This window comes from Lepeophtheirus salmonis, chromosome 5 (assembly GCF_016086655.4).
Source record: "Lepeophtheirus salmonis chromosome 5, UVic_Lsal_1.4, whole genome shotgun sequence".
Classification (NCBI taxonomy): domain Eukaryota; kingdom Metazoa; phylum Arthropoda; class Copepoda; order Siphonostomatoida; family Caligidae; genus Lepeophtheirus; species Lepeophtheirus salmonis.
In genome coordinates, this window is record NC_052135.2 from 30,368,122 (window position 1) to 30,512,300 (window position 144,179).

The 144,179-nt window shown below is 31.4% G+C and overlaps 5 protein-coding genes across 12 annotated transcripts; 3 read left to right on the plus strand and 2 right to left on the minus strand.

Annotated features, from left to right (window-relative positions):
- The first annotated feature begins 5,010 nt into the window (after positions 1–5,010).
- On the plus strand, positions 5,011–6,381 carry Tbp (TATA binding protein). Its single transcript, XM_040711558.2, has 2 exons — positions 5,011–5,663; positions 5,729–6,381. The coding sequence occupies exons 1-2, from the start codon at positions 5,175–5,177 to the stop codon at positions 6,200–6,202; spliced, it is 963 nt and encodes a 320-aa protein (XP_040567492.1). The 5' UTR covers positions 5,011–5,174; the 3' UTR covers positions 6,203–6,381.
- A 441-nt stretch (positions 6,382–6,822) lies between these two features.
- mbf1 (multiprotein bridging factor 1) lies at positions 6,823–7,822 on the plus strand. Its single transcript, XM_040711561.2, has 2 exons — positions 6,823–7,168; positions 7,328–7,822. Exons 1-2 carry the CDS (start codon positions 6,929–6,931, stop codon positions 7,535–7,537), a joined length of 450 nt encoding a protein of 149 aa, XP_040567495.1. The 5' UTR covers positions 6,823–6,928; the 3' UTR covers positions 7,538–7,822.
- Positions 7,729–8,705, minus strand: LOC121117204 (probable transcriptional regulatory protein MMOB1910). The gene has a single exon (XM_040711559.2). It carries the CDS (start codon positions 8,688–8,690, stop codon positions 7,803–7,805), a length of 888 nt encoding a protein of 295 aa, XP_040567493.1. The 5' UTR covers positions 8,691–8,705; the 3' UTR covers positions 7,729–7,802.
- Positions 8,706–8,710: 5 nt separating this feature from the next.
- LOC121117205 (methyltransferase-like 26) lies at positions 8,711–9,426 on the plus strand. The gene is made up of 2 exons (XM_040711560.2): positions 8,711–9,032; positions 9,089–9,426. Exons 1-2 carry the CDS (start codon positions 8,711–8,713, stop codon positions 9,424–9,426), a joined length of 660 nt encoding a protein of 219 aa, XP_040567494.1.
- Positions 9,427–33,636: 24,210 nt separating this feature from the next.
- Positions 33,637–116,944, minus strand: sona (sol narae). Of its 8 annotated transcripts, none has more exons than XM_040711927.2 (17): positions 99,793–99,972; positions 95,302–95,422; positions 58,296–58,498; positions 43,118–43,248; positions 42,654–42,717; positions 42,333–42,586; positions 41,867–41,971; positions 41,471–41,801; positions 41,026–41,170; positions 39,190–39,319; positions 38,988–39,130; positions 38,731–38,916; positions 38,506–38,670; positions 38,200–38,431; positions 38,011–38,135; positions 37,140–37,612; positions 33,637–36,237 (listed from the first exon to the last, which is right to left on the minus strand). In XM_040711927.2, exons 4-17 carry the CDS (start codon positions 43,244–43,246, stop codon positions 35,945–35,947), a joined length of 2,775 nt encoding a protein of 924 aa, XP_040567861.1. In that variant the 5' UTR covers positions 43,247–43,248; positions 58,296–58,498; positions 95,302–95,422; positions 99,793–99,972; the 3' UTR covers positions 33,637–35,944. The 8 variants fall into 8 exon arrangements, with proteins under 8 accessions (XP_040567861.1, XP_040567857.1, XP_071744670.1 ...); XM_040711923.2 differs by having other exon boundaries at positions 43,118–43,252; XM_071888569.1 differs by lacking the exons at positions 58,296–58,498; positions 99,793–99,972 and adding an exon at positions 116,685–116,944 and having other exon boundaries at positions 43,118–43,252.
- Positions 116,945–144,179: the final 27,235 nt, after the last annotated feature.

Here is a 144,179-nt window from a genome sequence, read left to right on the forward strand (position 1 = left end):
GTGAATTAAGCCCACCTAACGAGATTCTCCTTGATAACGGCCGCAGTTTCAGATCGGCAATGCTTAGAAACTTATGTTCAAAATGGTCTGTGAAAGATATCTTCCGCTGTGCTTATCCCCCGTCCGGTAATGGAATTATTGAGAGGCACCATCGATCAGTAAAAACAATGGCGGCGAGTACAAGGGAAACCATAGAGGAGTTTCTGTTTTAGTACAATATGATACCAGTGAATGGGGACGGAGAAACGCCAGCAGAATGCCTATTTAAGATGAAATGGCTGAACCCATACTTGGAGGAAAGTAGTCACAGAGGCGGTGAAAGAGCACCCTATAATACCTATTCGTAAGGTGATGAGGTATGGGTTAAGCCTCCTAGAGCTCGATGTTCGACTAGATGGAATAGAGGGTAATAACAAAAATACATTCTAAATTCAGTGTAGACGTGAATGGCGTACCAAGGCACATTTACGACGTGCGAAAGGTAGTTGAGTAATCCCTTCAATCCCAAGGAGCCAAAGAAGTGGACAAGATCGGGCAGAGGGGCCCAAATAACGCCTTTGAAAGTAGGACCAGCTGCAATCGAAGATTGCTTAGTCATTTCAAGGATTTTGTACCATGACATGTTATTTTCGGTGTTTGATATTTTCTGTTTGTGTATTATTAGTCTGGTTATTTGTTGTTATTATTATAGTATTTGTAAATTTGATTTTTTAATTGTGATAGTGAGATCATGGGGGCATGTCAGCAATGTGACTCGTAAGCTTCGAACCGGTTCGGCGCCCCTTACATAACGAGGCGTTCTATTTATGTGTCTACTTTGGCACAAGAGAGGAAGATATATATACGAGAGTCTAGGAAATAGTTTTCGATTAAAATAATTATTAAATTTGTTATAAATCTATCAATGTAATTTTATTTAAATAAATTATTTATTTAATGACAAAAAAAAAATCAACTTTCATCTTGAAATACATATTATATTCACATCATTGTTGACTTTATATTCACAAGAACTCCGCAAATCATAATTATCGGGATTTAAAGACAAAATATAGAAGTTATGCTCAAAAGATGAGTAAAGATCTGAATTTAAAATTAAAAAATGACAGGCCCTCCCAACAGTTTCGAAGTTGATAGGATATGCAAAAAATACTTAGCATAACTTAGTCTACCTCAAAATTGGGAAAAAGGATCGTTGGGTCCTTAACAAAAATCAATGACGGAAGTAAATTCACGGCCCAACTCCAGATCTCTGCTGACTGTATCAGTTTCACAAAACTGACAAAATCTTCAATTCGACAGTTTATGCATTTGTGGAATGCCACGCGGTCAGTATTTTAAAACGTTTTATCATATATAATCTGAAAAACATCTCAAAATCCACGTCGTGTTCCTTTATTCCAACTGGTTTGGAGTAAAACAACTTTCTAGGATTACAAATGTAAAGCTACGCTATGACATAAAATAGTAGACATTAACTAAGTCTTCTGTATTTATGTCATATTTTATTAAAAGCGTAGCTATACATTTGTCAATAGTCCCTCCCGCAATCCCTTTACTTAGTTGAAGCTTTGCTTTCAGCAGAAAGAGGATGATGTAAGATGTCGTAGAGTATGAGATTCAGGGTGACTAGATTCTTATTGTAAAGTTTTGGTGCCTGTTTCTAAAATAACTAGGGTAGAACAAAATTACAAATGTAAAGAATAGGCTTTTAATAAAATATGCCATTAATACAGTAGACTTAGTTAATGTCTAGTATTTAATCTATTTAAGTTTTACCATATCATAGGTAGTGATGGAAATTGTGTGTATAAGGGACATATTATAAAAAAAGAAACAGAAAATTAACACGGTAACCATAAACATTTGATGAATGTTTTGTTGTAGATCAGCAAGGAGAAAGAAACATTAAAGGACATTGGCAAAAATTATTCCGATGTCGATCTCTGATTCTACCCTGAACAAAACAAGGACTTACAATCACAACTCTACAACAAATCCTCAAGGTCACTCTCCGTCTTTTATGAATATTTATTTCTATTATGTACACATTATAGAACATTTTCACTGATGTCATAAATTACATCCAATGGGAAGGAGGCGCCATTTTTGGGGGTCAAAGTTGATATTTTTAATACATAAAATGAACAAATTTCAAAAAATCTTTATATAATCACATCAAATGTCTTTATGAATAAATAAAAACTTAACAATTGCATTGAATACTATTTGATGTCAATGATAAACACTGATATTTGAATTAAATCAAAGTAATATTTACTGAAAATCCCCACAAATAGCTAGATTTGTACATTATGTAAAAAATTAATTTGGGACAATTTTGGGTAAGATATATAATCAAATTGAGCAATATACTTTTTGATAAACCGCAAGGTTTAATTTATTCTATTTATTGGTCCCATTTTGAGATCCAATATTTATCTATTTTCCTTAATATTAAGGGAAAAGGGTTATTGTTATAAAATTTGGTTATTTAGGCCCCTAAAACGGACGACATCAAAAGTGTGGCATCCAAAGAATATGTATTTATTAAGAACTAAAAGGGCCATGCGGGCAGTCCAGATGAATTTGCAGTATTTTCTTGTGGTGCATTAAACAGCTGAAATCCAGAACAACAAATGAATATAAATATATGTATTATAAAATATCTACCATTACACCGTGTTTATTATATAATAAATAAATTATAGTTAATAGTAACACAGTATAATAATGTATATTATATTAAGACATATAGTATTAAAGAGTTTTATCTAAAAAATCGAAATGCTGTGTTGCTCTGCGTTTAACTGCTCATTTAAGTCTGGCGATAAAAAAAGTTGTGGAAATCTAAGTTTTCACAGATCCCCTAAGGATGTGTCTTTTAATAGGTAAATTCCTGATTAGTTTTTCTACTGACATCTCAACTATGAAGAAATTTATGTTGGGTCATTATTTGGTTTAGAGAGGGGATCCGAAATAACGGGAGGGGCAACTTTAAACCCTCTAAAACTGTAGTTATATGTTCAAGTCACTTTGAGACTCATTGTTACAGAACTCCCAGGACTGAGCGACCTCGCCTAAAAGATGATGCCATTTCTTTCCATTTTCTATGGAATTCCAGAACTTTTGATAAAAGAAATACAGCAAAAAAGTTCACGACGTTCTGCAAAAAGGTACCAGTAATTGAATTGGAAAAAAGTTCAAATCAATAATCCATCGATATTGTAATTTTAATTAAATTATTCTGACAGATAGAAAACAAAAATTGCTACAAGTGATGAAAATAAGGCTAAGTTACTACAAAATCATTTAAAAAACGATCGTTGTTATTCAAAAGGAAATGTCTGATAAATACTGAAAGAGTGGAGCACTCTTTCAAAAAAAAAAAAAAAAGTCAAAACTTACCAATATAAGAAAGAGGTGAACTCCATAAAGATAAAAAATAATATCACTAATACTTATAGGATCTTGAAATACAAAATATTTATTTATTTTATTATAATTTTTGAAAGGAATTGAGGACTTAAGAGAGCAGAGGTATGTCAAGTAATGCGTGGCTTCTGTGTTTCCATCAATTCAATTTATGGTATATACGATAATTACATAAAATCTGGTTACCAGCAATATCTTTTGACTCACAAGATATCCCAAGATCACCTAGAACTTTTTTTTTTACTTTACGTTGCAGATCGGGACAAAGTAATAATCCAAAAGGACGTCAATTTATTGGAAGTTTATATTACTTGTTAAATTTTAAATATTAATTACAGAAGCACAAATTTCTTCATCACTTTAGGCAAGTTATAAAAGTCTCCTTGTCCATCAGGAAGTCCAAGAAGGATATGGAAACTGCTTGATTGTGGATGACAATATTATGCTTGCTCCTGGAAACTGTAAGCAGATAGACTATGGAGCTATTTCCTTAATTAAGCAGTTAGATATTCCTCCACTTAAAGAAGAAATATGATTACTGTGAGATTCCACCTCCTTTACATTTACACTCTCTTCATCTAAGGAATCTGTGATCAGCTATAGTTATCCTCAAATTGCAAAGATGTCTTTGTTGCATACCTTGCGAATCAGCGTGACAGATTCATCCAAAGTTGATCAGAGAAATTGATTAAAAGAAAAGATTTAGGAGGCCTTATCAACCCTTCACAAGATGCAATTGCTGTGTGTCATGAAACTGAACGATTCTTATGTTCAATTGATTTTAATGGACAAAGCTGCTCTTTTTAATAAAAAAATTAATTCATCTTTCAATTGCCAGCCAAGTATTAAAAAGAATTAGTTAAAAACAGAATTAGGTTTTTAATGTTCTTAATGAACACATGTTAGATAGAAATCCAACGAACAATCACATTTTTGTATTGATCAAGGAGTTGGCATCAACTTATTCCGTGATCCGACTTTTTCATCAAGGGAGAGTCAATAATCTTAAATTGCACCCAGAATATGTGAGGAAGACAAATTGCAAGGCAGTTTTATTCCGTGGACAATAGTAATAATAATTTAATTAAACACATTAAAAAACTGAATTTTTATTTCCGCAAAAATAATATTATAGAACAAAAGTAGCAATTATTACATAATACTTTAATAATAATATCATAGATAATTAAACAATAATTAATATTTTAATTAATAAATATGTTTATGGGACCACAATTTAAAAAATTATAACAAAAAATATAAATAAATAATACATATGTAAATGTCAACACTTCTTCACTATTTCATTCAGGTTGATAATTCCTTCTTCTTTTTTGTTTCTCCTACTCTTCATTGGGCAGACGCGTTGCTATTCTATTTCTTTTATAAATTCTTTGATGGCGTCACATTCAAACGCTATGTAACAAGAGGTTGGAAGAGAAATATTTTATGGATGTCCATGCCAATATTGTTTAAAAGAAAATATTCTTAATATTTCCTGACGTCACCAAAAGCAGTGTATAAAGTGTATAGCTGAATTCCTGAGGTGTATGTAAAAAGGGTGTATAAATCCTCATTAACAATAACAAGAAAGCTGAAAACAGACTAAATAACACTAGTAAGATTGAAATAACATATATTTTAATATTGTGGTTGTTTTTGTTGTTGTCGGTGTTGTGTAAAGTTTTGTGGGGGGATCTAGACTCACATAGGATAGTGGATAGTGGATTAGCTTCAGCATGGATAACATGCTACCGAGCCCCTCATACAATCTTCCCTCCATCGGAACTCCGCATCATGGATTGGAAGAGGATCAAATGATTAATCCGCAAGCGGCGCAGCAGCAACAGCAAAGTGCTGGGGGTGATGGCGGGGGCCCACTCTATAGTTTCGGAGGATTTACTCCTCTTCAAGGATCCTCACTTCTCGGGAGTGGCAACAGTAGTAGCAACACACCTCAAAATCTGTTAAATAGTCCCGCGCCTGGGATGACGCCAATTATGGGTGGGTCCGCCTCGCATCATCAAGCCCCATCCTCACACGCCACTCCAAGCCTGGCTCCTTCCGCCGGCGGAGGAAGTGCCAGCAATGTCTACGCACCCATTGCAAGCCCTGCTCCAGCCACACCCCTCTCCCTCCAACCGCCCGGCTCCATGGATCCAGGCATTGTTCCTCAGCTACAAAACATTGTCTCCACTGTCAGTCTGGGCTGTAAACTGGACTTGAAGGTCATTTACTTATTCACTCAATCCAATCTAGTATTATAGCTTTCCTTTCATTTCTCCCTTTCCAGAAAATTGCACTCCATGCTCGTAATGCTGAATATAACCCTAAACGTTTTGCTGCCGTCATTATGAGAATACGAGAACCCCGAACTACGGCACTTATCTTCAGTTCTGGTAAAATGGTCTGTACTGGTGCAAAGTCGGAAGAAGATTCTCGTCTAGCAGCCCGGAAATATGCTCGTATAGTACAAAAATTAGGATTTCCTGCAAAGTTTAAAGACTTTAAGATTCAAAATATGGTTGGATCTTGTGATGTTAAATTTCCTATTCGTTTAGAAGGTCTGGTCCTTACTCATAGCCAGTTTAGTTCTTATGAACCTGAATTATTTCCTGGACTTATTTACCGGATGGTAAGACCTCGTATTGTACTCCTCATCTTTGTCTCTGGGAAAGTTGTACTCACTGGTGCCAAGGTTCGGCAAGAAATCTACGAGGCCTTTGATAATATTTATCCTATTTTAAAGAATTTTAAGAAGCAGTGATCTTTTGAGCTAAAAAACAATTTTGTATAATATTCTAATTAACGCATCCTTTAAAGTTAAGTATTATACCTTAGGTACTCAAATCATATATTAATATATGATTCTTATTAATACGGCTTATCCAAATATTTTTGTAAAATGAATTGTTAGTTTTTCGAATAAAAACCTATTCTATCCAATTGATTTTGATAAGTACTTTTATATAGGAATCTCATCTTTCTGAGGAAATATAGTACTTAAAAAAATTGTTATGTATCGTGGGGCTTTTATAGGCTGATAAACAGTTTAATCACTAAATAAAGGGTTCATTTGTCCATATGTCAAATACCTGTAAAAAGACGGTGAATATAAATTGAGAAGTGGTAATCAATACGTAAAGTCATGGATTACTTAACATTCTAAAGTATCATGATCAAAAACATCAATTGTGTAAGATTTTGAGCTGAATGAGGCATTAAGTGACTTAATTAAGATTATAAGCACAGATGCATGTTAAATTGCCCCATGTTATGAAAAAAAAAGATAAAATATATTATTTAAAGCAGAAGTTTCTATGGACGGTTCCTGATTTCCTGGCTGAAATGGGCTGGTCTCTCTTTGCCTCACCTCTTCTTTTCTCTCTCTGTTTCCTCCTTTGTAAATTCTGTGAAGTTATTCCAAAGACTCGTCATTTCTTGAATATTTCTCTTCCTATCGGTTCATATAAATTCTGCATATCTATTAATCATGAGTGATTGGGATACCGTGACTGTTCTTCGAGGAAGACAAGCTCGTCCAGGTGCTGCCAAGTCCAATTCTGCCATCAACGCTGCACGTCGTAGAGGTGAAGCCGTTTCCACTGAGCTTAAGTATGGTGCTGGCACAAATAAACATGCCAATTCCTCATTAAATACCGCTAAATTAGATGCTGAAATTGAGGAGTTAAGGCACGAAAAAGTGTCTCTCAGTGTTGGGAAACTTATTCAAGTACGGAAGCATCTCTTTTCCTATTTTCAATACCTTCAAATTTATTCTAAACGTACTTTAATGTTCATTTCTCAGTTTTTATAAATTCCTCCATTCCTTTACATTAATTGAAATCAGAGTCCCGATTCTAGACTAATCACAATATATTTTCACTTTTAGCAAGGACGTCAAGCCAAAAATCTTACTCAAAAAGATTTAGCGACCAAGATTTGCGAAAAGATCCAAGTAGTCAATGAGTACGAATCTGGAAAAGCTGTTCCAAACCAAGCTATTTTTGGCAAACTGGAGAGAGCTCTCGACATCAAATTAAGAGGCAAAGATAAAGGTGCTCCACTTGGACCCAAGCCTAAAAAGGCACAAGGAAAATAAAGCCTCGGATAATTCTCCTTTGTCTGTAGGACTCGACACGCTTTCGTTCTTACTTTAAGACGAAACTCAACGTGTTTCCTATCGACAAAGGAGCTTATTCCGAATGTCGAATCTATGACATTTGCGAGCTATTATGGATTTTTTTTTTGTTTATTCCCCCAAATGCCGCTTATTAAATAAAAGATTCGATGTAACATTTAATGTAATTCTAATGACATTAACAACTGGATGTATTTGTTCTTTCACATAACGAAATAAAAAGTATCTATGATTCATTCTCCACTATATTGTCGTGAATGGAAATCACTTCTTGTTTTTCATTCAAATTAGTCTTTATTTTGTTAACAAGCTCAAGCTCACGAGCTCCTACGGAGACGGTTTGAAGGGGAAGGAAGGCAACTTCCGAATATATATAATCTGAGGAAGGAAACTTACGAAGAATCTTATCCCTCACTTGGGGGAACATCAGAGGATCTGATATGTATTGATACAAGTCCTCATGGATCTGAGTAACTTCTTCAGCATCTACTTCGATAGCCACTTCCTCGGCAGACTCTAGGGATGAGGGTCCCTTCACCACAATTACACCCTTCTTCTCAAAGAAGGACTTGAGGGACGCGGTGGGCTCAATGGAAGCACCATTTTTCTTTAGTATGGCCGAAGCACCATTTAGAAAGGAGGACTTGGAGGAATAATGGGTAATAATGGCAAGCCTTACACTCCCTGGTGCTCGAACAATAAATTCCATTTCTTTTTCCGCCGCCTTTCCGTAACTTTTCAATACATTTTCGATCGTCACCTTAGGGACGCCTTCCCCTAAGGCTGTCTTGATAGCTTTAGCTAAATGTGAGTTTCTTTTTGGATCCTTTTCTTGTCCATTACTGGAAATAGCAAAACGCATTTGTGCACAATGTCTACCCGCCACTACCCCTTTGGCGATATCCTTGGCCTCTTTAGTGTTCTTAATATTTTGCCACTTGGAATGTCCTTTTTGCCTCACGAATGGAATGCTCCAGCAGGGAGTGGAAAGTCCCCGCATAGGACGGAGACACCGCGAGAGGATCATCATAATTGAGAGACCGGGTTGAGTTGAGAGTTCTAAACAATAATTTATTGATGAATGATGATGACGAAACTGCGTAGGTGGCTCCATCTGCTGCCTTTCATCAAATAATGGAGATGGGCTATTTTCAACCCGGTATCCAAGTACCAAAGAGCAAATCCATCATGTCTTCAGCTGCATCGAGGAATAGGGAACCCATTTGGAATATTCTAAAGACTCATATTTCCAAAGAAACTCGGAGTATCCTGGAAGTATCATCAGGATCCGGTATGCACGTTACATACTTTGCCCAAAAGTGTAAGGAAGTCCATCCAAATCTTCAATGGACGCCCTCTGAATATGATAAAAGATGCTTCACCTCCATTAACAATTATATTCAATCAGAAGATGTAGCTGAGTGTGTTGCAAGTCCTCTTCATATCGATGTTTTAGGTAATCCAAGTATATTTTAATTATTTCCAATTTAATAAGTACATTCTAATCTACAGATCCTGCGACCTGGACACAAGATTTAGTCGATATTATACTTAATATCAATATGATTCACATCACGCCCTTTGAATGTTCGATCAGTTTATTTCAACTTGCAGGGAAGACTTTAAAATCCTCTGGATTACTAATCACATACGGCCCCTATTCGGAAAACGGTGTTTTAATCCCTGAAAGTAATGTTATATTTAATGAATCCTTAAAATCCATGAACTCTTTATGGGGTATAAGGGATCTATCGAATTTGATCGAACTAGCTACAGACAATGGAATCACACTCAAGAAAACATATAATATGCCCGCTAATAATAAAATCTTAGTATGGGAAAAACAATGAATTGCGAATTTTGATAGAATTCCGCTTGCAACATTATATTTACTGATATTTGTTGGTTTTTTTACAACTGATGAAGGACAATTAATTTCGATGAAGAACACTCTAATATGGTATCTTAATGGTTTTATCATGAAAATACTGTAATCCATATTAATTATTAAACAATAATTACTACTTTAAGATTTAGAAAAAGTCATTTCTTTCGACGTTGAAACATAATATCCACGTCTTAACTTGAATATTATGTTTTATGAAGTTTATTTTTATTAGTACAAGTAGATTAAAATCAATATTTCGTAAAATATCCTTTTATTTTCATCCTAGTGCCTAGTATTACTGACAATAATTTTCATCCCATTTGTATGTTTTTAGCATTTAATATTAGAAAAGCTAAATGAATTGAAAATGTTTTTATGCTAATTGGTACTTCAAATACGATGAAAAAAATATAAAATACATAATGGTGAATACATTATTTTTAGACTAACTTATTTAATGATATTCTAGATATCAAAATATATAACCTGAAGGATGTTCCAAAAATACATGAATGTAAATTCATATATTTTGTAGGATCTGTATAAACAAATTATATAAGTCGCCATTTCTTTGTCTCATTATTTATTTACATACTTTTAATTGATTCATTTCATTTTGATCTGTTAAAATTACATATATATAAATGATGTATTTATGAGTAATATAACTGTGTACATTTAAACTTAATAATAATAATGTGCTAATACAGAATACGTTTTTTCAATTAATAGAATAGAACAAACGTTATAAATTGCATGATAATTGAAGAAGATTTTGGGGCTCAAAGTTGATATTTGTACTACATAAAGTAAACAAATTTCCAATTACCATTGATTAAAGTCTATCAAATGGTTTTAAGCTTAAAAAAAGACATAACACCTGCATTAAATAATACTTCATGTCTTTGATAAACAATGATATTTGAATATAATCATTGTAATATCTCTAATAAGTAGTTGGATTTGTACAATTTTTCTGTTGATTGATTATGTACAAAAAAATAGGTTAAATAGAGAAAAATACCTTATTCTTTCCATTGAAATAGTTAATTTTTACTACAATATTGAAATAAGATCGTATAACGATGTAATAACATTTTTAATACATTTTAAGGTAGGATATATAATAAAACTAACCATGAGAGCGGTACATTTTGATAAAGCGTAAGGGGTTAAGTCTTTTTATATGTTATTCCAATTTTGACATCCAATAGTCCACTATTTTCCTTAATAATTAATGAAAAAAGGGTTTTTCTTCTTTTAAAAATTGGTTGCTTAGCTCCTAAAATGGCCGACATCAACAATGTTGACCTCACATAAAAACGCTCTGTCACGTTGGAATCATGGGCCCATGCCTCCCCCTCCCCCCACTTTTGCAGAATTTTTATAGTTATCACCAGGGCTGCATAGTCGGTACATAAAATGTCCGACTCCAACTCAAGTATTTGGAATTCATAGCTATAGGTAGTTATTATTTATTAATTATAATGTAGATAATAATTGTACCAGATATAAAGAAAATATTTGTAACATTAGATATTTTAATTTAACATGAACAACAAATGAAATGGATCAATAGTTATATGACTTAAATCTACTGTTAGTTCATTCATAAGTTTCTGAACATAATTTATGCACTCGTAACCTAGGAACGACAATACTTACACCACTTCACTAGATTATTAAATTTTTCACTTATGAGATTGACTATTCACAAAACTAAGTAATGAACTAGCATGGCTCTACGCAACATAATAATTGAGACTTTAGAGATGTTCGGGAATGGTGATTGTATGGAGCACGTATAGAACACATTTGAAATTTATGAAGTGAACTTAAGAAATTAGTTTCAACCTTCAAGTTTCATGAATGATTAGTACTTAATACCTATTATTTATATATACATTCAGAAAAAAACTTTAAGAACACTCAATTTAAGCCTTACATTATAAATATGTTTATTTACATAAATTATAATAATTTTTGTAGACCGAATTGAAGTTGTTATAATTTTTTTGACTCCCAACTCCATAAAAAAAGTTTCCGACTCCAACGACACGACTCTGACTCCTGAGCCCTAGTTATCACAAAAAAAATCCTCTTCTATAAAAAATGAGTTTTAACGAATAAATTTAGACTTTTGCAAGAAATAGGTAGGTACATATTGTATTGTCTAATCACCATCGTAATCACCGAGAATGGGGGGAGGGGATGGCCATTAATAATTTTTCATTAGGAGTATTTATTGGCGTATAATTAGTTATGTAAATTATGTGTATTTTTTATCTGGACCGCTTTTTTGGAATTTGGTAATTTAAAGGATGATTTTTTTTTCCTCAGCTGAAGTAATCATTATTTAACTTCTTAGTAGTGAACTTTTTCAAGGGCGTCCACAATTGGTGGGCTTGAGGGGCTCTATAGTCCCTTTCCCAATTAAGAAATTTTTTGCTTCTTACTAGAAAATGTATTTGTTGAAATTTAAGGTAATTTTTTTTCCAAAAAATATAATTTTCTGTGAATTTCATATTTAATTTAACATCTTCCTTTACTTGAAGTCCTTTGTAATTAATTATGAAATTATGGAATTTTGCAATAATTCATTTGAATTCAAACCGTTTTTTACTGGTGTACTTCAGCTATAGATTACTCAAGGAACACTGAAATGAATATGTAAGGATATCTTCTTTGGACGTGATTTTTTTTTTTATTAGAGTGCACACGGATTTATCATTTATCAAATTAATAAAGTAAATTGAAACTTTAACAACTCATAAGTCACTCAGACACGACTTACACTTTTTAAACTACAAACAGTTTAATTTTTTTATTGAAAACTTAATACATAATTTTAATTAAACTTAATTTCATAATGTAACATATAATGAGTACAATATACAAATGACATTTTTTTAGAATATTTGAATGAATATATCTTTCTATATGGTGTGTTTGTTTATAAATATTATTTTCTTTTTTCGGGTTTAATTACTTTTTCTGTACCACATAAATACTTATTGTTGATGCTGTATATTTCGGTCAATAGCTTAGTAACGTATACAATTTGATTACCCTGAGCTGTAACTTCAAAACTGCCTCTAGGATTTGCAAGTTGAAGCAGCTACTCCCACTTGACACTTATGTGCAACTTCATGAGAACCAATTTCCTAGCAGTTATTTTTTTGCTTTCACTCCAAGTAGTTGTGTCTTTCCTAACTTCTTGTTTCCATTTATATAGTATCCATCCGACATTTTCTTAAGAATCTGTTGCAGCAATTCTTTCACTTCATTTCAAGCACATTGTTTTCATTTTTTTCAAGTACAACTGCAGCGAGAATTGGATCAAGTTTGCCAGTTACACCATAACCAAGGTTTTATCTACTGATATAGTCCTTGAGAAACTCACTAATTTAGAGAAGGAAAACTTTTTTGGATGGGGTTTATAAACTCCAATACGGCAGAAGAAACTAGGAATAATTCTTCTGCTGAAGGAGGCACTAATGTATTTTCTGAATTTGATTTGGGCTCCTCTATAGGAACACATCGTTCTACCTTGTCAAAGTGCAAGACCCAGTCTAGTTAAGTTATTCTGTCTACGCTTTTTTGAAGCTCAGAATCCGTGATAATTTTCAAGTTATTTCACCTTTTACTTAAAAAGAACGAAATCCCATTAGAAGATGACTTTTTGATGTTCAAGTCATGAGGGTTGGCCGCTTCAACCATATGAACTTGAAAAAAGTTGCATGTGGTCAATGGTAATTCAATGTTTTTACAAGTCGTTTTTGGTTCTGTCAAAAAAGACGTCCTAGGTAAATCATCCATCTTTTCGACAAGTAGTTTATTCTTCAACATTGGCCTTTGAAACACTTTCAGAATTTTCATCTATAATATAACCTTTTATATCAGATGAAGACAAGCCTGATTCAAGCAAGTCTTCTTGAAGATTAAGGTCATCTTATGTTACCGAATGCCAAAGATGATCACCAAAACTTTGAAAAGTAATCACTCCTTTATTGTGAAATCCCCTTTCTACCATATCAATCCACATAGAAACGGAGTGTAACCAATTTCAACACTCTCTGGACAACTTGTTAAGTTAATTGATAAGTAAACATACTCGTTTTTGAGTACTCATTGTATGACATATCATATTAGCAACTTGTATTAATATTTGTTAATAAATCTATAATATAGAAATTTGGAAGTTGTTTCATGATTTTCACGATGTAAATTAGGTACTCCTGAACTTGAAAATTTCTACTACTTTTTATGTTCACTAGTGTAATATAAAATATAGAAGATTCTCATTTTTATACCAGCATCACATGATATTCTATCCTCCAAAACCGTAACTTTTAATCAATAGTACCATATGTATGGCTCCCGCTTTTTACACACACTCGCTCGATGCCCAACCCTATAAATTATAATAGGTATATGTATGAAGGAGAAACTTCCGCAGGGTTAAAATCCTAAAGTGCAAAACTGCTTGGGGAGTAACATCCTAGGTCCTTAAATAGCTATATGTATTTATAATTTTTTTTTCAAAGAAATTTAATTTATTGTGAAGAACTGTGGATTTTTGAATTGTTTTTCCAAAAAATTTAACTTTCTGTAATAGTTATGGATTTTTGAAATTTTTCTTCAAAATATTAAATGTTTAAACTTTTATAAATCAAAAAATTAATTTTTTGAATTTTTTTCCTCAAAACATTAATATTTGAATTTTTTTCTTAAAATAATAAATTTTGTCAAATTTTCAAAAAAAAAAAAGAAATCAAAAAACTAAGCCCCTCCAAAAATATAATTCCTGTTCTTTTCCTACTATATTCAATTACTTTCAAAGCCTGATTAAACATTCACTTATAAAAGAGTGAGAGTTATCTTGAGGATTTGTTGTGGAGTTTCTAATTATAAGTCCTTGTTTGACTCAGAGTAGAATTTGGTATCGTTATCGGAGGAATTCTTTCAAATGTCCTTGTTTATTTACCTCTCTCCCTCCTCCCTTCTCACTGCTGATTGTAACTGATCTTATGAAACGTCATGACAGCTAAGCTGTTCTGATATTTTATGCAGAGGTGGGAAAAAGTGTAAGACCTTCATTATTTTCATAAAGTTCAGTTCGATTCCTCAGATTGTATTTCAATTCATGTCCATAATTATTATACATATAGTGTCCATGGTGCAAATAATTTTCTTGGGTATTTTTGTGATAAAATTGACTTTAAAGCCAGTCTTTATATATTCAGGGCAAATTTAAATCCCTCAGAATATTTTTTCTGTGGGAAATACATATATTCTACAGGTTGTTATCTTTATTGTATCACGAAACCTTTCATCCAAAAAGAACTATAAAAAAGGCCCTAAATCATCTGGTCGTTAGCCAAATAAGTCAATCATATCAACCACTATTTATATCTTATATACTCGCAATCTATCACTGTCATATTATTTCTTTACCATTTTTAAAATAAATTTCATATTCTTAAAATCTACATAGCATTTTATTCGATACTGTATTATAATATTTCTTAGTAATATTTGATTAAATAAGTAGTTATGATTAGTTATTATATTATTTCTATGAAGAAATAGCCAAAATTCTTTATATAAATAATGAAATGACCAATATATATATTATATAAACGACGAAGGATCAACAAGAAATTGTATTACTATTCTTTTGGAAACGGAACATAAATTTAAAATAACTTAGTATTTTGTGTTTTTATCAAAAAGAATAAATTATGAAATAGCCATGACGTATCAAGGGAGAAAACGGAATCGACAGCTGACAACAAAATACATAAGGTATTTTTGTGTTAGCGAGGTAACGCTGTGCCTAAGAACTCTATATTTACAATTCCAACGTATAAAGTACTCTGGAGAGTAATCTGTGTGTGCTTCTTTTAAAAAGTGGGTTGAAATTCAATTAAAGTATGGCGTCTAAGTTAAGTATCAAGTCGTCTTTAATTGTTATATAGTGACACTGGAACCACAAGGGCCATTGCCTCCCCCTTCCCCTTTTTTGAGAAAGTAGTAACAATAATATTTCAATAACAAAATTGTATTATTACGTGACTATGACGTCACCATGATTTGTCACCCCACCCCCCACTTAGAAAGAATCATATTCTGGTGTCGCTTTAGTGCATGGATTACTTTTAATCTGTAATAAACTCTTCACTTTTAAAATCAAACAACCTCTTTATTAAAAACTATCACTGTTTTGATTCATCAATAAACTAGTTTATTTTACCGTTTAGGCAAAACATGAGTACTTAATGTAAATGTATCTATAGATAAAACATAGATAAAAACGAAATATTATATGATGAACTACGAAGGAATTGAGAATCTAATAAGTAATATCTATGTCATGGATACTCTCTCAAAAAACGTTTTCTTTCGATGGGATTTAATAAGAAGTCCATACTAACTTATAAAGGAGATATGGGTTTATAAATTAGATTTGATAGGAATATAAGGAAATTCTGTTTAAAGAATTATCTCTTTCTTTGAATCATACTACTTGATAATTAATTTTGGAACGCTCTTTCAAATTTCATACCCAAAAATGATAATTGAAGATAAAATCTTTTGTCTTTTCACAGCTGCATGATTGATTACTTAAATCATAAATGAGGGTTATCAATGGACAATGGCATAAGTCCCTGTCTGTCGTTAATGATGTTAACGACCCTGAAAAAAACTGAGATCATTTTTGGATTCTGTCTTCAAAGATAAATAGTAGACATCAACTAAGTCTACTGTATTAATGTCATATATGATTAAAAGCGTACCTATACATTTGTAATACCGTTCTACCTTAGCCTCTTTAGAAAAATACCCCAAAAACTTTATACTCTTGTAATAATCATATAACTAATCTTCTCCTTGAGTCCCTTAAAAGGGTCTCTAATTGTCTCTGGGCCTAAGTGGCAGAAAAAACATGCCCCTCCAGAGCCTGTAAGTGTCCCATCAAGGAGCATTTAAAAGATTCCCACTCTTTCATCTTTAAAACCAAAACTTTTGCCACATTTCCACAATCCCCCTCCATACTCAGTTTCCCCTTAGCTTACTCCAAGACTTCTGAAGCATCATGGATCGCTGAAATTGTCGGGGTCAAATTCCCCGTTATCTCGTAGGCTCCCATAAGACGCCTTGAAGCCAACCTGAATCCTTTATGCAACTCAGTTAATGTGTCTAATTGCGGTCCGATTCCAGGCACTTAATCTCAGAGTTTGCCATAGGAACCCCCAGTTCCGTTTCTACTGTTTTACCGACGGAGTAAAGTTCTTCGATTAACTTTCTAAGTATGACATCTGACAGTTTTCTAGCTTCAGAAATGTTTTTTTCCTAGAAATATGAGAGAGTACTCAGAGAAACGGAAAAGTTGGATTCTTTTTCTTCAATCATGGGGAACTTTCCCGTAAGCTGATCAGATGCCATATTTTCTTTATCTTTGGATTCTCCTTAATAAAAAACTTCTTCTTCTGGCACCGTAGCTGTTTTGGTTGGAGATAGTGGCCCGATCTTTCTACGCGTGGCTCGCCAAATGAGTGGCAAACTCTTCCACCGAAGATAACAACGAGCCACATAAGCAGCAGCAAAATAGGAACCTGCCCTTTGTTGCAACAAATCTTTGTTTGTATTATTAGTATTATTACTCATGTTATCTTAAATTTTATTTTATCTTTAAAAAATGGTAGAAACAGACAAGAGGAGGAGGATACGGAAGTAACACGTGATATAGGGGTTGGGATAGTCAGGATGACCAGATAACTAGTTTTAAGCTTTTGGGGTCTCTATCTAAAAAGGCTAAGGTGCCACGGAATTACAAATGTATAGCTACGCTATGACATAAAATTATATTCTTGGGTTAATTTCATTGGTTGAAATTTGGTGTTCTCCTGTGTTATGAATACCATAATACTTATATAAATATAATATATGTAAATGATAAATATATATTTTATCAGAAGGGGGATTTGGAAACATTTTATAGGGTTGAGGGCTTGAACCCCACTAAAAAGAGACTAACGATGGCAACAATAAAATGTTTAGCACGTTTAAAATGCTTAAGATTTACAGTCCTACTCATTAATACTTAAACATATGTTGTATACATGTTGGGATGTCTGTAAAATATTCAATTACAACATTGGCCATTCTAATTATCTACTTGAAGCTGTGATTTCATTTTGATCTATTACAATTATGCTTCTATTATGCTTTTATGAGTAGATAATATAATTGTGGGCATTTGAACTTTATAATGCCCAACAAAATACATTTGCTATAGTATTTTTTATTAAAATGCTCAAAAATGACACTATTAATAACACCGAAGTACGTTAAATCCTTCATTTAAAGTTATTCATCTCATTTTTTTGTTACAACTTGTACAATTTGTGTATACAAATTACAACTTGTACACAACATATGTATATATCATTGTATGTAACATTTTAATCATTTACATAGAAAAGTTTGAAAATTATGTGTAATTACTCCCCCATATAAACTTTTCACTACTATCATGAATTATTAAAAGACATTAAAAATAAATATTTATCTTTAAATCCCACAATAACATTTAGTACAATTTCCATATTCTTGCATAAAAAAAAAAAAAAAAAAAAAAAAAAAAGACCCACGGCAATTTAAATATTTAAATGATTCCCTTGAAAAGTAAAGTATACCATGTCCTAGTTTTCTGAAATTAATGGTTTGTCATAACCTGTCTGAAGGGGTACCATAAATCGGAGGTACAGTTTGATTACAACCAGTTTGTATTGTGCTTAATTCATTTGTTTAAAATCCTTATCAGTGTATGTAGGTATATTGATAATTCTATCATTGAAAGTAAAAAAGTTATTTTGAACCTAGGTACCGGGTGAGTAGTTGAAAAATTATACACTTATAAGAGAGAGGAATAAGAAAAATATATGAGACGAATTGATAATTTCTCCCCATCAGCTGTATGTATGGATACCTATCCCAAATAAAAATAAAAGCATAATTAATCGAATTATGCTTCACAAGAGACAAATTAAGATTTATTTTCTAATTTGCTCAGAATACACTCCAGCATAGATTCTAAACATAACTTAGGCAAGCAGGTAGACTATTTATAACGTCAAGAATGCCATTGGAAACAGTATTAACAGTATTGGCATCAAAACGAGCTTCAACATGATGATGCACTGGCATACAAATCAAAGCTTACACAGTCCTTTTTGGAGACATTCCATTCTGGCTGAAAACAATGTGGCTACCATACTTGCCAGACGATAACCTACTCGATTTTTCTATCTGGTTACATCTCGATAAGGATGCCAGATAAGGACACCGAATCTCGAAGCACTCAAGGCTTCCGTTCCATGAATCCCAATTATGTTATCATATTATCATTATACATATAAGAACTTTACGCAGTACATCAAGGCCAAAGTCGATGGAAGATTATAAATGTATTCAACACATGTGCCAATATCTGTACAAAGTTTAGTTAATGATCTCTCCCCGTTTCTAAAATTGAACTGCTGGGAATTTTATATTAAAAATATATAGTTTCGATTACACATCCGATAGACCTTAGAATCTCACAGTTTCTGCCAGTCCTTGATTTTGTTGCTACGTATGGACATGGGAATATCAATAAAAATATATACTTTTTTATTATTTAAGTGTTGGATTTGAGTTAATTATGGAATAACAAAAATATATTAGTACTTGATTGGATTTAGCTAAATTAAAAAGGACTCAAAAATGAAACCTACTTAAAATACACAATGGTGGGAAAAAATATTAACCAATGTTTTGAACACACATAGTCAGATATAAATGTATCAATTTTATTACACTTGTTATTTCGTTTATAGCCATGTTAATATATATATATATGTATATATGACAGTAGAAAAATTCATTTTTATATTTAGAATAATTTTTTCTCATCTTAACAACAACCTATGGTTTATTCAATCTTTATTTTAATATAATTAGAGTGGAAAGTTTTGAAATTAAATAAAACCTGTTTGCTCAATCAAATATATGGGGCCCGTCAACACAAAAGTAAAAAAAAATAATTCTTCACAAAATTGAGTGTGGATAACATTTTTACTCTTCGACCAAGTATCGTCAATTTTGATCCACAAATTATTCTTGTTAACTCTTGTGTGCGTCTGAAATTGCATTTAAAACAGCCAAAATTGATCACCACAATAAAAGATTAAGAAATTGAGATATATTATTTTGAAAAGGAGCAATATCAGGGCCAATATCAGTCCCTTAAATCAAATAAAAGATCTAAACTATAGCTAAAATTCTTGGGCATGTTAAATCATCTCATTAAATTGAATATAAAGCCTAGTATTAGGCAAAGATGTCTTTGAAATATTGGTCTGTATGTATGTATATATGAAGTAAAAAAACATAAATTTAGATTGTTTTTATATAGATGCACCATGTACTAAATTTATCTATAAAGATTTCATCATTCATTACAAAAAACAAAAAAATAAAAGCACACACACTTTGTTTCTTTAAATTTTCAATATATGTAGTCATATCGCGAATGGTCATATCGCTACTAATATAAGTCTCTTAAATCAAGTAAAGGTTGTAAACTATGGCTAAAACTCTTGACCATCTTAGCTTATCCCAGTAATTTGAATACAAGGCCTATCATTGACTCAAATATGTATATGGAATATTGAAGTGTAATACATGGGCTGAGAAGTTAAAATAGATTAAATAATACTATTCCACTCCCTTCAGTTAATCTTATTCAGGGATGAGTAAAAACCTAGATCATGCTATTTTTTTCTTTAATTCCCTTATTTTCAGTTAGTAGTAACCTTCAAAAGACAGTTGTCAAAATTTCATGACAAATATACAAAAATACCCTTCAAATAATAATAAAAAAAAACAATTTAAAAAAAAACCCATGTTTTTATTGTTAAAAGTCTAGGACTTTTCAGTCCATTTGTTATGAAGTAAAATGCTAAATGTGGATTTATTTAATTTTTGTTCAAGATTTATTTTCATGTTTACACACCACATATGTAAAAGTATCCATGAAACTCTATAATTTTTACTGATCTCACAATAACAAAAACTCTTGGAAATGGAATAGTATTATATAATCTATGTCATATTTGGCCGATACATCGTATAGGTCGGTTCACACAACGTCAATAACCTTTTTTAGAACGGTAAGTAATGTCTCTACGTTTAATTTTGCATACTGAGACATTCACAAACCATGTGATTACTTAAGAGGGAGGCAATTGGATCTAAAACAACGTCTATCCTCGTTGAGGAAGGGGTGGGGTCATCTTAAAGTCACATAGACTTGAACAATACGCTAAGATTGCATAAGTGACGTAATAGGGAAAGGGGTACACAAATTTCAAAATTGAAAAAGTGACCTTTTCTAAAAAAATCAATTAAGAAATAAAAGAAATATATGTTTTCCATAAAAAACGTCATTCGTAAAATTATTTCAAAAAGTTCACAAGAAGAACTATAAAGTTTTGTTTTAAAATAAATTTAGACATTCTCTTAAAAAATAACGTCATTTGATGAATATGGTTTAAAAAAAACCACTTGGGAGTGTTGGTGGGTGGGTGTGGTTGAATTAAAATTATGTGAAAAAACAAACAAACACGTGGTTTATAAATGACCTGAACCCTCGTCGATGTGATAAATCTTTTTCTCGAAAGTCGGTATTTGAATAATTAAAAAAAGTGGACTCACGGTATCTCAGACCTCTAGAAATGAAACATATTAATAACATTTTTATCTTCATGTAGCATGTCTTCCAATTCATTGCTCTATTTCGAGGACAGATTTTAGTGACCTTTGAGTACGTGTAAAACAAATTCAGATAACTTGTAGGTACTTGACACACTTTAACCTTTCGGAGTGAGAGTACCAAATTAATCATGTTACTATAAGTGGTACCGGATAATTTGCAAACATGAGGCATAAGTTTAAGAAACATAAGTAGTTTCGGTACAAGTAAAATGCTCATAATTATAAAAAGATTACATTTAAATATTTATAAAAAATACCTAGCGGGGAGAAAAATTATATTTGAAGTAGAAAAAATTATTTTTGCGTCGTACATTTCATTCAAAATTTTCATTCTCAGGAGGATTTTGGACGTTTGGACGTTTTGGATGCTTCACCAAAAATTGACCCGAAAATCAACATGGTAACCAAGACAATTTGAAGAATTTTTTGGAGGAGAACAGCTTAGCTGTTACGATGTTTCATTAGATCAGCTACAAGGAGCTGTGACAACGGGAGGACAAAGAGATGGATATAAATAAGGACAAAGGTACGAATTACTCCGATGTCGATCTTCAATTCTACTCTGAGTATAAAAAGAACTTTCAATTATAACTCCATAACAAATCTTTAGACTGACTTTATGGGTCTTTTATGAAGACACGCAAAGGCTCTATCCGGTTTCGTATAATATATGTTAATTTTGAATGGTTTTGGATCGGTGTGTCCGGGAATTACGGAGAAACCAATGACTGGATTTTGCTGAAATTTTTCATGTAGGGTTTTAAGGCTCAAAAGGTGGTTTGGGTGATAATTTTTTTGGCCTTCAAGGTCATTGCGGCCTCGAAATTGTTTTTTCTAAAAACTAATTTTTGACTAATAAACGTCTACTTCATATATAAAAGGAGACCGTTAAATTCAAAGAATTCATTTTAAATTCTTAATATCCCAGAGAACACTGGGCAAACTAATTCTATAATCTTAAAAAAAGTGTGCAAAGATACATAAAAACATGGAGTGAGATTAATTCTTGAAATTTGACGGTCTTTATTTTTTTGTTTTATTTGATGCAGAAGAGCTTATAATTAAATTTGATTTCTTAAAGTCCTGGGTAACCCCGGGAAAACCTACTCTATTATCGATGAAATGTTGTATGTATTAGAAAAGGAAGTTAACTCCTTGGGAATTAAATCCTTGGGAGCTCCTGCCTTGGGGCAATTGACCATTAGTTCTTGCTCCGATTAGGAAAGCAAGATTATGATGCAGGGTTCTTAAATTTTGAATTAAAAAAACTTAAAGTATGCTTAAAGGTTAAGTGTACACTTTAAAAAATTTCATTTACAGTTTTATGCTTGGTGAGGCCAGTTGTGTGTTACAGCCTTCCGAAATGGAAGTAAAAAAAGAGAAAATTTGATATCTTTTTCAGTATCACTACAACTAAGGTAAAAAGTCAAAGTAGATGGACTAAAAAAAATGTATTGTTTAAGGATCTAATACAGTATCTAATGCTAAAACAAAGTGGTGGTTCCATCAATTCTGTTCTGATAATATGGACGTCGAAGATGAGACACAATCTGGTAGGTCAATTGTCGAAAATGTCCATAAATAATTGAATTCCTCGAGTTGGATAGGAATATTAATTTATTTAAAAAAAAAATATTGTCAAAATAAAGCGAAAAATACTCTTAACTTTTTACTTCACCGATTATTTAATTAGATCGATACCAAAGACGTTTAAATTATGAATTTCTAGAGTATAAACAAATTAACCACACCTGTCGAATATTTATTGCTACCTTATAAAACATATTTTTGCAAAAAAAAGTTCATTGGTTCAAAATTACTTAAAAATAAAATATACCTATATTATAGTTAGTGATTCAATATATATGTCCCACCTCATGTTAAAATATAAGAAATCGAATATGACCAATGTCATTCTGACAATTTGAAGAATATTTTAGAGGAGAGTAGCTTATATGTTATGCCACTTTATTTAATCAGCTGCAAGCAGCCGTTAGAGGAAGGAAATAAACAGATATCCCCTCCGTATATAGTAAGAACATATAGGCTAGAATTATTCCGATGTCATTCCTCAATTCTATTCCAAGTTCAACGAAGATTTAGACTTTACTCCCAGCAAACCCTCATTGTTACTCTTTTTCTTTTATGAGAACATGCGCAAGTTATTACTTTATACTTGGATGTTCCCTCTTCGAGAATTAAATATAATGGCAACAGTTTTGGAAAATAAATAATAACAGATTTTGCAATAATTTACAGATTACCAACTAGAAAATCTGCTCCCGCTTGTTTCACACGCCTCTTAGTATAGTATACAACCAATTTACGTAACACATAAAGATTTTCTGATGAATTAGTGGGGTGCGATCAAATTAGGAGGGCAGGATCTTAATACTATTTCCACCACTTGATTTCTAAGTTTATATAATTTGTATTGAAGAAAAATATATTATGTGATTACTTTTTGTTTTCGAAAACTTACTTTAAAAAACATGTACTGTCAGATGGATTGGATCTCAATTTCATGAAGTAGAGCTCTACTACTATGAAAGCTCCTTTGGATTCAATATATGTAGGATTCATTGAGTCAAAAACACTCGAAAACTTGCATAGGTTTTCTTTTCTCCTCAATGTAATCTTAAAATGTTTGAGTCTTTCTATTTTAATGGACCTTTCTGCAGTAGGTTATGCATTAAAACATACTATTAGGGTAATTTGTTGATTATAATTGTATAAAACGTATACATGAAGCCCATTGCTCCATTCTTAATATCGATATTGTCTCATCGATACTGATACATATTCTTTATTTAATAATAATATAATGTCTATATTTCGATTTCGATATTTTTTCCGGGTACTTACATGAATATGGTTCAGGAAGATTGTGCACCGGAATATTGTCTTCGGAAAATTGCCCTCAGTAGAAAATTGCCCGTACTATATATATATAGTGATTAATCCATAGATTTGATCCATAAACCTAGGAACTAGTAGAAAGTAGCTATCAAAACTGCCTTTTTAAAAAAAAATTGTTGGGAATTCAGAGGGATCATTTAGGATTCTTGAAACGGTGTTAGTGGTAAAATTGACATGGTAAATCTGATGAATCTTTGGGAGAAAAACAGCTTGCCTGTCATTTCTTTATTTTAGATTAGCTGCAAGGGTCTATGAGAGGGAAAGAATATACTAAAAAAATCCCACTCTGTTTATCTGACTCAAAGCTTATACTACACAACCTGTTGACCTGGAGAATAGGCAATTCCATAGAGGATCCTTTTAAGTGCCGTTGGTAGTTTTTAAACTGTCTCGAGGTGACGACACGGTTATTCTAAATCTAGACAATTCCTGAGGGGTTAGGATACAATTTGGGAAATAAGGAGGATTATTTAATTATAGCCCATTTGTAGTTGATAAAACTATAGGTTGATGAGACGGATCGATAAATGAATCATTATAAATGTAGTATAATTCCAGTGAATTTAGCACAGGTGGCAATATTTCTTCTCTTACAATGAATAAACATAATTAACTCATTGAAGTTAATTATTCTATGTTTTGAACTTTTTGCCTGTAACTTGTTTGACCAACTATGTTCTTCTTTAATCTGTTTTTCCATCAGGTTAACCAACTATGTAGTCAATGATTGGTGATGTTAAACACCGTTCTATATATAAATATATAAGTTATTTCCTCCTTTTTTATTGGTCAATGTTGCCAAAGTTACTTTGATTTAACTTAAAGACAAGTTGTTTCATGTTTTTACTTTTCTAAAGCACGTCTTAAAGTTTGAATTTATAAAAAAAAGCTGAAAAAAAAGTTGATAGACTATAATTGTTGTTCAATTATTTTTGGGCCACAGTTTTATGTTGACTTGTGAAGCTATCATGGCAAATCAATAAGGAAATTGATATTAATAATTCCAAGTTTATTTCTGTACGACCAGATATACATAAATTAAGAATCCAACATTTATATAATTCAATGTTTAAAAAAAAGTAATAGATTACAATATAGCTTCAAGATAGGACCTTGTGGGTCAAAATGCGATAGAATTATGTTATTTTGCAGTTACACATGCATAAATACATATTAGAATAACCAAAAGAACAAAAGGTTACAACCCTGGTGGAGGGGGGTTGGAGTAAAAGCTAAAATTAGTTTTTAGTTTCATGTCCGAGTTACAAAATGTTAGAAAAAAATAAATAAATAATGGTTGTACGACTTTCTTATTTGTTGTTGTTAAGTGTATATATCTGGGACATAAGAACCTTAAATCTATAATTTAAAATAATTTTAGCCCAACTTTTATAATGACAACATATTTTAAATGTATTTTGGTGATAAAAAAATTAAAATTGGATGGCAAACTCAGATAGAGCCATCCTCTTTAAAGGCTTTGAAAACAAAGATTGACTTGATTATAAGTTTTTCCAGACCCACGGATATACTAATTTTCTAAGATTTGGCCACGCAAAGGACTAATATAACTTGCGTTATAAAAGCTTCTTGTTTATAGTAGTTTTATGACTGGGAAAATACATTAGACACTCATTCAAGGAGATTGGACACCCCTATGTTTCTTTTAGTAACCCGGAGGCTGAAACTACAATATGGAAGGTTCTGGAGCAATCATGGAATATTGAGATGCAGCGATGTTTATATTGCTGAGTTGCAAAAAGAGCACATCCTCTTCTCGTCATCATCCACAGATTTATATGTAAAGATAGATGATGTAGCCATACGGTAGCAAAACCATTTTTCTTTAGAAGACATTAAGAAATTATCTAACAGTATCCTGCAGTTCATAAAATCTCCTTCACTGGTTCATGACTCAAGCGAAGAAAACGATTTCTAACTCAACGGACTGGGGAGTCAGATAGAGCTATCACGGATTTTTTGCCCCCACCCCCTGATTTTGTGAAGTTGATACTTCAAGAGCGAAGAAAAATAGAAGAGGAAAACGAATAAAACTTGTTGGACATATTTTGACTTTGTATTGACTATTCTTATAGATGCGTATAAAAAATAATATAATAAAGAAATTTGTTTTTTTTTTCTGTTTAAATGTTCCATTGGTGATATATTTGTAATTGCATCCATGAAATTTTTGAATCTAAAAATTGTCAAACTAATCAAATCAAGGATTTCAAAACTCATGTGTCAAATATGAAACGTCTGGCCTCATAGGCATAATAGGAAAACAAAATAATATGTCATTCTAGAGTTGTATAAAATATGTCCTGTCTGTATGTAAAAAAAGGAATCAAAAATGAAAATACTAATCATGACAATTTGAATCATATTGGATATCAGAGCAGAATAGCTATCATGATATTTCTACAATCAGCTATGAGACGAAAGAAATAAACTGCATCTAGCCAGGAAATATGTTACGATGAATTACTCCAATGTCGATCCTCAATCTCCTCGGAGTCCAACAGGGATTTACACTTATAAATAATGATGAAAAGAGTGTGTATTTTTAGCTCGGCCGATTTTTTTAGAATTGGTAATCTGAAGAATAAATTTTCTTTTCCTAAACTGTTGTCATTATTATTTAACTCACGAGGAGTGAATCTCCCTTCCTACAATATTCAATTATATTCAAAACCTGATAAACATCCATGCATGCTCATAAAAGATGGAAAGTAAACCTGAGGATTTCTTGCAGAGTAGACGTCTTGCTAATATTCTTGTTTAATTCCTTCCCCTCTCCTCCCTCATAACATCTGATTAAAGTGGATGTAAGGAAACGTCATGGTAGCTTAGTTGCTCTCCTACTAAAGATTTGTCAAATTGATTTTCGGTTTCTTTTTTCAACATCCCCATAATACACGCAATTTCCATCACTACTTATAACTAACCAACAGTTCAGTGCTACTCTCCATCATTCAACAGCAGACGTACTAGTGATAGCTTTATACTCTTCCGGAATTAAATAATAACGATAACAGCTTTGGAAAAAAAAAACCTTCTATAAAAAGTATCGACCACGTTCTAGATAATATATTCTACAACTCTATGAATGCCTGATGGAGATGAAAATTTAAATTTTTCTCGAAGAGTTCATTTACCCTTTTTTTATATTTTATTTTATTATCCATTTCATTATAGTAAATGTACAAGAATAGTAAAGGGCCGAAGTTTCTTCCTAATATATGTATAGAAAACTGGAAAAACAAGTTTGAAAAATCATGTTTATGCTAGATCCCAACTTACTTTTTTTTTTACTCTCCCTTCTTATACAAAATCGGAGTCGTTCCGTCTACTAGTTAAAAACAATAATTGCCAGCAGTAAAAAGGTAATGAATTGCGATAATACCCTGTTTTCTATCATTGAGTTTTGTATGTATATACATATTGTATGAAAGTAAACTCAACCCAGAATGAGAAAGTATTTGCATCACTCATTCAATGCACAAATAGGAATAACCTAGTGAATGAATTAAGATAAAGTACGTCCACTTTGTTATATCTACTTGTTTATATAATGCTTAGGGCTTGGAAAAATACCTGATCACATTCACTGGAAGAAATAAGTATTTAATTCCTTTGCCGATTTTCTAAGGAGTTGAGACTGGCTATGACACCCAATTCCCTTGATGTACTTCTTCTTAAGCACTCCTTTGTTTCTTTGGCCGTATTCTTTGGGTCATTGTTGTGCTCGAAAACCGATTACAAGGGTCCTACCCTGAGGTAAGGAAGTTGTTGCCTAATATTTCCCGGTACATGGTCCCGTCCATCCCCCTTCGATGCAGTAAATTCGTTCTATCTCTTTAGCACAAAAACAACCTCATGCTTGACGGTGCTTATGTTTGATAAATTCAAAAGGGAATACAATTTGCCGATTTTGGAGTTTTGTCCACTGATAGATATTTTCAGGATTGAGGTATAGGGACTAGTTAGGCTACTCCATGAACTTAATAAGCTTATTTTTGAGTCACTCATTTATTGCTTTGGTCGTATTTTTTGGGTCATTGAAGTGATCCATTACAAGAACCTTTTTTGTGTACCTTTCCCTGAGGAAAAGGGGTTCGCCCAAGATTGACTAGTTAGGTCTTATTTTCCCCTTAGCAAAAAAACAACAACCCCGAAACATAATGTTCCCACTCCAATGCTTGACATTTATTCGGGGGGGGCGGTTCTTCCTCCGAACACTTTATTTTTGTTCATTTCTATCTCTCACTGTTAAAATAAACCTACCATTAAAATTATAGACCGTTTTTATCTTTGTGAGTGAGCAAACTTACAAAATCGACAAATGGATCAAATTAGCGTCGTGTCGGTCCTTATTTATTCGTTCTAGTCCAGTCTTAGGACCGGTCTAATCGGTCCTTGGAATTATTCCTCTAAAATGGCAATGTACAATTAGTATAAAGGGGATATGTATTAAGAGCATTGCATATACTTTACAAAAAAATATTCCTGTTTTCGTTATAATACAAACATATTATGTTTTTTTTAGTTATATAATTTATTTTATTAAATAATGAAATAATTTAAATAAAAAAGAAAATTACCTTGATGATTTATCAAGGGATCGATTTTATCTTTTTTAAGGACAAATAAGGAGGACTGGACTGGAACACGGTCCTCGGTCCTAAATAAGGACCAATACAACACTAGGTCAAGACACTATTTCAAAAAATATATTTAGATACTGCTCAAAAACAACATATTTTCTATTTTTTCCACTTTTCAGAGAAAATGTTAGATTTTGCTCCTTATAATACATCTAAAGAAAGTTAAAGCTTCGATAATTTTCTACCAATGTGGCCTGTCAACACAAGAGCAATTTTAATGATTTTTCTCAAAATTGGTTTTGGATTAGATTTGTATTCCTATACAAACATTTGTCAATTTCTCTCAACAAATTATACACTTATTAATAGACTTATTTGGGTGTATCCCAAATTGCTCTTATAGTTGACAAAAATTGATTGTCACATTAAAGGAAAAAACAATTGATACATTTATTTTGCAAGGGATGTTATCGGAATTAACATAAATCTCTTAAATCAAACAAAGTTTCGATACTATAGTATTAAATCATCCCACAAATTTGAATTACTCTATAAAAAAATTAATTCACTCTGTTAGGCAAATTCACAAGATAAATATGCCAAAGAAAGTGAAAATCCCATGTTGTCAAAGTTTTATTGATTCAAACTGGAATATGTGAAATACAGTACATAAAAAAGCATAACACATACTACTTTGATCACAAAGTAACCGTTGTTTTCTAAATTCAAATTCAATTTTTATTAGATTATCAAATATATATGTTATTACACATGCCACAACTTTGTTGACTATATCAGTCATATTGTTAGTTTGTTTTTGACAGTTTTTTTGTGTGCTCCGTAATTTTTTACTATTGAAGAAAATCGTAAGAAAAAATCAATTTAAAGGGAAAATACTTTTAAATATTTTTAAAAGATTGTCTATTTTTTTTTAATAGTTATTTTTTACAAAAGGCTTAATTTTGAAGAATACAAAATCTTTCAAAAGTTTTTTAAAGAATTGTCTCTTAATTGATTATTTCTTTCCATTTTTTTCTATCACAACATGCAACAACATTTTGCCCGTAACGTATATACTAAATATTATGATCAAGCTTTTTTAATATAAATGTAATGTAGTAATAGTAAATTAATGTAGTAATTTTGGGGTTATAGCTTTTTTTTGCTATTAAATTAGCTACTTTGTATTTATTGAATGACCATTAATTTAGTTAATAAGGAGTAAATATGAAAGATCTTTATATCCAAGCTTAACTATTATAATTTCCAAGGATAAAAAAAATATGTTAATTATTGATATACAATTTCCTATTAGACTATGCAACAAAAGGAAGTTCTTGGAGCGCCCACAGGCTCAAAATCCACATTTATTATTTAAGCCGTAGAACACGAATAAGATCATTAAAAAATTCCACAAATATCGGTTTGGCTTTTAAACCCTTCGTATAAAATCAAGGTTTTAGAGTATAACAACAATTTTTCGACATTCAAGAACTATATAGAGGAAAATAAAATTAAATATAAATTGATATAAACATTTGTAAAATGAGTTATTCATTACTTTAGCTTGATTACAATTATTAAGAAAATTATATAACCCCAAATAATCGATAAAATAAAGGATCTTACTTAAAAGCTAATACCTTTTTTAAATATTGTTCCTATTCTGTATATCCGAGGTGAAGTTATAGAATATACCTTATATTTCCATTTAAAAAAAATGTTTATGAGTTCAATTAATCAATTATTTTGAATATGAAGCATCTCTAAAATTTGTAGTAATCCCCTTACTTATAAATAATTATTAATTATTTTAGTAAAAATCATAATAAACAATTCAATTTTTTTATTAGGAATATTATTGTAATCTATATTCTCGCAACCTGACCAGCTTATTAAATTTCAATATATTAATAAATATTGAAGACTAAATTGACCAAAAATAAATCAAATTAAACTTTTTTAAACACATTTAAAAAATATATATATATAAGGTCTAGTATAAAACTTCACCTTGGATATAAAGAATTCGAAGAAAAAATAAAAAAGATATTCGCTTCTAAGTAAGATATTTGATTGACTCGATTTTTTGGTAGTTTTTATTTATTAATTGTAATCAAAGTAAATTAACTTATAATTCATTTTTAAAATGCAGATTTGATATCAAAAGGGGTCCTTTATGCTCAGGAAAATGGTGGCAGTGGATATTGATCCACTTCTTGGACCAGTGGAATGAAAGTCAACTAGAGTATCAAATTACTGAAATTGTACCATAATCAAATCCTTAACGATCAAATTGCTTATTAACGAATTGTTTACTAATCAAATTACACACAATTATTTCACCTGAAAATGAAGTCAAAATAACCATTGACCACTCTATTGGAAATTGTATAGATTGACCGGGCATTTTCACATTGCCCGTAACATATATATTCATAAATTTGCTCTACCTATGCACATATTTTCATCTGCACTATTAAAGTGGAGTCGAATGCATCTCTAAAAACTTACTGTATATGTTTATCATATATTACGAATTAACATATCAAAATTTGAGTGAAATTGAAAAAGGACGTATTCTATTTTTTGAGGTCAAAATATATTATTTAATAAAATACCAAATAAAAATATAAAATTATCTATTAAATATTTTTGAGTAGGTCAATTTCTTCAAAACATTTTAAATAAAATGAAAATAATGATAGTGGGGATGAGGATGACAGTTCAGAAGCCTCTAAATCCTGAACAGAAGCACAAAAAAAAGGCTGAAATTTTGCATGTAGCATGTATATAGTAATGTATATCATATACCAATACAGTAGAAGGAATAAAAGGGGGTATGACATATAGTCTAAAATCAATGTAATCTCGCAGGCCTTTAGTTCAACTCATATTAAAGAAGTAAAGAAATGGGGGGTTACTTTACATAAGTAAGTGTGACGTTAGATGAGGTTTAGCAATGTGTTGAAGTACTCCCTGGCTCAGAAAGTTATATTAAAAAAATAATTCTGAACCTGTTATTACTCTCAAGAAAGAGAGTAAAGTTCAAAATCGTCTTATCCCGAAATTGTTCTCAATAGTTATTTTGACATTCTATTACAGCTAAAAACATCAAATCCTCTGCAGTGGTGTGGCTCTACGAAAGAAAAAGAAGATTTCATCTTATTTTTCAACTTGCTAGACTCGTATTTTCCAATTCCAGCAACATCTGTCCCCCTCACAAAGGGTGTTCTCCGATGCATTGTACTTGTATGATTGATTTCTAACCAATATGCATTAAAACATTAAAAAACTAAAATGTCTAATCAATCAACCTCAAATATTCGAAAAAATAGGCACGTTTGTTAAATCAAACAGTCAAATACATTTAAATAAGTTTATCAAGATGTAAAAAATCAATGTATTTTTATTAAATTGATTCTGTGGTATTTGATTTCATGAATTAGTTATTCAATACTAAATGTTTTTAATATATTTACATATAGTTATTATTTATTTCTTATCTATATATTGACATACCTTTATTGAATAGAGTCGCATATAATAATAGTTCTCCTCTTTACTTTTCTTTTTTTTATATGAGGAGCTGAACTATAGCTAAATCTATTTAAAGTCATATTCATTATTTTTTACTTTTTATATATATTCTACTTTTTATTATCAGACGCTGAGCTATAGCTATATAAGCTCCTTGTTAAAAATGAGGCCTCCTTCGCCAATCAGACAAACGGATAAACTTTGTTTTTTTAAATATATAATTTAGCTATTTAAAATACATGCCACTATTAATATTGCATCGTACTGTACTTATGAGGCCTGTGGGTTAGCCCATTTCTTCTCAATCAAAAATACAAAAACCCTCTCCGTGTGCAACAAAATAATAAATTTTGACTTTCTTCAAAATTCCCCATTCATGCATTATCTGTGACATTTTTACCATAACGAAACTTGAGGGAAACCATCCTTAGATCCTTTTGGATGATTTGAGTTCTTTACATATTAATCTCATTTGCCATTTTAGGCATTGATCTGAAGGGGTTATAATTGTAAGTCCTTTTTGGACTCAGAGTATAATAGGGATGGACATCGGAGTAATTCTAGTATATGCCCTTGTTTATTTCCGTCTATCCTACCTCCCTTGTTACTACTGATTGTAGCTGCTGATCTACTGAAATGTCATGAGCATTATTCTTTCTCTCCTCAAAAAAACATTTTTCATACTTTCAGGTTTACCATATTACTTTTTCGTTTTCTTTTTTTTAACATGCCCATTGTACACAAGATTTTCATGACTAGTCATAGATAGTATCTTTTATCCGTACATATTCTTATAATAAGTGTATCTCAAAAGCTCCTTTAAAGCTACTATAGTCTGCACTTCATCCTTTATTTTTTGTACCTGGTTTAGTTAACTACTCCACAGTGTCACCAAAAGGTCAACGAGTCTGGATATTAATTTATGTATGTAATCTCTTACATAAGGCATTTGTACACTACATGGGCAATAGACTGGGTTGATTTTCATTTTTTTCCAAATTTCGATTACGGAGAGTACAGAAAAGTAGTGATATGGTATGAAAACGACCTATGCAAAAATGCATTGTCCTTAGTGGGCGTCTTTAGGTGGAACATCTCAATTAAATTATGAAAAAGGTAAACACGCTTTATTAAGTCAATATGTATACTAAGTAAAATCATTTAGTTCATTTGCATTAAATAATGTTGATAGAAAAAGAGGGTAGCCATTGCCCCTTTCGATATTGCACAGCCTTTAATTGACTTTGTTTAACCTTTGGCCGCCTCAATAAAAAGAAACCATATTTAATTCATAGAAATATATTTTTCATAAAAAACGGATCTACTTACAAAAGAATTACAAAAAACTGAAGAACTTTAAGTATATATATATGGGGACTGCTTATATGTACATCATATATACATATATATAACGTTTCTCGTCATTTTTACAAAAAATATATGTATTTATGTGTAGGTATATGAATAGGTAGTAGTATATGAAAATAATATGTATAATTGCCATCAACAATTGCTACAACACAAAAGTGAACTTATGAAATGTGGTTTGTATCACAGGAGGGACAAAAATTTTAACTGTATTTAAAGTATCTTTGTTTTACTTCATTATTATGAAAATATGATACAGAAGTCGAGGTCGGTTTTAAGGAGGAGGGACGCTGCATTGGGGCCATTTGGTTTTAAAAAATACTTTCTTCAATGTGGTTCATTTAAAATATATAACATCAAATGTCGTTTCTAAAAAAAAATGCAATTAAGAAAAAATTTTAATTTTGTAACAAAGAGTTAATTTTTCTAAAAAAAGGAAGTTAATTTAAAAAAAAAAAAAGAAAAAGAATTTTAAGGGGAAAAAAATATTCCATTTTTTTGTTATAAAACAGCCATTATTTTAAACAAAGAACTAACTTCTTTCAAAATAAAAAAATCCCTCGCAATTTATGAAAAAAAAACAGTAAAAATTATTTAAATTTCGTTTCTAAAAAGAACATTAAAAAAAAGTTAATTTTTGTAGAAAAAGAAGTTAATTATGAAAAAGGTCATTTTTAAGAGAGAGAAAAAAATTACATTAAAACACATTTTAAACGGAAAAAGTGTGGAAAAATTCTATTTAAATTCAAATTTAAAATGACCAAAAAAAGACCACACATGTTCATCTTTGCCCCAGGCCCTGCACAAATTAAAACTAAGCTTGTTGACAACAACACACACTTATCAGAATGGAACAAAGTTGTCTAATTATAAAGGATATGCCAAAAAATGTAAAGATATTTTTGAATTTTGATTAACACAAGGATTATTACAAGAATTTGATTGATAGAAAAAATAAATGAAGGATATATATTATTATGTGGCTATGATATATTGAATATGCAGACTAGTAGGGCTTACAACAATCGAGGAGGACAAGGGAGGGGGGTATGATCAATACTTATGTATGTATCTATTTGTATCAGAACACTCAAGCACTCAGAAATTTCAATTGGTAAGAGACAATAAAAAAAGCAATATGACATGTATAATTGTGTATGGCAGTTATTTCAAAAATGCAGTACGGGGGGGCAACATGATTGGAATAGTAATAATAGAACTATATAAAAAATTAAAAATTATTATATCATGATTAAAGCTTGTCTTTTGAGAAATAGAAAAGCGGCCATGAGCAAAATGATGTCGAGTGTCATCATCATATATCAATTTAGTGTTGGATTGGTTTAAAAAAAAAACTACAGTTCCTAGGAATGGTCCATATATAGAAAAAAAAAAGAAAATAATTTTATGATGACTACAACACATGATATGGTTTAGTTACTAACTAACAATGTTTGTTATGACAGCATTGTCAACTACGTTCTTTCAGCTGTCCAGCATGACTTCTTTCAAAGAGACAAGGTATTGAAGTTTAAAGTAGGAGACTTCTAAAAAATATAGCTACGTTGGATGGTAAAAAAGATCGGACCCATAAAAAAAAAAAAAAAGGATGAAAGCGGTGGGGGAAAAAGACTAATTAAAACATCCGTCCTAAAATCGATCCAACACTAAATATCATCAAAAGTAATGTCTAGGTTTTGTGGATGTTGAAAGAAAAGTTGCGAGGCCAAAACGTTGTAATAGACTTATGTACATAATATGATTGGGGTAATAATGAATGAACGTATAATTAATTATCTCTAACATTATTCAAATTGCTACGGATCAAGGATGGTGAGATCAGGGACTCTCATGTATTACAATGTTCTTGATTATTTTACATAAAAATAGCAAGCAAATGAAAGGATTGTACTCGTAATGTAACATCTACGAAAGAGTAAAAAAAATAATATATTTAATAAAACAAGGTTAAAATAATAATAATTGTAGTTTTTCTTGGAATATGAATGTGTGACACACACCGTGAGGGTCTGAAGAACCCCACAAATCTTCTTGAAAACGTTCTGACCCGTTTATAAAGGAATAAAGGCTCCTCATATATTATGTCGTATATATATTGTGTATACTTATTAATATAAGGGAATCTTTAATAAATCTCTATAGTAGTAGTAATAGTAATATAAACATTCAACACTGAAAAAGAGTCCTCTATGTATATAATTTCTAAGTATCAGATTCTATTTGAGTTCTATTTGATAATGATGTCAGTGATGGCGATACGACATTCGCAATAGTGGGAGTTGAGGACCTCGTTGATGACAAGGAAGAGGGTGATGAAATAAGGGATCTCCCTCTTCGACCTCCAATGCAATAAATTTTATGTGAAGCACAACAGTTCTTTTTGATATATTTATGCCGACAATATTGGTAGGCAAAGCTTCGTAGGAAGGCTTTGCAAGACATACTTCCCGCGATGTTATTAATACGATCGACGCATGTGTCGGAAGTATCGTCCCCTATGAAGATATAGAATACGTCATTATCATAATCAATAGGAGGCTCAAAGAAGGAACATGTTAAATGAAATATGATAAAATTAAAAAATTATTATAAAAGAAAAATAGGAGAACAACAATTGTAAAAAGTATCGTAGAATACAATTGTTCATGATTACATATTTGATTGATATTATATAACTATTATGATTATTTTCTAACTTTTATTGTATGTAGAAAGTACACATCCATTACACAATTAATATACCGTACTTACCGCTTACTTAACTGGTGGTCAAATTGTCATTTATGTAAAATAAGTACGTATTTATATGATTACCATGTCAGTTAAGATATATCAAGGTCAACTATTCAGAGCTCTTTGACTACATCCTAAAGTTAATTCAACACTTTTCAAAAATATGAGTATATATAAATCAAAAACTGGTTTGTTTAAAGTGCCTTGTTTTTTATTAGAGAGTTAAATGTCAGTAGTAGCTCGGAATAGTGAACCATTCACACATGTAGTAGGTATTATTATGAGTAAAACTACAAGAAATGCACTAAATACATAAAAAGATTGTTAAAAGCGACAAAAACTGCATTAAAAAATACACACAAAGACGCTCATCCCATAATAAATTAATAAAATGATGTTAAAATACTATTCCTATATGGTTATTATTAATTAATTATGATAATTAAGGGTATATATATATCATTTAAAGAGAGAGATAACTACGAAGAAATGCACTTATTTAGAAGAGGATAGGAGGGAGAAGGGTAAAAAGTTAAACGTAAGAAGAAGGAATGAAGGAAAGGTTTTGTATATTGTATTATATGATCCATAGTAGATGATCCATGATGTGAATCCTACTCCTTTAAATTATTTCCAAAATGGCGGAGGCGAAGAAAGAACTTACCGCCGTCATGGAGGGAGTTAGCCTTCGTCCCTCCATCGCTATTAGTCTTAGACACATTATTTTTCCTATGTCTTTGACTAACACGTCTAGGACGACTTGTAGTGGTCGTGCTTAGCGTGGTGGGTGCGGTCGTAGTAGAGGTGGTTGTTTTGGATGGGGTAGTTGAGAATTCGTAATCCTCATCTGTATAAAGGGTGGTTGTTGATTTATTTTGAGGGAGTGGTGTTGTGGTAGAGGAGGTAATAGGAGAAGGGCTAGGATTATTTCTAGGAATTCGTTTCCACCAGGGTAATCTGGTTGACTTAATTTTGAAATCAAGGGGTTCAGAGGAGGTTGTTCTTCGAGTGGTTGTTGTGGTTGGTCTTTTAGTGGTGGTGGTGGTTGTGATTGTAGTGGTTGTAGTTGTCGTGGTAGTAGTAGTAGTTGTTGTAGTTTTTCTAGTGGTGGTTGACCTTGTTGTACTCCACCAGCGCCTAATCATTTTACAAAACAATTGTCTTAACAGATTCTTTTAAACTTTCATAAACAATTAAACAAACACTTTAGAGGAGACGGGTATTATTACTATGCAATGCTTTTAGCCTATTATCATTATATTAAATGTATCATGCAAAATTTATGTTTATATTATTAAAAACCAATCACACATTTTAGAGCGGTCAATAACTATTGACGACCAAATAAAGAAATATATCAAATATGCCAAATTAAAAATCTAGCAAAAAATAATATACATTTTGTAAAATCACCATTTCATCTTTTTTTTAAAGTATGAAAAAACAAATAGTGGAATATCATAAAGATCCCCGCGTGGGTGAAAACACGCAAGAGAGGAGAAAAAAACCTGAAGAAGAAAAAAAACTAAACTTACAGATCTGTACTTTGATGAGAAGGTGCTTCCTCGAAGTCAACGGTTCCACTTCGACGAACAAATCCATCAGAGTCAAAATCCACGGCATTTTCATGTTCATTCACACATTTACCGTTTAAACACATCTAACCGATTCAATCATAAATAATTGAATGAATATACTATATAAATAAAAATAATGTAACTCACTTTTCCATCTCCGCAGCGAGAACCTTCAGCTGCTGGTCGATAGGAAACGCAATATCCAGATCCAGCATCAAAACAAAATAGTTGTGCACACACCCGATCATCTTTGAAACAAGCTGATGTTCCTCGATCCTTTCGGCACTGTGCATCAAGGGATAATAATTTTCCTGGAAGAACCCTAGGAAGGGATTCATCTGAATGTGGGCTGTTGTACATGCAAGTCGCAGTCTCTCCACTACGAAAATAAGTAGTCAATTAGATCATTGCAATATATTTAAGTGAGCCTTTAAAAGATAGAAGCATACATACTTTAAGAAATGATGGAATTGTTTGACAGAGCATCGAGACCATCGGAATCCCTTGGATGTGTGTCTTAAATCACTCATGATGAAACCATCAGACCATCTACACTTTCTTGCTCCGGGCCCTCCTAGATATAGTGGAGGTGGTGAGCCGTCATGCACTGCTCCTAGTCTGTGAAATATCAGGATTTAATGAAATATTTATTTCCCAATGAAATCCAAGACTACTTACAAATGCCCCAATTCATGTGCTGCAACAATAATGCCCGAGAAACCACCTGTATCCTCCACAATAGCCACTGAATTAACTTTTTCTAATTTTTTGTTGACTACACAAGCTCCTCCAACGTACGCAAAACCCGCAGTTCCACGATTGCAGTCTCCTCCATATTGTGATTTTTTTCGGCACATGTCCAATCTATGTAAATGAAGTATTAAAGGATCACTGGTCAGTTCCTATTTTTTTAAAGTGTACAAATGAAGGCATACTTAGTTATAGCCACGGCAATGTCATAGACCGGAAGTCTTCTCTCCAAGAAAAGATATTTTCCCATGTCAGTTAATGCCGCTGCAGAGTCAATTGCGTCTTTTCCAACTCGATTACGCTCCAAATAAGGTGTAGCATCTCGACCCTATCAAAAAAGAAGATAAATTGTGAATGGGATCAATATAAATTAATGTCATATATTACCCTAGATATGATGATACCAGCAATAGAAATTTTAACACTTGGGCTCTTGAGAAGCTTGTATCTCAAATCAATACCATTCCAAAAGGAAATAACGTATCTTTTAATGGCAATATTGTCTTTTCCATGGAGTCTGGAAAAACAAAAAAAAAACGGGAAAATATTAATGAGTGTGGGAATATTTGAGACTTTCAAAATTTGAATTTTATCCTCTTTGGTCTTAATTGGTTTTTAGACCGATTTGGAGCAAAATATCGGTCTAGATTGGTACAATATACGTATTCCAACTTCATTCATAGACCAAAGTTTAAATCTATGACCGAATTGAACAAAAATATATATATATAAAAGTAATTTAATTTTTGTGGTATTTGATAAATATCAATTATTTTTGTAGAGAAAAAATTACTACGAGATTGATCCAGACCACCAAATTGGGACACAAACTAATTAAAATTATAATAGTGTGAGATGGAACTAGAATTTCCTTTAAAAAACCCTCACGGAAGTCTCCCAGCAGTTGGGCATCTACGCCGTTAGTAAGTCCGAAACGTTGGAATTTAGAAGGGCTCATTCAAAAAGGCTTAACTGGACCCGAAGGAGTTAAAGAAAACAGCCCAGGCCAATCACCTCAAGTCAATGAGGGTCCATACAAGAGATCTTGGGGTTTCACATCAGACTGACCAGAAGGTTATCAAAAAAGTGTGTATAAAGAACCTTGTGAGGATGGTGAGCCCACTTTTGACTCCAGTAATGAAATACACTCATATCTCTATTGCAAGACTCTTTTTTGGCCCCATACTGCCATGATGCGAACCCCTTTCAACTAGACCTTTTAGGTGCATGTCAATGGGAAGGTCTGCAGTATCCGTCACCCAAACACCGAAGTCCTCAAATCCACTATGAACCAGCACTGGGACGCCATGAGCGAGGACTTCATCCGTAGCGGGTGCTGGGCCTACCGCCGTCTCCTGGAAGCTATCATTGCCGTTAAGGAGGGCTGCATTAATGATTAAGAGAGCTTAGACCCACATCCATTTATTGTATTAACTTTGTTGGAAATTATGTTCCTGATTAATATATTATATCTTTTTGATGTTTTTAATTCAAAGTTTTCAGATTTTAATAGAACACCCGGTATAAGGAGTGGGATTTGTGTTTATATCCGTCCTTTCATATCTCTTTGCAGCTTATCTAATATGAACTTTATGATAGCCAAGTTTATCTCCTACCAAACATTTTTTCAAATTGTCAAAATTATCATGTTCATTTTAGGATTCTTTTATCATTACATAAAGGCAGGACATATTTTAAACAACTTTGCTAATATATAACGTATTCACTGGGCTGAGAAAAATAGAGCGGAGGGAAGTTTTATTTTATTTTAACCTTGACCCTAATAGTCTATAACTTAATACAACGTTCCTCAAACATTAAAAAAAGAGTACAGTGCTTTGCTTCCTGTGTTTACACCAATGAAGGAGGAAGGGGAACCGAACCACAGGAGGACTCATAGGTAATAATCAAAAGAAATGTGAAAAATAAATATATATATATTTCCTTTTTTGAAACACAATGAGACTTCAAACAAAAACAAAATCTGTACAAAAGTAGCTTTTTATCATTAAATAATGTATGTATATATCTATGAATGATACAACACACATAATGCAATCTATTTAAATAGAAGATCATTAAATAACAAATCCAAAACAAAAGGTGTTCATTAAATGCGGAAGCATTTGAAAACAAGGAAAAAATTTCGTTCTTGATTTTTGATAATAATTTCTGTTGTGGCAAATATATATTTATATTAAAAAAAATGGATTCCTTCCTTACCTATAACCATCATAGTCCACGATGCACAAAATCTCTGGGAATATGATGTATGGAGCCTGTCTCTTGTTTCGCGAATGAATCCTTTCCTTAACAACTCTTTCATCAATTTGAGTAAAGGCACTTTTTTCCTCATTCTCCATATGGTCTTAAGCGTGAAAGAGAGAGAGAAAAACAAGGAAAAGTTAGCAAAAAAAACTAAAAAAATCTGTGAAGTGTAGGGTGACCATATCTTGACAAGACCAATTCTAAAGCAGGGTCAATTAATATTTTGATGATTTAATAATTTAGATTCTTTTTGGATATTGTTTTTTTAATTAATAGTGTTTTTTTTTTTAAAGAGTACATTTTCGTGAAAAGGAGAACATTTGGTCACTAGTTTTGGGCAGTCTTTTCTTGACCCTTCCAACAATATTGGTCACCCTAGTATAGAGAAACTCCAACATACGATAATCCGAGCTATGATCTTCCCCCACATTCTTCCTTTTGAAAATAATGTGGTAGCCAGAGTTAAACCGAATCTCATTCTCCTCAGAGGATCGTTTATTCCTCTGAACCATCACATCCTCATCCTCAATGTCTTCATCTTCATCAAGGAAAGCATAGTCATCATGTAAGAGTCTATTGGAGGATATCACCCTTGGAGATCGGATTTCCTCTTCCGTCTCATCCTCTTCTTCTGGAAAGGGTAGAAATCTTGGACTTCTTGGTATGGAGAGTCTATCTCTCATATCTGGAGTGATGGGTTTCACCACTAAATCCTCACTTATCATTCCGTCCTGGGAGGAAAGAGGAGTCATTACAACACGTACATTTTGTATCAAGGCATTAGTTAATTTTTTACCATGAGGAATGCATTTTCAGTCTTGTCTTTAAAAAGTAGTACAGCTGCCCTGTTCTTTGGGTCCTGGTAGGGGAATCCAATTTCTTCCTCATCCTCATTCCCAAACTAAGTAAATTACAATCTTATGTTAATTAAATCATCCACAAATAAATGAATATTTTCGATTTTTTTAATTCATTATAAGCTTGAATTAATTATGATTACTATCAATAAATGTTTGGCTTGCAACGATTGCATATCAATACAGTTATAACTATTTTTACTCATTTTTATGGAATTGCAAATATTCCTCTTTTTTAATTATTTTGCAAATTATTTATGTATAATACATATAAATTAATCATCAAAAAATTATTTAATTGATACGTCAATTACTCATTTAATACAACTGTTGTAGTAGACTCAATTATAAATAATTAAAATTCTTTTCTACAAAAAAAAAAAAGAAGAAAATAATGAAGCTTACATGAGGAGTATACGATATGTTGGCATCCCTGTTCCCATCGTCACCTACAGGACTGTCTGCAAACCAAAAGTTGGATCCATTAAAGGATTTTTTCAATAAATGTTGATTTCTTTGTAATTCTAAATTAAAATCCTGTCCATGGGTCCTAAGATTGACTCGATGAACTATTTCATCAAAGTCATCATCATCTGAAGAGCGTCGTCTACGTCTTCGACGAATTACTGAATGAATTTTAATGACTTCGTAGCGAGGAACTATAAAAAATAAAAACAAAAATGATGGAGTCAATTTTTTGTTGTTGTCATGATTATATGCATTTACCATCGTCGTGATGTTCGACTTGGAATATCCTCCGAAGTTCTTGCTTTGACATGCTCATATGTGCCTAAATATTTGCAAAAGGGTTACATTTTAATAGCTGGGAAATTTAAGATAGGAGAACTTATATGTGGAGTGTAGATTATTATAAATGCAAACAATTATGATATCCAAATTGTCTCACAAGAAAACTAAATTGCATTGTCTTATTTCGTCTATCGAATGACATTTCCAATCATTAATAATAATAATAATAAAAGAGTCAATAAACACTTGTTAAATCAAGTTTGCTTTTTTTTTTTTTTTGGTTGGTTAGTGGATGTCTGCCTCATAAAAAATAAGAAATAAATAAACTAAGGCTTGGCTTCATTATTCTTCTCCCCAAATAACGTATAAATCTTTTTTGTAGTAATAATATGAATATTTAGTACAACATGTAATATACTTCATTTGAACACAAGACTTACATGATGATGAGAGGAAGCCTCTGTCTGACTTGCTTGAACATGGAGTAAACTTGACGTGGATGTCCCTAGTACAAGGAAGAATAGGAATGTGTTGGGGATAATAGGGTAGGATTTTCGACTAAAACGCATATCTGCCTGAAATAATAAAGGATTTTAGATGACCAATCAAGTTTAGGTACTTCACTTCCTTCATAATGAAGTGATGTTATATATATTTATGTTATTAGAAGAGGGGGGAATTAGAGGGAGAAAGAATAAATATGGGGTGTCAACATAAAATCAATTTTGAACAAAAATACAAAAAATATATAACTTTTTACTTCATACACACAGCCTAATGTTTCATAGGCATATTTAATTCAGTTATAGGTGTTTTATTCAAATTTCGGAATGAGATACTATACCCAAGAAATTTGGGTATAGTTGAACATTTTTTTATTTTTATAAGACACTTATATTGGCCCAGATATGGCACCTTTTAAAATAAATCTTTCAATTGATGATTCTTATACTGTGATAATCGATTGATATATGTGTGATTTGCAGCACAGCCAAAGGGCTAGTAAAAATAATTGGTTGAAAAAAAATTGACGAGAAATATCATTCTAGCTTGCTTTTGTGTTGACAGGCCACAAATAAAAATTCCCCCCTTAAGGGGTGTATCCGTTTCATGGAATTACATATAATCAAATAGTAATAGTAATGATGCATTTAAATGTACAAAAGATCATTCCAATTTTACAAAAAAAAAAAAAAAAAAAAAAAAAATAGAAGTTAATTTGGCAAACCTTGACCTGACCTAAGCCAAGCCCTTTGAAGTATTATGACTTTACTAGGAGATTTAACTTACTTGGAATAAAGTATAAATATTTGGGTAATAAACGAATGATGAACAATAATAAGGTAATTAATTAATGATGCACAAGGAATCACAGCGGGGTATTTGTAGTATAAATAATAATTAAAGCCAATCACAGATCCATGATGCACAAATGATGAAAAAAAAACCGTCTTCAAAATAATTTAAAATAGTAAGTTTTACAACTATTTTTTTTTTTTTTTTTTGATATGTTCGTCTTAAGATTTCTATGAAGACTGGTTAACTTTTTTTCATAAGTTATACATATATTTTTTTCTTTTTGTTATTACTATTAAACTTAAGGTTCAGGTCGTTGGAAAAAACTTCATACATACAGATATTTTTTATTATTTCCAAAGCACCCTATGTATGTAGTATGTTTTTGGCAAAAAAAAAAAAAAAAAAAAAAAACCAGCGCGCTCGAGATGACCAATTTGCAATTCATAGGAGTTTCTTTCCTAATAATCCTAAGAAGTTGACGTTTCTTTCTTTCGTTCTTTTGCATCGACTCTTCTTTTAATGTATGTATGTAACTAATGAGTAGTTCATATAGATCCATGAGCGTCAGGTCGTCTGCCATAGTGGTTTTGCACGCCGTTAGGTAATTCATTTTTTTAAAATAAAGGTGCTATTGGTTACATAAATATGAGGTGCGTAGGTGAAATCTAGAGACTTATAAAAGTAAGGAATAAGAAAAGCAATCTTGAGGAATTGATACATCGATTCATCCCATCAACTAAGAAACTCTAAGTATTGACACACTCTTCCAAATAATTAACACAACTAATCGAAGAATGACCTAGCCAAAGAGGTAAAATAACCGAGTTTGTTACTCTACTTCACGAAGAACACACACCAATAGAGATTCAAAAATTGTCTTAGAGAAGCAGGGAGACTATTTACAACGTCTGGAAGGGGAATTCATGAGGGTATTGCCATCGATACAAGCTTCAACAAGATGGTACACTGGAACACACAATAAAGGTTACACAGTCCTTTTTGGAGATCAACATTCGATTCTGGGAGCAAAACAATGTGACCACCATACTCACCAGATGCCAATTAGCTCGACTTTTCATTCTGGGCTTATGTCGAGGCAATGGAGTGCTGGACATTGAATTTCGACGTTCTGCAGGGCACCCACGGATGAGCATTGGAACTCCATGTGCCCCAGTTACATTATTACCACCTCTCAGAGATTCCAGTTGTGCATTAAGACCGTTACCAAAGTCCATGGTGGCTACATTGAAGATTATAAATGGGTTCAGCATATTTGCGAATACCCACTCAAAGTTTAGTTACTGTAGCTCCCCTAGTTTCCAAAATTAAACCTATTAAAATTTCAGATTCAAAAATGTCTTGTTTTCTATTACGCACTCAGTAAATGTTAGCCCGGTTTTACTTACTCTTCTTCTTAATGTCAACTTGACCGCAATGTGGTTATGTATATACAAAATTTGTAGGCTGCGAAATCAATCCCACAATGGGGTATTAAGTCAAAATATATCTATGAGAGCAGTTTATTTGTTGTCAACCCTTTTTCAAAAAAAAAAAAATGTTCAGAAGGGGAAATGAAGATATTGATCATTTTTGTATTTATTAAAAAAAAATCTATTTTTAAAACAATGGAAAACAAAGTGTGTGTGCTTTTTGCGATGAAGGATGAAATCTTTATATAAAAGTATATTTGGTACATCAACATAAAAACAATCTTGAACAGGATTAAAAAATAGCAAAAAATCCCTATTTTTAACCTTTTACTTCAAATATAGATACAACCAGTATTTCACATACGTATTTCAGTTAATTATGGGCTTATTATTCAAATTTCTAGGATAAGATAATTTTATCCATAGTTTAAAATCTTTATTTAATCTCAAAGACTTATATTGTCTCCAATATGTCCCCTTTTAGTTGTTAAATATATCAATTGCTCAACCATATATTGTAACGATCAATTTTGTCTACTTTATGTACAATTTGCGGTTCATCCAAGGGGTAATGTGAATATTTGGTTCATATAGATTGATTAATATTCGTTTAAAAATAACAATTGTGGGATGAGAGCTAAATTGTAGTAACTAAAATATTTACTTCACACTAGAAACTTGGAAAAACCATTCTTTCAATGTGAATAATGGTTTTTTTCACAAATTTTAGAGTGAAATAGATTAGAGATATTCATTTCAAATGTCTCAGTTTTTAAGTATTAACATGAAGTATTAGACATCTAGAATGACGTATAGGCAATAATACTAATATTTATAATTTTTGAGGAGTGACCATTTGCTTTTCATGCTACCAAATGTAATTCAGATAGCTTGTTCAAACCTGTACCAGTTAGGAACAAATGGAATCAATTGACAAATTTGCTGCACCAAATATTTGGAAAAGATGCAGATCCCTCCTTGGAATCCACGCCAAGAACGACAACATAACAATTGTTCGAACTCTGGGACTCATTTTGTAAGGGTAGGAAGGAATTTGAGTTAACAACAATGCAGGCTGAGGGTGGTTAGCTCCGAAGGCCACGCCATGCTTCCTCATGTGTTCGCCCAACGCCTCAGAGTAAACCCCAATGCCTACCCGGACGTGCTATATTCCAATGTTTGCCAATGGAAGGCCTTAAATGTGGCAGCAGGACTGGGCTACCTGCCACACTACGAAAAAGTCACAAATGGCTCCAAGACAATTTTGACGACTTCATCTATATATACTTTTGGCATCCAAACTCGCCGTATCTGAATATGATGTATTTTTTGTGTGTGTGTGAGGCAGTATCCAACGACAACCCAACCGAGCCCATCGGCAACACCATAGACAAATTTATCAATCGGATCAAGAAGGAATTTCAGAATTTGCCAGTGGACCAAGCGGGAAAGGCTGCTCGCGTTTTAGGCCTCGTATAGGGACTTACTTGAGGCGGAAGGTGATTTTGTTAAATAAAGTAAATCAAAATCCATCAAAATTCCAGAATCTGTTTTCATTTTTTTTTAAATCTGATAACTAGTTGGAGAGAAAATTGCGTTTGAAAAAAAAAAAATCATTATATTCACGGGACAGATAGCTTGCACACCCTGTACAAATTTATTTGATAATATATTCACAATAATAAAAGGAGAAAAATTTGATATCTTTTTTCATGCAAAAAAATAAAGAAAGATTAAAAATCAAATGTCATTATTAGGTTCAAGAGAACGTTGACCTCACGTTCTAGAAAATAAAAAGTTGTTCGATGTACTTAATAATATAATCACCCTATATATTTATATAATACAACATAAAGGAAAGAGGCGTCAAGCTGTCTGAATATTACCATCCATGGGTATTCTCTTTTTTTTTTTCTTCTTCATTTCTCCTTCTTCTTGTACACAAGGAAAAAAAAATTGCAAAAAATAATGAGGGAGAGGGAAAAAAAGAGAGTTTTTGAATAAAAAAATAATAAAACCTGAAGTATGTAATAATAAAATTGATCCCATCTCCGACAACCAGTTCCCTCTTCCTTTTACAAGCAAAAAATCAAATAGGTAAACCATTACAAATGGAAATTTTTGCTATACAAAAATGGAAATCTTTTTTTGTCTATTTTATATTATTCAAAAAATTCAGAGTTGTATAATCATTTCCCTTTCTTAACATGTTTTTTTTGCCAATCGTAATTATGAGACACGTTGTTTATCCATTATTTATCTATACATAGTAGTTTAATTGTATTTACTTATGAGTATTTTTTCTTGGAATGTGTCTTACATTATTTGCTTATAAAAATATGATGAAAAAACAACTAAATAACCGAAAACAGGAATGGAATTTCCGATTTTTGATTCTCCAGTTTGAGCCAGCTATATGTAGAGGGTTTTCATCTGACGTCATTATTGTTGATGTCTACCGTTTTAGGAGAGGCACAAACAACCCTGTTTTACTACCAATGAAACCCCTTTTTTCATTAGTAGTAAGGGAAATATAGTTTACTACCGGATGTCAAAATGGGACCAACAAATAAAAGGACGTAAGCCTTTACCCTCTATCTAAATTATATCCCTCTATTGGCTTGCTTGATTATATATCGGCCTTAAATTGTATTAAAATATATTATTACATCGTTATAGAGTCTAATTTTCACGTTATAGATAAAAATTACAAGTTTAATGTAGATTTATTGGAAATTTATCTATTTTATGTTGTATAAAGTACCCATATTTTATAGGAGCTCTAATTGTCTTGCATTTCTCATCCCTAATCTATCAAAAAATAATAATAATTGTACAAATTTAAACATTTCATAGGGATTTTCAGTGCATATTACTTTGATTATATTCAATTCAGGTGTAAAGTATTTAATATTTATTCATAAAGCAATTTGATGGAGTTTAATCAAGATTTATTGGAAATTTGTTCATTTTATGTTGTAAAAATATCAACTTGAGCCCTCAATATGGCGCCTTCTTCAATTAGGATGCAATTTATGACGTAGTGAAAACTCTCTCCATTTCTCCTCGAGATCATCAAAAGTTATTGGGCCTCAAATATAATCATGTAAAAATGTGTAGAAATTAGTCTATTTTCTAAATATCTAAAACCAATATTTTGGTTTAGGAACGACCGAAAAAGTACACAACCTCCAGTTTTTGTTTCACGGTTTAGTTCATGGGAAGGGATTGATTGGAGTGACTATAGATGAATCACAATTAATAAACCTAGAAATACTTATTCTACGGTAAAAATTCATGCTCCTGTGATTACAACAATAACATCCTAAAATGTTCCTAAACTGACTCAAAACATGCTTCTTAAAAAATATGTTGAAGTGTTATGTAAAAAGAGTGGGGTTCCAAAACTAAATTACAAAAAAAATATGATTTTTATGAAGAGCGTGTCCATGGCGTACCACATTGCCATGATAGCAGCTCAGGGCGAATCCATATTTGGATCAGAGATGTGTAGACATTTTTCTCCAAGACAACCAAAACTGCTAAGACCAGAGGGTTAATTTTAGAAGTGGAGGAAAATCAGAAGTCAGCCATATTGTTGATGGAAAGGTATTCGTTCTTTTTGGCTATATGGGAGTGTGATGCACTTATTGATATTATAGGCAGTCCGGATGGAGATACCAATGGTTTCTTAAGCACCGACTCGAAGGATTCACACAAGTTTTTGTTGTTGGCCCGACTTTTTTATAATTTGGGACATGGGATACCAAACAAAAAATCGTTTGATTTCATACTAAAACCTTGCTATAAAAAATAAAGGGGATACAATCGTATTTAGCTACTCCTTAAAGTTTTGGCATAATATATGTGAGACTTGTTGGGTTTTTGAAATGAAAGTCAAATATCAAAAGATCATATGTTATAAACAAGATTCACAATTTGAAGTATCACTATACAGACAACGTCATCCACTTTTTAAACAAATCGTTTGTTTATGTATAATTAGTAATATTTTCTGCCTTATACTTTATAAACTGTGGCTACTTAAGCATATTTGGTTTTTATATTTACAAATTACTCCTGTCAAGAAAAAAAAAAAAAAAAGACTTGTGTCTTGTTCTTTATTACCAAGGAAACTATGGGAACAGAACCTAACTAGTTACAACTATTGATTGCCTTGTAATTAAATAAGAAATAATTTAATTGCTAATATCGAATGTGGGCCAAAGTTCTTATTAATATTTGCTGTTAATATTTTAATAGGTTTTTCCTTTAAAATTATATTCAAGGAGGCCCTATATGTGTGTATGTGGTTACTGGCTTCAAGGCACCGCTAATTTCTTATTCTGTATATGTGTATAGACATACATATCTTCTGAGAGTTTGAAATAGCCTAATATAACATTATGTACCTATATAATTATGTTCAACGTCGGTGTCATCACTTTCAAGGAAGAGGCCCCTTTCGTGATAATCTCTCATTTCTTTATACGAATAAAAATAAGTAGCTTTTAGGTCAAACCATATTGTGGGTGAGAATATTCTCATTGGTGTTGGATTCAATTATTGCTCGAACTCGAAAAAAAATCAGACCTTTTCTTAAAAAAATGGCGTATTCAAACTTAAATAAAATACAAGTTTTTTGTATATAACTTTTTTTTTTAGCGAGAACGACTCATAATAATGAACTCAGTAGAATGTGATCCCCTGATTTCAAATATGACCTTATTTTTTATCCATTAGCCTCCTGACCTTCAGAAGAAGGCCATAAAGTATATCTGTTTTTTTTTTTACAATTCTTAAGATTCTAAGCTTTTTAAATGCCTTGTGTGGAAGAATGGATACATTATGTAAATATTCTTGAAAGCCCTATGTCAAAAGATTCCAACACCATTTTAAAATTTCTATATTATGTTTATAAATTGAATAATCTTTGTTTTAAGTTTATTTGGATGATAATCAGAATAAATTGAAACATTGGATTAATAATTACAGTCAAATTTGTGATCAATCAAAATGACAGTAAAAAAATAATTATTAAAAGGAGAGCGGTTATTTTATTTAAAAATAAGAAACCATATTCACATATAAAAATTCTCAAAACTCATATATATATATCAGTTTTATTATTACAACCTGTCAGAGCTTACAATGGTATATCAAGGCCAATATTAAAGTCGATGGAAGCTACATTTAAAATTAAAATGGGTTCAAAATATGTACCAATATCTGTACAAAGTTTAGTTAATGTAGCTCCCCAAGTTTCCGAAATTTAATTTATTAAAATTTCATATTCAAAGTGTTTAGTTTACAATTGCAAAGCCGGTATTGGGATAACGCGAATTCCACACGACAGAAAACATAAAAACTAGACAAATTTAACTCGTGCCAACCCTACTTTGTATAATATCAATATTATCTTCTCCTGATTTATTTTATTGTTTTGCAAATGAAAATGCTGATATAATCAGAACACTTCCCGATTGGCACTTATACACCAATATACATATTTCATTCATATGGAAATAGTTCAATCAGAATTACACTCATTTTTTCTCATATCCAGTTTTTTACTCTCTTTATACCCCCTATATGTAGATATAGGTATACACGATAGAATAGTAAATTAAGGGAAGGTGAATGGCCTTTTCATGACTTCAACCTAAGGGCTTTTTTCATAGACCACAATATCTACGTACATTGGTTTAATTAAATTTTTACACAAATATGTGGAGGAAAACCCCACAAATCAAAGATAGGATCTAGGTATCCTGGTGGACATCATTTAGGTGTAGATTAGTGCGTAAAATGAATGCTGTAAGTTATATTACATACAATTATAGATTTGTTTGTTTTGGGGATAGGCCTTTTTATTATGACCATTTATGAATCTAATTTTTTATTGGGGGGTCAATAAAAAATTGTCGGTGGGTCTCCCTTGAATCTCTAATACGGAAAAGTTTCTTAACATGGAATTAATGGAAATACCAAAGAAATATTAAGTGCGTAGAATGAATGATACATGTAAAGTAAGGGAATGTGTGAAGGGCTTTACCCTGAAAATCTTAGACGGGTCTGAGAGAATCATACTTTTTTTTAGGTGGAAATCAAAATCATTTCGTCCTTTAAGATTCTAGATTCTTCATATAAAAGTCGGACTCATTTATAATTCAGTTTAGACCGTCATTTTGTCAGTAAAATGATTTCATATGAAGTTAAAAGTGATTCATAGTTGTGCAATTTGTATTACTGGGATGGGTAGAAAATCGGTCTATAAAGTGTGAGTGAAAAAAGCGATCCACGGCTTGAACACAATTAAGTTTTGGTCAACAGTCTGGCACCACTATCTTGACTAAGTTATGGATCCAAATCTCTCTATAAAAATAACTGAATACCGAACCGAAAAAAAATTGGCTGAGTCTCAATGCTATTTTGATAAAGTATTTGAATAAATTTTGATTTTTCTTTTCTTAAATACAATAATGATTTTGGTAGAGACTGTCTATTTTCAACAATATGGGCCATATAAAAACCCTTCTTTGTGTATCCCATGATTGGAATACATATGAAGTAGTATGCAGGTTTGTTGGCTTAAAATGTAAGTGGTTTTTAAACAGGTACTTTTGTTACTTGAGATTTTATTTTGTGAGGGAAGAAGACAAAAGAGAACAAATAGAAAATGTCATTAATGGTCTCATCATTATGCCAATCACCTATATATGTTAGACTACACCTTCCTTTTAGCATGAATTATACGTGATCTTTTGTAATGTGATCTGTACATACACAATATAACCTGCTGATTTTTTAAGATTACTTTTACTGTATAGATATATTAGGGTGAAGCGGATTCCTCTAATTCGTCTATAGAACCATAACTTTTTTAACTACTTTTTATGGACCTAATGAAAAAATATAACCAAATTTATTATAATACATTCATATTTACCTTGAGCCCAAAGTCAATGAAATTTAGGGAAAAGTGACGAAAATTATAAAAATCCCATTTTGTGATATTTGAATGTGTCCAATATTTTTTTTCTTTTTGGTAAATATATATTTTTGATTAAGCAACAATGACTGATTATATAATCATTTTTTCGTTTCGGTCTTAAATAATTTTTTCGCCACAGATTTGGAGCGATATTTTGGTAAATACAGCAATCTTAGAACGTAGACCGAATTAGTTAATCGTTTTCAAATTGTTAAACCATTTTTTTCAGTCTCAATCTATGAACTATTTTTCTCCCCATCCCGCCTGATTTTAGTGTTGCGCAACTATGATTAATGCAGAAAATTGAACTTCATATTACGATATATTCCCTATTTTAAAACACACATGATGTCATCAACAATTCATCTATAGAATCGGTCTAAACGAAATTTAAAGGAGAACGATCCAGACCAATTTTTTTCAATGGACCGAATTAGATGGGTCCACTGAAAATCATATTGGTCTATTATGTTCAGACCGAAATCCAACACTTGTAATAATGACTTTTTAATTTTTTCGATAAATTACCATTTTTTACCCAAAAATGTAAATATCTATAAACTATGATTAATTTTTCTTCATATAAGTAAGCCCTATTTTAGAGCACACATTGTCTATTAAATATGAGTATTGGACTTTATATCTATTTGAAAATTTAATTTACACATAATGCATGTAAAACACACGAATTATTGGCTTAAATATAAGGAATGGATGATTGGAAGTTCAAAGTGTCTCCACGATGCCAATATTTGTATGACAGTATTTGGATTATAAAATTAGTATATATAAGTACTTTTATAATTTTAGTTACATTTTGGGATTTAAAATATCGACCCAAAATGTAGTTAAGGGCAATTCACATGTCCTTACAGGGGTCCTCAGGGGTTTTGCTCGGTGTAATGTGCAAGGGGAAAAAGAGGTTGCTAACTCAGAAATTGGATGATGGTATAAAAAACAATTTTCATTTTTACTAATCGGTTTAATATACAGAAATAGAGTTTGTTTGTGTTTTTGTCCTTTATGCTTTCCCACACCGTTGAACCTAGGAAGCTGAAATTTTTCATGGTTGCGAAAATGAACCAGTTATCAAGGGTGATTTTTTTGAAAGCATTATTTCACAAAGCTTGTTTGTTTTTTTAAGTAGGTAAAAAATATTAGTAGGTTTGTGTTTCTCTTTACTATGGTAATAACTATTTTTTTTTTTTTTGCAAAATTAGTACTAAAAGTTTTTTTGTGTTTTTTTTTGTGAATTTCGATTTGGCAACTTTTTGACAAAAATAAAAAATGGACTTTTTATACATTCAAATTTTTTATGCATATATATAGGTATTTTATTTGAAGTTTATAACACAATATTTTTTTAAAATTCATAATACCACTACTTAGGTTACAAGAGCCAATAGTAAGAGGATTTGGGGAGTGCCATGATGAGACTTAGTGGATTACCTTACTTAATCAGATTGGTATAGTGTCATTAGTATATGTAGTATAAAATATATTCAATTTCTCGCGCCTTTGTTATTATCACAAAAAGAGAATTAGAATTATCAGGATCTTTCTCGACAAATTAAACAACGAAACCTTAGTATAATGGAATAACTCTGTATACATAATTATTTTCTGAATAATTTTGACCATTGTTAACGTGATGTCCCGCTACCTTCTTCGCTGAGTAACTGCGGGTAAACCTTTGGTAGTATTTTATATAGGACAAATACTTGCTCAAAAAGTTGGCAAGCGTATTTTTATATTGTTATGCAACTAAAGGTACTGATTGTTCCCATATCAATTTACTATAGCACCGTATTAAATGAATCAATAATCTACTACCACTAAAATACCGTACTACCGAAAAAAACTAATTTGAAGTTCGATTATATTTACTTTTGCGGTCCGTCAATAAAAAAGTAAGTTAAAATGATTTTTTTTTAAATTGATTGTAAATAAAATATGCAGTCTGTGGGATAATAGGCTCAATTTAGATCAACAAATTATTTTTGGAGGACTCACAAATTGCACATAGACTAACTAAAATTGATCGTCATAATAATAAAAAAGAGAGAAATTGATAGATTTAATTTGAAAAGGGCAATATAACTCTAATAAGGTTCTAAACTATAGCTAAAATGTTTAAGTATTTTAAATCCTCCCATAAATTTGAATAAAAAGCCTATAAAATACTCAATTATGGCTATGCAATATTAGGCTGTATGTAGAAAGTACCGCAACATAATTTCCTTTTTTTAAAGTCACAAATCAAAAAAGGTTTACCTTTGTTCCATAATGATATTAAACTTTAAAATTTTGTTTACAGTGTTTTTCAAATCATATCAGGTCTTTTATCGTCCATAAAGTGAGTAAACATAGCTTTTTTCATTCGATAGTTTCTATTTTAATATCTCTGCTTTGATAGATTTTTAGAGAGATAATTGTTTCATGCCGAAAGATGCAACATTTAATTAGCAGTATATCTTATGTTACAATTGTAGATCAAATAATTAGTTCTTGGCAATTCTGCAAAGGTTTTAAAGATATTGGTTCTTTCGGAATAAATCTGATTCCAATTGCCCGATTTAGACCCAAAGTATCAATTTAAAGTTATTTGAGGACAATGGGTCTGATAGAACCAATATTAGCTCTCCAGTATCTTTAACGGTAAGTTATTAGCGTTCATATGATGTTGTAGCTTTCAAATTCTGAAAATGAATTGAAAAAATCGTTTTTTCTATATAAACAATTTAAGCACTTTAACTACCCAGTGATTTTTTAATTTGTCTTTAATTTTTCCTTTAATAACTTTATTTTTAGAGGGATAGTTATTTATACGCAAAGATACAACCTTTACGAATCAGCATATCTTATGTTATAGTTGTGAATGATTAGTTGATTTGGGAATTAGTAATTGACGATTCCACAAATGTCTTAAAAGTGTATATATGAAGTAAAAAAATAAATTGGGATTTTCTTGACTTTTGTTCAATTGTTTTATGTTGACACAGCACATATGTTCATTAAAATTTCACAGATTTGTTCATTAGGTCCCTCAAACCCAGTACTACAATAAATTTGAGATTTTTTTGGGCACAAGCCTCACCCTAATATCCATGAACGTACATATAATTCACGTCTGCATCAGAGAGGAAGGTATTTTAGTTTTATAAATTATTTATTTCAAATGTCAAAACCATTAGAATTTTCTTTATTTCTCTTTTTCTTCATTAATGACAATATATCTTTATGATGCACTTTTTATTTATGTTTTGTTCAATATTTACAAGTTTGATCAATGTATTTTTGCGAAATTTTAATTAAAATTATTTGTATTTATAATGAATCACTACCCCAATTGAAGTTAGTTGTGAACCTCTGACAGTCAAATATTCGAATCATTTATGTTCACTGTGTGGTCGTGCTAGGTAAATAGGTTGATTGACCTAATAAAGTATATAGTACACTACTCATGCACATAAGAAAAACAAAAGCCATGCATGGCATACAGTTTTGTGATTAATCATCAGATATTGTAAAGTATATATTGATTAAGGAACCATCTAATAATAGCATTTTATATATACATCATGGGAAAGGAAATGAGTAGTTTTTATAAAAGGAAGGAGGACTCAAGATTCGACTTTGACTCTATTCCATATATTGAAGACTTGCAATTCGACTTGATGACACGATGAAAGACTTGACTTGAACTCAATAGTCATCTCAATTTTTTTACTTGATAAAGTGTAGTTTTGGTTTCCTAGCAAAGATTTTACACTCGAATTGGACTGATTTTTTACGACCTTTGGTACTTACAAAGACTACCCAAGCAATACTTTATATATAGAAAATGCTCTTTTTTTCTCTCACCCTATTTTTGACCAAGTAAGGTGTAGATTTTAGTGATGAAAATGCTATTTATTTTTTGATTGCACGTTTTTTGAAGTTGGCAAACTGAAGAGTGAATTTTCTTTTCCTAAGCTGTTGTAATTATTATTTAATTCCTGTGGAGTGTACTTCCTTTTCTACTATTTTCAATTTTGTGTAGAACCTGATTGAGCATTCCTGTGTGTTAATAAAATACGGAAAGTAATCTTTAGGATTTGTTGCAGAGATATTAATGTAAGTCCTTGTTGGACTTAAAGTAGAAATGAGGATCGAAGTCGGAGTAATTTTTGCCAATCTCCTTGGAGCTGATCTAATAAAACATGATGACATCAAAGCTGCTCTCCTTCAAAATATTCTTCAAATAGTCAGAGTTACCATGGCGACTTTTTTTTTTTCAATTATCACCTGTTGTTAACTGTGGTTTTAAATAGGGAGGAGTGGAGCAGGAAATAAACAAGGACATCCTCCATTCTACTCTGAGTCCACAAGGACTAAAAATTACAACTCCGCAACAAAAGCTCAAGGTTACTACTCTCTGTCTTTCAAAAAAAAAAAAAAAAAAAACCATTAATGTTCCAATATAGTTGAATATAGTAGAAAAGGAAGTTCACTCCTCAGGAGTCAAATAATAATGACTACAGCTTAGGTAGGGAAAAATCACTCTTCAATTTGCCAACTCCAAAAACAGGCGACCTAAAAATACTCCCCATTTTCATCACTAGGTATAACTCCCCCCCCCAACAAACCATCAGGGTTACTCTCTTTCATTCATGATGTCAACAGTCGTGGTTAAACTTTATACTTAATTGTTCTGTCTTCAAGAATGAAATAATACTAATAGCTGCTTTAGAATATAAAATAAAAACACTGTTTTACCTACAACAGAAAAAAAAAAAAAAGAAGATTTTAACCATTTTCTTTTTGCAAAATAAACCGTAGCGGCCTTATAATTATAACTTTTTTTTACCTTTAATTGTTTTTATATTTTAAAGGAGTAAAAAACAGACGTTTTTCGAGATATATACATACCTACAAAACCATTTTTGGCTAACAAACAATTCACAAAAAAGAAATATTCTTTTACTTATCAAAGCATCATATTAGATGATACTTTGATGTGACAATCCCAGTATTTTGAATTGACAATTAAATATTCACATATTAATGCAATTTGAAAATTTGGCAAAGGTTCTGATATATGTAATGTATAAATTGATACGATAATAAAACAACAACAATCAACGTCTTAAATTTCATGTTAAATCTATTGATAAAACTGTTGTTCTTTTTCCCCCTTTGAATTTAAGGTGGAAAAACAACAATACCGGGCGCGTAGTTGAAATTTGGAGACATATTAAGTGAGGAATAAGAAAGATACATGAGATGAATGAGATAAACCAATTCTTCCCCCTCCAAAATATATAACACAATCCATCAAAAAATGGGATCACAAAGAGACAAATGAATCCATATTGTCAAGAAGGTCATAAGACACGGTATCAGCATCAAGACGAACTTCAATAAGAGTGATCACCGTCACACACATCAAAGATTACAGAGTACTTTTTGGAGACTAACTTTCAATTATGCCATAGAACAACTCGCCAGATCCCACGCAGCTCGACTTTTCTTTCTGATTGCATGTTGAGGCAGTGGCCTGTCTGACAATTGACACCAAATCTCGAAGCTCTAAAGGCTTCTGATGATGAGCATTGTGACTCCGTAAACTCCAATTACATAATTACCACTATTAACATCTTCCAGCTTGCATAAAGGTCATTATCGAAATCTATGGAGGTCTCATTGAATATTAGAAATGGGGTTAACACATGTGCCAACATCTGTACAGAGCTTAGTGGATTTAGCTCCCCAACTTACCAAAATTAAAATGGTTAAATTCCCAGATTCAAAATATTGAGTTTTCAATTACGTACCCGGTGGTAGATAGATCAATACAAAATAATAGTAATGTTACACTTGCTACATAAAAAAAATGATTTAATAGGTACAAACCTTAAGAGAAAATGTATTCACTCTAAAAGTAAAATTATCCCTGTATATGTTGCGCTTGACTCAAATGATATGTTCCTTGCAACGATGACGAACAAATACGCTTATGTAGTCTTTTGATTGAAGGAGGGACGAAAAAACTGAAGATTTGAAAATCAAAGATTACAAAGTTTTCTTAAGCCGATTTTCTCACGAGTACTCATAATCTGTAAAATGAAAAAAAAAATGTTTTGTAATATTTTGTTTAAGGATATGATTAAAAGAATTGATAAACTATATATTATTACAACTAATATAGGTACACACATTGGACTAATGAGTGTCCTTTTGATGGAGTTATAAAATATACAAATTTATCGAAAATAAAGTAATATGAATTATGTAATCAATCATTTTTTTAAGGGTCAAAAGTATCAATAATTAATTATATAAACAGGTGTGGGCCCTTTAATAATCGTTTATCTGGGAAATTTGGCTTATAAAATGGAATAATTAGATTGGAAACAACGATCTAAAAAAGTGGAGTTTTTTATATAAGTCTTGCTAGTATTTTTATTCTAGCATCAGACATGTGCAGCTAAAGATCATCTAAGTAGCGTTCTACTCCTTGGCTCATCAGTCCTAACGTCATATTTTCTCCCACTTAAATTCTTGAGGAGTACCTACGTGTTAGTTTTCTCATGAAAAACGGGTAGTAATACTCAGGATTTCTTTGGTAGTTATCTTCTATATTTTTAGGCAAGGTATGTCGACGCCTAATTACTCCGGGCAATGCCAGTTAATACCGTTATTAGATGCTTAAATATAATTTTATAATTTTACTATATATTCTGTGCACTAGTGCTATTTTAGGCTATTTCTCTATAGGGCTAATACCTTCCTAAATAATATAGAAAGCAGCTGATGTTAACAAGGTTTTTAAGGGTTGGTTGTGCCCTTAAAGGTATAGTGGTTCAATCAGTTCCGATTCATGAACCACCATAACCGGAACCGACAAAGTCGAACCGAACCCGCAATACATTGCTTATCACACTCGGTTCCTGTGCTTATTTTAGTTTTGTTGTATTTTTTGGTATATTTAAAGCCTTTTAATATTCCATCTTGATAATTTTATGTAAATGAAACACGTCGTTACCTCCAAAAAATAAAAAAGAACAAAAAGGGGTCACCTAATTCATCTGGTAGTTAGCAAATAAGTCAAACCATATCCATTTCTATTTTTCTATTAAGTACTACGAGACTATTATTGTGACATTATTTCTTCACAATTTTTAAAATGAATTCATAATTACACGGAAATATATTCATAATATTAAATTACCCCCCACCCCCTTTGGTTCTCCTCACGGCCCCCACTTTGAAAATAGTCGTGGTATGCAACCTTAGTTTTCAGGGACCATGCTGGAGCTTAGGGGACTACGTACTGTGCGCATAAGGTAGCTGCAGTCCTGTTTGTATCTAATATCCTTTGCAGGGACCTAAGACCCTTGTTTAAAGTGTTTATTACCAAACTAAGCATTTATAAAAAATAACCGACAACGAAAACGTTGAGATGAAAGAACCGAGAGTGGGACCGATAGAACCGCTGAACCTGAACGGGGCATAACCTTGAACAGTATTACAATAAGAATCGCTCCCTCCTTCACCTCGGACTCTACGAAATGCCCATCCCTAATTAAGTACAAATCATATGACAATACTATGAAAAAAATTTACCATTGTTTGCTATTTGAAGTAATTAAACCTATTGGAGCATTGACCGTATTCTTATTATAATACATATATATTAATTAACATGTACTGCGTTAATTGTAACGAGAAATATTTGAGACATTCCCTTTTGTAGTTGTGTACATTCTAAACATTTTTTTCTCCTGACAATAGATACTTGTATGTACATAATTAAGTTACATGAAATTAATTATCAGCTGTTGGTGCCTATGATTATATCTCTATGAAATGTTGTATATAAATAGGAATTTAATTGTTCCTTGGTCTTTGTTCGCATTTAAGAAAAACCAACGAAGGACAGAGACTGAGTTGTTTGTGGTAAACTGTGGGTTATTTGTAGGGATTGGTCAATAAGAATTATAATCCAAGAAAAGTTTGAACTATGTCATATATTTTAAGTATTTTTGTGTTTATATGTCGTATGATGTATTTGTGCATGCACTCACTAAGATAAAATGAATTTATAGGAGTCAAAGTATCTTTGCATGGGTACCAGGCAAATGTTTGCAATTTGAAGTAGGACTAAAGCGTTTTTAAGAATCCTATTGATAGTTCTTACTTTTACGGCACAGACTGGTTAAGGGCTTCGGTCTGAAATGTCTTGACCAGTTGGAAATCGTTATGACTTTTAGTGGCCCAACTAATTCGGACAAAATCAGTCTTACAAAAATCGTTCTCATTTAAAATTCGGGGTAGACGAATCGATAGACCATTTTCACGGACGTCATAAATTACATTATAATTGAAGGAGATCCCATTTTATGGAATCATATATTTTTGATAAATTTCCTACAATCCTTCATGAAAAAAAAAAAAAAAAAAAAAGCAGGAAGAAATGAACGAATAAATGCACGCCGTTCAAAGATTTTTCCGTTAGTTGTTGAAATTTTTATTCCGTTCCGGTGTTCAGAAATGAACAAAAAGAACAATCGGCGCTCATTTCCTTCTCAATATCCAAACCAGTTAATAATTTATATTATTATAAAAAAGTTGCACTCCTGGGTATTTATAATAACATCAACTCCTGCTTCCTTCACTCTAAAAGGATACATGTTCCACTAAGGAAATTTGGACATTTAATTATGCGACCATGATTTACAGTTGGAGTATTCAGTGAATTGATACAATTTGACTGAGTTGAGTGAGGCTTATAGAAAGTAAAAAAATAATAGATGTATGTATGAAAAGACGTCACCGGGTGCACTGTATATAGTGACCCCTGATTCATATACCAATACAGTATAAAGAAAAAAAAGAGGACTATAATATAGAGGGACCAATGTATAAAATGAGTAAAATCTTTAATCTGTTTGAATTTGTACTTTTGAGATTCTGTTCAAATATAAATGGTGGATTTTATTAAACAGAGTCTTGAAATAAAGCAATACAATCCATACAATAACACCACCCGAGTTATTGAATCCGTTTTAAACAGAGCATTTCAATACTCTTATTGGATCTATGTAACCAACAATATTTCTAATATACATAATCAATGAAGTTCAATCCTTAGCTAGAACCTTTTAAATCGTTTATTCCAACATTGATCTTTCACACCCCTTCGATGTTTGTAGTGTATAGAAGATCCATTAACGGTAGTATAATTATCATTAATTAAAAAAAGAAGAACCATTGTTTACTCAATTACAGCTTTTAAAACTAATTAATTATAATTAACTTTATATTTAAAAAAGAGGTTGAAACGAACAAGCAATATACCAATAACATATAAAATAAAATATATGGTTCTGCAAATTTTGAGGTTGCGTGTGGGGGATCAATAAATTCCGTTACGTTTATTCCATAATAAACATACTTATGTAAAAATAGAATTAGGATTTATATTAGTGTTGGATCGATCCTACTATTACTTTACTTGAACAAATATTATACTAGGTGTCGATGAAGACATGCATCAAAATTGCTTAAGACTCTATTGACAAGCAAGTAGAAAATAATGCCAAGAAAATGAGTAATGGTTCTTCCATGTTAATGAAGTCCTCATAAATAATATACCTATACATTATTGCACATAAAAGATGTTTCTGTTGTTCCCAACAGATTATACTATGTTTGAATAGTACTACGACAACAACATAAATAAATCTTGGGTTGAATGCATAAAATAAACAGTCATGTCAGAAGGTGTGTACAACTTTTTGAATATTACTATGTTGTAATGCTTCATATCCTAAGTAGCTACGCTCTTACATTTGCTCTGACTAGTTATGGAATTCTCTTTCATCAAGGAAGTATTTTGAGCATGTTTATATGTACTGTATTTCTCAATCTCGGAAAAACTCCCTCACATTCGTCATCTATACAAGAATTAAAACAAGTTAAACAACACATTGCATGAGTATTATATGTACATAATTATGAGGTATTGTTTATTCCATTCTTCAGAGGGAACAAACCTCATTCTTAGCTCAAGAACTACCAATTGGTACATAAGTATCTATAATGATCTTATAACTTCATATTAATTCAGTGCAAAATGTGATTCTAATCATCATAAATATTGTAATTTATGGTCAAATATAACTGTATGCATATTTAAAAAAAATTATAAGTAGAGTTGAGTACATTGTAAAAAAAAAAAACTACCTTTAAAAATTAGAAAAGGAAAAATGGTTGTTGCGTGTGTTTTTTCTTGTTTTCTGTTAATTATTTGATCGGTAGTCGTAAAATTAACTTTTTCCTCTTAAGTAAGCAGTCTCACCTATCTTTGGTACTGTATTAATTTAAAAATGTATTATAAAGTAAATATAAATAAATTTGAATGTAATTACAATATTTTCCCGTCACTAATCCTATTTTAAATGTAAAAGGTACTCTACATATAATCTTTATAGTAATAATTCATTTTCTCCCCCCAAAATCATTTAACATGCAGCTTATATTAACAATGCTCTTAATATATTCTTTTGGGAAAAAATTGGCAAAATATTTAGTAAGTCAATTAAACCTTTCCAAAGCTTCATTTACGATTTCTTGGAGTTATTTGTTCTGTAAAATTTTCAGGTGTCTATGTGTAACTAGCTTTGAGTAATTGAGCCCATAAAAAAAGCGATACTACTTTTCTCAGACCTCCCTTACATCTTTAATTTGTATTACAATTTTACGCACATATTTCAGAGGAAATAAAGACTTTATACCCCCGTTATGTACGATAATATGTATGGGCTACTTCTTAACTCATTTATCATTCAATTTCATCTACACTCCCAAAAGTAAACAAGAATATTGTATACGCAAATAAATTTACTAATCTATCCACTGGCTGCCATTTTTATTTAGAAGAAACATAATATTCGTACGTCATGATAATGTCATGAATTATTGTTCTTTCAAAATAACTATTCATCAAATAATAAAAATACGAAAAGAGGATTGAATTGAGGGTTATCTTAATATTTTTAATTGTTACCCGTGTATTTTAGACCATCCCGTTTTGGGCTTGGCACTTCAAATCCAAAATTACGGTGTCTCTGGTTTATCAAGGATACGGAAAATCTTTGTAAAGTTTAACTCAAAATGAAGTAATAGTATTAATAAAAATCGTCTCTATAATTGGCATGTTAAAAAAAAGAAAAGAAACAGAAAATCAGATGTGATGAAGGAGGAGGGGGGAGGAATTAAACAAGAACATTGAAAATAATCAATCTAATGTCGTTCCTCAATTGTACTCTGAGTCCAAGAAGGATTTACATATATAACTCCGTAACAAATCCTCAATGTTATTTTCGGTCTTTTATGAGCATGTACGAATGTTCAATCAGGTTTTGAATATAGTTGAATGTGGTAGAAAAGGAAGTTCACTACTCAGGAGTTAAATAATAATGCCGACAGGTTTGCAAAATACTGAGGATTTGTTTTTGGAGGAGTTATAAGCGTAGTTGAGTGGAATTGCAGAACGACTTCGGAGTAATTCTTTCTCATATTGCTAGGTATAGAGAGGGATTTGTATTAGTTTTCTTCGTCACACGGCTGCTTGGAGCTAATTTAATGAAGTGTCATGAAAGCTATTCTTCGAATTTCCTCATTAACTTTCTGTGGATAATATTCGGTGAAGGGACTATTCTTCTACTTCGGTGAACATACACGGAGCTTGCAGGAGGGGAAGGGAACAGACTCTCCTGACTTACAAGATTTATAATATGAACATGATTATTTTATATACTAAGTATTTAAACAAATAAAAACTTCAAACCCTTGGTGAATTCTTATTTTGGAGTAGAGGAAATAATTTTCGTGCTTCCAAAACTCGTAGTATTTTATAAATAGAATGAGTTTCAAACTCAGGCAACAATTAACCGGGCATTACTTTATCCCAAGCTCTCCTTAGCATAAGTATAGACAAATGCATATAAAGAATTATTTAGAAAGCGGGAGCGGCTTTTACTAGTTAGGAACATGATTTTTTTATTTTCCAAGGGTGTTGTCATTATTATATAATTCTTAAAGACAGAACCTCTAAGTATAAAGTAATAAATACTACGTGTGTCCATGAAAGATAAGGAGTAACAATGAGGGTATGCTCGGGAGGCATAAGTGTGAGTCGGAGTAGAATTGCGGATCGACATCGCTGTAATTCCTGCATATATCATTTCTATATGCTGAGTGAGGTTTGTGTTGATATCCTTTCTCTCAAGGCTACTTGTAGTGGATCTAATGCAACGTTATGAATGCTAAGCTGCTGCTCTACTTCAAAACATTCTTCAAGTTGACAGGATGACCATATTCATTTTCGTTTTTTTTTTAAATAAAGGAAGGTAATATTTTTTTACAACTATAAGAATAAGAAACTTAGCGTCATATCTTTTTATAAATTATCAACCACCTATTTTCATAATGATACATACAGACAGCACACGAATAATTATTTTTTCGTGTGGTATTTTAAGGCTTTTTTAGCTAGCTAAGTGTATGAATAATGGGATTGGTACTTTACGCTTTGTTGCATGAAATCCTGGGGGTTTAAAAATTAATTCTATTTTTTAAATATCTACATAGACCGTGTTACCCCTTCGATACATATACAGAGTGAGAAAAAAACCGTAAATTACAAAGACTTTGAAATGTTTTTCGATATATGTCTACATAAATCCTGTACAAAATAACAGAAATTGTAGATTCTCAGTATTTTCAAAATCATTCCATGTGTCATAACAATAACATGACGAAGAGAAATAATATACGTCAAAGAAATTGTCAATTCATTCTGACCCGATCAAAGGAAAGTTATGAATGAAATTAATAACCGTAAATTTTATATAGTTTTCCCTTTTTGTAAAATATTTTGTTTCAATGATGATGACAAACAGGGACCAAGGATTGAATTATATGTTTATGGAATGGCCTACAATATATGCAACTATCCACATAACTGAGTCAAGGGAGTTGTGAAAAATGGAACAAATAACTTTGTATGTATATTTGAGCCCCATCAAAATAAAAGAAAACATGAATGATTTCAAAAATGAGGTCAGATGACATACATTTGAATAATATTTTAACTAACGATTGTCTACCATTTCCTCCAAAAGGGAGCAAATTGACCTTAAAGGTCCCTGGTTACAATTAATGAGAAAGATATGATACTTATATGAACGACTACATTGAAACTAGAGGTGTACAGATGCATTGGAATCGGCTCAATAATGTCAATTCCACCGATACTTTAGCTTACTTATTTTTATATATTATGAAGCAAAAAAAAAAAAAAAAATTATTTAAATTATTTCAAATGGTCAACCAATCGAAGGAAGTGAGTATAATAGTTTGGATATAGGTTTAAGACTAGGGATTCTACCTGGAGGGCCCCAGATCAAATTATTTTTCCTTTCATTTTTATATCAACATATTAAAAGTGCAATAATAATAATAGATGTGCATAACAAAATTCAGGTCTACGTATTTGCCAACCAGGAATAAATTGACTCATGAGCACGGGGAGGAACTAATTTTTAAATAATTTTAATTTCAAGTTATTTACATCTGACAATATATTTATAACTATGATTGATATATTTATGCCTTTTCTCGTTCAGCTCTAATTAATAAAAAGTTTAACAATAAAAGAAGTAAATTATTTTTCTATTTGTTTTTCTTTTGGTATAAGAATTGAATCGGTTAAAATTTTGGTATCGGAACATCTCTAATTATAGCCAACTAAAGGATCATAAAACAAATGTAGCTAACATTTGTGGGTATCTCAACCATTCCCAAAAAGTTAAATATAATCCCCATAATTGACACATGTTAGTGTGGTACATTTCTAACTTTTTATAACGAAATGGTTGCACTTTCATATACATATTGTGTTAAAAAGGGATGGGTAACAAATTTTGAACAACATTAAAAAGTTTAAATGGTTCCTCAAAGGCCGAGAAGTTTTGAAAATGAACTTTTTTTTCTCCTTCTTCTTCAATTATCTTCCAAAAACAACCCTAAATTATTTACTGTATCACTTTTAATAAAGAGTAAATTATTTTCTTCGATTGAAAGTGAAATTGGAGTGAAAGATTAGCAATATGTTTTTTAACATAATTTTTATTTTGGATGAAGATAGTTTACATTCTCGGTCAGTTAAGGTCCATTGACTACTAACTCAACTAAAGAATGTGAAGCTGACATAAATAAATGCTCCAAGACTTATTTGGAATCACATATTTCCTACATAAATTCTACAAACAGTTTCTTTCAAACCAACTATTTGATTTGTTATTATTTAGCCAACAAATAAGCTTCAATTTCATTGGCAGATACCAAGTCCATTATAGATATAAATGTGAACGATTCTAAATATGTATAAATATATTTACTAAAAGTTGTTGCAAAATTTGGAGTTCATAATAATTTACAAATTTATCATCCTGCAAATCTTCAACAACATAAAAAATATGAAAATAGTTTGTGCAAAAAGTTTTTCGTGAATTAATGATTTATTTTACTAAATGAAAAGAAAAAATAATATCTCACGACTTTTCATATTAAATCTGTTAGGAAATACGGTAATTTTAAATTGGTTATAGGCAGATGCTTCCCTATTATACATATTCGCATGTACATAACTTTCTGCATACATACATACATAGTAACATGGGCTCATAATAGTAGATGGATATATTTGAAGAAACACTGTGTTACATCATCAAACATATTCATTAACAGAATGACATTTAAAAATAAAAAATTGTCCGGCAGTTGCAGAAAAGGAAGACGCAAATCATCTCCTTATTACGTAATCTTAATTTGAGATGGATGAGAAAGGATTTAAAAGTCTCCTTCATCCGTTTAAAATCAAAACAAAGTAGAACTACTTTGAATATGGATTAGTGTTGTGTCAATCATTATAAGACTAGAATGGACTGAATTAATAAGGAATGAAACAAAACTATATGTGTTGCGTCAAGGGGATAATCCTGTTTATATACAAAGAGCCTAATATTTGATAAAAATATTCGAGTCAGCTATAGGGACTTTGTATTCAATTTTGTGGGATGACTTAATATATCACATAAATTTAACTATATTTTAGCAGGTTTTTTTTTCATCTAAGTGACTTATATTGGCACTAATATGACTTATCAAATATAATCTATCAATTTCTCATTACTATGTTGTTACAATCAATTTTGTCTACTTTTAAATGTAATTTGTTATGGCTTTAAAGGAACAGTAAGAATAAATAGTTACTAGAACAATGTGGGAAAATCATTACCACTCTCTTTCAAGACAAGCTTCATAACCTTAGGAATGACCCCTACATTGTCAAGAGTCGAGAAGATGTCGGAAGGATTGGCCACACAAAGAATCCTACCTCCATCATGGTCTTTGAGGTCACATTAGTGGCGAGATTTCCCCTTACTTTTTCAATCAAAGATAGTCTTTCGACACGAAGGTGCTTATGCCCCATATCTGACCTTGGTTGAAGACCAATGACTGGAAGAGTAATTATTTGTGGCAGTGAGATAAAGCTCTTTGCCACATAGTGAAGAAGAACCAGGTCTTTCTCCAGTCCAAACTTGCTCATTTCTACGCCACGGACTTATGGCCCCTTCATCTCCCAGCCTATAACCTCCGGACTATTACTGTTGGAGCACCGTGAAGAGGAACTCAAACCGCACACACAACAACAGCATTGACTCTCTCAGGTCAGTTATTATGGAGGCATAAGAGTTGTATTGTGTCTGTCCTTATGTAAGAATGAAGACTCCAGTTCAGTCTCGATCCAGTTCAGTTCAGTCCTAAAACTTATAAAGTTTAGTCCTTTATGACGTGACTTAACTTTATTTCTTCCTTCTTTATTTCTAGCTTTTTTAAAAAAAAAAAAAAATCATATACTAAATTTTTTTATCAAAAATATTTTGAAAATTCACAGGTATTTTTAAAAAATTTTTAGTATTAATTTTTTGAATGAAAATTTCTTACATCCACAGCTGTTAAGAAAAAATTTAATTTTTTCGAAAAAAAATTGTAATCTTAAATTTTTGGAAAATATTTCAAAAATCCATAGCTATTCACAAAAAATTACAAATATTAAATTTTTTGGAAAAGAGCAACAATTCCTTAGTTTAGGGGGGTACATCCCTTCCAGCCCATCTCCTTCGGATTCCTCTGATATATGATATACAATATAGATTGTAGACTAAATATGTATCTATTATATTAAATATCTCACTACATAATATTAAGTCTGTCCTTGAAAGATGCTACATAATATTTAATAAAAAAAAAACCAACACATTGAACATAATATATGTTTACTTCTTCCTCTTCATGTAGGTATTCACCTATCTTGTAGCTGCCTATGTATATACTTTATGTAACTCGAATATACATTTCATATTGAACTTTGATCAATATCTACACATGTTTGTGAATTTTTAACCTGGTGCATTTTGATAATAGATATAATATATACAAATAGATACATCTATAGTTATAAAATTTCTTATCTCCTTCCTCCTTCTCCTTCTCTCAAGAAGAATAGGGAGCCTTAAAATCCCTAAGGTTAATGAATTCCTGAGGTCGTCGTTCTAAGCGTATTTTTTTTTTTAGATGTCCTTGTCTATTTATTAATAATAAGATATGTAAATATTATAATATCATATCTAGCAACATGTATAACATAATAACAGCATCTCCATATATCTACGTGTGTCGATTTCCATTTTGAGCGAAAAAATGCAGTCTAACAATTGATTTTTTATATTTTACTGACATAAAAATTACTGCATATTTTGGGGTCAAATTGTTTACTCCTTCTTTCCTTATCAGTTTTTTAAATGTGAATTGATTGAATTTAAAATTAGCTTTTTTTATTAACCCTCCATTAGTGAACATCTTTTTTCGTATTAGCTAACTGGAGTAAAACGTTACCTCAAATATTAAACATATTTTATCTCATGATACAAAGTCCACAGTGATCCATAATTACGCTATTTAAATTTGTAGTATTTTTGTAAATATTTTATCAATTTTGAAAGTGAAGCCTTGGATCAACATGGTTGCCAATGGCAAACCTTACATGTGGCAGCAGGGCTCGACTCTCTGTCACACCTTAAAAAAAGTATCCAATGGCTCCAAGACAATTTTGACGACTTCAACTATTACGTTGGCCTCCAAACTCGCCGAGTCTAAATCTGACTGTAATTGAGGCTGGCGGTGATTCTATTGAGTAATATAAATCAAAATCCATCAAGCTTTCAGTATCTGGATTTATTTATCAAAAATATTTTTGTAGCACAGATAGCTTACACACCCTGTATATATATATATATACATTGAAGTCTACTACACTTTATGGGTATAGTGCCCATGTACAATCTATATACATGATATAAATGACTCTTGGGTCACGAAAAACAAATTTTTTATGCATATCACGGTCACTACGTACAACTGAAGGTACCCAGTGGATATATGCTTATGATGGCACTTCCTTTTGAATGGTTATATCTATTATGTACTACTACAAGATACATACAAAGATAAATATGACTATTATAGATCGACGAGCAACTCTGGAATGTAAATATCACAATTATAATTGAAAATTGGACTATTAGATCTTGTTATATTATTATTATCCTGTTGTGTATTGTATAATGTACAGTATCTGATGATAAAAAGGCGTTTTTGAATTCTCTGGATTTAAATATCACCATCTAGGAAGAAGTCCTTGAATAATTATGAATTAAAAATTCTTTATTGATCCATTAATGGGATCCATTTTGATTTATATAATGCATACATACTTGTAGTAGGCCCTAAGTGTACTTATTAATCAGCATAAAATGCATATTATGAGGACTCAATATACATACACCATTTTGAATAACATTAATTGTATTGTACAGGATGCATAAACATTACTTCCTTTTTCCAGAAGGTAATATAAAAAGTTTTATTTACATTTCATAAGGATAGTATACATAAAAAGTTTGGTTTTATAGTTTTGAAAACTATATCCGATAAATACATTCTTGTATTTAAATATCCGGTGATTTTTAGAAGTTTTCGAGGGGTATTTATATTACAAAAAAGAAGCAAAATTTAAAATTCTTGATTTCTCTTATTATTATTTTATGTTAACGCACCGAATTTGTACTTTTATATTATATTAAGTCGTGTTAGTAAATGAATTATTATTCGAATTAATTCTTAGGAGAATTAATGATAGTATGTAAACCATTAAGTTTTTGCTTTACACAGTTTTGAAAATCATATCAGATAGGTGATGCCCCAATTGCTAAGCAAACCAAACTTTGATATTTAAATACCCGGTAATTTTTTCATTTTTATTTCTCTTTAAATAACTTTTCATTGAAAAATTTCAGAGGGATAATTATGTTGTACAAAAAGATGTACAAATTAAATGGCAAAATATCTTATGGCTGTCGATAGTTAGGAGATTAAATAATGAACTATTCACAAATTTGCGAAGGCCTTAAAAATGTTGGGTTTTCCAAAATAAATCCAGTTGTAATTACTTGATTTGAACAACTCTCACTAATTTCTTATTCTTGCATGACACCAAATTTGATGGTAGCAATTTTAGCTTTCTATCATTATTATCAATGGGGTAATGTGCGTTCAAAGAATTTTGGAATTCTCAAATTATGAAAATGAATTTTAAAAAATGATTATTTTTTAATATTTTATAATGATGCAATTAACAAATTTTCATAAATCGAGCCAATAAAAACTTAGGAGCCTAATTGCAATTAGTTTAGCCTTATAAATATTATTTCAAAGCTTTCTTTAACAATATTTACTTTCGACGGAAAACCCATGATAGAAACTGGTCGATTGGGAAGTTGGCTCAAAATTGCATTGATATTAGGAAATTGGTTTGAAGAGTTCCATATTGTTTTGAAATTTGTAAAAAACTAAGATGTTATATGTACAAATTGAGTAATTTGCCAAAAGTGAATAATGATTCAACTAGCCCCACGCTACTCCTCTTATACCGTTAGTAAGTCATTTCATTTGGTTATTGAAAAGAAAAAAATATTGAATGTTTTATTCTTTATAAAATGTTACTATCAGTGCCAAATAATAATGCTATTTAAAGATTTGTACAATAGAGTATTTTTTGCAAAGAAAAAATTAGAAAAACATGTTTTATATTGACCTGGACAAAGGAAATCAATCCTATATTTAGAACGATGCATAACTACAAAAATTAAAAGTTTTTTGATATTTAAAATATATATATAATTGTAGGAATGTGTCTTCAAAAGATTACAAGGACATTATTTGATTACATTGTGTAAGAGTAAGTCTAGTTTTATGTCTACTAAAACCTATAATTAATTCATAATGTTATGTACCATCCTACGAGTATGAACTAGTGTTGAGAGTCGCTCCACTTTTTTTTCGGTTTGGTATAAAGTCATTTTTTTAAAACTTTTTTGAACCGATATTTCGGTTCAAAAAAGCGATCTCAAAGCGTAGAACTAAATTTTAATTGTTTTCAAATCGTGGAACGATTTTTTGGTCCCAATATTTATGTATGTGGGGCGATTTTTTTTCGCTCTACATCTATCTACCGACTTTCTCCCTTATCCTAATTTAATTTCACGTTACGCTATTATGCTGATGTTCACAATTTTTGAAACACAACTGACGTAATCATAAAATCACCAATGTAATCGGCGTAGGCCAAATTGTAAATGAGACCGATCCAAATCTATTTGTTCTTTGAGGCCAATCAACAGAGAGGGGACCAAAAATTGCAATATCATCACTAATTTATGAAAAACTTGATTTTTATGGAATCAAGAAAAAACCATTCAAAACCAATTTGGGATATATTTAAATACTATATATACTTATATTTTTATTCAAAATGTCCTCTTTCACAAGCAATAACAGCTTTGATAGTCCGGCGAACAGATTGTCAGCTCTAGACGAAGAAGGCCGTGTACATGTATAGCACGCTGTCATGATAGGAGCTCGGTAGAAAGTCAAATTTGGAAAAGAGGACTTGCAGATATTCTTCTACAAGTCGGACAAAACTACAGTTCATGAGTTTGACGTAAAGGCTAGCGGAGGGCACATGTAGAGAGGCCAAAAGTCAGCCATATTGTTGTTGCAGAAGTTTTGGTTCTTCATGGCTTTATGGAGGGTGTAAATCACTTCTAGATATTGAAGGCTGTCCGGATGGAGTGCCGACAGTTTTTTCAGCCTTCTCAGTGCTGACACCGGGACAGAGGAGATCGTTTACGCATTTGATTTTTTTGTTTTGTTGCTCCGACATTTTACACCAAGAGACATGGGATACAAGCTAAACTTTTTTTTTTCAGCTGTCATTTGGTTGCATAAGGAAACTTATGAGTATAGAAGTATTATATAAGTAATAAAATCCTAATAATCTTAATAAAAGCTTTGGGTCCTTACTCTGTAGACCGAATTAGTTCCGTCCATTGTAAATCATAACGGATCAGACTGGTCCTGGATTTTCAAACCAAAACGTAGTACTAGTATGCATCTCAAATCTTTTTTTGAGATTTGGTTTGATGGCAGGCTAACAATACAACAACTACTACATAGTCAGTCATAAAATAAGTGGTACTAAATCATTGTGACATGCCCTCCCCCCCCTTTTTTTTTTCTATATAAAATATTAAAGAAGAAATTGGGCTTTTTAACTATCAAATTCAGTGGTTTTTTTATTATTATTTGAAGGTGTGCAAATATTAGTTTTGATGTTAAATGCATGGCTGCCACAAATATTTTTAAACCTTTATCTTGAGTACAAAAAAATAAATATATTTAATACACAAATTTCCGTTGTATTTTTATTATTTAGTGATGTTACATAATTATCACTATTTTAGTATTTGTTCTAAGCATTTGCTATGCAGCATAAATTAATATCATTAGGGATATACAATAGATAAATAAAATACGGAGAGGTAACAAGATGCAAAAATGATTGAACTAAAGTATCTGCTCTCAAAAGAGGTATGCTATGACGTCACATTTGTTTGTTTTTAACACATTAATAATTTGTAATTCCAACTAAAGAAATGATATTCATCACTGATTGATATTGTAAAAAGTCAATCAATCCCCTTCAATCCTTTAGCTAACGATGAAATTATACCACATATTTGTACATAGAGATGCATAAAATATCTTTTTTTAAAGACAATGTGGTAGATAAACTGATTGTATCAATGTGCTATTATACTGGGTGTAGTAACATAACTTCTTTATAACAAAAGGCAATAAAACAAGCTTTTTAAAGCAGGAAAGTTTGATTCTTATTCCATGATTTTTCCACATTTGAAGTTTTTTTTTTTTTTTTTTTTTGAGTTTTGAAGGACGGATAACGTTCCTCACTATCCATACACGGAATAAACCGAATTTTGGTATTTTAATAACGAGTGATTTGTCCTTTTTTTCTCTTTAAATAGCTTTTCAATGAAAAGTGTTAGAGAGTTAGTTATTTTTAAGAAAAATATATCCAATATATTTGGCAACATACTTGGCAACATACTTTATTTGCTAGTTGTGGATGATTAGTTTTTTTTGCTATTCCATGCATTTTTTATCTATGAAATCAATAGGGTATGTGTAAACTAATAAATATAATTCCGCAAGGTGGTGTAACTTTTTGTGGCCTTGGGTAATATAAGTATAGAATTTATCATTCAGGGAGTTGTATTATTTTTTCGTTATATGGTACCACTCTCTGTATACTTATTTACAAACTAATACATGTAAACAACGCTCATGCCCTATTCAGTTGATTTAAAAAAAAAGTACCTTTTACTTACATAACTAAACCTAATGATCACAATATAAACTACATTATAATTATTTTAGTTAATGTGTTGGTAACTTAATAGACTCACTAGATGCACTTGCAGAGGTTGGGGGAGGGATTTTGCATATTGAAAAATACATCATTCTGCCTCTTTTGCCTTGTTATTCATTAAATTATAATTGTTCTAGAAGAATATAAAAAAATGGTCTTTCTTATGTTACAATCAAAATAAGCGGCCTTTTCTTGAAGTACGGCCATGATTTCCTCCTTTATGACTACAAAAACCTTATTATTCTTATATGTACAACTCATACTTTTTACTGAATTCACTTTGATTCTTATGAAAGAGAGTAGATGAAAGGGAAGTCTTTGAGCTCTAGTGTATTGAACAGTATCGAAGGACTTATTATTGAGATTTTTTCGAATACTAAAGTTTTGGATTATTACTCGATAGAGTAATTAGTCATTGGCATTTCTAAAAATTTCTTAAAAATGTTGTTTTTTCTGGAATAAATCCGTCTCGATTTATTCAAATTACATCAACTTAAAATTCTAGCATGAAAACAAATATGATGAGACAAATTTTAGCTCTCTAAAATCATTATCTGTGGAGCTGTTTGCCGTCAAATAATTATGTAAAATCGTTTTTACATATTATAAATTGAATCAATTAATTGATTTCCATAAATCGCATCAATAAAACCTCTGGAGCTATATTGCAGTTATATTCAGATAACCATTTTTTTTGGCAATATATATATTTGACTGCAAACGCATGTTCTTCAATACTCCTATGCATTATAGCAACTGCCTGTATTTTCACAAAACCTATAGAAATTTTCCCTAGATTGAAATTAGATTCAACATGCTTCTACAAGTACAGCCTTATATCCACGTATGACAAAAAAGGAAGTTATGTTGTCGCACCCTGTATAAATAAATATTTTAATTATCCTCCCTCAATGCGGAAAATGATAATAGTGCATAAGACTAACCGAATTAAAAATAGATTCATATCAAACTGTAAATGTATGTAGTCATTTTGAATTTTATATATAGTCTACGTACATACACAAATACAATCTACACACATACTTATCCTCAATTATCACGTGAACTTATAATTTGATTAAAAATCTTTTATTCACGTTTCAATGTAGGTAAGTATATTTTGCAATTCAAGACCTCTGTCATATTATTAAAATATATACATATTTCCTACTTATTTATTACACAAATGAAGAAGTATCCAAAAGTATGTATATAGCAAATATTAGTGATGAAACACGGGTTAAGACCGAATTTTTTTTTGTTTCGGCCTTAACTGATTTTTTTTTGATACATTTGAACCAATATTTCGGTCCAGAGCGTTATCTCAGAGCGTTGTCCGAAATTTAATTTTTTTCAAATCGTGGAGGGATTTTTTTCGGTCACAATCTAAGGACTAATATTCTCACTCTTCCTGATTTATGTCGAATACAAATATGATTTATGCAAGTCATTTAACTTCATGTGGTGTTATTGAAGGTCAATGTTCACAATTTTGAAATACAATTGACGTCATCAATAATAGGGGCTTCAAAAATTGAAGTAGTCTGACAAAATTACGAATAACATGATTTACATGGAAATCAGAAAAGACAACTCTAAACTAATTTGTGATAGGTTTAAATAATATGTTTAGCTATATTTTTTATTTTAGGTATTTGTCCTTCTTCAAAACCAATAACAGCTTTCTCACGACGGCAAATAGATTGACAGCTCTTGACAATGAAAGCCGCGTCCATGACGTACCACACTGAATGATGGCAGCTTAGAACCAATAAAAATTCGGGAAAGATGTGCAGTAGACATTATTTCAAGAAACCCCAAACAGAAAAAACAAGGTTGTGAGGTCAGGAATAGAGAAGTAGCCATTCTGTTGATGTTATGGTTGTTTTTAGCTTTATAGGACTTTAATTGGGTTCTTGTTGTTGTAAGCAGTCCGGATGGAGATGTCAACGGTCCCTGCATCCTTCTCCACACTGACACCGACGCGGAGGAGATCATAACGCGTTGTCTTTTTTGTTTATGACATTTTAAAACATAGCCTTTTATTTTTTTAAATGCTGTTGCAAGTTGGGGGTATTCACACTTAGCTTTAAATGATACCAATTCCAAAACATTTATTCTACGGGTGGTATACACCGAACTTCTTAAGAATATCAAATTATTTCGGTCCACTAAAAATCATACCGGTCCTAGACCGGTCAAGGATTTTCAGACTACAACCTAACACTAGTAAATACCTAGTTATATCACTGAAATCAAATCGTTTTAGGTTACTGAGGGCAAAAATCAGTATAGCTTTTTACAATGGTTTACAAATACTTCTGTCAAGTTGTGTCAAGTTAAATAAAGATTAATTTACAGTATTAAAAAAACAAATATCATAATTTATTAATTAGTATGATTTCATTACAGAAACTTGTGAGCTAATTATGATAGTAAAAATATTAATACTTATGATAAGACTCTTCAATAAAAAAGCAAATAAAAGGTTTTTTTTCAAATATGAATCTGAGTTAGGGATATTTGCGGTCTGTCAAGACAAAAGCAGCTAGAATGATTTTTTCAAAATTAAGTGTGGAATTTTTTTTTTGTATTCTTAGATGAACTAAAGTCAATTTATATCATCAAATTAAACCTTCGAAGGGATCACAAACGATACTTAGATTGATCGTTACAATAAAAGAATGAGAAAATTGATTGAGTATATTTAACAGACCGTTTTGGGCCAATATCAGTCTTTTATGTCAAATATTGGTTTTAATTATAACTACAATTCTTGAGTATCTTAATTGATGCCACAAATTTGATTGCAAAGAATAAAACTGACTCATATAGGTTTATGAAATATTGGCCTGTGTGTATATATGAAGTAATAAAATTAATTGGTTTTTTCTCCATTTCTGATTTTTGTTCAAAATTGTATATATGTACATTTGTACTCTTTAAAAATAAATATATAGTATTACGTCTTTAAATGAATAATTATTCTAATTAGTTCTTTTAAGGCACTGCAAATTGCACTCAAAGGTTGCAAATTACATGTAAAGTTTTGTTTTACTCATATCAGATAATCAGAAAATCATTTCAGATTGGTGACGTTCCTCGTTATGGAATAAGCAGAACTTTAGTATATTAATAAGCAGTGACTTTTTTTACTTTTTTGTTTTTTTTTGTTGAAAAATTTTTTTGCTGAGAGATTTTAAAGAGATGATTAATTAGTATAGTTGTGGATGATTAGTTCATTAAATAATGACAAAATTGTCAACTTCACAAAGATATTAAAATATTAGTTTTTCCAGAATAAATCCAGTTCCAATAACCTAATTTAGACAAACTGCACAAATTTAAAATTATTGTATGACACCGGATGAGACAACATCATTTTAAGCTCTTTAACATTATTATTATTATTATATATGGAGTTATTTGAGTTCAAATAACTTTGCAAATATGTAATTATGAAAATGAATTGAAAAAATTGTTTATTGTTTATTTGAAATTGTAGCAATTAACTGATTTCCATAAATCGCACCAATAAAAATTCAGGAGCAAAATTAGTTCAATTTAATTTAATATTATGTCAAACCGTTTTTCGGGAATACTTATTTTCTACGGTAAACGCAGGTGTTTTTCACTACTTTAATGTGTTATAACGACTGGTTGTATTTCCAAGAAAACGGTATAATCTCAGCTTAGATTGCAACCATGCTCATACCGCTACTACTAATGTAACCTGATTACCACATATTATAACAAAAGAAGTTATATATATCTCATAATTGAGCGAAATCTATGATTGAAATATTGGGGCGTTTATGTACATCACTGGTTATTATTCCTTCTTAGACTAAAAGTAGAGTTTAGAATCGACATCAGAGCAATTCCTGCATATGACCTCGCTAATTACGGAGTTGGACGTGCGTTTAGTGTTGTGTTGGCCTTTATCTTTTATCAAGGACTGCGGTTCAGTGCTTAATAGTACTTAGAAAAAGAGGAAAACTCGATCCCTAGTGACGCCATTGAGGGTTTTTTCATTATGAATTAATTTATTAATTTGTATTAAATGGCCAGTTATTGTGGCTCTAAAACTCTATATAATATTGGGTGTAGCCAAGAGAAATCCATTATTTTTATTTCAATTTTTTTCCATGAATGTATATCTACTTGGCAATCAAAATACGGTCAAACTCGACAATTTATATACATTTTCGACAATTGCCTTTCATATTTCTCATTCGATTTACCGAGACAGAATCTAGGATTCTGACCATCATCACGGCAGATGATGACTGTTACAGTATCAAGATTATATCACTAATCATATTTTAGCCGCTTGGCTTACGTTTTTGCCTTGTTTGAAGAAAAAACTGTCAAATAGGGCCTATTTTCTCTTTCCTGGTTTCTATCTTTGATGATCGCTTGAACAAACCTGATTCAAACAATTTAAAAACTGTCTCAAATGTTTTTTTAGTATGAAACTTTGTATTTTTATGCCATCTAGCTCAAACTGATCGCACCTATACGAGGCAAGATACACATTACTAAAAGCATCTAAGGCGAAAATAATGAATTTCTTTTTACAACACTTAATTTATGTAAATTCAAGGAGCATGCAATGGAAATAAGATTGCAAATGTAACCATGACATATTGCAAAAAAGTTAGTAGCTATTTCTCAACTGTCACTAACAGATAATAATAATTATATTTTGTTTGTGACATATGATGTTTAATTATGTAATTAAAGGGTTCTGCTTTAATGCCATGCGGTTTAGTCTAGCGTAAAGGAACACATTATTTAAAAGACGACAAAACAAATCATCATCAGTACTATTTGTGTATAGGTATTATGATTTATAAAATTGTTTTAATCAAAATATGTCTGTAAAGGAATTTTTATTCCTCACTTGAATAATACATGTTATGTCTATGTAGTTTGTACATGCTATAAAATCCTTCCAAACGTTTAAAGGAACAATTATATAATTAGTGTTTACAACATCAAACATACTACATTAGCTAATTAAATACATTGTGTAACTTGGTTCAAAAAATCTTCACCGTTATAACCAAATGTGGAATGATAGGTATTTAAAGTTTTGAAACATATTCTTTTCAGTCCGGTCTTAGCTAGGTGACAAGTACACACCTAGATAAATATTTTGATTCCAAATTGGTCTCCCATTTGGATTATAAAGTTTGATTGAGCTCACATCGGAGTAAATCACTGAAAAACTTTGTATGATCTAATGCAAGGAATGTTTACTAATGTTAAGTTTCAATTGACGTACGTAGGCTCCTATATATATATATATTTCTGACCTAATAATGAAAATGCGAAAAATTTATCATCAAAAATAGTTTTATTGTTTTTCAAAGTATTCTCCAGCATGATTTATACACTTTTGTATTCTGTCAAACCAATTGTCGATGCTCTTTTTCCACTCCGATTGAGACATCTCCATAACATGGTTTTTAAACACTTCAACAGGATCTCTGGCGACGAAAATCGACATTCTTTTCTTGATGTGCGGGAATAAAAAGAAGTCATGGGGTGCCAAGACAGGGCTGTATGGTAGATGACCCATCAATTCGAAGTTTTGGCCAATCAAAAAGGCGCTGGTTTGAGCTGATGTGTAAGAGCTCGTATTGTCATGGTGAAAAATGATTTTTCTCGAATTTCTCCGAAGACTTCAGGCAAACAAATTGTGATGAACCACTCAAAATTGACTGTCCTACGATGCTCAAGTGGAACAGTCGCCACATGACCAGTTTTGCCGAAGAAACAGGCGAACATTTGCATCGAACAACTTTTGTTGGATTTGGCTCGTCTTGGAAGACCCACACGGTTGATTGTTGTTTTGTTTGGGGCTCATAAGAATAGATCCATGATTCATCACCTGTGACAATCTTATAAACGTCTTTTAAAGCGTATTTTTTCAACATTTCCTTGCACAAATCGACAAGAGCATTCTTTTGAGCGATTGTCAAATTGTGCGGGATCCAAGGAGAACAAACCTTTTTTACGGCCAGGTGTACATATAATAACGTATGTATGCTGGTGAAAGAAATGCCCAAGGATGTTTCTATCTCACGGTATGTTAATTGACGATCTTGCATTATCACTTCACGCACGGTATCAATGTTTTCTGGCACAACAACCGTTTTTGGACGACCTTCTCAGAATTCGTCTTTGAGAGAGCGTCGGTAACGGTTGAATTCATTAAACCAGTTTTCCAAAGTTATATAGGATGGTGCTTCATCGCCATACAAAGATTTAAGTTCATCAATGCACTCTTGTTGTGATAATCTACGTCAAAAGAGTTGAAAAATGATCGCACGAAAATGCTAACTACTTAACTCCATTTTTTTGCCAAATTAATTTTTTCAAGTCACTCTAAACAACACAAATGATGGTCGTACGTCAAAACATTCTGAACTTACCGACAGAAATGCCAACACTTAGTGTAGCCTAGGCATAAATATATATAGCAGCTTACGTATTCCACAGTTCATTAAAATATTCTTTTAAAACTATATAGATTGGGGACACAAAACTTGCAGTAGCATTTAATTATGTTTTTATCCCCTTATTTTAATTACGTGGTTTCATTATTCAACCAAAGGAAAACTGAATTAAAAATAAACAAGTTTTGTATTCATCCCATGTCTCTAAGGGTAAAAATGTGGGAGTCACAACAAAAACAGCAACGCGTGTGTAATCTACTCTACGCCATTTTCAGTGGCGAGAATGTTGCAGAGACTGGTGGCATCTCTATTCTATAATCTTCTTGGTTTGAGCATGGAAACTTAGACATGCTATTTTTCATCAACCACAAAGTTGGGTCAATAATTCTTTATTAAAGAGATTAACCGTAGATAAAAAATGTGTAATCAACATTGCCTTTACTCGGTCTTTGAAGGACGAAATCATAAAATTTTCGGACATATTGTTCCATTCCTTTTCCCCTGTAGCTTTGAATTCTACCACATTTTTTTGAGGTGACATACAAACCTTCCTCTAAAGTGCGTACTGCAAATCATAGTAAAGAGGCGAAAGATCATATGATCAAGGAGGGCACATTTCCCATTTCGACTTGAAGATCCTTAGCAAGGGCGATTCTTTTTCTAGGCTTGCCCTCGATTTTAACTGATAAACCGTTTTATGGACTCATGAGTGAGTATTTTGTTGTGTCCTTCACTACCAAGCTTTCTCTTAAAGTTTTTTTCTACTCATTAAGCTTCTAGGCACCAGCCACAAGGTTCCTGGAGCAGGAAGTGATATGGCAAATATCTCCAGTTGAGATTTGTGCGTCACACTGCCTCTTGGACTCCACTTCAAACTGAGGTGTACATAGAAAAAATGTTGTAGGATCAAAATTGTCGAGTTTGAACTAATTAACACTCTCATACCATAAAAAAATGTGTAAAAATACAAACAATAAAGATGCAAGTAATCAAAGAGATTTTTTCGCTTTATTTCCCCCCACACTGTAAATATTTCTTATTATTTCCACCCTTTGTCATCTTCAACTTCATGAATTATTGCCTTATCCTATTTCATAATTCAACCCATTTAATATATCTAATCTTTAATAAAAGTGCAAAATATAACTCTTCCTTCTCCACTGCCTCCATCACCATCGTGTTAACCCTTGAATTAATTCACTTTCTTGTGATGAAGAAGCCAGACGTAAATCTTTCCCCTATTTTTTTTTTTTTTTAAAGATCAAAATGCACCTTTGGCTCACCACACATTATTTATATATGTTTAAAAAAAAGAACTTTGGAATTGCATGTCCAGATTAATAAAAAAAATATTTTTTCTGGATTTATGGCTTTGTACATTTGATTTTTTAATATGTATCATGTACATAAATATCAAATCTTTTAAAATTATTCATTGTGAAAGTTTTCATAACCTGTTGTGTAGAATTCATTCTTTTTAAATTCTATTATTGTAGAAATCCATTATTTTAAAGATTCCCATTTAAAACGTATCCTTCAAATTTGACTCTAATTTGTGTTATCCACTATTATTTATGGATACATTTATATTGATCACGCCGTTACCTCGCCAACACCAACTCCTAAATATGCTATGGTACACCTCGACCCATGAGTTGTGAAGGTGAATGGATGGGGTCCAAGGTAGGTTCAATTTTTCTGCATCAAGAAATTCTTAATACATTCGCAGCGATGACCTGCACAACCTGCTGGTGAGGATTTATTTTGGGATATTAGAAGGGCTCATTGATACTCAGGAAGAAGTGGTAGAAAATTTTAACCTGATTCAAGGCCCAACAGTTCACTTCCACAACTCTTGAGCTGGGGGGTATTATTGCATATTATAAGGGGTCCTTGATGGTTATAAACGCTGCAGCGGTTGAGTTTAAACCCTTAACCAGAGGTCCAGGCTTGGGTGTATTTTTTTAAATGGAAAGGATTCATGATGCTGAGGCTGCGTTGTTTAAAAAAAAAATCATTTAATAGTTTGATTATCCGAATATAATATAATTACAATAAAATTGGACACGATAATATTGACTTGCAATCAAATTACTCACAATCATATTGCTAACAATGATATTACTCTCAATATTTTTCTCTCACAGTGATAATGTAAAACCATATTTTACCCCACAACGACTTTGTTTGCAACCTTTTTAACAGATACTATTTTCTTGTCAGAGGTCAATGAATTTTGCTTCTTTTCTACTAATCAGTGTTCTGAATGTTACTTGGTTAAATTACAATGAGTTTTTTTTATTTTTTATGTCCCGTTAATTGGATAGATGGAGTTGTACTGATTAAGTACAAATAAACATTATAGTATTACAATTACTCTATCTCACCTAGGAATTGTCTGAGTACTTTTTAAATTGTAAATAATTCCCTACGATTATTTAATGAATAATAAGTTCATAATTGGGACAAGTACAGGTTGCGTGATACAATAAAGGTAACGACATAGTGTTGAGATAAGGTCCGAGATCGATTTCCTTTTTCCCGTTAGGTTTTAAGTTATTTTTTCTATACCGATTTCAACCGATATTTCGGTCAAGACAATGGATCAAAATGTAATTTTTTCAAATCATGCACCATTTTCTCGGTCTTACTCTGAAGACGTATTTTCTAAAGATCCTCACAATATGGAAACACACATACACATTAATCTATAAAATTGGTCAAGATGGATGAATATTTTTTTTTTTTTTTTTTTTTTTTTTTTTTTGCAAAACTGACCAAGATATGTTGGATGTGATTGTTGAAGACCGAATTTCTTTCTTCTGTAAAAGATCAAAATACATTTTATCCAATAAAATTTATAAAGGTCTCACCCCGGTAAAGGGTTTTCAGACTGGAACTCAACACTAGTTCCTACATTTGCATAACTTCTGTAGCGATATGAGTTTCCTTTTAAAGAATAATAACTACGAACTCATCCAAAGTGGCTCTTATTTAAAAAAAAAAAACCCTCGCTAATCAAGTACTTCAATATACGATAAATAAGTGTATTTTGCAATAGTATGGATCACTCATTTCAAATAATTAACGACAAGCTCAAAAAGTAAACAGAGCGTAATCTTTTATTTCCAACTTTGAAAGTAAATGCAAAAATAACTATCAGGATTATTTTTGGTATAATCTACTATTTCGAAATATTTCATAATATTTTTGATGGAAAATAAACAACAAAAGACAATACAATAATATAGAATAAACATATTAACAATTTCCACCCCTTAATGTCTCATTGGATATGGTTAATTTATGGAATTTTAGAAACAATGAAGTCGATCACTGCCATTCCCCCCCCCACACACACATTATTCATAATTATTGATCCTTTTTTTAAAAACAGTATCCGTGTTTATAGTATTTAGTGCTAAATTAGTGTATTTGGGGATACATTTATTTATGAACGAATAACTCTTTTGAAATAAATATCTTCAACAATATTCCTTGCACGTAATGAGTTTTTTGTTTAAAATTTGACAAATTTCAAATTAAATTTGTTAATATGCAAAAGAATGAGGAAGAGAATTTTTCCTGAAATTCCTATATTTATTACTACCCGAGGGTGCCTACGTTACAGGGATGAATATAATGGAATTTAAACAAAGAATGAAGGTAGGAGAAAAGTTACATATATATATATATATTTACTAACGTGCTCGTTTGACTTAAATGTCTACTTGCTAAATTTGTAGTTGATCTGTTCAACTGTTTTTGATTCCATGAAAGCAACAGAAAAAAAGACCAGACTTATAAATAAAGTCAAATCTGGAGATAAGACAGAAATGACCCTTATACTCAACGTTCTCTCAAATATAATTTTTTCTTCTCAATAAAATACTTCGCATAGAAGAAGCATAAAGTAAAAACTCCGCATAAAGTAAACTTTTTCATTCCTTTTTTTTGCTATCAACTTCATAGGATTTCATGGTGATTTTTCCTTTTTTATAGGTCATTCGGGCGTGGAGCAAATATGCCTTTTCACGCTTTCATGTTGACAACTGTTGATTTTTGAAACTTTAATTTTTATTTAATTTTTTATTAACAGGAATAGTCACTTCTCTTAATAACGCAGCCTAGTATTTTAAAATCATTAGTCCAAAGTAATCCATATTGACTTAGAGTCAAGTCCACGATTTTACATCGCACAATGTAGACACAAAATATGTACCATCGATATGTTTTAAGATAGTAAATAGCTTATTCAAGGTCGTATCAAAAGGATCGTTACTGGTGCAGACGCATGTATGTATTCGTAGTTCATTAATAGGCGTTAATTTTAAGAGAACAAGAAGATAGTACAAAAAGCTACCTATGTAGATTGTAGCTACATGTTTATACCCACGTTTCTTTAATAAGACAAAAGGAACTTTTGTCTTATTATGTGGCACATTATTCAACCATATATGTATAGATAACTACCATACATTTGTATGTATTGCTCTATCTAAAACATTATTCACCAATTACTAGGTAAAAGAAGGGGCATCTCAATTTTTCTGAGGGACCTTCATCCAGTATTTCGGATAGCCTTGCCTACAGTGGACCGATGTACCTTCTTCTTCTTAGTGTACTCTGACATCTTTATATTTGGATTGACCTTAAAGGCATCCATGATGTCTTCAGGCTTCACTTTGGTGGGTCTTGCACTCTTGGGTTTGTACTTAAGGTTGTCCTCATCACCCAAACGATTGCTACCCTACAGACTATAGCCTTGCTGACGTTTAAGGCCCTCATGATTTAATCAACAACACCTATTCAAAACTGTATTTTTAGAAGGTCTCATTACTTTTTCTACATCCGGTATGATTATGAATTACATAAGTAATTCAAATTGTAGTACAGGCTGTAGCAACATGACTTTCTTTTCTATCAGAGTGTACAAGTAATAGAAGAATGGACTTGGTCAGATTCTAAAGTTTTCTTGGAAAGAGAGTCAGTCGCTATCATATTGTGGAGTTGTAAAAAATTCGCCTTTGCTGTCACAAATAAATATTTCCAAAATAATGGTTGTACAGAACATTTAGTAAATTAAACTAATAGCAATTTATTTCCTTAGTTTATATTGGGGGTGAAGCATACAATCAGATATTGCTTCAATTTCTATTATACAAAAAACTTTTTTGTAAAAACCAATATTTTTAAGACTTTCACAAAATCCCATATAACTAATTATCCGAGCTTTTAATAATTCGCAACTACAAAATTGGATTTGTAGCTAATTAAGGTTTTTCAGTATAAAATAAACATCACTCTAAAACCTGTAAATGAAATGTAAAAAAATTTAAAAATCACCGGGTATTAAAATACCAAAGTTCGATTTATTCAGTGTAAGGACAATTTGGGACGTCATCTATCTTCCAAAACTGTATAAAACAAAGCTTTAAATGTGCAATATCATTATGAACCAAAAATAAAATTTTTGTCTTTCAGATTAACAAATATTTCTTTTAGAAAAAGGAAGTTATGACTTTGACTGTCATGTTTATTACAATGTTTTTTTGTTATTATGACCCTTGTTTCCTGATGTATTTTTGTTTCAAAATACATCATAAGCAATGAAAGAAATATATTTACATACAATTAACAAATGTAGTGCTACCTATGATGCAGTCATTTATGATTATTATTTGTACATATGATGTACAGGTACTTTTAAACAACCCTTTAATACAACTGTAGAAGTAGGGGTACAATATGCAATTGTAAATCCAAGTCATCTACTAGCTACATATGCATGATTATTAGGTATTATTTCATATGTAGTTCCACACACACCAGAATGAACGGCAACTTCCTTGTTCTAAAAACTTATTTAGAAGAAGGAAACGGGACTACTCCTTCAAGAGGAATAAGAACGAAGAATATTCATACAAAAATGTTATTACACTGAGGGTGTCTGTAAAATAAAATAACGATATATAAATGTAGACTACACCGTAGATTGTACTTTGAACTATTAATCAAAAAGTTACCGCACCAATTCATTACTCACAGAATTCTCTCTTTTTACAAGTTGTATCTTGTTAAAATTTGCAACCGAAAAATGAGATGAAACATTTCAAATAAAGGATTAACTGTACATTTGATGTGTATTTTTAGTGATGAAAATCGTATTTTTTTTTTTTGGGGGCATGTTAAAAAAAATAATTGAAAATCAAGATTGACAATTTGAAGAATGTTTTAGAGTAAAGCAGGTTAGCTGTCATAAAGTTTCATGCACCATGCGAAATGTCGTTAAGGGAATGAACAAGGACATAGACAAGAATTATTCCAATGTCGATCCTTTATTATAATTTAACAAAGACTTACAATTATAACTCCACCACAAATCCTCAAGGTGACTCTCCGTCTCTCATAAAGATATACGAATGTTAAATCGGGGTTTGAATATAATTGAATGTTTGAATAATTGAATGCAATGGAAGCTCACTACTCATGAGTTAAATAATAATGACAAATGTTGAGGAAAAGGCTATTCATTCTTTACCAATTCAAAAAGCGGCTCAGGTAAATGCAATAATTGAACATTCCGGGAATGATCGATATATTAAGGGCTTAATTAAATTATTTTATTAGGAATTACAGAAATATCAGTATTCTGTGGCACATTATAAAGTTTGAATGGCCACAGTTATATTATTCATAAATAAAAATAAATTGTAAAATATTAATGTTTTGGCTATTTCAACACTCTTTGAACCAAGGTTTAACGACATATTATTCAGGGAGGAATTGAACGAACAAAGGGATGTGGAAGAATTAGTTTGAGAGTTTGTGGACTTCTTTTGAGGGAGAAATTCACTCCCAGGAGAGAAAAAAAAAATCAAACTCATCGTATCCCGAAATTGAAATTTTTGGGCTACTTTGAGCTCATTAAGAGCCTGTTTTTACTTAAATAAAACCTCATTTTCCTTCATTCTTTTAAATCTCTCTCCTCCTTTCTGTTTCTCCCTCCTTCTTTTCTCCATATGTTTTTTTTCTACATCATGTTCTTTGTCTCGTGGATGTGGAGGCAAATTGGGAGATTTTTTAAAGTGCTATAACTTGGATAATTTAAATTTTACAGGATTTTTTTTAACAAGAAATAAGAGTTTGGCCTTCTAGTTTATGCACAAAAAGTTTTGTTCAAATAAGTAAACCAACAAACATGGAGCAAGAGAAAAGGTCGGCCGTTGTCGAAAAGATTCGCTCGGGACACAATCCTCTCGGGATTGCAAAGGCGATATAGTATCCCAGGTTTACGGTCTATAGGATCAACCATAAAGGGAAGCTAACCGGCCATTCCGAACGGATGTTCCACAAGGCAAGAAGCGACAAGAAGAGGAATCCCACGTTTCTGGTAGGCCTCAAACTATCGATTGAGGCGAACCCTGCAACGCCCATTACTGTGCTCGAAAAAATCTACGGAGTCAGTACGCAGCTCGAAGAGGCACATCTTGACATCGAAGATTAAGGAAGTTCGGTTGACCAGGAGCTGCAAATTATTGAACTTCCTCAAAGATATACATCGTCCTAAAACTTTATTCCGCGACGAGAAGAAGTGGACCGTAAACATGGTATACAGCAGGCAAAACAACTGTTTCTTAGCTGACAAGAAGGAGAAGGTCCCTTTAGTTTACACAACTAAGTTTCCAGTCTTGGTCATGACGTTGGGGGTCATTGGGTCCAACGGGACGGTGATACCGTCGATCTTCTTCAACCAAAAAGAGATGCTTGGTGATGAAAAAGTGCGAGATGCTGAAGGATAAAGTCACTACGCGGAAGAAAGCAAACAATGGGGGAAACAGGTTTACCTTTCAGCAGGACTCACTCCTCGCTCACAAGGCTAAAAAGACCCTCGACTTGCTTAAGGAAGAAAACGTCGACTTCTGGTCCCTGCAGACTTATCCCTTTAGCTCTAATGATTGAGGCTTCACAACAGTTAGCCGACCTCGCGAAATCAATCGTGAAGTTCTGGGCCAAGCTAAATCCTGCATACGTCGACTCGGCCTGCTCCTCTTTCTAGACCCTCCTCGACAAGGTCATCACCGCCAACGGTAGACACATCAAATAATCCTTTTCTCCATCAATGGACGAACAAATTTTGAACAAAATGTTTTCTATAAAATTAAAATTTCAGTAGTTATAGCCAATTAAAAATGCTCCAATTTACCTGCACATTCATGTAGTAATTGATAAATATGCGAAATAAATAAATTACTCATTTCAATTTGATGAAATGAGTAATTTTAAGTAAATTTCTAATTATTCTTTTTAGAGTACTTTAAATATGCTCTTGCATCCAAAAACTAGGACTAAAATTTAATTTGATTTTTACAGCCCATTCTAATATTAGGGAGTTGGAGTACTAAATAAAAACTCTCTTTAATCAATAATGATTAGTAAAATAATGACCCATGTTTATAATTTTAATTATTTTTAGTAGTCAACAATGCATGCAACAGTCATATCCCTACAATACAATAGACACTACATATTTTTCATGAATCAATATTCAAGGAAGGAATGGACCTTATAGGGATAAATGAATGAACGTACGTAGGCAAGTTTAATTTATTATACTTACATATTCCTATAGGAAGTAAGACAGATTTACTTCACATAATATGTAGACACATAACCTCTCATTTCTTCTCTATATATACACACACACATATATTTATACAGCGTGCGTAAGCAAAAATGCAACATCTATTAAAACTTAAATAAATTCCGAAAAAATTAACGTAGGGCAATGGAACATACATTATTTGAGAGATCCGTCTTGAGGCCTTCCTTTTACCGTCATACAATTTTTAGTAATACAAGCCAGTTTTGTGATGTCGTCGAAGAAATATAGATTTGCTCCACTCTGGAATTCCCGTCTGAGAGATGGTCAAGATTGTAAAAGTGAAGAGGTCCCCTGTTTTGAGATTCAGAAAGTTGCTTGAGTTTTTGATTGTAGCTATTTACGGAAGTTTGGGAATTGGGCTACAACATAAAGCGGTCGGAGGAGTTTATGAGTGTCTTGAGAGAAAGTATTGAAGCAATCCTCATGCCTTAATGCGCAAGCTCACAAAAAAATAAACACAACGTAAGTGAAGGGACGATCAGAAATTCCGTGAAAAAATGGACCTCAAGAACTACGTCTGCCGAAAAGGCTAAGTCATTACAGCAGTAGTAAAGGCTAACAGGTTGACCGATAAAGAGCAACAACTCCACCATTGGACATTGTATCCTTCTTCCTCACCAGATCTGAACCTGCTTGACTGTGGGATTAGGGTAATATTAAGGCCTAGGTCTCTGCTGTCTACCACATAAATACTGTTGAACTGAAGGCCTCCATTTAGTGGGAGTGGATGAGTGTGTTCGATGAGTATATCATCGGAATGTGCAAGGGCTTTAGACCTCGTGTAGATAGTGCATTTTAGGCAAAAGGTGGAATTTTGAATTTTAAAGAACGAATATTTGTTGTTTCACTAGTTAAATAATTTTAAGGTGTTAATCTTAATCACGTTTGAGCTCTTGATGATTTTGTTAATGTCGGCCGCTATAATGCATATTTTTCTTACACATACTGTACGTACATTTTCGTCATCATATGTAGGTATTTAATATTATGCCCATATAACAATCACTTGTTAAACCTCATGCTAATCCTTTTAAGTGACTATTATAATAATCAAATAATCTTTTTCCGAGTCGCATCATATCTTCCTAGTAGGTAGATATATTGTTGGTTATAAAAAAGAGAGGATTAATTACTTGTCAAAATGATGGACATTAGGCATGATTAAATTAGACAGTGTTGATGCATAACTATATGCATGACGTGAGTGAGTCTTGTAAAAAATATGCACATTCGACTAACTACGTAGGAATTTTATAACGACTTTCAAAATGTACTAGAAGTAGGACAAAGATACTTTATATACCCAATTAAATCTATAAGTGTCCTCCACTATGGATGGCCTCAATCTTAGGACTGAATTCTTTTCAGGTCTTCTTCAAATGTTCCTCATACATGTCATCCCACTCCTTTCCCATGGTAACCACAAATAATTCAAATGGGAAATTACTAGTGATGCAAATCGTGTGTGTTTTTGTCAGGCTCATTTTTTTGGAATTAATAGTATGAAGAATGAATTTTCTTCTCCTTAGCTGTTGTCATTATTATTAAATCACTGAGAAGTGAAATTATATTCCTACGATAAATTTTATTCATATCCTTATCTGGTCTCGTAAATTGGGAGAGTTACATTAAAATTATATTAAGATTGAGATTATTGTCAATTTATATCAACAAATTATTCTTATAAACCCTTTTGGTAGCACTTAAAGTAATCAAAATTGATTGTCACAATAAAAGACTTAGAAATTGACAGATTTTATTGGAAAATACTTATATTGGAACCAAAATAAGTCTTTTAAATTAAGTAAAAGCGTTAAACAATTGCAAAAGTTCATGGGTATCTTATCTCATCCCACAAATTTGAATAATAAACCTATAGTTTACTCAAATATGTATATGAAATATTGAGTTGTATCTATATATGAGGTAAAAAGATAAATTGTGATGTTTTCCAACTTTTGATTTTTGTTTAAGACTTTTTTAAAGTTGACGCACCACATATGTATAACTAGATATTCCTCTCTCAAAAATGTTACTAATTGTTTTATGTAAAACAGTTCCATAATTTTTTTACGTCTATTGTAAAGCTATATACATCATTATCAATATTGTTATTGAGTGAGCGAGTGTCACTCCTTTAAAAGGGGAATATATGAACGTCCGGACAGTCTTTACTTTAACCTTTTTCGCATTTCGATAACGGATATTCTTGAAAAGCTCAAAATATGAAAAAAAAAAAAAGGCAATAAAGATTTAAAAAAAGTATTATTTGTTATTCTCCATTATATCATTTTGATTGACATTGTTCGAACCTATATAAAAATTTATTAAGTTTTTTTTTTAAAAAGTCATTCTATGGAGCAAAAAGGGAACGTATTTTTTTTAATAATCAGTGTATAGCGCTTTTTTTCTTGCATTTTCAAAAGGAAAAATCAAAATAATTGTGCAGCGCGAAATTAGAGCCCCATAAGGCATCATTACTAAAAATTGATATGTGGTTATTTAAAAGAAAATGTTTCGAAACTCATTCGTCATATGATAATGAGTTTGACATTTCTTCACTGAAGGTGGATTTTGATTGTTTTACAGAAGATAATCCCGCTTAATTTATGTAGATAGCTACATATATATGTAGAACTATTATAACATTTTATAAGTTGAACATCTTCAACTTTATAATAGTATCTTATGTAATAATGACGTCCGTTATCATTATCATAAGCACAAATTATGAGGATGCTCATCATTAAAGAGAAATGAAACTTGACTGGAGTATCCTGGATGAATTGATTGATGCTTAGGAAATAGACTTAACGTCACTTTTTCAGATCAAATCATGATGTAATAATAACCACAATGTGTATAATTGTACGTGACTATTAATGCTCCTCTTAGCTAGGCTAGTATACAATTACTCACTTTGTTCATCATAAGTAAATTGTTCCAGGGGAGACAAAGACGGAGTCTCATATTATGTGGTACGTCAACACAAAAACATCTTATGATATATGTTAGGTGTACTTAAAAGAAATCCATTATTCTTTCAATTGATGGCTTTAGTAATGTGTATCTCGCGTTGTATAAGTGCGTTCGGCTGATTATAGTGTTAAATAGATAAGATTTCGTTTGGAAGGAAACTTTTTAGATAGTTTAGTGATTGTTTGACTCAGGTTTGTTTGAGCAGTCGTCAATGAGAAAAGTCGCCATATTTTACAGTTTTTCTTACCACAAGGCAAAACGCAAGCTTGGCGGTAGAAAATCTTTTTTAAAACAAGTAGTTAACAAACTACAGAGTGTCACACCACCTTGTGGATAATTTGTGTCAGTTTGTTCAGAACCTGTTATTGAATAATAATACCATGGTTGGGAAGAATTGATAACAACATACTGATTTTGAGTATTTTTTTTGACAATATGTCCATGTCTTTTTCTTGATCTCCATGGTGACAACAAGATCAAAGTTAATATATACAGGTTATAGACTTAGAGTAATTTGAATCTTTATATCGGATAAGAAATTATCACGTTCGTTCTACTTAACGATATCATTTTATAAATGGTAATTATGTTACATAATCTTGTTATTTCATTAGCTTTTAAGTCCTATAAGTCATTCATTCATTACCCAAAATCTACACAACATATCTATACACTCTTTAATGGGGTTTAAATAAATACCTACATAAATTAAAATCATAAGCCATTTAGCCATTTGGAATTTAACCTTGATACAAAGAGAGTAATGATCAAAGAAATATATATATACTTAGTAGATCTTGATAGTGATACTTGCCATATACCTACATATACCAAATGAGATTCACAGAATGATTTTGCTTCATATGATTAAGTGATGCCGCTATCATGACTTGATTGCAGAGTTCAAAAAGATTTCCATTATTTATAAAAACTTATATATAATATGTAAATCATTAAGAAATAGAAAGAGTTACAAAAGACACTCAACCTCTCACCGGGTGTGGCACTTTTATATTCAAATATAACGTAGCATAGTATGTATGTACTTCACTAGTCTATACTCTATATAGTCTTGGTGTATGTTCGTATAATTATAAATATTATTAAAAAGAACTGCATTGAATAAAAGTATTTCTTAATATGATTATTTAAATGCAAGTATACTTGATACCTACTTGATTCATTACCCATAATCTCACATGCTTGTATGCGACAAATTACGTATTAATAACGTAAGCATTATAATGATCGATGGTTTTGGTCGGAGTGACTATGGATGACTCCACCTTAATAAAACGAAAAATGCTACTTCAAAAAAAAAAAAATATTGGGTAGAACAGACTCTCGGTGATGACAGTGTAAAAAAACTTGAAAAATATTACAAAACTAAAGAAAATAGCCTAATTATATCCTCCAAGGAACAACTGACATAAAATCATGCGATAACAGTGCCCTCAAATAAAACTTCGCTAAACTATATATTCTCTATAGTATGGCGTTATCTCACTTTCACTTCAAAAATTTAAACTATATTTTTCTATTAGCTGTTGATGTCTCTACTTCTTTTTTCCTCAGCAGTGTTTTGAACGTTGATAAGTTGAATTCTAATTAGCTTTTTTTAAGCTGTGAACAATTATTGAATGATGATTCCATATTTGGGAGAAATTAAGCCAGAATTGGGTGACGAACAATGGATTTTAGTCCTTTTTTATGTTTCTTTTCGTATTGAAAGTTTTATAATTAGTGTTGGATCGGTCTAAAAATACTAAAAAAACTGCAGTCCTATCATTCGGGTGCGAATAACAATTTGTCATTCCTAGGACAGGTCGTTGAATGGTGTAGAAAAGGTCAGACCAATATATATAAAAAAAGACTGATTAGTAGATCCAATTTGTAGGACCAATCAAACACTATTCTTGATACAATATAATACAATAAAGGTAACAATAGAAAGTTCACACGTCGTTACATATATTGTATCTCACTATCTTCTCTAAAAAAAAGCCAAAAATCAGTTGTTCAATATATCCCATTCTTCCTAATTATTGTTGAGAATTGTTCAGAACTGAATCACTTTTAATTCAAATTCAACAACAAATCAACCCTCATTACGGGGAAAGAAGCAAACAATTGACAGATAACAGCAATATACAGCGTCAATTTTTGTGATTGGGAGATAATGACGCGCCCATTGTGCCCATATCACAATTTGTTTGTTTTTTAATTAAAGACTCTTTCCATCCCCATTATCTTTTATTTGAATGGAATTACTTCTACGTACATAATTGATGTCTGCACTAGATACATAATGAGCTCAAAAATAATTATATACGGTCAATTTTTCCTCTTTCCCCACCCCCTATCTATGTAATAGATAAGCCTTGAAATTTTCTTCATATTTCAAGGCTATGTATGGATGTATATATTCTAAGCCGTGTTTATATTGTAAAGAGTCAGTCATAAAAAATGGAATAGAAAAATAAAATTCTTGAATATAATATGTATACATTCTATGACGTTCTAATCAATCGATCAGACGAACAAGAAGGGACCCTTACCGTTGCTCAACCCAAAACCAATTATTCCATTATTCTTCAAAATCAAAAAAGTTCTTTTATTTCTCGAGTGAATAAGTTTAAGTTATCTCTCATTTTGATGTTGCTACAGCTTTATTACAATTATGCATAATAATAATTATATGTAAACTGATAAATATCTACTTTTCATAAAAGGAATATAGAATGTGACTCTTTGTACAACTTAATATATATATGTAGAACTTCTTAACCTTAATATGTATATATAAAAATACGAATTGTGTCAACTTACAGTGGATTAATGTACATATGTAGGGGTACATATAAGGAAGTCAGGTATTGAAAGATGAAAATCTCTCAATAAATGCCGGTTTATTGGTGGAAAAGGATTTGTTATAGTCGGATTTTCTTACCTATAGTAATAATAAAAAAAAAGTGTTGATAAAGTTATTGATAAGTACATATCATAGAAAAATGATAAAAAGTCAATAATAATACATGTAGCTTATTTAGCAGAAGCGTTCGTCTGATTATATTTTTGAGATTCTTTTTTTTGACCAAAATGTTCTTATTTTAGAAAATAAAATTTGAAACGTTTTTTTTAAGAAGATTTTGATATTTAAAATTTTTTATGGTAACAATCATTTTATAAAGTGCTGACAATAAAAAATCATAAGGGGGGTTTGCAGAAGTTCTTGTTCATGGGAGATGGAAGGATTTTTCTTTATGGGGGCTGTGAGTTTTTTTCGACTTTTTAAAAAAAGGAATTGGGCTCTTTCAATTTTTGTCCAAAAAATTATCCAAGGGCGTATCTATTATAAATAGTTTGGTTCATTTTTGATCCAATTATATTTTTTTTATATTAGTATTTTTTTAAAATTAACATTAGATATATATATATTATTAATATCTTTGACTACGAGCAACTATCTTGTAAACAAACCTGTGACACTCTAAAAATGCAATGGATGATGACTTGGTTGAAATTACACTTTTGTTGTATAATTACTACTATGAGCCTGTCCGTTCCACAGACGTATGGGGGGATGAATTTGGACACAAAATACTGTTAATGTATAGACCTTGTTTATGTCCGTCAAATAATTTAAAAATTCAAATAAGCAATGTTACTGATAATTTTCCTAATTTATTCCAGAACAATAATTTAAAAATCTAGAACCGCCCAAATCAGAGATACTTCCTATTCTTTCAAGAAATAAATAATGAATGTAACTAAAAAGCTCCTATCTGTTATCGTTTTAAGAGATCTAAATGTAGATACCTCGAGTGACCACCGTCCTAATTCTGAAGTTATGTTTCAGCTTAATCTGGCTGATATTACGCATGTCTTTAGTCCGATTGAAACTGTTTCCTGGGAAAGAAGCAATCAAACTTCAATCATTTATTTAGGTCGTGCTTCCAATGATCCATGATAAAAAAGGCGTATTACTACCCTGAGCCAACTTCAGATCACAAACGAATTGAAATTGATCTTTAATCTCCTTTTAAATTTTATAGTTTTAGGATTCCAAAGTAGAATCTATTATTCTAAAACTGCGACAGAGCTTACAAGGCAGTCTTTGACATCCGGAAGAGATGAAGCTAATCGACTCAATTATATTATTTGTTCATCAACAAAAATGTTTATTTATACAAAGAGAGAAAAGGCTCAACTTTTACATAGCAACCTTGAAGAAATTCTTACCTCATCAATGTATACCGTGTTTCAGAGATAGCTATGGAGGGGGGAATAGGCATCAAACCGAAAATGACCCAATTAAACGCTTGAAACAGTTAAAGTATGAAACTTTTATCACACCAAGTGTGATCAATAAAGCATTTTATGATGGAAAAATGGTAACTGACCCAAAGGACATAGTCAAAAAGCTTGAAAACATTTGTGGGTGGAATCAGACCAAACTTTTCAAAGAAAAAAAATCCAAGCCTCCAATTTTTACTTCTGAAAAGATATTTCAATACATTTTAAAAGAACTTTAAAGATGACAAAGCTGCTGGTCTGGATGGTCTTCGAAGGAAAATCTTCATTACTTGTAGGGAAGCCTTAAGTTATGCTCTTTGAAATACAAAAGCGCTAAAAGCTGGATCCGCACAAGGTCGCCCGGGTCTGCCAAAGATTCTGGCAACATGTGACTGAGATTATCAAGAAAGGCGGATCTTATTATAAATAACTGAATATCATTAAATGTCGCTTTAAATAATTTGGTTATAACCCATCTAGTTCGTTCGTTACATGCCTTTAAAGATTTTCTAAATTTATCTAGACCACCCTGTAGTATTACAATTATTGTTATATCAGTTTTTATTTATTTGGTTCTGTACAGTGCTTTCTTAGAACGGGTCCTATCCCTCCTTGGTACCAGTCCTTCTGAATGTTAGAAACGGATTAAAAAAGTAAGAGATGAAGTTGAGTGGTGTCATAAAGAACCAAATTTATAAATTTTAGGACTGAACTGAACCAGATCAAGACTGAATTGTCGTCTTCAGTCCCAAATAAGGACCAGAGTGAGACTGAACTGTCGTATTCAGTCCTCGATAAGGACCAACACAACATTAATTACAGTTACTCGATACTGTGATCGATACACGAACCTAAGACCATTGAGCTCATGGCAATAATTTACCTTGAGCTAGCTGTCCCCTAAGCTAAGTCGTTCATTTTGAAGCAATTAAAGCAATATAAATAACGAACCCATTAAAAAATTATTCATTACTCAAATTGTACTGGATACTTTTAATACTTTTAATACTCATGAATCCTCAATTATATACATCAATGTAGTACAACAACTTATTATTAAGTCCACTAGACTACCACATAATGTGGAAATGTATATATTCAACACCACAAAAGTATTATGAATCTTTTATATTTCATTCATGACATATTTATGAAGTAAGTAAAAAAATAGTTATTATGAAGAAAAATTAGAGATATTTAATTTAATGTATAATTAGAACTTAGATGAATCTAACGGTAGATTATTATATGCAAAGCATCCACAAAATTCTGCGATAATTATTTTCTATTTATCTGCCTACGTATATAAATGGTAGAGATGCAAGTAAATGTGTTAAATAGGTCAAAAACAAATCATGGCTCTTTGTTCCTATTTCTACAGAACTCCATGAGACAACAATTACCATTCAATATTTTAGTGTTGAGTTTTGGTCTGGCATCAATTTTTTTGTCGGTTCGGTCTTAATTTATGTTTTCTAGACCGATTGTACCGTGTTCACAATTAGCACATATGACGTCATAAAAAATCTATATGTAAAACTGGTCTAGACCGAATTTTTAACAAACATGTGCTGGAAAGTCCCGAGCTTCACACATCTTAAGTCCTTCTGGTAGGTAAAAAAATTAACGGAAAATTAACGTGGTAATCCATAAAATTTGAAGAATGTTTGTGAGGAGATCAGCTTAGTTATCATGATGTTTCATTAAATTAGCTGCATACTGCTGGAGTATGAAGGAAATAAACAAAAGCTCCACACCGTATCGAGCAGGATAATTAACATGAATTACTTTGTTTTCATTTCCGAATTCTACTCTGATTTCAGCAAGGACTTTGAGAGTGGGGACTCAATACTTGAGGTACTAATTAATTTCGATTTATTATTTTAATTCATAGCCTTGTCAGTTATTACCAACCTTCAAAAGACAGATGTCTAAACTTAATGACATTCTGTTTGTGAGTTATTGTGCAAAGTGTGACGCTACTTTTGTTATTTCTAAAACAATAGATCAAAAAAAAAATAATAATAATAATTTTACAGTGCTTCTCGATAGGAAAAAATACCGTTCAAGTTAAACAATAGTATGAAAAGGGTTATTGGAACTCTGCTTCATAAAGTGAGTTAAAAAATAAATACAAATGATTTAAATAAAGCCAATTTTGAACAAAAAAACCGTGTTTTCTTTGTTAAGCACGGGACTTTTCAGCTCATATGTTTAGACCAATTTTTTGGGTAGCTAATTTTTCTTTTAGACGGATTTAGACCGAATTTTTCTATGATACTTGTCTAAACCGAACTTTTTTAGAGAAACAAATTTGTTTGTCCCATCAAAAATTATAACAGTCTCATACTGGTCTAGGATTCCCAGATAAAAACCCAATACTAATATTCATATTGCTATATTCGCATATTTATGAACTTTAAGCAAGGAATAGCGAATACATCATTATTTGCTCTACCCAATCTTGACATATTTGGTATTTATTTTCACAGATGATCATTTTTCATTATCAATGATGTAATCAACATTCGTAATAATAATTCACAACTATTATTAAGCATGAATATTATCCGAATATTCACATGACGAAATCCACAGATAACCATCCAATAATTTTCATTTGTACATACATAATACTCCTTCTTTTCGAAATGTAATAACTTTATTGCATCAGAGTTCATTATACATATATAAGGTTGAAAATCTTAAGTCCTTCTGGTAGGTAAAAAAAAAAAAAAAAATTAACGGAAAATTAACGTGGTAATCCATAAAATTTGAAGAATGTTTGTGAGGAGATCAGCTTAGTTATCATGATGTTTCATTAAATTAGCTGCATACTGCTGGAGTATGAAGGAAATAAACAAAAGCTCCACACCGTATCGAGCAGGATAATTAACATGAATTACTTTGTTTTCATTTCCGAATTCTACTCTGATTTCAGCAAGGACTTTGAGAGTGGGGACTCAATACTTGAGGTACTAATTAATTTCGATTTGATCCTCGTAATTTTTAATATATACTCACAGTCTCTTGGAGTATTATACAACTCCAGCAAAAATCTTTTTATTTTCTTCTCAAATCACTTGATATAATTAATATATAAATCACTATAATAAAGCAAACTTATAGTGGAGAGAGTTGAAAAAATAATCACCTATTAACAACAACAGCACATCATCATTAAGAAGAGCTCAACAACGTACTACTACGTGTACACTTGATGAATCAGATCCATAAATTCACACTCATTCCTCTTTAAGTACGTCAACTAGGTAAATGGATCATAAAGGAATCTTTCGCAAAACTTCTTTCATCTTCATTGAGGCAGAAAAACAGAGCAGAAAGAACAAAGAAGTAAAAAAAAAAAAATAAGGCATAATATGTATGCTCTAAATAAAAGCATATAATATACAAGCCCATCTGTCTACATATTATGTTCATACTAAGTACACCCAATGGGTCTAATTAACACTTAATTAAATCAGTTCTTTCAAGCGAGGGTTCTTTTTTATGGAAGAAATTTTACACTGTTTAAATTTATTGTATAATATGCAAATAATATATAATATACATGCAAAATAGTTTGATAATATTTGTTCAAGATGATAATTTTATAGAGTTTTCATGCAAAAAAAAATAAAATATGTAGTTATATATTACATAGTATATGCCCATCAACACAAAAATAAGTTAGAATTGAGTGTAGATTATATTTGTATTCGTTGGCAAATGATCATCAATTTCCATCAACAAACTCTTATTACTAATTCTTGGGGAAGTCGGGAGACTCGCGAGAAATACTTACTCGCGTAATCTGGACGACGGGATTGCAGTGTTCAGACGAATAAAAATTGCATACAAGATAAAGGAAAGTGATAAAGTGACGTCATCTGTGATATAATAAAAAACGATATCTTACGTTGGAAAAAAATATATCTACGACCATGTATCGCCTCAACCTAACAGGCATTAAGCATTTAAAGTGTAAATGCACTCCTTGTATATATGTGGTGAATTAACAAAAAAGCAAAAACAAAGTCAAGAAAAGGATTAATGTCCCATCTATTTTTTAGTTCATATACATACTCATATATAGCAAATTATTTCAGTGATATATGTTGATCACTTAAAGGCTTAATATTCAAATGTATTACATGAATTAAGATAACCAAGAGTTTGAACTATAGCCTCTATTTGATTTATAAGACTTCATTTAGGTCGATTTGGTCCCTTTCAAGTAAAGTCTATCGATTTCTAATTGTTTTAATGTAAGGATCCATTTTTGCTATCTTAAGCACCTTCAAAAGATTAATAATCATAATAATTTGCTGATATAAATTAACGAAGAAAACCAATTTTACTTGTTGTCGTGTTGACGAACCGCAAAGTTGTACAACATATACTTGTGGCACGTGCCTATATAGTTACATAAAATATACTTTAAGGGGAATTTTGTTTTAACTTTGTTAGACCAAGTGTTCGGCCTCCAAGCTAACCGGACCTCAATCTCTTGGACTTCTTTGTGTAGGGCGCAGTTGAGGGACACATCAACACAAAATCTAAGCTGATGTCCAGGATCCGGGGGAATTCCATTATCTTCCAAAGGAGAGAGTCATCAAGACATTCTCCCGGTTGACAGGTCGAATAGAGGTCGTTATTGACGCCAAAGGAGATTATATTGATTATTTTTTTTAGGATTCCGCGTTCCTTTGGTACTGCTTTTTATTAATATCAGATGATTATCTTAGGAGAAAAACTATTTATATGAAAAAAATCGTGTTGGTTCTTTAATAAAAGTCCCACGCTGTATATTTGAAGTAAAAAACAAGGACTTTCTCTTTTCTTTATTTTTGGTCAAGATTGTTTTTATTTTGACACACCACATTTGCATGTACATCGATTAACTGTGTTTAAGACTTTTTAATACTTAAATCGCACTTAAGTAGTCAATAGCATGCATATGTACATAGGTACAATATTTATGTATTGTAAAATACACACCTTAATATATCCATTTTTTTTGTCTGTTGATTAATTGTCGTTCTCTATCAAGAGTTGTTGGAAGTTAAGTCATCATTCTCGCTACAAAGATATGATGATGATTACCTATTATACTCTACCATATATGTAAGTATATAATAAATAAAAAAACCATAAGATGAAGTCATGCAGAACCTCATCCATTTTGCAACAAAAAAAAAAACCCAAATAAATAAATAATTGGCCTGTCAACACAAAAGCAAGTTAAAATGACTTTTTGTCTGGATTATATTTGTATGTTTACCAAATTTTATCCTCAAAAACTTATCAACTAATTATGATATAAAAAAAGGATGATTTTGAATACATATTATATGAAAAGACTTTTTTTTCTCAAAACTAAGCGTGGATTACATTTGCTATAGTAATTTGAATATATGTGTGTTCCAAATCAGGAAACTAAAAGCCAACAAACGAGATATATAAGAATGTGTATTAATGAAGAACATTGAAGAATAAATACTAAATAAAAAATATATATCCGTTTTTGACATCTTATCATGAATTTATCAAATTCTAAGTATGCATATAGGCATGTTTGAATACCTGAGTGATTGTATTCGTACGTTTCTATGTCTTCAGTATACAAAGACTGTGTCTTACCGAACTGAGAAATGATGCATTTGTTGACCACGATTGTAAGAATATTTATATTCGAGATTCTTAATATATGTATAATATATGAAGTGTAAATAACGGTGTTGTATTCCAGTATTGTACAAACTCAAAAAAACTCAATTATGACAAAGTCGACAATTTTCTGGAAATTACTCAAGCTTGTCATGAATATTTTTTGACAAATACAACATCTATTTAATTCGAATAATTATTATAGAAACTCGAAACATTCCAGTAATTATTAGTCCTGAAGATGGAACTCAAAACTTTCAACTAATCACATAGAGGTATTGGAGGGCGAAGAGAAGTACAAAATAGTGGCCTTGATAGCAAAAATACAAAGTCGTGTACACGTCAATAACGGATAAAATGGCAATACTTCAAGGGGTGGGTGGCAATGATGGTGACCAGGAGATCAATAACAACGATGGAGAGTTTTATTAAGAATTAAATACTACATAGTAAACTAATTAATTTTAACTTTTTGTTTTTAATAAGTGTTTCTTATGGATCTTTACGTGTTAACTCTATCTTGTTATTAACAGTGAAAAAGTCCCTTGCTTATCTTAATTTTATTAGTACCTTGAATTACCCAGATTCATTAGGCATCGTCGAATAAACAAACTTCACCTTAAAATATAGAAGAATAACCCCCCAAGAAATCCTCAGTGTTACTCAACGTTTTTCATGAGCACACTCAATACATAAATGTTCTCTACTTAATAATTAATGAATAATAATGAGAGCTTGAGAAAACATAATTAATAATATTAAGTTATGATGAATGAGTTAGGGAGAACTTTAATCATTATAGCGCTACCTAGCTGTGCCTAAGTTACATTCTCGAATTCAACACTAGTAAAATAAATTATATAGTCGTATACAAAGTGTAATAACGAAATCCAGCACATTAGATTTCTAGATTTTACCACCATATATGATAACGAAATACTGCAATGTTTTTTGTGGTCAAATATACACAAAAACGCTTTACTGCGTAGTAAAAACACCGTCATTAAGTCACAAAAAAAGATTCAAAGCCTTCCACATTTTCAGAGGAGAAAGACTTGTGATGATGTTGGTGAACAACGATCTGGATATTAACAATGCTTAATTCTCAAAGATGACAGAAATCGACATGAGAAAGATTGATGAGTTGGACAAGGTCCTTTTGGAAACCAAGGATACCATAGGAGTGATCACAAGGAAGGAGGATCCCGAGCACAACAGGAATTCCGTCTCCTTATAGTTCCCTGACTTGAATCCGAATGAATATTTTGTCTGAAGTTAATTTGAGTGAAAGGTCCAAAGAGTTCCTCACACCAACAAGAAGTCCCTCGTGTTCATCGTTCTGAAATGCAAAATTTTGATCGGGCTTTATTTTACAGGGGCTTAACATGGTTTTGGACTCAAATGGAGACTTTTATTGAGACCAAGGGGACTACATTGACTCATATACATTTCAAATGATTATACTTGCTGCTCAGTTTTTGTTATTTGATTATACCTTAAACAATGACAATTTATGTTAATTTGAAGTAGATAAATCAAAAGCACCCGGCTTCAATGTTATACCCATCTATTTAACCCTTGATTGCTTCGTCCATTTATTATTACAATGATGTATTTAAAACCACTTTCAAGGTAGATGGTTAAAAAATTATCTGAGTTATATTTATTTTCCAAGCGAATTATTATATTATTCATGATTTGCATATCATATTTTTGCATCACCCTTGGGAACAGAGAATTAAACCTATTATTAAATATAATTATTACTACTCCGTTTTAGGTTTTTCTTGAATAACTAGGTATTTTAGAATTCTGCTGAAGAAGTTTGTATATATGTATACAGTGCTCAAGTTTAAGTGAATAATTGATGTTGAAGTGATTTTTTCTCCCGTTTCTTATATTTTAATATATCTACACACACTTACATACTAAAATGAAAATTATACATTACTTTGATTTGGAAGGTTAAATCAAAGTTATATAAGGAGTTATTATATATAGTATATATATAACTTTATGGTGATATTGTGGTTTATTCCTTCAACCATCATTTTTCAATACCCTTGAGTCTCTCTCCCCCTCTTATTATTTCTTGAATAAGATTGAGTATCTTTCATAATGGAAAATATCTTCTCAACTCAAAGTGTAAATGAATATGTTGGTCTACATATGTACAGAGTGGGACCCAAAAGTTATTACGAAAAACGTGATTTAAATTTAATCAAGGAGAGGCAACTTAAAACCAATTTATGAACTGTTTAACTACTATATTTTGAACATGTTTGATTAAATATGTCCTTCTTCAAAATAGTAGCAGACTACACACACAGACAAGCCGATAGGCAGCTCTTGACGATGAATGCCGGGTCACTGTCATGATAATAGATCGGAGCGAATTCCAATTTGGATGAGAGGTGCAGTGGAAATTGTTCCCCGAGATGCCTTAAACTGCAAAGTCTAGCGGGTGAATGTCATTGTGGAGAAGGCCTCATGGAGGCACTCCAGAAGTCAACAATATTTTTGCCGCAGAACTTTTAGACTTTCTTGGATGTGTGGTAGAGTAATGGACTTCTTGATGTTGTAGGCAGTCCGGAAAGAGATGCCAAAAGTCTCGTCACCTTCTCAGTACTAACACAGGCATGTAGAAAATTGCAAACACGTTGAATTTTTTGTTGTTGCTCCTACATTTTTATGTTTAGATACATTGAATAAAAACAAAACTTGTTAATTTTTGTATCAGCTGCCAGTTGGTTGTGTAATGAAACATTGCAATTAAAAATATCGGGGATAAAGTCGCAACTAAATGCTATAGTAAGTTTGGGGTCCCCCGCTCTGTAATATCTTTCAATCCGTCTGTTTTCTACTACTTTCATTCTTTGTTTCTATTCCTCACTATTCATCCCTGCATCGCCAGCACCCTCTGCAAATTAAATATAAAATGTTGTATAACGCAAGGAACAATATGCTCTAATCTAATTATACCATGGATCAGTGTAATATTCAACATAACAAGAACATATTCTAGTATGTAGTATGTATGCAAATGATGTGACTCAGTAACAGTTAAAATATTTATGTATAGATATCCAAGATATTTAATTATACCCGAAGAATATATATATGTAAATTGTTTATAGATCGATATAACTATAGAATGTAAATAACGACAGTGATTGGCTTGTAAAACGAGCAGTTAAATACATAGGTAACTACATAAAGAGTTTACATATAGTACGATGTAGAATTACAAAAACGTTTATGAAGAGTGAACAACCGCTCATTTTGTAGGTACAAACATAGTATGTATAATCATGGGGCAGGTGTAGCTAAAAAAAACCAAAAAACCACACCTATACAAATAATAGTTGACTTCCTTCAAATCCCCACATACTTAGGTATGTCTTGCATATTATGAGCAAGTAAATGCACTTATGAAAATTATATGTATGTAGACCATACGTATAGGGTGCAGCAACGAAATCCGACGCTTCGGATTTCCGAATTTTCACGGCGGATATGATGACGAAATACCGCCATGTTGTTGTTTTTTGTGGCGAAATATACATATAAACGCTTCACTTAGTAGCCAAAACACCGCCATGGAGTCGACAACAGAAGATTTCAGCCCTAATACATTTTCCGAGGCAGAGCCCAGGTGTACTGTTGTAATGACTTGGTGAACAACGATCTGAATTTTAGCAATGCTGAGGTATCAAGTGACAATAATTGACAGGGGAAAGGTTGTGGAGTTAAGGAAGGGCCAAGTGGATACTAAAGAACATATGGGAATCATCAAAAAGAAAAAGGTGCCCGAGCACTGCAGGATATTTGCCCTCCTAACCCCCACAAATTTTGCTTTGAATAAATCTAAAAAAAAAATGACTATTTTAAGATCGATCAAAATCGCCGGATTTCCTTGTTACTCCCTGTGTATGGATATGTATCATTTTGTTTGTATAGGTAGAAAGTGGTTTTCATGAAATACTGTTTCCCCAAGTCTGGAAAATATGATCTATGTGTTTCAATCTCTTAAGCAAGAGTATCCGAAATCGGCTTGTAATTCTTTTAATATCAAAGTCATCATGCTTATGATTACATAATGCTATTTTCCCCCTTCCCTTTTCGTGTAAAGGTCACGTATGACGCAACAAATCTTATGACAAGATTGTTTTATAATATATTATTAATTGTCTTGATTAAACTCTCAACGAAATGATAATAATAACTACTATTATCATGGTGTCTACTGTTTATTTTTACCTTTTTAATCCACTCTCTCTTATAAAATTGTCCACAAAGGGGTGTAATGAGTTGATATTCATTTAATCACATAAATAATAAAAAAAAAACGGATTTCAGGCCATATATATTCATTAACTTCCCTTAACTCCAAGAGAAGATTATAGATTTATTTGTATTATTACGTATAAATATTATAAGGGTCCTAAATGTTTTGCTACGTAAAAACAATATACAGAAAATTAAAATGGTAACCCTGACAATTTGAAGAATATTTAAGAGGAGAGCTTCTTAAATGTCACGGCGTTTCATTAAATTAGCAGAAAGAAGCAGTGAGATAAAGCAAATAGTCACCCAAACCCTCCTCCGTGTCTAGCAATGACTATGGCAAGAATTACAGCGATGTAGATCGTCAATTCTGCTCTAATTACAACAAGAAATTACATGGCATTCTTGGTTCTAGAACGATAGGAGTCACATCTCCCCCCCATTTGGGGATTTTTTATAGTAATATTAATAAAAAAATCCGTTTTGCCTAAACAATTTTCGAAAATTTATTTACTTTTGTGATATATTCGATAAGTAAAAATAAGAAGCAGAAAATTAAAATGGCCCTCCTGACCATTTGAGGAATGTTGGAGAGGAGATAAGTTTGGGGGTCAAGAATAGTTCAGTCTATATACATTCGGTCCAGTCCAGTCTTTGTACAGGTCCTTTGTACGGTCAGTACTAGAACTGATTAAAAAAGAAGATATAAAGTTGAGTCATGTCATGGAGGACCGAACATTATAAGTTTTATGCAAGACTCAACTGGACCTGACAGAAACTAAACTGGACGGCACTACGGTCTCCAGTACTTAATAAAGAGAGACTCAACACTAGTCATGACGTTTCATTGTATTAACTGTGAGATGAAGGAATAAACAGAAGTACCAAACCCGTATCTAGCAACGGGAATTGACAGGAATTACTCTGATGTTGATTCTCAATTATACTCTGAGTCAAAAAGGGACTTACGCTTATAACTCACAAACAAATCATCAGTTCTACTCTCGCAGTTATACTTTTGTATGATATGGTCTACTCTCAAAAAGAAATATATAACGATAACAGCTTTAGAAAATCAAAAAACACTGTTCAGGTAGTCAACAACAACAGCAAAAATCCCATGCTAAAAAATGCTTAGGATTTACAAACTTGAACATTGCTTCTTTATTTTGTATTCATTTTTTTTATTTGGTTTGAATTGAAATAAACTAAGATCAAAGACTTCATTCAAGTAAAAACAACAAAGCTCTATTAAGCATCTATTACGATATTTCATTTTAACTTTGAATTCATGTACTAAAATAAAGTAAGCAGGACTAGCCAAATAAAATAAAAGTAATTAAATAATTATAGCATTAAATTTATTTGACAATTATCTTATTTTTGTCTATTTAATTCTTGAAATGCCTAAATCCAGAGTGCAAATAGTAGTAGATAGATAGAGTAAGTATATATAAGTTATTATATCATGACTATGTATAAATTATGTAGGAGAGGCCTACATACTTTGAATTCAAGCCAATACATGTATATTTTTGGGCAACAACATATTATAAAGTAAATATGTACATAGTTACTTTGTCATTCATTGCATGTTCATCATATGTACAGTTTGTCCTTAAAAAAACCAATCATTTGCAATTATTTTAATAACGACTTTCGATTTCCTTTTTAGTTTATTTTAGCTAATGGGCCTTTCATCATAACCCATTTGGAGATCAAGATATATTATTAGTGATTTACTTTGTGGGCTTTGACATTTAAAAACATGTTACGTCGATTGAAACTAAGGTCACTACGTCTTTGTTTCTGAGGAGTACTCATTCCTTAATAACGCCTCAATCCTTGGACTGTGAGTGTTGTTAAGTGCATGGATGAAAGCCTTCATCACTTATCTTTGTGGTTAACAATGAATATGAGTGTTTTTAAAACCTTAGATAGATAGAAAGGCTCTCAGTTTTCGAAATCCATTCGGCATGATTTTTTAAATCTTCCTATTACGTGGCTATATATTTACTCGAACACTTGAGTTTATAAATAAGTTTTGAAATTTGAAGAGCAAGGCACATTCAAACATAAGCATTTATTGACCTAGATAAAAGTCCTTAAACAAAAATCGTAGTTTGTTTTGGGGGTATTATGACTAAAGAAAGTGGCTTCCCTTTGAAAAGTTGTGATTTCAAATCAGCGATATCGAACTTTTTTGATCATGTTATACAAATGTAACGTATGTCATGATTAATACTGAGATTGATTGAAAATACGTGAGACTTAGGTACAAGTAGTGCGTCAACATAGAAAGAATCATGAACAAAAATGAAGAAAGGGAAAAAATCAAAATTTAAGTCAATTATAAACTTTCTATTCAAATTTGTGGGGAGTGTTAAGATACCCAAGAAGTTTATCTATAGTTGAGAACCTTCATTTGATTTATGAAACTTATATTGCCCTCAATATGAGACCTTTCAAATATATACAATCTATTAATTTATCATTATTTCAATGTACCGATCCATTTCTAAATGAAATTTACGGCACACATAAGGGGTTCATTAGAATTATACTTTGATAGAAATGGGTGAATACAAATGTAATTCATGCACAATTTTGAAAAAAATAAATCCTTCTAACTTGCTTTTGTGTTAACAAGCCACATATTCATTATGAGAGAAAAAAATGATCAACCATTTTAGGTCACATGTTATGAGAAAAATAACTTTTTAATTTTTGTATGCTCAGACATTTTTTTTTTTACATACCAGTTGTAGAGAAAATAACTTTATAAAGAGTTTAATTTATGTTGATTTATATGTGTATGCAAAAAATAAACGTGACATTACGTATAATAAAGAAATAAGTTACATGCACGTATGTTATATAAAAGTCTGTGGATTCTTATCTAAGTAGGTAGAACTGATGAATTTATGAGTGGATTTCATGAATGCTGTGGACCAAAATCAGTTGGGAATGGTTGACAGCATAATAAATGCTAATTCAAATTCAACACAACAATGTTCGGAACACTGATAAGCACGTTGTTACCTTTATCCTATCTTGCAATCTTTTCTCCAAAAATATATACAGAAAAAAGATGAAAATCTATTTTGTAGTTATCGAATTCTTCCCAACTATTAAACTATTATTCAATTATTCTTGGGAATGTTTCAAAAGCTTAACAAGTATTAATTATAACTCAACTAATCAACGTTTAGAACACTGATATTAAGTATGGCAATACTTTTATTGTATCTCGCAATCTTTTCTCAAAATGTAGAAGTCCAAAATCAGTTGGTAGCCAATTCTTCCCAAGTATGAAATGATTACTCAGATATTCTTGGGAATTGTTCACAGTTTAACCAAACCTAATTATAATTAAACCAATCAACGTTAAGAATGGGAATGAGGGGAGAGTAGAAAAATCGACAGCTGACAACAAAATAGAGTGTAAATATTTGTGTTAGTGAGCAAGGAGTTACTTCACTTGTACAACAAACATACTACTTTCTCCCTTGATACGTCATGACTATTTCATAATTTATTTTATTTGTTAAATAAACAAATTAATAAGTTATATTACACTAATGCTCAAAGAAATATATAAAGAACTAGAAGAACGATGCATCAGCTGAATGAAATAAGCGACCACAGAAAATAAGAAGAAATTAGATAAAAGTAGATATTTTGGTAAATATTTAGTAATACTTTATAATCAGTTGTTGACCTGAATTTCAGCTGTTCAACGTACTATAAAAAATGGATGTTAATTCATCTGAATGACAAGCATTACTCTTCTAATTCTATATATATGCATAGTGTTTTGTCAGTTCTGATATATTTAGCACATTCCAGTATTAGGACCGGTCCTATCATTCCTTGGAACCGATCCTTAAGACTGTCCATCCTTCAGACTGTCAGAACTAGAAATGAATAAACAAAGAAGAAATAAAGTTGAATGACGTCATTAAGGACAAAACTGTATCAGTTTTTACGACTGATATAACGCACTGAATATGGCCGAACCGAGAGTGAACTGGAGGGGGGTTATTAAGCCGAATAATATATATGAGATATGTATAATGATGATAGGACTATTTTACAAAATATGTTCCTATTGTTATTATAATATTAGGTTGTTCTGAAATGACTGAAACTGCCCTAGTAAGACAAGATATTATATTCAAACTTTAAAAAAAAACATAATCATGTCACATAGCCTCCTCCAACTCGTGACAATGGTTCTCCAACTCCCACAACTGTTCTTTACCAGGTCCTTGAATTGGGCTATGTTGTTGGGTGTCCTTGTCTCCCGGGTACGTACTGATAAGACACTATTCCCGAGCTTAAAAGTGCCATCCTGGATCTCACTAACCCAAAGAATAATAATTGCACCAATAGAATAGGCATAAGGGTGAACGATAGTGAGGTCATTGTGGATCTCAGACACTGGTTTTCCCAGCTTATAGCGTATCAAAAAGTACAAGCAATGCCCATGTTTAGCCACAAATGGAGAAATGTATATATATATGGAAAGTAAGTCGAAGTGTTTCAATCTCTGAATAACTATGGAATGATTTTCTACCATATAATTCATGAGACAATTGATGCTTGTCGAATTTTGTAGCTAACTCTTTTATTTTCCTTCAAACGATCTTGTCTCAATAATTTCTGAATGGCTAATACAATAAAATATGAACATATTATATTTGTACTTAGTTATATAATTTATTTAATTATAGAACGGAATAATTTAAAAAAATGGAAAAACTCCCTCAATAACGTTACAAGAGATCGATTTTCTCTTCTTTACGGACCAAAGAGTGGGATTGCACTGTACCACAGTCCTAATTAAGGACCGACACAACTCTACTGACGACTAAAGATGATTGAGTGCGATTACCTTATTTGGCCCATTGGCAACTAATTATGGTGCTTTTTTTGGTTTTCTTTTGGGAGAAAGGTTGCAGGATACAATAAAGGTAAGGACGTGTGAAGTAACTCCGTGTAAGCCGAAGAGAAGCATATACAATTGACACTTAACAACAAAATAAGGTATAGATTTTTATGCTTGAGAAGTAACACCGTGCTCAAAAGCCAAGAAGGATCGACAACAATATCTATTATAGAGATTTGAACCCCCCCTCTCTACCCTCTTGTTTCCTCTCGACACACCACAATCACTTCCCATTATAAAAAAGATTATCATATAAGGTGAATAGACTCCTTATCATAAAAAGCACAAATTATTACGACAGTATTTCCTGGTACATATATGTATGTAATATTATTACCTACATGAGGGTGTCTCTTAATACATTCATAAGAATATGTTACTCCTTACATCTACATAGGTTATTTATGATATCATTTCATGTATTATAAATAACATCATGGGGTATGTTGCTGTTGACTTTAGCAACAACAATCATTGAATGTGTATTGAGAAGACATTACATTACGTATTATATTGTATTTCAAGTCAAGCTCTTGGGCGTTTCATGATGTTTTCGTTCTCGTGTCTTACCTTAGTAGATATCTACATTGCACATTCATATGTACGTGAGAATGGTTCTTGGAGTGAAAGAAAAAATAATCTCCTGTTTTTCACGAAAGTGGCCTTCATATACACACACAAACATAAGCAAGTATTAAGAGGCGGGTATAATCGCACATTTATGTAAAGGGTGGATACGATAGACATGACTACATAGACAGTAAATATTTTTATTACTCCAATCGTTGACTTTAAAATATAGATTTCCTCCTCAAGCTTAAAATGTGCACTCTTTGGATTCGCAAACATTTACATACATAGAGGGCTCGAAGATGAAATCCGCTCCCTCTTTCGATTTACAAAAATAATACAAAATCTGCGATTTTTATATTTTTATTTCAAATAAAAAACAAGGTTATTGTAGGTCATGTGTTTTGAGGCTTACTCCATATAATTGTCCTCAGCCTCAATACGGTGTCTGAAGCGGAAACATGCATTTATGACGAGATTCCTGCATTTGGATACGAAGTGCTCCTTGATGGTGGCCACCAGACTTGTCTTAGTTTTGTAAGGGTGCAGAGTTTAGCTACCATTAATGTATTATCAGCAAAGTGGTGTTACAGATGTCACAGTTGCTGATTATTAATTAGAAATATAAGTTAGGTGCATCTCCATTCCTCCTCTGTGAATTAAATCTCCGGCAGCTTCTAATATAGTTCCTCCATTGTAATAAAACTAAACTGAATGATTTTTTTGTCCGTATATTTCGTAGAATATCTAAATAGTTGATATGACAACATTTGGATCCAATAAGAACCAAAGAGGGCGCCGATTTCATCTTTGAGCCCTATACATAAGAAAAACCATAGTTTCTAAAAATTAGATCGACGTGATATGGCAATACTGAGTGTCAATTTAACCGTATAAAAACTCGAACAGTCTTGAAAATTTATTCCATTGTTAATTTTCAATTCAAAACTGTATGAACCACGACTGTAAGTTCTAACAATATATTCTTTTTTCATAATAAAATCATAAAATGTGTTGTAAAGGAAAAATCGAATTATAACCAGAGGTGCCACTCCTTACGAACGAAATTGGAATATTGACGGTACGTTAGGGAGAATTTGTATCAAAATGACGAAATCTTGGGATTTTATACATGTAACAATAATTATTTATTCCTTTCCTGTGATAATATTAGTTATATCTTCAAACTTTGTTTATCAAAAGCCTTAAGAGTTTACTTCTTCTTCTCATTTCGTCTGATTTTAACTGCAGCTCAATAATATATAACAAAGAATGGTAACATATGTTTGAACTGGCAGCCTCCTATAGCCTTAATAACGAAACTTGACCTGGAGGAAGTTCAGAAAAGATACAAAGATAGGCTTAAAACGCATTCAGAAAATGATTCCAAGAAATTATTAGCAGATATTATTTAAGGTGAAGCAAAAAAATATGAAATATAACTGATGCGATGTGGGTGTAAAATTGTAATGATATGTTGTAAACTAAGATCATTGTCTTGGGATTTCATGGATAATTCGTGGGATTTTTAGGGATAATCTAGGGATATTGTAACATTATGAGTGGCATCCCTTATTATAATGGGACCCAGACTACTAGAATCCATACCACTTGTAAAATATATATCTGTCATTCATCTATTCTCAAAGACCAATGAACAACGACGATATATCAAAGTGAACAATCAATATCTTTTTAAACTCAAAATAAATCAATCATAACTACGTCTAGTTTGAATGATTTTTTTGCCATGATTACAAACGGCTCAATTGGGTTGTTAATCAAGTAGTATATTCGCATCAATTGTTGATAATTATGGTTCGATTTATAGGGGATATATCGTGATGTTGTCTCTTCATTTCCCCTAATGACATAAATACTGAGTAGGAGCCAGTGAGGAATGTAGCCCATCCAAAAAAGGGCTTTGTAAAATATGGACCAAAGCAATCGCAACAGAAGCATCTAATACAGTAGTTGCCAAACCGTGGGCCTCATCCCTAAATGGACTTGATTTTGAGATGAATGTGAATATTATATAAAATACGGAGGAAAACATATCAACATGTTTGGTCTCTGTTTTTTTTTTTGATCGCACCACCGCTATTGCTCCTTTCACTAGTATCATCCGATTTCTGAATAGATTTAGTCAAATTTTGTAGTATCTGGGCTATTTTTTTTTCTCACTTAGTTAGTATATTTTTGTAAGAATAGCATGTCAATGGTGCTTGACGGAAGTCAAATAGGTTTAAGGAGAGGTCATTTTTGAGTGAAAAACCTCTACAATTCCATATGGAGTGTTATAGGAGTATTTTGAATGACCTCAAATATTATGGTGACCAAGTATTTTTCTTCTCGATGAAGAATTTACAGAATGTATAGTTAATTCACGCATAAATAATATATAATTAACATTTCCAATATACGACAGTTTCTTGTACAAAAAAGGGAATGTATATATAAAGTCTTTTTAGGAATTGGGTTCGTTTCTTGAGTGTTTGTTCTAAAATGGAGTTTGGGAACCCCTATTCTAATTTAATTCAATAATTTCCACGTCAGATGAGCTAAAACTATATATTTATGTTATCAGAATAAAAGAGTCGTGACAATAGGGATCATACCTGAAGAATATTAGTTACTTGCTATTCCACGAAGTAACAATTATTATGGCTCTGAGTACCAATGTAAGTATGTAACTTTATGAATGTACCTAGTATGTTACGATGAATATGAAGTGCAGCAGAGGGTGTGTATATTTATGTTCCCAGTTTCTTAAAACAACAGAACCTTTTCTTATTAAAGGTAAAGATGTGCTACTACAAACATACTTATGTATTTGCTAGTGGTAGTCACTTAGGTTTATTAAGACAAAGACCTTGAAAAGCTCCTTTTTCTATATAAATATATATTCGGCTTTTTTAAACTAACTTACTAAGCGGGACAACATACAAAATTTCCTTGAGAAAAAACTAGTTTTATATAAAGCTCGTATATAACTAGATGGATACACATAAATAGGCATTCTGTTATTGTTTCATTACAGAAATACTTTTTGAATTATATCAAAAAAATATGTATACATTTGACAAGAAATATATCATTTATTATAAATATTAGAGTTATTTATACAATGTTTAAGGTAATATGTGGACTTCCACAAGAGAGAGGCTCAGGCAAAATATGTAAAAGACTTGAATCCTTGAGGGATAAGTTTTCTACTTATTTAAGTGATCAATAACCGAGGTTCAGGGGGCCAATCCAATCTTCACTACCTCTTTTCCAGTTATTTATAAAAAAGGAGATGCCATATGAGCTTTACCTAATTCTTTTGTTAAGTTCGCAGGATAGCCTATACTCTGCTCATTACAGTTGTCTCCACAGAGACGAGTTTTCTCATGTTCTAATAGGGTAAGACATACTTAACCCTTGATCAAATTTAAGAAGTAAAAAAACGGTGCATAGATTTATGTCATTAAGTAATACTTGTTGCATTTTATAGTTGTTCATAGATTAAATTTTTGGTTGCTTTTTATTGAAATAAAGGGTAAAATTCTGGCGGGTATATAGTTCAGGAGAAGATGGCATGGGGAAATAAATACTAAGGAGTAATAGGGAAGAAGGTGCTCGCTCGTAGGTAAAGTTACGGGGATAGTCGTCAAAGGGATAGGAGTCCCAGAACCGTCATAACCAATGTCGATGCGTGATGTTCAACCTTTTGGTTTACATAAGTAAGTAGTTCTGAGTATTGTTGTGTAAACCCTTACTTATTCGGTCCAGTCCAATCTTAGGAACGGTTCTACTATCAGTCCTTCGGAGTGTCAGTACTAGAACTGATTTAAAAAAAGAAGAAATAAAGTTAAGTAACGTCATCCAGGACTGAACTTTACAAGTTTCTAGTCCTGTTACTGAACTCAGTTCCGTAAATAAGGACTGGCACAACACTAGTTCTGAGTCGGTCTTAATTATTTTGGCCTTGTCCAGTAGTCGAGTCGAAGAACTGTTCTTTTCGATCCTGTCAGTCCTTGAATATTTTCTAAGAATGTCGATAGTTATGTAATGATCAAGTTAGTTTCAGTTAGGTATGTAAATATGCATATATACCTATCTACATACTTATGAATAGTGCCTATCATTCAATGAATGCATGTATTTATTTAACGCTACACGAGTAATTAAGAACGGATTTTGGTAGGATAATCAAATATAATGTTATATACAACAATCACTATATGTATTTAACAGCTAATACAATATTTCCTGGGACAGATTCTAATCTCTTATATTAGTCAAAAGTATATATATGTATGTATTTTATTCGGTACGAATCCGAATTTTAATTACACTATAATTAAAATCATCATCATCATGTGCCATTACGTTTTTTCAGGAGTCAACTTTTGATTTCCTCATCTGGATTATTTTTCGTACAACATACTCTTACCTCTCTACTAAATATGTGAAGATGAATTCCTGTTCTTCTTGATGAGTAAACAATAATATTATATGTAATAGAAGTTGCTTCTTTTATTACTGTCCCACCAATTCTATTATGAGGAAAATCTACTACACACTACTACTACTACAGAGGAAATCGTACACTTCATCACTGACGACAATGGTATATTTTATAAAGAATCTGATATTATTTTCGCTATATGAAGAGCACTGAATAATAAATGGTAGCAGATCAATATGGCAACTGATGGTTCTTTCTGCTTCTTCCTCAACCATCATCATTATCATTAAAAAAAAATAAACGGCGGACGGTTGACGCATTAATTTGCGTCATGCGCTCGCCTACCCTACTTTGCGTACATGTCTTCTTCTTTTTTCTATGAAAGAACAACCTACTACTACTACTACTAATAAAAATATAAGTATTAAGAAAAGGCATCCTTTCACTCATTTAAAATCTTTCATTAAGTTAAATGACTTATATTAAGAAAATAATAAAAACTTTCTTTATAAGAAAAAAAATATTTCATTTTTTTTTGCATTCCAGTATTACCAAATGACGTTTCCATTTCAGACACAATATTATGTACTTTTCTATTACACATGCCTAGTTACATGCAATTCTATTATTTTGCTTGTGAGAAGAGAGAGATGGAAAAGAGCCGTCCGTCCTTGGCTTGAATGCAGTGTGCATTGATTTCATTCCAATGTATGTATGTATGTATTGTAAGAATATTAAAGAGAAATAAATAACCACAAATCTTCTTGGTCAAGGATATCCATTTAATTCTATTACTATCTGCTTTGGCAGGACATCATTATAGGCCTTCATTCATCATTATTAATCAATTCTACATAATATGTATGTAATTGACCGTGCGTGGATTATTTGCCGCAGGAAAATTGCCCTACGGAATATTGCCATGAAGGAAAAATACACTCGTGAACTTTGCTTGTATTTTGGGCATGTTAAAAAACCCGGAGATCAATGTGAAAACCCTGACAATTTGTAGAATCGCCTTAAGGGGAACAGCTTAGCTGTCATAACGTTTTATCTGATCAGCAGCTGTGACGAGGGGGAAGACGAGAAGGAAATAAACAAGGATATAGTCAAGAATATCTCAGATGGCGATCTTCAATTCTACTCGGAGTCCAACAAGAACTAACGCCTATATCTCAGCAGCAAATCATCAGGGTTACTCTCCGTCTTTTATGAGTGCACACGACTGTGGAATGAGGTTTTGAATTAGAAAAAGAAAATTCAATCTTCAGATTATAAATTAAAAAGAACAAAAAACACTGGTCAGTTAAAAAATGTAAAAGATTTACATCATATATATGTAGTGATTCATCTACCGATCTAACCCACTTACAGTTGGTTTTGACCCATCTAAGGATCCATTGATAGGGGTACCATCCCCCGATTGGACGACATTAAAATAACCCTCCTAATGATCAAATTGTACCTCAGGCACACAGGATAACTATGAGACTTCAATAAAGGTTAAAAACCATCCTTTCTACTTCAAAGAACCTTCTATAGCTATGTTCCTGGTCAACATGTTATGTAGTACAAACTTGAGGCCTCAAGGGAGATTAAATACCACCTCCGCCTCTTTAAGAACCATATAGGGCACCTCCTAATTCTCCAATACTTTTTTGCTATGGCAGCTTATACGGTCGCTATACACGGTGGAGTTTTTAAATGCAGAACATTTAAGGATAAAGTATAATACATTTTCTTTCCCAAAAATTGATTCTGCAAAAGAATTATCCGATCAATTTCTGGAATTTCAGACAAAATCAAATTTACTCTCCAATTTCAAATTTCACTGACAATTTCTAATATTGTTATCCAGGCAATATCTGGAGTTTGATATTTTACTCTAATCTAATTGCTGATTGCCCAGTTTTGAGAGTACTCCATTTTTCTGTTCAATTCAACGTTTTAGTGACAGAATATATTTCTTCCATCTTGATACAGGGAAATTTATTATTTGGAGCTAATAAGAGAAATAAAAATAATTGTCCGGGTCATAAAACCGAGGAGTTTACTAATTATATATTAAACTAAGAAATTAACTATTGACTTTCCATTACATGTTGGAGACTTAATAGCTATAATGATTAGCACAGCTGCTAGATATTCAGCCTTTCCTATCAAAATACTTTAATCGTCATCTTTGTTATGGTTATGGGCCGGAAATATCATCAAATTTGTTCCTTAGAGGTCCTTGCAATATTTTAACGTCATCAAGTAAATGATAAGAAAACGTTTTTATTAACTATTTTACTTTTTTGAATATTATACCAGGTTATTTTACTTCGGGGCATTAAATGTGAGCTATACTGTTCATTTATGTTTTTTTAATGTAATCCTCCTGTTGCTTTTTATTTATATGATCTACTTTTATCTTTATGTGTATTCATTATTTACAATGTTTGTATTGTAGAATATAAGTAAATGATTTTAACCAAAACAAAAATAATAATTATGCCATTCACAAATCTTTTTCTCTTACAAGTAGGGATCCCAGGTGAAGCCCCCAACTTCCACCACAGCCTCCGACCTGGTACATTATATTTAATGAGGAACTCCTTGTCCATGCTGGCCACTACCATATCAAGTGTTATGCGCACATTTATTAGACTCTCTCTCCGAGACACTTTACACATACTGGCCCAAAAGGTTCAGATCTGGGTAGCTAGAAGACAACATTTCCTTTGCTCAAAACATAAAGTTCTAAAAAAAAAAAAGGGTTTTCTGGAATAAATCCGGTTCCAATTATTATGTAATGTAGTTTAGATCCTCTATCCTTCCATGAAATGCTCTACAAGTCTTCATCTCAAAATGCGGCCAGAAAGAATAATAAAGATTATTAACATCTGGTTGATAGAGTGGTGGCCACTTTGTCTTCTCCCAATAGTTGATATTTTTATTATTAGTGAAGTATCCTTGGAATTTTTGTATAAAAATAACGATGATTTATTAACAAAAATAAGATATATGATATATTTATTAAGAATATTGCAGGGAAAATATTATAATTATTTTGAAATTCATGCATATTTATATTATTATGCATTATTAAACCAATTTACACCAAAGATAGGCAATAATTCTTTTTTTAGAGTGAGATGTTAACACACTCACGGTTTATTAAATAATTGAAAATTAAACATGGAAAAACACATGCATTAAAAGTTTTTTTTTCCTTTTCGAACCGGTAAACATAGTTTTTTCTTTACACAGGTACCTTCTTTAGTTATATTATTTATTCTATTATGTAACAAATTAATAAAAAAATGAAAACTCCCTTCAATGACGTCACTAAGGATCGATTTTGCCTTCTTTAAGATTAATAAGGGGGACCGGACTGGGCCTTGGTCCTAAATACTGACTACCACAAAACTAGTTATTATCCTACCACTCCCATCATTTTCTTTAATGTTATCATCATCTTCCAGTTCCTTTTTTACATTATAAATAGTTTAATAGCCCTTCTAATTAGTTTTGAAATCACAGTTGGAGATTTACTAGCATAAATTAAAGTTGTGACCTTTAGTACTCTTGAGTCCACTCTGATACCATTCTTAGTGGAATTAAAAAATATTATATGGTTGGTGACAACGAATATTTCATAGATATTATATAATTTGGTGTATTTGTTATTTACAATCTCTAAGCTTCGAATGGTATAAATTCATAATTTTATTTTTCACCCAGTAAAATGGTTCTTAGATCAGTGATACTCCCTTTTATCCTTTAAAAAATTATTACCTTAATTAAATGTCAAATTGGATTTATAAATATTTTTCATAAGTGAGTCTATAAAATTGTTGAACAATTATGTTTTGAGCGTTCTGTTTTGTTTAAAAAAAGACTCTTAAAAAATAGTATGGGATAGGTGTTAAAACATAAATCCCATGATCATACATACATTGTGAGAATGTTTGTACATCGGTCTTAATATATCTGAATAAAATCAATCATACACTCCTTAAACAACATACTTAATTATTTCTAAAACGTTTCATTTGTATTGTTTCGTGGTAGCACACTTATCAATTTACATCTTGTTATGGGGGCAAAGTTAGGGCTGTGCTTTTTCTTTTGTCAAAGAATAGACTAAACTACTATTTTGTTTTCTTTTTCTTTTTTAAAGTGCACTCCTGATTTGGATTTAAAATATATATAATACAATTATATAATCGAAACCAATGATGCAGAGTTATGGATGTTTTCCTTTTCTATCTTACTAAATTTTTTATCGATTTTTCCCCGTAATATCAAATGGTAGAACTATAAATGCTAGTGAAATAAATTTCTTCATCAGACTAAGGACTACTGAGATGGCGGCCAAAATAAATCGTATGTCAGCGCTTCTAGACGCAGAAATTAGTCATGACGAAATCTCCTGCACGGTCCCCTACTCCAAGGGTATCATTACTAAGAATAAATAGCTGAAGGACGACAACAAGAACCTTGAGAGGAAGCCTGGAAGCCACAAGCTCAATAGGGGTTTGGAAACAACTTGGAAGATTTCAGACTCTGGTCAATGTGGCCTCCGTCCTTTCTAGACTGCAATCCTTTTCACTATGGGATCTGAGACGCCATCTAGAGGAAGCCCTATGCCACCTTCCATGTGAATGTCCTAAAGGCTCCCGTGGAGAAGGAGTGGGCTAACATGTCTTATAAATACGTGAAGAAGACCTACAAAGCACTCAGGCATATAGTTATGGAGGCCAAGGCTAGCCACATTGATATTAATTAGTTTATTTAAAGTATCATTGTCTTACTACTGGTACTTATTGAGAATGTTTATAAAGTAGAGTTTTGGGAAAATATGTTCGTGATTCAGAAGGCTGCACTGTGTTAGGGATGGTTCCGACTAATAGTTGTACCCTTGGACTGGTACTTGGAACATCAATGTAAAAGTACTGCCATATTACCCGCAAAAAAAAAGTTTCTGTCAATTATTTACCGGTCGACAGGTTAAAATTAAAAAAAAAAGTATTTCGATCTTTTTTTATTGGCAGATATCCGTTTTTACACAGGTATTTGTCATATACTATTTATTCCATCTATTATGTTGATAGAAATTATACGATTACTAAATTGAAATCCTCCATTTTACAAAGATGATCTTAAAAATAATCTAAATAAGTGGAAATATGTACAAAGACCAAAAGACAAAACGTCCAGTTTCTATACTTAGATACATGGGACACAAATGCAATTTGTTTATTTTTATTGAAGCCGTCGTTTGATTGAGTAATTAAATATAAGGGGAATAAAATATAAAAGAAATGCACATGTTTGGTCCCCACTCTCTATGTACTAGAGTTGCTCATTTCAAGGGTAAGAAACCTTTATTTCCTAATTTTTAATTCAATTCTCATCTAAAATAGTGTGAGTACAAATACAGCCCACACCACTAATATTTTAATTTATATTGTATGATTTCCTGAAAATTAGTAAAGTTATAGTTTTCGAGTAGAGTAGTAATAAACAATGCCCTTTCATCAAATGACTAAGATTTATATAAGTGAGGAGGTAAAGCTATGTCCCCTATCTAATAATCGCACATGCATCACATACCCAAACCATTCAACACAGAAAAATTGACTGTATTTTAGCAAATTTTGATAGTTTCTGAACAAACCGAGTGTTTGTTGTCACCCACCGTTTGAATTCACCCGGTTATTCGATTTGTGTGTCCTATCCGTAGTAGAATTTAAAAAAAAATCATCTTCTTAAACTCATCTTTCAACCTTTCTTGAGTATCGTTAGTTTTTTCAAAAACTGTCATATATCGCAACACTATTACACAAATTCCCTATCTGATCAAATTTCAAAAAGTAATTTATTACAACAATGTTGATGTTCAGCTTATCCTGAACAGTATCTTAATTTTGTTTTAATACTTTATTACTGTGGTTTTTATCAATGTAATAATAGGCGAAATATCGGAGAGATCTTTTTTATCTTGTCACTTTTGAACAATTTAAAGTTGTCCAAATTCGACATTGTTATTCTAAGATAGCGATTTGTATATGACTGGATAATTATGTAAATTGTATTTGATCAGGGTAATGGATTTAAACCTATTTCAAATATAGGATTGAAATAGCAATGAATAAAATAATGATATATTTTACTAAAAGTATAAACTCAATTTACATAATACAACAAAGTAACTGTTACTTTTTTGGCCTCAAAATTTATTCAGGAAAAATTTAAAAGACTACATACAAATTAGGATTTTTGTTAAGGTTAACTAGCTTGATATATATTTATATATATTTTTTATAAAAGCCCAAAATTTAAAATTATTTTTTTAAAACAACTTTCTTAACATTGATGTTATTTTTATGGCCGTCTTTATTGACAGGTCTGGGGTTCATTATTGAATATTATTTCAATATAGCGTTTCAATAGTTATTATTTACCAATTTTAACACAAAAAGTATTAAAGTACATGACAGGATCCTGGATGAATTAAAAACAAGTTTATTATTTATTTATTTGGTTGGTTTCGACTAGTGGCAGAATAGAAGGTGAGCTCCAGCTAGTGGCAGAAGCTGATGCAGACCCTCTAGATATAATAGGCACTCCTGGAGGCCCAGGCTTGTTGACAGAGTTTTTAGGGCACAGGTTCTATTGTGGCATCACCTGTAAGCCTTGGACTCTACGTGTACGTAGATGAAATGGTCTAGGTGGGTTAAGGTCTGGGCTCTGCGGCGGGCAGAAGTCCTTTACCCAGAAGTGCATGCTTGCCTGGAGCCACTCTTGGGTTTTCTTTGCGGTTTGGGAAGGTGATCCATCTTGTTGGAACACCAAGTGTGAATTGCCAGCTATGGATTTGATCCATGAGAGAACTTTAGTGTCCAGAATTTTGAATTCCTCATCAGGTTCCAGCCTGTATCCTAAAGGGAACCTCACGGGATACATGATATTTTTTACAAACTCCACACAGACTCTGAAAATTCATCTTAGCGGAATAATTTTTTTAAAACAACCATTTAAAAAAAAAAAAAACCTACAAATAATATATTAAGTTTTTCATTCTGCAACTCTTGTAAAATAAGCAATATAAATTATACTTATGTTTTCGTTGAGGCCAAAAACATCGTTTAGAAGTCATGAACCTCCTGTAGTTAAATATGGGCTGACACAATTTTAGATATGACAAGCTTTTATTGACGAGTTCTGCCATCTTCACGTCGATGTCTTAAACTTTTCAGACCACCCTCGTAATATATAATTAGTTATGTAACTGAGTAAATGTATAATATGTTCATTTTAAATTGTATTATAAAGAAAACATGATGAATATCTATTGCATATGTACAATGTTCTTAATTTATATCTTATATATCTTGGTAAATCATTTGTATATTTAGAAGAAATAAATGCAAGGACCGACAGTTTAAGATCTGTCTCAAGGACTGATTGTCCAAAGGAAATGTCCTAAGGCCCGACGGTCCTAAGGACAGTTATAAACGGTCCTAATAATGGGATTAGCTAAATAAATACGGACACACACAACACAAATAGCAGGTCACTTCTTCTCAAAAATGAGATTTTTAGCTCACATTAATCTAGAATCCATTTTAGATGATATAATACATTTTTTCTGTAATATCTAGGTTAACAAAAACTTTGGAAATTTTAATCGTCGATATCTTAAAACAATATGTAATAATACAACACTCTTTGATTCAAAAACAGAGTATTTATAACATTACGTATATACATACCAACGAAATAAAAAAAATGTTTATTTGCCTCATATCCAAAAATAAATAATAATTATTAATATTATACATTTTATAATTTTTAATTGGTACCCCAAGTACTAACAGAATTTCTATACAAAGACACGAAATATTATTTAATTAGTTCTGTAACATTTCAAATATAGGTATTTAAATAAAAAAATAGAAATATATATAATTATAATGAGTTATAATAATTTTTTTTACCTATATCTGTTAAGGGTGTTACATAGTTATAAACAACCCATAACAGATGTTAATAAATGTATATAAATATGTACTCCCCCTTTCTTTTTAATATGACAGCCTAAATTTAGCCACACATCCTCGTTGCTACATTTCACGGAAGGACAATGTCAAACAGCCGAACAGAGATTTTGCAAAACAGCCCATTTGGGATATTTGGCTGAAAAATGATAGATACATAATAAATGTGAATTGCGAAATTTATGATACATAGCTACATATATATCTCATATATGTAGGTAAATTAATCAGTGTTATTTCGAAGACAAATATTAATTATATTAATTAATTATCATTATATAAACACAACACAGTAACATGTGGTTCGAATCCTTTACCGTTGTAGTACTTTGAATAATAAACAAACACACGGATCGCGAACCACATTGAACGCTCTAAGTATAATAGCAAAATAGTTAAGCCATTGAGTAATTTATAGTAATTTGATGATATTGCCACACTTTTGCTAAAAAAATACTACTTGAAGTAAGAATGACTCGTGGGCCAACACTAAACGTTAGGTGGACCTCAATGTGGCCTGCAATCCATAGGTTGGACATCCTTGCACTATATTATCATATTGGATACAATGAAATTGAATCAATTGGATCTTATTCAAGTTAGAGTAACAATAGGAAGTTTCTACGTCGCCGGATACACATCCGTAGACAGTTGAAAAAGTTAGGACCATTTCCACTGAAACTTTAGCTTTAGTTTCCCTTATTATATTATTAATATTTTAATATGAATTCTTAGGATTATTTTAATGTTTGTTTTATACCAATGGACATATTTTATCAGTTTTTTAGAGGACATACATGTAGGAGTACGACAATTAATTGAAGAGTGTACGAAAAAGAAAAAAGTGCACATGCACAAACCGGGTTTCCTGTTTAATCATAAAACTGTTTTCTATACAAAAATCCTATTAATAACTTTTACTGCATTTTTTCTCTCAAATAAAACAAGTGAGAAGTATGTAAGTTATTATTTTTTTTTATTTAAAAAAAAGAACCAAAAAGGACTGATTTGTATCGAAGAGTCACAAGGAGTAACAAACGACAAAATTGTAAATCAACATACGTCCTTCGAATAACAGATGCATTTTTACTTATATATTTATTTATGTACAAACACAAACTACCTATGAGTTGATAAAATATGGTTATATGCAAATAAGAAATAACCCATATTGGATAATAGTGTTGTTCAGTATACCGATACAGTAGTTGTAACGGAATTCGGAGTAATTTAAAACGATATCATACTTAATTGTTATAAAAAATATAATTGTAGCCATCTAGAGGGCTATATGACAAAGACTTAGCTATACACGCTCGATGCTACATGCAAAACGCCTATGAGATTTCATTAATATGACTACCTTGCTATTTCTTAGATTCAAAGTATACATATGTTGAACATCAGGGAGCACTATAAACAGTTTAACCTGTGTGCACGCTCGATGCTACATCGACCTTTAACCGGCGAAATTTCATTAATATGACTATATTGTTATTTTTTTAAATAAAAAAAGGCAGTTTTTTCTTTCAAACAAATAGATAAACTTTGCTTTATTAATATTATTTTTTAAATATAATTTTTTACAAAAAAATGTATCATTTTCACTGAAGTTTATACAACTCATTTTTCTATTTAAAAGAAAAAAATCTATACAGCACGGGATCCTTAATCAAAATAATCAAAAACCTTGATTAAATTTATGAGCTCACCCTTATCACACCTCCCCCTCCATCAAAAATGCTGAAGAAAGTGCATGTCCTTGAATATATTTTGTTCTTTATTTTAGTTAAAAAAGTAAAGAAAATATTAAACCAATTTTTGTACTGGAACTGCACGAAACATTATTAGATGCTAGTGTTTCTGATTTCATAGGAAGTTGTCCTTCGGCGACATTCCAGGGAAACCATTTTTGAAACTTTGGGATCCCAAGAAATTTGAGGTGAGATCACTTGCGGTGGAATGTATTTGCAAGTGAGAAAAAGGGGCAAATTATAAAATGATGAAGTTATCAGGGGTGCATATTCGCCTTTTTGGGTGGAGGGGGTGGAATAAGATTTTTTATATAAATACCAAATTATTTGGGAAGAGCAATGGCTCCTTGGTCCCTATGGTTCTGGCACCACTGGGTAAGTAATAAATATAGTTAAAACTCGTTCTAACGGACCCGGCAAGTATTTAAGAACGACGAAAAACGCATGGAATGAAAATAATTAAGGATGAATTATCAGTATTATCGGAGAAAAATGCTTCTAAAATGTAATACTACTCTGTAACTGACACACTCTCCCCCGTATTAGTCTGTTAGATCAAAGTTTAACTGTACATTGAAATTTAAGTAATTTATATTACATCTACAGAAGAAAAAGTAAATTTTAAGCTAGTTATGAAAGATTCAAAATTAATTTATTTTTCTTAGGCGTTGGAAGGTGAAGTTTTGATTAAATATTTATTCGTTGGTTTCAAATATGATGCTTTTTTGGTGATCATTTTTTAGCTGATACGTATAGTATGTCATTTAGAATGTACTATACATTGTTACAAACTTAATCTTAAGTGAATCCTCAATCATATGTATTTTTTATTGAATGAATTACAAAATGGTTATTAATGTTATGAAATAAGTAAATCCCAAATTTCCCGGAAAATATTTATTCCTCATGAATTTCTCATAGGTGTAAAACTATAAGAAAGCCAGAGAAAAGGGGAAAGAACCTTTGGTGTAATCATATATCTCATGAAGAAATTGAGCTAAACTGATTTATTATAAAATATTTCATTTTGTAATCTCTAAAAAATAAGAGAAAATGTTGTAGAATGAATGACAAAACTACATATACGTATGTGACATAATTGAGAATATATTTAAGTTCGAAGGGCTAAAAGAAAAGATAAGATATGCAATTAAATATTTTTTCAAGAAAGCTAAGGAATTTTTTGAACAAATGCAAATTTTTAATAAAACTTCAATTAATGCACTGACTCTTGAGATTATTTAGAAGCAGATACCTTTGAAATTGGTTAACTTTGAGCCGAGTAATTTTCATCTAAAGTTCGAGGATCCTTCGAAAAGGGCTAAACTTTGAGAGACTTCCTTAACTTTAAAACTTGAGACAAGTCTGTAAAATTGATATGGAATTCCTTCCACTAGATACATCGCATTGAATTTTATATTTGAGACATTCAATTTATGGAACTACGTCTCTGTATTTTAAGTGTTTATTTATTTATTCAACATCAATTATTTTTTGAATGATTCATTGTCACCTTGGTAAAGCTTTCAAATTAAATTTAATCCAAAGATTTCAAGTGATGTGCTTGTAAAAATGTTATTTATACAAATATTATCTTTCACTACCTATTAAGTCATTGAAATGATGGAGCGAGAGGGATTAAATTATATTGATTAAGCTGTATGTATAATATTTTATTTTGACAAACAAAGATTTATGTCAACGGTTGTACAATGAAAAAATAGTATTAAGTCTATAAATAACCAGAACATTCGAATATATATAATGGATTTATATTAAAGAAACTTTAATATTTTATAAATAATATAAAATAAAATATACGAAAACAAGACATTACCTTTTAAAAATAGCACATTCGATCCAATACAATGCATCACATATTTTATAAATCCAACAAAAGGTCCTAGAAAATAAAAAATGAAAATATCCGATAATTATTAAGTTTAAAATAGTGGCAATTGAATTTAATTTATTTTAAGTTGTAGTGGAGTGTTAACACAAGAACAATCTTGAATAAAATAAAATATCTTATTTAAAAAAAAAAAAACTTCATATATATAATTTGATTAATTGTGGGCTAATATTCAAATTTATGGAATGATTTGAAATACCCAATAAATTTAATTTTCGTTTAAAAAATTCATTGTGTTTATTATACTTCATTAATTCTCTTCGATATGACGTTTAAATAACAATAAATAATAAATATACCAAGTTATTTTTCTTTAATTATGACAGGGAATTTTTGAAACGTCTAAGTGTAATTTTTGTTGCCTTCAAATGATTGACCCTTATATTATATTAGTAGAAATAGAAAAAAGATTAGTTGAGGAGTACAATCCAGAATTAATTTTGGGGCATCATTCTAGCATGCTTTAGGGTTGACGGACCATAAGTATAAAATATATTAATCATTAATTATTATTGTTTATTAGTCCAATGATGGGTAATATATGCCCCACAGGCGTGTAAAAATAAAAGAAACAGAAAATTTTCTTCGTTCCCTCACAGATAATCTAATAAAATGTCAAATTATCAGGTTTACCACGTTAATGTTCTGTTTTTTTTTTAATTATACCGGTTTTGAACATCTTATGATATTATACATAAAATATATCCTTTGTTATGTCACTGATGGGATATTGGCCCTTAAATCCAATGACGTCATATTAGTTCATAAAATTGAATGAGTTGAATTATTAATTTTAAAGGACTCTAAGGAAAGAACGGTCATTGGAAAAATAAACAATTTAATCTTAAAACAAGGAAGACAACGTTAGGAAGATATCCTAAGGTAGTCGACCTTATTCTTGTCTTTCCACTAGGGGAAAGACTCACTCCTTCACTCCCCCCCAACCACTGGCTGCGTTCCTAGCTGGAACATATAACTAAACCCTACTTCCCTTGTCATGAGTGTCCACTCATTGCCTGGTGTCCTTTAATTAATTAGACTGATTTGACAAATTTTAATATTATTTAGATATTATTGTATTATATGTTTTGTACAAGGTACAAACTTTTATAAGCAAATTGTACAAGCTACAATATATTAGTCCTAAAATGCATTATTTGAGTACAACATTGGTCATTCCTAATGATCAACTTTACATTGATACTATCACTTATTTTTGATCCATTATTATTACATGGTTATAATGTATTTATGAATAATATAACTCTAGGCATTTGAAATTTATACCGTGCTACATAATACTTTTTTATAGTAAAAATTAGAACATTAATATGTCAATCATCATGAAATATTCAATCGTAGCATAATCCTCATCCAAAGTACTGTAAATTCTTCATTTAGAATTAGCCATCTCATTATTTGGTTGAAACTTGTACAATTTACTTATAGAAGTTACAACTTGTACAAAATTTGGAATTTGTACACAACATATATATATATATATATATGTATATAATATACTTATAGGTTGTAGATGAATAAAAAATATCTGTACAGCTATTGAAGGATAACAAGTTTACTTTTTATTATTGTTGAAATTTATGAGTCGAATTAAAAAGTGTGTTTCTATTCCCTAATGCCTAGGTATGTTATTAATTCAAATGAATTTTACGAATAAGGAAGTGAAATATATGGAATTAAGTGAGTAGAAAATGTCAGGATTTATACTGACCTTAACAAGCATTTTCCACACTTCATTTATGTATATTTAGGCAGAATTACCCTTGTCTTTCTTCTTTTTATAGGCTTAATATATAAAACTACATATGCAGGATTTCTTGAGTCATATCATTGAGTTATTATGAAGGCCTCTATAACTTTTCATATTTTATATTTTGACAAATAAAATTTGTAATTTATTCCTCATTTATTAGTAGAGAATACAACTTCTTTCTAGGTCAATGCCAATTACTTTTTATAACTTTTAATTGACATTATAGCAATGGCGGAATATCTTTTTCTTATAGTTAAGTATTGAAAATATGTGGAAAAATGAATATTGCCCACCCAATAAAATCCATGTCATTCTATTCGCAAGAATAATAAATATTAATCATTATTTGAATTCTTTTTTGATCTCAAAAGGATACTGTGCATTATTAGAAAATGAGAACCCTGGAATGTCATGTCCTACATTCTATGATGATCAAGGCTTCTCTTTAGAGTACTCTTTTGAACATCAAGGTAAGTCCATTCTAAGTAACATCATTTAATATTCTACATTAACAAAGCTTATTAATCCTATTCATATCATATTTAATACATGAGTTTTGGGATCTTTTATTTGAACATTCGAGAATATCTTGACAATGACAGAGGTACTTTATCATGTTTTGGTTCCACTTAAGTTAACAACCTGTGGATTTGCCTTGTTGAATATTTTTCAATTTGCTCAATAGAGCGGGAATTTTACAAAATCCCTGGGTAATTTGAAAAATGCCCGATTTTCCACATTACCCATGACATATATAAATGTAATACATGCAAAAAAATAGTGGATAAATAATATAACAATGATAGTCAACGAGTACTTTTTTAATTACCAGATGATTTCGGCCCTTTTGACTGTTTCTTACTGGAAGAAAGTTTATTTGATGCAATAAGGTAACGACATGTATAGGGTTAAGCATTAGACTACTATTCTTCCTCAAAAAAACTTTCCCAAATTAAATATTTATTTAAAAAGTTTGGACAGTAAAGGAAAAGGTCTATGAACCAAAAGGAAGGCCTCGTAGGTTAATTAATACTTTGAATTATTTTTATATTTTTGACTGGATATCCTTGATATTATTTACATTCCCTTTTCCTCAAATTTACTTTGTGGAGATAAAAAAGTATAAATGCATGATTGAACTTTGGGCTAAGGGGGATGAGGGGGGGGAAAGTGGAGGGTGTAGTCTGTATAGTAATGCTACGAGATTTTTATTTTATAATAATATAAGCCCATGAAAATAAACTTGGATATATAAATAGGCACTTTTCTTATCAATCAAAAAAATCATTTGAAAATATGGGCTTATCAAAAAATAGTGTTTGAAATATCCCTTTTGTTAAGTATTTATATTGACTAATTCACTTTTTCGTAGGTATAATTAACAAAAATTCAAAATCCACATAATTGTGTGTACAATGTGGTTTACACATTTTAATCAATGATTGTAGAGAGCCTCGATAATATGGATTCAAGAAGTTCCAAATATAATCAAATATGTATATAAATTAATATAAAAAAGCATAATTTTGCCAAAAATATCAACAAAAACTTAAATTCTAAAAAATGATTGTGTAGCGATAATGAAGATTTAGTTAAATAACAATTTGTTTTTTGTGTCTGTACAAAACTTCTAGGAGATCAAAACCTTCTGAGACAAGATTCTCTAAGGAGAAAAAGTTGATTTTTGTAGAAAAATCAAGAAAAGGACAAATGTGAACGACAAAACAAAAGCAAGTTTCAATGATTTTTCTCGAAATAGAGTATGGATTAGATTTGTATACTTTGAAAAATATTCATGAATTTATGCTAACAAACTATTAATACTAACACTTTGTGTGTGTCGCAATTTGCATTTGAAGTAGAGAAAATTGATTGTAAAATTAAAATAGTCAGAAATTGAATTTTTTTTTTTGAAACACCATATCTGTGTGGCAATATAAGTCTCTAATATCAAAGGAAGGTTCTAAACTATAGTTAAAATTATAGACTCATCCCAAAAAATACATATATACGTTCGAAAAGTTTTTGACCACCTAAATGACGACAATTTGAGAAGTTTCGTAAATTTACATGGATTGTTTAGCTAACGTTAAAGTGGTATTACATTGTTATATGTTAGTTATTAATAAAAATAATGTAAGGTTCTTGATGATGTCACTCAACTTTATTTCTGTTCTTTTTTAATCAGTTCTAATACTAAGGATTGATAGGATCAGGCCTAGGATTGTACAGAATAAATAGGACTTGGATATCACTTTTTGTACCTAGTGTTGTGTCGGTCTTTATTTCCAAATGAAGACTGTAGTCCTGTCAAGTTTATTGTCTTTCAGGTCCTGCTGTTTAGTCCTGCATATCAGTCCTACAACTTATAAAGTTCGGTCCTTGATGACGTCACTATACTTTATATCAAGTGACAAAGGACCGGTCCTAAGACTGGGTTGGACTGGACAAATAAATAAAGACTGACACAACATTAGTTGTACCTACCTTTAAAAAAAAGAACATCACGACGTGCAATACAATTCATTTGTTTTGTTAATAAGCCATAAGTGAATATAGGTGGTCCATTGAGGTGCTTTACCATCAAGTTGGAAACAAGGGTGTGTACAACAAGCATTTTTGAATCGCCCACTTAAAAATAGTACATTCAATGTACATATTTGATCATTGCATTTTATAATTTATGGGATTATAATGCTGTTTTTTGTTGTTGTGAGACTGTGACTTATTCTTGGTTCTGTTTTTTTTTTAAAGTGCAGTTTGGCATTAATTATATAAATATTCTCTTCATACATTAGTATGTGTATATAACTCTAGATATTTTCAATAAAAACGGCATTTTTTGTTTTCTTTTCCCATATGAGTCATTTTTATTCAATGGGTTGAATCTGAATTAATATTATTGTAGGAAAATAAGTTACAGGGTGCACTGTATATATTCTATGATGTAGATCAGGTACCAATTTTGATTTAAAAAATAATATTGTATTCTTATTATGTAAATATTGCTAACATATGTAAATAGCATTGAAAGTGCATACAGGGTATACTGTAAATAGTGATCCCTGATGTAAACCATATAAATATTTTTGATATAAGAAATAATAATCTAGTCGTATTAAATAAAATATTGTATGGATTTGCGTGTAACACGAGCACAGTTTCTGCTTGGTTTTCTTATTGGCTTCCTATTTATATCATTCATAGCACAGGGAACAATTAAGGGGGGGGGGAGGGATTTTGAACAAATTAATTTAAAATAATAAGTGAATTCATTTATGAGCGCAGAATCCAACACTGATCTCAGTTTTCCTCTCACTAATCTGAATTCTGAAATATCTGAGATTATAGTAATCCGGGACTATTTTCGTCCAGAGTCCTTTTTACCCTTAAAACAATCTCCAAAATAAAAGTAGGACTATTAAAACTTATGTAAAAGTGTTTTTATAAATTCTGTATCTTGTTCTGACCTCGATAAGTCTCCGTTTTTAGGTTGAAAAATGATGTTAAACGAGACTCTTCCTTAGACCCTTATTCATAATACATAGTAATGAACTGAACAATATCATAGCTTATATTATAGACAAATATTCAAATGTATAATTAAACAAAAATTATTTTAAAAATATACATCTCCAAAGATTTTTACTCCATTTTGTATTTCTTAAATTATTTCATTTTTTATTGGGAGAGGGCGGGGAGAAGGGGGGGAGAAGGAACTAGCAAATAGTCAATATTATCATCAAATTTCTTCCGATTTCATGACGGCATGCCCTGTAAAAGAAAGATCGAGGAAATCGAAGGAAAAGAGGATAAATTGAACTTGGTTATCCATGCATAGCGATGTTTGAATTCGGATTCCACATTCCACAAGGGACGACAGTAGGAGAATTCATCGGAGGAAAACAACCAGACCTCATAAGGGATTAGAGTGGACTCCTTCCTTAGAAATGATATACCTGGATGGACTCAAATAGCGATCGATTCACGATTAGTAGATAATTTTAATATTTCAAAATGGGATCACTTAAAAAATACAAAATGGAACAAAAATGGTATTCCATCGTATGGACAGTAAGGGCAAAACTATGAGATGAGACGGAAGATCTCATAAGAAAGAATAGAAAAGTAATAAAATATTTCGAAACAGTCGAAGTGTCGTCCAACATTTTTTAAGATTTGAAAATTGAGTTTTTATTTAAAAATAAATTGTTGTTCTCTTCAAATATCTTCCAAACGTAGCCAAATATTATTTATTTTAAATATTAATTTTACACAATATTATTTTAATTTCATCTTCACTTATTTTCTTTGATTGAAAAGGTAATGAACGTGAAATGAAAATTTTAAAAATTTATTCCTCATAGTGCACATAACTTAAAATAGACATCAATAGTTTGGAATGCTTTTGTACAAAAATTTAATAACTTTATCATAAGGACTTTTATCCTGAATTGAAGGTTTCCTTAAAATCTCAATTAACTCTTTTTGTCAGAGTTCAAGGTCATTGGGCGACCTGTTATACATTTTTTAGGTTGGTTTGTTATCATTTTTTATTAACAAAATGTATATTTTAGGCATATTAGAGCTTAACATTTCTAAAAATACTTAAAAATGAATCAATCATATCAGATATTGGTCACTGTTCATACACTGAACTTCGATATCTGAATACTTTGAATTTTTTATTTTTTTGTCTCTTTAAATAACTTTTCACTGAGAAATTTTATAGGGTTATGTTTTTTTTGACAAAAGATGCATAATTTAATTATAATATATCTTATTTACTAATTCTGTATGATTAGTTTCCCAAATAAAAGATTAATAATTTGTGATTCTGCGAAAGCCTTAAAAATGTTGTTTATTTCCGTAAAAAATCCAATTCCAATTACCCAATTTGAAAAAAGTCCACTAATTCAAAATTCTTGCATGATATTATACTTAATGGCATCAATGTTACCTTTATCATCATTATCGTGGAGTTATTTGCATTCAAAGAATTTTTCAAATGTTCAATTATGAAATTAATTGAAAAAATCTTTTTTTTTTTGTGAATTAGAAATTTAATCAATTAACTGATTTTCACCGCACAAATAAAATTTTTTATTCTGTCTAACTAATTTTTGGCAATATTTATTTTTGACGGAAAATTTACGTTTCTCTCTACTCCAACGCATGATAGGGTACTGACTGTATGTTCAAGAACAATTTAGAATCATGCCTCTAGAATGAAACCAAACCCATTTTGCTACTACTTCTACAGCCTGATTACCATGCGTTATAAAAAAGAACATATGTAGCTGCACCCTAACAATTTTTGAATGAACATGCAAAAAAAAAAAAAAAAAAAAAAAAAAAAAAAAGAGAAATGAGATATTTAATAATTAATAATCTATATATTTTTTGAAAATTTGAATCTTAATAAACGATATGTCACGTTTATCATAGGTCGACAAATATAAATTAAATTTAACTCGAAAAAAAGGCCAACAAGGATGAATTATTCCTCTTTTATTTTATGTACTTTCAACTTAGCCTTTCTCTATCAAAGGACATGCCACTTGTTTGTTATATGGGTACATGTTGTTAGTTTTGGGTTTGGACAGGTTTCGAAGTAAAATTCAGTCTATAAAAAGAAATCGGAAGTTGATGAAGCCCCACAAAAACGATATACCTTTTGACCTATTTTTTTTTAGACGAAATTTTGGGTCCATAGTTATAAACCGCGATCTGTACTGAACTTTTGGTCGAAATTGGTCTAGAAAATGATCTTTTAAGACCTAACTGAAAATAAAATTAGGAGCTCGGACTGATTCTTAAAACTTGACACATGTGAACGGTCTCAGACCGTAATTATTTTTAGTAGACATAACTAATTAGGTCCTTTAAAAAGTTCGGTCTAGATCAGTCATTCAAAAAATCGGTTTTATTTTAAATTTGGTGTAGACCGATTCTATAGATAAATTGTTGATAACTTCATGTTTATATATCAGTATTGTGTTTCTGTCTGGGTCGATCTCTCACCGATTCTGAACATTATTACATTTATGTGCCACTCGTAGGGCTAGTCAAACAAATAAACAAAAGGAATACCACAAACAATGTATGATTTTTAGACTACTAGTGTAGAGGGTCCTTTGTTTTAAAATAAGCTGTGTCGTTTAAAAGTATATTTTACTTAAAAATCACCCGTAATATTTGTTTTCAATGTCTATTCGACGTATGATACTTTGATACAAGATAATACTTATGATATGAAGCCGAAATTGCATTTGGTTTTTAAGGTGCGGCATTACATAGCTAAACGGCTAGATACAGTCCACACTCCCCTAGCCTGACCGGCTTTTTACTAGCCACGAGCTAGTGCAGATGTCAAGCCCTGATCAAACAAAGAAATTGTCTCCTTCAATTTGCGGTCTAGACCGATTCTATTGATGAATTGTTAATTACTCTTGTATACTCTTTTAATCTGATAAGCCCATTTTCATAAATATAAAAAAAAATCTGTTGAAAATATTGGAATTCAGTTTACTACACCTATTATGTACGATAAATGTTCTTTCCTACTCCGACGTAATTTTTAATTCTAAACCCTTTCTTTACCCACGTCCATCATTCTTTTTTCTCCCTTAAGATAAATTGACCTACATACATATGTCAGAATGAACCTTATTTGTACATACTTTTTCTCATGCTCTTGGGTAAGAATTGACCTCAGAAAAAAACACCCCTTCTTCGTCCTTCAGAATCTTCCATCTTGTCAATAATTATAAGTGGCTTCAAGGGAATTTTTACATGTTTTTATGATTGTATTTATGTTCTACACATTATGTGTTTTTCTGGGTCATAATTTCTTTATTGTACTACCTATTAGACACTTGAACAAATTGTGAGAAATATATCGTTTTCTTATGATTTATGAATGGGAGTTCTTCGGGGAGTCTTATTTTGATATGGTTTTTAGATAGGTAATATAGAAATCATATTATAATAAGCCTCTTGTTATGATACTAATCTATACTTCAGCTGCCCTACATATTAGATCGACTCTCATATTAACAACAATAACAAAGAAGGAATTACTTTATCTAAATGTCTCAAAATTAAAGTTATAAATGGTGGATAATCTCATCAAAGATCATGTGCCTTTTAAGTTTTATCGTAAATTTATATATATGTGGACAATAGTGTTGAATTTTGTTTGGTTCGGTCTGAAGTGGTTTTTTCAACGCCGATTTGGACTGATATTTCGTCCAGACCCCAATCATACACGGTAGACACAAATTTAATGCATTCCAAATCGTGGACGAATGTTTTTGGTCTCATTATATATAGACTAGGAATTATATATCCGAAAATGTAAATGCTGTAACAATTAATTTAGAAATTAATTCTTATTTAAGTCCGTTAAAATTGGACCACTTTGAATTTTAAACTTCAACAACATATAATTTATTAACTAACTATAGAATTTCAACAAAATTAATTCCAAAAATAGATGTGCTTTTGAGCTCTCCTAGTCCTTAATGTAACCGCCCTTAGCAGCAATAATGGTTTAGAGGGGGTGGCAAAAGTCTTTTCACCCCCTCCAGTTGTAGAACTTTGTCATGGCGTCCCAATGCTGGCTGACAATAGCTTTGATGTCTTCGGTATTTGGATGACGGACTCTGCAGGCCTTCCCCTCGACTACACCTTTTGGGTGCATTGGTATGATAACTGTAGGGGGGGGGGAAATGTGTCAAAAAAACGTGTAAAAGAACGAAAGAGTTTTACAACGGAGAAGATAGTCGTGAGGGATGGCATCAGGGCTGTAGGCCGGGGTGGCAAACATGTCAAGAAAGAGTTCAAAAGAACTCAAATGATGCATTTAAAAATGTCTTGCAAGGGAGAAGATGGGTTTATTTCATTGCTGGTGTCAAAAATGGCCTCTCCACCCTCACGAGGCTCTTTCCAATCATTTTTATATAGCTTTCTAGGCAGTTTGGTGTGAAACCCCAAGATATCTTGCATGGGCCCTTATTGAGTTGAGGGGATGATTTACCTCCTCTGAGTCCAGTTTGGCCATTTTGAGAGTGGTCTTGGAGACGCTTAACTGCTTGGGGTGCACATACAGAAATCCGTGGATCACGTTTAAGTTTCATCTCCTCGAATTGTAAGTAAGCTAGTCAGCTCAAGTATGTTTTGTTTTGTAGATAATAGTTTATGCTATAATATATCGAAATATGCATTAATTTCAATCACTCAACCTTCATTAATTTTTGAATTAGCAAGTATTCAGATTGACAAGGACAACCCTGTGAATAATGTAATTATTCAAATATTTATCCTGTAATTATAACACGTTTAAGTTGGGGGTTTTATTTTTTACTCAATTCACTAACCTCGTTTAAAAAAGAATGTTAACTAATAGGGGATAAATTGACGCCAATTGATGAAAATATTACGACTCATTCGAAAGTTAATAGTTCATGTTAGAGTATAAAAATATAAGTGCTTAATGAAGTATTATTTATATAAATTACATGAACATAAAAGAATGCCTTAAAATAAAAAGATAAGTCTGATTTGGAATAACCTTCATGTCTGTAGCTTATGTATGTAAGTTATGTATATTAAGAACTTTTCAAAACAAGACAAAACAAAATAATGAAACCTCTAGACCCCCCATATTCGATGAGATAAAGTTGGCAATAACACATTCTTCCTTCCTCGGAACAATAGGAGGAAGAACATACAGACGCTCTATTGACAAGCATTAAATCGTGAATTGTGATTAAATGAATCCTCATGAACGGTCTATTAACAGAAAATGATATGTAACTTTCCATTTGATCATCTTATTTGTACTCTACCTTTGTAGGTAGTAGGGATTCACTTCCTTTGTTTTGTACGATCCGGAAAATTCCTGAGAAATTATTTTCTCAGGGTATAGTAAAAATGATTTATTTTCATATATTTATATTTTACAAAACTAATCTTTAATATTTTCTAAATAGAAGACACAAATACTCCTGTAATTAATAATTTATTGGAGCCAATTCCATTCACATCTGTGGAATCTGAAATATCTTTTCGGCAACTCATTTATTTGTCTCGAGACCGAGAACTCTTTATATTATTTTTTGTAACACTTGATAGCAGAATGCTGGCCCGTCAACAATAAAACAATCTTGAACAAAAATATAGACAAGGAAAAATCCCTATATATTTTTTAATTCATATATACGAGTATGTTGTGTACAAGTTATAAACAAACAAATTGTACAAGTTGCAAGGAGATTTAGAGTACTTGGGATGAGGATAATGCAATGATTGAATATTCCATGAATGCTTGATTTGGTGTAATTTTTAACTATTTTAATATAAATTACTAAAATAGAAGTATTCTGTAGCACATTATAAAGTTCAAATGCCCACAATTATGTTAGTCAATAATACATAATAACCATGTAATTTTAATGGATAAAAAAAAATGATAGTATCAATGTATATTTGTACTCAAATAATGCTTTTTAAGACAAATACATTACAACTTGTACAATATTCTTAATTTTTTACGAATCCAAGTCAAATCTTGAGTCTTTGCGTTTGAGTACTAGTTAAATAGTGAGTCTCTGAGACAAAAGTCGCAGCAAAATGACTCGGTGTTATACTACTAATTTTCAAATTTAAATGACGTTCTGTTGCCAATTTTCGAAGTACTCTTTATATGTATTGGGGTTCTGAACGTTTATAGTCTGAACTCTAATTACCATCTATGAAACAGTGAATATAATTCCCTACTATTTCTTGAAGAAGACTTAAACAGTTGAGGGGAATTGAATATCTAAAAGTCTGTCTCTTTTAAGGAAAAGGTTAAGAGATACAATACAAAACATGTGGTCATTAGACTTATCCAAGTACGATTTGCAAATCTTCTTCTCTGATTCAGTCATCATCAATATTTTAAAAAGATAATTACACTTAAACATTCATAATAATTTGAAATTTAAAATGTTTATGAGTCTCAACTCAAGCCTGAATCTAAAAGGTTCTAATTGAATTTGAAATTAAATTAGAATTAAATGAGACGAAGAGTTGCGAGTACATGTCCTCAAGTATCTCGGGACAATGGGATGAATGCTTAATTCAATATAGAGTAAACAAGTTATTTTGAAAAAATATTATATTTTATGCTTCACATGATTTGATAAGTCTAAATAAACCAAATTTTATATCATTCTCTTTGTTTTATTTAAAAAATATCTAAAATATAAGTGTTAAAATGACCACTCATTACTTTAATTTTATTTTATATCTCCCTAACGAAGAAGCTTCTATATAATATTCACCATTTTTTGAAATTTCTAGCATCTTTAATCCAAATTTATTCGTCAATTAAAAAGTCCATCTATTAGGCATCATTTAGTGGCAGTTGGTTTATATGTCTTGAGACGGAGAACTCAATTAAGTGATATAATTAGTGATTTTTTAAGCTTTTTAAGGCCTTATTTTAGGTTTAAATAACTGTGATGTATCTAATATTATCTACACATTTTTTTTTTGTAACACTTGATAGCAAAATGGTTGTGCGTCAATATAAATACAATCTTGGACAAAAATAAAGAAAATGAGATAATCCTAATGTATTTTTTTACTTTACATACTTATATACCATACAACCCAATATTTCATATACCTCTTTTAGTCATTTATGGACTTTGTATTCCAATTTATAAGATGCGTTAGGATAGCCAATAAATTTTCCTATTGTTTAAAACCAAAAATTTCATTTCAGAGTCTTATATTGGCTCATTTTCTCATTCTTTTATTGTGGCGACAAATTTTGGCTACTGAAAGTACAATTTGGAATACACCAACAACCCAACTAATAAAAATAATTAGTTCACAAGAATTGACAATAATTTGTCAAAGAACTCAAATCCCGGGGAACCCTTTGATAGGTATTATTAAGACAAATCACCTATCTTATTATTGACATAGACAATATTTGTTCATTGTACACCTTTATATAATTGAAAGATCAAATAAAGCACCTTAGCAAAGATTTCACACCAAGTTCACATGTATTATGTAATGATCAACTTACCTTCAATTCAAGATGAATGATAGCCAGGAGCACAGCAAAAAAATGATTCAGAAAAAGACTGAGGTCTTCAGGGTCTATATATATATATTAAATTGTCAAAAATCACCATATGTATTACTCAATGGGGTCATTCACCCTCAATTACCTACTTCTCTAAAGGTTTGTATATATGTCAAAATAATCAAAAATACATTAATTTGAAAATCTCAATCAACACGTTAATTAACATATCTACAGAGCAAATTTTGTATTTAAATATAGGAAATTATTAAGTAGGTACGGATGAACTGTGTTGCAAACGACATCAAACGACTATTATAAGAAGTATGAAAATTATTTTTTGAGTTTTCTCAAAGTCAAATATTGACTTTACTCATGTGTTATATTTTTTTGATATTGACAATCATGAGGTCCAAGAAAATAATGGAGTTACGAAATGTTTAAAAACAGGTGTGCCAAAACTATTTACAGACTTGGAAGCCCGAACTTAATGAAGAACTATTTATGTAATTAATAAGTCTAATACTGTTAGACCTTCTTTTATTTTGGCACTTTTCTATGTACAGGTTAGGATTATTACAGCTCAAAATGACCTCCATTACCCTGTATGACGGCTTCCAACCTGGGCCGTAAGGTAGAGCATGAACTCCTGACCAATTCCTTGTACATATTGTCTCAAATATCATTGAAAGAGTGCTTCAGGGACTCAATGTTGGGGTGGTGTTTGCTACAGGCCTGGCTCTCTACTTGCAGCCAGAATGCAAAGTCCAACGGGTTCATTTTTGGTGAGATTGAAGGTCACATTTTCTTGTCCGAAAAAAAAACAAGTTCTTCAGGAGACAGGACTGGCTCATTTTGGTGGTATGTGTGGGTACTCCATCATGTTGAGTAAGCTGGCCTTGACTCATGGACTTCAACTGGATGATGTAGTAAGCTTTCGTCAGATTCTTGGTGTGTGATCTTGGTGCAGCCATAATTGCTTTTTTAACTATAGATGATTATTTGGGGGGCCTTCCAGGCTTACTACATCGATTATTCGGCTCACATACATTTTGACGTTGGGCCAACACCAGTCTGCTTGACAATGCCCTTTTTGTGATTCTTACAAAGATTAAATTGTTAAATTTTATGCAATTCACTTGCTCCAGAGTTGTGAAATCATAAAAAAAGAAAAATTAACAGCTTGTACTATAAGCTATCATTTTTTGGCAGAAGTTTAAAATTAGTTAATGTACTTTGAGATATTAGGAATTTAAGTGATGGGAAAAAGTTTATATATAGTCGGCAATAAAGTCACACTTTAGATTAATAAAACATATTTTTACCGATCTCTTTACTCTCACGAAATACATTTCCTTGTACCAGCTTCGCTATCAAAACTGGTACAATTGAACAGCACTACTGGACATGTGATATTTTGACATAACTTACAAAGAACATAACATTCTTTTTTCATCATCAACCAGCCTTGTATTCACAATCATACCCTAATAAAATAGGGTGGCTTAGGTTTTGTAGATTCCTCAGTTATAACTTCCTTGAGGGTGAATAAATTTGGCACACGTGTAACACATCGACATTCTTTGGCCTCAATAGGTGTACATATGCTGTAATCAAGTAATTGAGGTTAGGCAAAAAGTGCTGGGCAAAAACATTTTATTCAATATTTTAGTGATTTAAGAAGTTTGAACACGAGAAGCAATATCCTATTGGGACTTTTTGATGTACAAGAATAACTATCAGTGCACCCTCTATTCAATCAAAACCTGAGAGGATCTCAATTTTGAATACTAAGAGGAAGTTAAACTTCTGTCGACAAATTCAAATGACTCCAAAGCTCATCCCTTCCTTTTGATTTTAAAACATACAAAAATAATAATAACAGTGCATTTTATGGTAATTCATAAATCGTGCCGGACGTTAACCAGTCTATATACTTCATAAGACGTTATTTTGTTTTATGTATAATTGACTGGGATCCTTAGTTCCTTGCAAGTTCCACATACTGGGACATCTGATTTTGTTTGGAATCTTGAAAATACGTTGAGATATTGGGAACCAGCTAAATAATTATTATAGAAGAAACTTTTGGTTTGTGATTACTCACCCTTTCAATAAAAATCAATTAAAAAAAGAGTTTCAAAATTCATACGTAAATCCCAGTAATTACATAAGTATTCTTTCCTATATAATTATTAATTATCCACTTTAATTCTCCCACTTGTAATAGTTCAAATAATTTCTGAAATACGAAGTGACTCACTTTTTAAACGAATTTTTACGACTTTTTTTAATGACCCGTTTTTTAACATAATTAGTATGGCAAAGTCTATATGCTATCTTTTGAAACTAAATGACACGTGTACAACAAATTGGTATCTCTTTTACAACAGAATGTTTTCAATAAATGATTGATTCAACAACACATCCCTAAATCAATTTAAATACCTCCAGATATGCATATATTTAAAAAATAATAACAAGAACGAATAAATGAAAATAATTCAAAATTAATAATGTTGGCAAGATTTTAAAGAAGTTAATATTTAATCAACAACCAATAATTCCTTCAACTACACATAATATGTGCTTGTAAAATATCTATTTTAACCATGTAAGTAGCTGATTTATTCAACTACAAATATTTCCATGGTACATAGTTATTTAAATCAATATTTGAAACAACGCATAAGCCAATATTATTTGAACAAGCTAAGGCAGCAAGAAAATCACCGGGCAACAAAGCAGATTTATTAAGTAACCTTCGCTCTCTTTTTGAAGACGTCATTTAATCATCCTTAACTAAGGTAAATAAAAACATTAAAAAAATTACTAAGTTTTTATAAAAGAGGTTGCTGGACATTTCATGCTTTTAACTGCACAGTACGGCAGCATAAGCTCCT

Coding starts and splice junctions, on each gene's coding strand:
- Tbp (XM_040711558.2), top strand. CDS start 5,175: ATGGATAACATGCTACCGAGCCCCTCATACAATCTTCCCTCCATCGGA. Junction 5,664..5,728: donor GCTGTAAACTGGACTTGAAG/GTCATTTACTTA, acceptor CTCCCTTTCCAG/AAAATTGCACTCCATGCTCG.
- sona (XM_071888570.1), bottom strand. CDS start 43,246: ATGCGTTTTAGTCGAAAATCCTACCCTATTATCCCCAACACATTCCTA. Junction 42,587..42,653: donor AGTCGAACATCACGACGATG/GTAAATGCATAT, acceptor TATTTTTTATAG/TTCCTCGCTACGAAGTCATT. Junction 39,320..41,025: donor GTGGACTATGATGGTTATAG/GTAAGGAAGGAA, acceptor TTGTTTTTCCAG/ACTCCATGGAAAAGACAATA.
- mbf1 (XM_040711561.2), top strand. CDS start 6,929: ATGAGTGATTGGGATACCGTGACTGTTCTTCGAGGAAGACAAGCTCGT. Junction 7,169..7,327: donor GTGTTGGGAAACTTATTCAA/GTACGGAAGCAT, acceptor TTTCACTTTTAG/CAAGGACGTCAAGCCAAAAA.
- LOC121117205 (XM_040711560.2), top strand. CDS start 8,711: ATGGAGATGGGCTATTTTCAACCCGGTATCCAAGTACCAAAGAGCAAA. Junction 9,033..9,088: donor TCTTCATATCGATGTTTTAG/GTAATCCAAGTA, acceptor TCTAATCTACAG/ATCCTGCGACCTGGACACAA.
- LOC121117204 (XM_040711559.2), bottom strand. CDS start 8,690: ATGGAGCCACCTACGCAGTTTCGTCATCATCATTCATCAATAAATTAT.